Below are 116,568 nucleotides of genomic sequence, written 5' to 3'. Positions count from 1 at the left end.
TTCAAAATAAAAGCCCCATAACCTTTCCTATACGGTTCAGTCATTGATGTTGGCTTAATTTTGACAAGACACGGCTCCAAATGTTTTTTTTTTTTTTCCTGCGACCAATCGACCAATGAAATTCTGGTCGGCTAATGATTTTTTGGTCGACCAGTGCTTGGTCGACTATTTGGGGGCAGCCCTAATTGTCAATTAGTTTACACTGATAAATAATTTTAAAAAAATGTAAAACATACTAAAAGAATTGTTGAATTCTTGGTGTATGTAAGTACAATGCATAATATAAACACTTTTGACTGTAAATAGTAAAAAAAAAAAAAAAAAAGAGGTCAAACATTAAAAATACAGCACACTGCATCGGTACTTTTCATTACAAAAATGTGTTTTCTGTGAAAAAGAATAAAAATCAAAGCACTCAAGTTCAAACAATCGTGTCATTGAGTTTATGTATCAGGCACGAAGGCACCGTTAGTCCGGCCTGTCGGTCTCTTTGGGAGCGGTCTCTCTGTTGATCTTCCTCTCCTCCTGATGCTGGCTGACCCCGAAGCATCGGCATCTGAAAACGTGGCCTGAGACGACAGTGAAGAAGCTCCTGGCTTTTTCATCTTCTTTTTCCTTCTTGCTCTGTGGAGAAACCATAGTTTGCAACCAACATGTGTTATTTATTAACTATAATATAACATATCTGTCATAAAACTTGTGTAACATGCAGGCTGGCTTGGAGCCTCATACAGAGCTTAGCACAAGTGCCCTTGTTAATAAAATCAAGAACAGTTAAGTGAAGGAAGCCACTTACCTGTCATCAGTCAACTCAGGTTCGGTGTCAGTAAGGGCCGGTTCAGAGAGATACCGGAGTTCCCCTGAAGTACTGATCGCAGCAGAGACCTTGAGGAAAACATAACATGACAATCAGGACAGGACAGTAAATAATAAAAACATACACCCACATCCAATGGTAACAATAAAATGCATAAAAAGATTTTTTTTTTAAATAGTCTATTGCCACCTTGGTTAAGTCTTATCTACATGGACTTCACAACATTTCAACCACAAAAAATGATCTTCCCGAGGTGAGACATACATAAACATAAATGTAACCCAAGGAAATATGTAAAAATAAAAAGTAAACTGAGGAAAACCATTGTGGGTTGAAACACTGTGTACATTACTTGTCTTTTAATCCCACTGTGGGTGATATGAATTCACATAGACAGCTACAATTCCTCTAATAATCAACATCAGGCTTTTAGAAGAAAACTTCCAGGGCTGCAGCTGGTGTTTGATGGTCAGAAGACAGACTGAAGTGAAGTATCATTTTACAAAACAGAAACAGAGGCACTGGAAGTAAGATGACCTGTATCTGGTATGCAGCAAATTACAGTATACCTCCTCTTACAACCACAAACTGTTTCAGCTTTTACTTCAATAAGGTGGTTATAACAAAAAAACAACAACACTGTATCATTTATATTTACATACCCTGGTTGGTGTTGACCTGTCAATAGTCCCCTCAGACACGGCTGTGTGAGTAACATCTTCTCTGTAATCTCCTACAACAATAAAGTAATTCAGATGGAGACTGTTGGTTTATATTATCCAAAAGTGTGTGTGTGTGTGTGTGTGTGTGTGTGTACAAGAAAATAAAATCTACTTACTCTGATCCTCTACATAAGAAGCTAGAAAATATCCCTGCTGCCCACTGGCCAGGCGCCCAAACCACCAGTTGTCGTTGTCTTTGTACAGCACTTGGATGACATCACCGCGTTGTATGGTCAGTTCATCAGATCGATTCGCATTGTAGTCGTAAAGCGAGACGACCTAGAAGAAGAACACAGCGACCATGATTGGCTGAAAAAGGCTGCAACATGTAACTGAGCTCATAGCTACAATAATTACTTACCACTTGTTGAACAATGGCAGAGTCTGTTTCTGAATGTACGCCTGAAGAAAAGTGGTCAGGAAGCCTCTGATAGAGAGAGAAAGAAAGATAACATTTAATCTTAGGGAGGCTAGTTCGGCTCAGTTCCTGTTCATGTAGAAATTTTTTTAAAAAAATTGGAAGTTAGGAAAAATACACTTGTGAAACTGCAAACTGTCTTACCGTCTGAAGCCTTAAAGATGAAGTTGCTTTTAGACGCTGACCAACTGGACTGAATCTGCCTGCAAATACAAAACAACAACAAGGAGCAAACATGAATACAGAATATCTTAAAACAATCCATTGAGTTGTATTTGCAGAAATCACTTACGGATACATGTAAACATTACAAGAGGTCCATCTCTTTCTCTGTGTGTGGTGTACATGCCTCAGGAAACTCTTAACCACAACACTGGGTCTTGTTCACCTTATGCTATATTTTGTACGGCTATAATCCTCCTTGGAAAATATTTTTACCACACGTGTCGGGGGGGGGGCTGCAGTAAAAGCTATTCATTGGTTAAAGACAAATCACTGTGTGATTAACAAAACAAGCCACTCACGACTCTGGGTGCTCAGTGCTGCCTGGGGGATAAGCTGCTCCGCCAGAGAACCGGAGAGCTGCAGCTTGGAGTGCGGCGACAGGAGAGACGGAGGTGGTAATGAGGCATTTAATCCCGTCTGAAAAGAAAAGGGCCGGACTTCAGTGGCGCAGAAATGTATTCAATTTCAAAACGGCAGCTGGTATGATTAGGCCTCTTGATGAAATTTTCCTGGTCAGTGGTTGAGAGGTCAATTCAGAGACGTGAATGTCAAAGCTTTAATAAACAGTATGCATAATGACTTGGTAGTAGAAATGTAATATGCAGTGATAAGATTTGAGTTCATTATCTAAAGATCACCTATACCTCTATAGACTTAGTAATCAAAGGTGTGTTTATGGACTTCAATACTCACTGTGCCAGAATCTGAGGTCAGGCTCCTCCCTGTGTGTGTAAGGCTCATTTCATATCGAGGAGTGGACGACCTTTGATGTGGTTCCTACAAATGAATTGAAATGGTGTATGATGAGTGTTTGCACATATTCTATTTTAAACATTCACACTCTGCTTGTTTTAAAGTACATTTCAAAGAAAGAAAATATTTACAAGAACTGAATCCAGCTGTTCTTTCACAGACTGCATTTTCAGCGCGAGTCTTGCTGTTTGGGCGAACTGATCCATGGCTGAGGCAGCAGATCTGTCCTGTAACGCTGTGTGATCGGGTGTGTTGATGATGGCTTTGGTGTCTGCAGACGTGGATCTGCTCATTGCCTTGATGCTGTGCACTTCCAGCTGGGACGCTGTGTGGAACAGTGAGACGTACAGTTGTAACTCAATGTAATTACACTGACTGCTCATAAAATATTCAGGGGCTGGATCAACGGAAAAAAGGTGGGATTTGTCAGGAGGTGCTTTCACAGACCTTTGCGGTCGTACAGGTACACATGGACTGGCTGGCTCCGACCGAAGGCGCAGAAAGCCACCATGTTCTCATGGGGGTGGAAGGACACGGCGTGGAGGGCGGTGGGGTAGCAAAGCTCAGAGTACACTGCAACTTGGTCACCTGGGAAGGCAAAACACCACACAGTTGATACCACCTCAAACAATACTGAACCGACTATCTCCTTCATCACAGGACAACACAAGATCCTGACCTGTGTCTGTATTCCAGACATACGCCATCCCATCCTCACTGCCAGAAAAGATGAAGTTCCCGCATGGTGTGAAAGTGCTATAAATCCTCTCTCTGTAGTTTGTGGCTCCAGTGTACTTCTTCACAGCCAGACTGGAAAAGGGCGAATATAAATAAATGTAAAGAAAACATACAATAAACATAACTTTTGTCTGTTTATAGTATTTTTCTGTGCTTAAAGGGATAGTTCAACATTTTGCCATTGCCATAATCCCTATAGTTTTAGGAGTAGGTTCGTTACCTTTAATTGTCGGTGCAAGCTATTTTTAGAACGGCGGAGCAGAGCCGCGAGCTGCTCAGAGCTACGCTATGGAGTTGTTTTCGAGGTAAATTCATGCGAAACCGCTGATGCGCTTTCCCGTCGGAGGCAGTTTTTCGGCAAGCAGTCTCTGCATTTGCCTAGAAAACAACTCTATCTTGTAACGTTCCGTTATTATCTCATAGTGTGGTGATTGTGCAGGTCACAACTTGTCCACCAAAGCGTTGTGGAGTTGTTGGATTGTGTATTTGATGAGTTTGATGAGGGAAACCAAGAAATCCCATTAGCCTACGTAGCCAGGGATGCAAACGGGTCAGGACCAAAAAAGAGAGGAATTTCCCGGGGGGGGTTAGTGCTCACCATTAACAAATAAATACATTACAATATCACGGAAAGGCAATTTCCAGTAGTTCAACCCCAACCAAGTATTGAGTGCACTGCATATAGATGGACATAGTTTTCAGAGGGCCAACATTTCTATATTAAAAATGCTTTAAAAAAAAAAAAAACCTTTGCAATATTTCCATTTTGGAGATACTGTATTTTAGGTCTTCACTGAATGTTAGTCATAATTATTACTATTAAAATAAACTGAATAAATAAAGACATGTGATGTTTCATTCAGTGTGTAATGGACATATATATAATGTGTTAGTTTCACTTTAATTGAACACATTCTACATCGCGGAGGTGACGTCTTTCCACTCAGGGCTTCCTTCACCTCTGAAACGGGGCAGAGCTCCGTGGAAACACCTGCCTGACACAGCAACGTAGGGAACCGTGCATGTCCGCGGCGCACAGCTCCACATGCACGGGGGGGAAAACGGCGTTGCCGTCGCACCGACTGCACGCGGATACGCGCCGCTTTAATGAGCGCGCATGTCGCGCGTCTACATTGGAGGTCGGCTGTTATCAGTATAATCAGAGACAACTATGAATGAGTTCGCCTCAGTTTCACGTGATTGTCACTGTCAGCCTGTTAGAAAAACATTTTACTGACCCCAGCTGAGACGCTGAGACCCCCCCCCCCCCCCTCCCAAAAACAAAAACTCTTCGGATCTGAACGATTCACACAAGTCTCCTAATTGGTCATGAAAAAAGCGAGTTTCGCTTTTCGGCGCGCTGTTTGCATCCATGGTAGCATATCTCTGAGCTGCTCTCGACTCTGCACCGCGGTTCTAAAAATAACTTGCAACGACAATTAAAGGTAACAAACCTACTGCTGTGACTATATATGGGCCAATTTGCCAAAATGTTGAACTATCCCTTTGATAAAACAGGAGTTTCTTGTAACTTCAGCTGGTGCTGATTTTGCCTTATTTACATTCTGAGGTCCATCATCCTCAGGACGCTGTCTTTGGCGTGGATGAGCAGGCACCGCCCGTTTGGATGGAGCTGCAGCATGTTGATGGGGATACCGCTGAGGTCACTCTCATCAATTTTCTGCCCAGAGACAACACACTTCAGGTTACAGCAGAATATTTTTTGTCTATTTCATGTACCACATCTCAAATGTTACGGTTCCTGTACCTTCTCTATACACCAGCGATGACATGACTGATGCTGCCTGCTCTCATTTACTGAAGTCCTCCACACGATGATGAGGCCTGTGTTGTCTGCAGAGAACATCCTCCTGCCTAATCATTTCATGGCATAAAGCAGAAGTGACATCAGGAATATGAAGGTGCGTTACAAAGAAAGCCAAGGCTCACATTCAATACACAGAGCAAAGAGACAACAATTTGCTTTATATAGAAAGTAGCTGATTTTCTGATCTACTTTTCCAAAAGGACTTGTTGTCATGGTAAATTGCGAGTTTAACAGCTGAGACTGGCTAAATAAAAGCTTCATGCATAAATTAATTAGTTCATGCCTAAAATATTGAAACCATACAAACTTTAAATTATTCAGTCTGTGTCACGTGTACTTTATCAGGTGTATAACAATGTGTGCACCATTTATCAAAAAAAGAAATCACTTTAACCTACAAGTGTGAAGGGGCAAACATTTTACAGGGGGTTGCAATTATTCTCATCTTGTACTTAACTTCATATACAGATAAAAAAAAACACTGTGATCGTCATACCTTCAGAGTCAAAGCAAACTGTGTTGATAAAACTGCTGTGACCCTCAAACTCCTGCAGCAGCTGGCCATTCACGTCATTCACGTCAAGCTTCCACACCCGCACAAGGCTGTCGTAGCCCCCGGTCACCACCAGGTTCTGGGCCGTGGGGTGGTACTGAGCGCAGTACACGAAGGATGGATGAGGGAGCACCTTCTGGGCTGTTCCCAGAAGCCTGTCCACGTTCCACTCTCTGAAGGAAAGGAGCAAGAACTGACTGTCAGAAATGTTATTTTGTACAAAAATGTGTGTATTTATCTAACATATAATAATATTTAAATGACACTATTGGCCCAGACAGTAACTACTGGCCATAGGCTGCAGCTCAAAACATGCTGTGTCACTGGTGTAACAAGTACTGTCTGCTGCTCATAAGAGGAACACTTACTCCCCCTAGAGGCACCTAAATAAAATAACAATTCAAGCAGCAGCAGTGACATCTCATTCACCACTGTTTCATTCACTCCCAGTCATGATCAGTGATATGTATTACTTTATTTGATGAACAGAAAGTTACCTGACAGTTCCATCGGAGGAGGCAGACAAAAGTCTCTGGTCGTCTCTGGACCAGCAGAGGTCGTAGACTATTTTGAGGTGACCACTGAAGGCAGCCAGAACCTTACCCGAGGGAATCTCATACACTGGAACAAAAAACAGGATTTGTGTTTATATTACTGACATAAAAGACACCCACGCCTCTCAAGTTAATTAGCTGGTAATTTATGCTGAGGAGTCCAGAGGAGTATCAGCAGGGGAGGGAGGTGTTTTGCACAGACAAAGTGTTGCTTACCTACAACAGGGAAAGCATCTCTGTCAGCACAAGCTGCAGCCAGTATTGTCCCAGCATGAGAGAAGAGTACTGTGAAACAGCCCATCTGACCGCCACGAAAAGCCAGCATGGGCTTGTTAGGAATCCGACAGACCTGTAACAGAAAATGGGCTTGTTAGGAATCCGACAGACCTGTAACAGAAAAACTCCTATAAGGCATGTGCAGTCAACTGTGTTAGAGCAACGACCAGACCAGAGACAATTAAAAGCTGAGACAATCCAATGTGTCTGCAAAGAATTTTCCCCGTAGTATCCAGTCTGCTTTTGCACTGACCCACTCTTTATGTGTCTTGTGATGAATACAGGTTGGACCTGTTTCCAAGAATGATTTATAATACTTCATCATAGTGGTTTTATTTCCCTTAGAAAATAACCAAATCCTAACTGTGACTGCTAAAATGCTTCTGCTACAAGAGTAAAAATCTTATTTTTCAGGGCCAGTTAACTCTACCGACCTGACCAGGCAGCCTGCTCCATCTCAAGATTGTCGGCTTGCTGTCCAGAGGCTGCATCAAGCTCCTCTTAGTGACCTCGTTCTGCAGTTCACTGTAGGAGGTGCTGCCTCTCTCCTCCTGCAGTGCCATCATGGAGCGGATACTAGGATCCACCTGCAGGACAAAATCCAGCTCAGCTTCAACACTGGAGGCTTTACTTCAACTAAAACAGCACCTATTATATGACTAATACATAGCATTTCAAACATAACATATTAGTAGAAATGTGAGACATTATAAGGACATCCAAAGCTGATGAAAAGACTTACATGTTCAGGGAGTTTAATGCCTTTCACTGTGACATAAAGCGTGGATGTGTATTTGTTTCGTGGGTACTTCCTCCACCACTCCACCACCTCTATACCTTTACACTGCTTCTTCGACCGAGGCGGGGGACAAAAGAGCTGGAGACGGAGTTTACTGTCGATGTTCAACACGCCATTTGTGCCAACAAGCTAAACAGGGGGCAAATTAAAAAAGAGTTGAAAATACATAATTAAATCTAAGCCAGAATGCTGTTTTTTTTTTCAAAGTGTCCAGTTCAAATACAGTACTATACCTTCAAAAATGCCCATGCAATCTTTCTGAATCCTCGTTCATGCTTGTCAGCATCTACGTTGGCTCTTGCTTCTTCCATGGTTATGAAGTCCAGAATCTTTACAGTGTCAAATGAAGCACAGTTATTGATAGTAACAGTGATACTGATGTAGTACAAATATTTCTGAATGAAACGAACTCTTACCTCAAAGAAAAGCATGACTCTGGGGCTTTCTTCATTTTGTTCAACAAAGTAACCAAAACGTTCATTGAAGATGATCTGCTCCTGCCACTCGGGGATGATTGATTTGTTCTTCTTGAAATCAAACGGTTGAGTCATGATGGGGAGAATGTGGCCGACGTTCTCTTGCTCATAAAATGAGGACACAGGCCGATGGCTATGAAAATAAGACATATTAATGCATTATGAGCAAACAAAAAGAAAACCGAAGACAAACATTTACATTGTTTATTGTTCATGATGTTTATTGAGACTTCAAAATAACTTTACTTATAGACTTTACTAAACACATAAAACCGGTACTGCTAATGTTTCAAGTTATGATAATTTATCTAAAGAATGCAGATAGTAGGCAATAGAAACATAAATGCAGTAAAGTATACAGTAGGCTGAGAGTGTCAGTTCTCACCTGTCTTCTTTCTTCACATAATTTCCAGTGATTTCATCAACAACGTGGATCTTCACCATTGGGTGTGAGATCAGTAGGTCTGTTTTGAGGCGGTCTGTTCTGTGAACGTACACTCCCAGCACGAGACTGTCATCAAATGTTAGTTTCTGTGGTGCCTCTGCCTCGGTTTCACTCTCATCTTTCACAACTGAAAATGGGAAAATTAAAAACAAAACAAAACATGAAATTCATCATTATCATATATTTTACTGACATAGTAATGGAACTTAAACGATTTCCTGCTATTTAACATTCATTTACCATGTTTCTTCTTCTTCTTTTTCTTCTTTCCTTTGGATTCTGATTCATTTTCTACATCAGCATCCTGGTCTGCAACTTCATCTTGATCACTGGTGGAGCGACAGTCATTAATACATAGCTTAATATCTAAGTTAAATCAGCGAAAACACTGTACCCTGTAGCCTTAAGGCTAAATTAAAAAAAAATATTGAATCTAAATACAGAATATTAAAAAGTATACACACCAATAATCCGACTCTGTGACCACAGATTTTAGCTTCTTCTTTTTCTTCTTTCCAACATCGTTATTCAGCACAACACTTTGGGAGACAACACTTTCTTCTTCTGTCTTGACTCTCGTCTTCTTTGGAGTCCTCTCCTCCTCCTGTGCAATCTGCTGCTGGTATTCATGCAGGAGCTTGTCCTCTGCATCCTCCACCTGGCTCTCATCTCCACTTTTGCCTTTCCCCTTCTTGAGTTTCCGCTTTGGTTCCTTTCCACGGCTAACATCATCTGCTTCTAGGGCAACCTCAGACTTGGCAGCATCTGAATCCTTCTCAATGTAACTTGTGGTGTCTTCGGACACAGGGAGAGAGGGGAGCTCCCTCTTACTCTTCCTCTTGGCTTTTGATGTTTGAATCTCCTCTTGGTTTCTACTGTTGTTGATATTAACTTTATCTGCAATCTCTTTCTCTCTCCTTTGGTTCTTTGTGTAGCGAGGGCTTCCCTCTTCAGGGTGATATGTATTCTGGAGGATGGTCTCATCGTCTTCTGTGTCCTTCTCAAGGTTCAAATTCTTTTTCAGATTCTGAAGCTAGAAGGATGGATACAACAAGGGAAATGTCAGTACTGTTGTTTTCTTTCCATTTAATAAGATTTCAATCAGTGTATTTGTATGTCCTCAGTATGTTTAGACAAAGGTGGTGTACATAAGCATTTCAACACTCAATGATCAAATCTCGGAAATCTGGTGTGATGTTTCCCACCATTGGATGCACAATATTAGAACACATACCACAATGGTCTCGGACGGAGTTTCAGTGGTTTTCTTTTTCTTTTTCTTCTCTGTGTCAGTGTATTTCTTGAACACTTCATTGAATCTTTCCCGGGTCTTTGCCCGTTCCTCTCTCTCACCTGTAGAAAAATGTTTAAAAAGAGGTTACTTTATCATTAGTAAGAAAAGTGAGCATTGGACAGTTAATGTTTAGATCATGGTCAAAACATACATGTGTTGCTGTAGTGAAGGCCACATAAGTACTGTTTAGGTTAGCATTTCATTTTTGTTGCACCATTTCAGATTAAAAAAAAGTAATTTATTTACATCCATACATATATAGTATATATATGAAAAAATATAAAGTCTTGCTTTTTAAAAAAATATATAACTGAGACAACACAATAAAACATTTATAATGCCCCCAGATTCAACCTACTAGACGTATTCAAATACTGATGATGATGCATTTCATATCCTGTGTACATATTGCTGGTAATACTTCCACTTCAAACAGAACATTTACAACTTTTACAGACCTGCTGGCATCCTCGGGCACTGTAAGGTCTCTCATTGTGAGTGCAAAAAGAAGACTAATCCGGGGAGGAAGGCTTTCATCCTAAAAATAAAAAACGTTAACGTAGCATAACAAAATCTCTGTTGGATGATCCTACAATGGTTTGTAACGCGTCCAACTAATTCGCTTTGTTCAGCTGGGTTAACACTTTTTTCCTGCACGTTTAATTTGAACGAAAACATTAAAATAAAATCAGGTTATATTTTCTGTGGTATCTGCTCATATTTAAGTAAAACATGTCAGGAAAACAAACCTGTGCGAACCAACCGCTAAATACCGTTAGCTACTTTAAGCTAGCCTGCTAAATGCTAACTTTAGCTATGTGGCATTTTTAACTTGTTGCGTTTGGTAAAGCGGGATTTAGATAATTCACCAAACAGTGAGAGCCTGTAATAAAACATACTTCACATGAACGTATTCAAAGAGCAGGAGATGAGTTATTTAGGAGTAACTGCGTGTATCTACCCTGCACTGATTGTGTCGTCCTCCAACTCCAACAACGACGCTGCGACGGTTTCCAAGTCAACAACAGCCAAGGGTGAATGGCTATGACGTGTGGATAGTGTCATAGAGTATGGGGTGTGAATAGTGCCAGGCAGTATGCGGTGACTTGATGCCGGATTGTGATGCCGTGGTTTGGGCTTGTGGCTTACTGACAACTGTATGGGATGTCATAAATGACAGAAAACTGGACGGCTGTAAAGTGCAGTTACAATTGACATAATACCGTATTTATCCAAGGTAAATGTCTCTATGAGCACTAGGCTTTTCCAACGAGAACCTCAGCACAGTAGTCTTAGACACACATATAGGCTATTAGCTCTTGTGCATGTGAACTGCGACCTCCAGATAATGAACTAATTTATCATTGTACAGTGTACATAATGTGTGTACATTTTAATCTGGCACACTTCATACAGAGGTATGTCACCGATGAGAGGTATGGGTGGTATGAGGTATGAGACAAAGAGATGACTTAGGATACTCCTTATTAACCTTTGCAAATAAGAGAAGCCGTACATCACAGTTTAGGAAGCAGTTCAACACCATTCCTTCATTCATCTTTAAATAAATTCTACCCTGGATTTTTTGTTTGTTTGTTTTATCACATTATGTTTTTTTTCATTATGTCTTATTACTATTTTCATTATTATTATTATTATTATTATTAGTAGTAGTAGTAGTAGGCTAGTAGAAGTAGTTTATGTGTTGTAACAAATGTTTAAAACGTTTATTGTTATGTGAGAAGAACTAAATGAAGGTGCAAGTCGCGTGTCGTCCTCGGGGGGCGTGTCCACGTGCAGGTGTTTGTCAGACAGGCAGCTGCCACCTGCCGCAACAACAGCTATCGGAGATGCGACCATGGCTTCCGGTCTTTGTGAGAACTGCTCACGGCTCCTCAAAGAATTCGCAGCTATTTTACGGAAAGCCTGGAGAAATCTTGAACGAAGAATAAGGGAGGTTTTCAGAGAGCTGTCTGAATGTATCTGCTTCAGGAGTTCACCTGAGAGCACTTTCCTGAGGAGGCCGACTCGAGAGTTGCCCTCTCTCCACCTCCTGCACGGTAAGAACACTTCAGACATGTTTACCTTTGTTTGTAGAGCACTGTTTTGTGGGGAAACCCTATACAGTCTATGGGGGAAACACAATTTTATGCACATAACCTGCTTTTTTATGTAAGAGATTAACTTTATGCAATTGATATGTTGCAGATCCATATCAAACTGACAGTTGTACTTTAGGTGTCTTCCTGTTGTGTCACACATGAAAAATCTGTTATGGACTTTCAGAAATCATGTATAAAATCGAAATAAAGGTTAGTAATAATAGTTTTAACCTTTCCTTCTTCCTCTAGATGATGAGGCCCAGCTTCTCAGTCAGGAAGGTCTGCAAACACTTAGCAGACTCGCAGCCTCAGAAAACCCTGATCACCAAATGACTGCAGCCATGTACTATCTACATCTCAGTCATCAGTGTGAGTAAAGAAAACAAACTGATTTTTATGTTTCCTCTGACAAGCTGCGATGATAGACCGGACTGGTGGATCAGAGACACATTAAAGGAGACCATTGTTTCCGTCTCAGGTTTCTCATCACAGTCACTGGCTGCTGAGATAAGCTCTAACGGGTATGACCAGTATTATGCAAATTTTCAACTGTATTTTATTTCTTTACAGTCGGCAGATAACACCAATGTGTGGGTTTCAGTACTACTAAGAGGGAGAAATACAATGATTTTATGTTGATATCCCACAATATGCTCATATGTTTCACTTTACTATTTGCATCTTGGTTTTCTTTTTTGTCAGATCATTGCCTTAATATTAAAAACAGTCAAAACAGATAGCAGTTTAGCTCACTTGGTAGAGCTGCCACCCTATGTTGAGGCTACAGTCCTCACTGCAGGCCGGTTCGAATCCCGCATCGGGCAGCCCTTTCCAGCATGTCATTCCCCCTCTCTGCCTCCCCATTTCCTGTCTCTCTCTCCACTGTACTATCAATTAAAGGCAATAAAAAGCCCAAAAAATATATTAAAACAAAAAACGAAAGAAAAAACAGATAGCAGTATGTGGTGAACTATCTCATGTCCAGATGTTTTTGTTCCGTGTCAGTGAAATCTCCCTTACCAGACGCCTTCATGGAGCCGGTCATGACGTTACTCTTGTCCACTGACCTGGACGTGCAAAAGAGCACCTCTCTCGCCTTGGTCAAACTGTTAGCAAAGAACAATGGTAAGAGATCGGACTCACTTAAAACACAAATGTGTTATTCATGATCCTGAATGTGCCCTCTATGTTAATTCACATGGTTATAAATGGTGTCCCATTAAAATCTGATTTCAGTGTGTAAAGAGTTGGTGATTGAGATGGGGATGCTGGTGCCCTTACTGGAGTTGTTCCAGTCTGGAGATGCGAGCGCTCAATGTCACTCCTGTGCCTGCGTTGCCATGCTGGCCTCCTCAGGTCTGTGCAGAGCTTACTACAGAATAAATAACCTTTTTTATTTTGGTGAAAAGAGAGAGAAACATAAACGAAGAGATATACTGTATAAAATGTGCTGCGTATTGTTAATTCTCCAAGCTACCATGCGGGGGCCACAGTAGACTTTGATAGTGGGAGTGTAATTTGCTTTACTTAAATTCACCCGGGAGGACGGCACTAACTGAGTGTTACATGGCAACAAATGATGGAGATGGTGATAAAGGTTCAGCATGAAAAACAAAATGTGTTTCATAAAAGCTTCTTATGTTCCACAAGCTTTAAAAATACTTATGGTCTAACAGGGATGGAAATTAGATGCAATAGTGTAGTTCTGTCTATATAAGTTTGTGTGTGTGTGGATATATATTCTTCTTTTTCATACAGAATCAAACAGAGATGCTCTCATGGTGGATGGAGTCATGCCACTGCTGGCTTTAGCAAAATCCTACGACCCACAGGTGCAGCAGAGCGCAACCTGGGCTTTGTTACATCTCACACAGTCAGGTGGGATAGTCTCTTTCAAATGTCATGTTTTTCAGAGTTTGCACCTTGCCTAGAAAAAACTTTTCTCCTCTTTTTGTCTCCTCAGATTGGTCAACGAGGATCTTGTGTCAAGCAGGAGCGATTCCTGTCTTGGTTCTCCTGCTGCAGTCTTCCGATTCAGAGGTTCAGTTTTGCAGCTGCACTGCTCTGTGCAACATCGCTGCCAATCAGGAGCATCACCCCAAGCTGCTCAGCATCGGGGGTCATTATCTGTTAAAGTCTCTTTTGACTCTAATGTCGTCGTCTGTACAGAAGGTAACTTTGAACTTCAATGAGGCAGCACCAGCAGCTGCTTTTTTTGTTTAGGAAAACAATGTTTGATATAATTAATAATAATAAAAACATTCTTGTATTTGTAGAATTCAGCTCAAGCCTGCAGATGCCTACACACACTCTCAAAGAATGGTAATTAACACAATGATCCACCTGAGATTGGCATGATATAGGTCCAGCAGACAGTGTTTGTCCATTTTTATGTGCAGTTCGGATCCGGGATCAGCTGATGGAGCTGGACTGCGTGTTGCCTCTGAAGACGCTCCTGAGATCCTCTGCTGCAGTGTGCGCAGAGCCAGCAGTCACACTCCTGTCTGCACTGTCGGCTCACCCACCAAACAATGTAGGATTTCCAAACACACACAGTTATGAGGAAGTTGGTCACTATCTGTATGTTAGATCTGTTAGTTTGTTTAAAGACGGTGGATTACACATTTTGATACTTTCATAGTATTTATATAGCACAGATCTGCTTTATAATAAAAAAAGACTTGTCAACAGCACACTTTCTACCTTGTAACACGTTTAAAATCCACATGTTGATAGTATTTCCTCGGTTTGATTCCAGGAATACCTCGTGAGTGAAGGACTGCTGGATGACATCGGTCAGCTGCTTCATCATCACACGTCCAGCTCCACGATAATCACCCACAGCTGTGTGATCATCACTAACCTGGGTAGCTCTCCCATGGGTCAGCAGGTACTGTACTGTACAGAGCAAGGTTACAACTCATGATTTCATGTCACATGTCTGTAGTAAAAACACACGGGTGCCTGAGTTACATAAGCGCTCGATCAAGTCTTGTTGAATCCCATCTTTGTTATCCAGGCTGTGATGGAAAGTCCGTGTTTGTCAGGCCTCCTCCGGGCTCTTGTGTCTCCCACACTGTTGGACGAGACCTTGCTCCATGTGACATCATGCTTATATCGCTTGATAACGTGTGGTGAGTGACCTGGGGCTTGATAAAGATTGATCCCCTGCATTATATCTCTCATCTTAATATTTATCATCATCTCTAACGATTTCCCTCTGATGCAGATCCACTTAGGTTCAAAGTGTCGGCGGTAATAACAGCAGAGCAGGTTTCAGGACTGGTGAAGCTGTCAGGACAAATACAAAATCCTCTGTTGTCATACAACTGTGCAGCCATCATGAGCAAACTGGAAATGACCGGTAATGTACAAGTAGAATATAAAATGTCAAATTCACTAGTTTCTATTGTGTATTATTTTATGTTATTTCATGTTTTCCTGCTCCTGCTCCTGCTCCCTTAGATGAGGTCATCAGATTGCTGAGACCACACTACGCCACCATGTCGGAGTACCTGCTGGTATTTCTCAAGAAGAAAGATGTTAAATTCCAGCAGCTCGGCATAGTTACAATATTCAACCTCCAGAAAGGTTTGTATTTGTTGTAAATTAAATTTGTGTAGCAGTCGAGGTTACTACAGCCATTTTGATATTCAGATTTTAGCAGATTATCTGAAGCTCTTAGACTGCTCTGCTCTGTCTTCCTCTGCAGATGGAGACTTTTCCTCCCTGCTGGCGAACAGTGAGCTGGAGGTCCAGCTCAGGAAGGTGCATGCGCAGACAGAGGAGACCAGACGTCTGCTGCAAATGATTCAGCCTCTTTCTCCTTCCTCTGTTAACCCTTGACTTCCCCTGACTCTGAGACGTATACATTCATGCACTGTTGCCAAACAGCATTTTTGTTTTTTTTTAATCACAGTTTTTATGTGTTATTTTTTATGTTACTTTTTATGTTACTTTTTTATGTGAATCACGGTCAACATGTCAACTGAAAAAACAAGACAAAGATGCAGCATAGTATCAACTTTAATCAAATATGGCATATTTTAACTCCAACAGGTTAACAAGTGATAGTTCTAAGCAGTGCTTAAATTATAGGATCAAATACTGATGATCGTCTTTTTTTATATGCTTTTATTATAATAAACTCAATAAAGACAGCAACTGGCAGTGCAATAAAGGCTTTGTGCATTGTATTATCTAAAACGGCACTCACAAAACTGAAGCAAAGTCTTTGGAAAACTAAGTTCCATAGCAGCTTTGAAATATGTGATTGCTTTACCTCACAAAATCAAAGGGAAGCATAGGAATTAATATAGAAAAAAAAACATTTCACTAACACCCTGAACTCTTGTGTTCTCACGCACAAAACAGCGACTTCAGCCCGTCTAATTCCACAGTCACGAAACTGAGGAAGGAAAAAGTGCTTAGGCAGCAAGAAATATCAGGTATATTTACTATATAATCACACACAGCAAAGTGACTAAATGCACGACGACCTCAGTGAGGCGAGGCTGGGATTTTATACGCTCATTCAAAGTGCTAAAGGAGGGTGGCGAACTGGCTGTACTGCAGGAATTCCCGTCTTTCACAGAGAAATCGCAGCTCTCCATCAAAGTCCTTGCCCACTTTGTAGGTGCTCAGATGACCTCTGCAAAACGCACAATAGAGAGACAAAAAGAAGAAAAAGAAGATATCAAATGAAATCTCAGTTTCAGAGCAGCTTACAGCAACTGTGATGTGTTTGATCTTTGTTCAATGATGCGTCTTCAGGGTAGGTTTTTTTTCTTCTTTGAATCCACCAGTTTGAATACCGCTTTCATCATTTTATCAGCCTTGTTTGATTTTATTTTTTTCAGGCATTGGTTTCCAGACTCATGTAAGGCACCGTGCCTGCACAGATCACATTTGAGAATAAATGAATGATACTGATTGTATGGTTTGTAGACACTGTCATGGCTTTTTTCAGCTTGATTAGGAACTAGCTGGGTGAACAATGAGGTACATCTGTGAGTTTCTAGGAGCCTGACTTCTATAAACTCACTAGCTGATACCAAACATCAGAATCTGCCTGGTTGTTGGTGTTTATGTCCCACCCTGAGGGCGAGTCATGCTGCTGCGTCTCACCTGCTCGTTGGTGGGTCTGGATTTCCTCGAGGCCTGTGAGCGTCCTGAGAGACCTGCGCTCTTTGAAGGCCACAACCGGGACCATGTCCTCCTCGTTCTCCAGCCGCAGCGCTGAGGACTTAGTTCCCACTGGCAGCTTGACGGCATGCTCTATAGTGCCATTGGGAACAGGCTCTGTGTTTTCCTTTGGTTGGGCTTCCTTTGGCAAGATCCTCACTGGTGCAGACTTCTGTGTTTGAAAAGGATTAACTAATTTAGTCAAGGACAGGCTATGTGGCTTTCAGAAGTGGAGTTGGTTAGTTGTTAGTTGATGCCTGATGTGCGTCATAAGAGCCCTGGAGCGATGTACTTTTAAGAAACTGCACAGTAAATCTCACCGTATCTGGAGAATCTGTCCTTCTGGTCCTCCGCATGATCTCCTCAAGTCGCTGGAAAAAGCACAGCTTTCATTAACGCTGTCACAGAAGCCTTTGTAAGAAAACTCAGTCTCTTAAATAAAACTAAACATTTGATACTATTGATCTGACGGTGAAAGACAACACATAGGTGTGTGGGTGTATAGTAATCTGATCACTTGGAAGAAACAAACAAACCTCAGATGTCATGAAACATTACAAATATGACATAAAATAAATTAGTTTAAATTCAAATAAATGAAAAATAATAAGTATATTCATCCTCAATATGTCTGAAACACTAAACTCTGCCCATATTTGTAAATCAGCCTCGGTTTGAAGCAAGACTGTGCAAGATTAGAGGATCCCACGGGACTGATGCAGACAGGCACCAGGTTCGCTGTGACTAATTATTGGAAATTTCCAAAACTACACAACTTTTAGAAATATATCTTTGACACGCAATAAAAATCTGTGAAAAATCACTAGAACCATCCCCCATTGTGTGCACTCTTTGGGGTGGCTTATTTCAATTGGTCTCCAGGTGGTATGGCAGAAAATAATTGTGTTTGAGTGGAGAGACACACGGCCATCAGTGGGCATTAAGTTAAACAGAAGAGGTCACGAGATTACATTACAGTAGATTCACTTAGAAAATGTTATTTATTCAATTTAGTGTTCAACTTCTTGGCAGAAATTGAATTGAAATTGAATATATTATTCATTTACTTACCTTTGTATCCATTGTTGTTTTTTCCCCTTCTACTTGCAATTTATCTATAACCTTGTATATATTTGCTGTAGTCTGTCTGGTTTTGTCTAGCTCAACTGTCCTTATAAGGGGCTCAGGTTGATTAAAAATATATGCTTTAAAAATACATTGTACAGTATTATCTTTTTATCTCGTCACCTTTTTGCGTGCAAGCCGATCAGCATCTTCTTTTTGTGCAAGGATTTCTCGCTCTTTTTGCATCTGCTCTGCCTTCTCCCTCTCTTTGGCTTGCTCCTCTTCTCTCTGCATAAAAAAACACAGAGCAGATACACTGGGAATCAGCACAAAATGGGAGAGTGCACCTTCTAATACAAATAGCTGCGAATTACAAGCAAAAGCCATCCATTAAAATAGCACGTTGGCAGAGCAAATGTTTGCTCTGACCTGTTTCTGCAGCAGGGCGGCTTCCCTCATGGCCTGAGCTCTCTCTTCCTCGGCTTGTCTCTGCTCCTCCTCCTCCCGTCTCCTCTTCTCCTCTATGAGACGCTGAGCCTCGGCCTGCTGTCGCTCTCGCTCCTCTGCCCTCCTGCGCTCCAGTTCCTCCTGACTGCGCCTGGGCAGGACATAAATTGCACCAGTATCAGCCGCCTGCCTCTGCAGTGCTTCTGTCTTGTAGTTTGACATGTTTTTTTTTTACCGTTCTGCCTCCTCTCTCTCCAGGCGCTGCTGCTCCTCTCTCTCCCGTTGTAGTCGGGCCTCTCTCCTCTTTTCAGCCAAGAGTCTGGAGGCCTCCTCTCGGTCTGTGGTACCGGCCGAGGGCCTGCTCACGACTTCAGGAGGCTTTGGAGCTGGATGAGAAGACATCTGGGATGGACCTGATGAGAAATAACATCAACATATGGTATATCTGAAGCAATTTAGATAGATGCATTTTTAGTTTCAAGCATTTTCCCGTGGCTTACTTTCATCTCTGTTTGTTCTGGTTGCAGCCTGTGTCTTTGCGCTGGGCAGGTTCAAACGAGGAGTCTCTGGTGGATTCCTATCCCTCGTTTTCTCCTTCTGACCTCCAGCTGATGATCTGACAGGCCGTGAGTTACCAGGAGCAAGGGCAGAGCTACAAACAGCAACATCTTCCTCAGGGACTGATGGGAGCTCGAGCTGCAGCGGGGTTGAATGTCTGCTAATTGATCTACGGGAGGTCCTTGAAGACGCAGCAGAAGAGAGCACATGTCCCACTTTGTTCACTTTACTGTGACTGTGTTTCGACGTGCAGGTGCACACAAGTGTTACCTACCGCTCCGGTGAGGGGGAGGGTGTTCGGCTCTGTGTAACCGTGGCTGGCTTCACGTTGGTTTTGGCAGCAGGTGATCTGATAGCTGAGACGCTGTTTGATTTCCTCTTATTGGCATCTTGCTGTTTTGTAGCTTTGATCTAAACCAGAAAGAAAGAAAGCAAAAAGATATTACATCATTGAAAATACCGGCAGCTGGGTGAGCCTAAAAATAATACAAATCATATATTATTGAGAAGCCACAGGAACAGCTAGATTTACCTGCACTGGATGGATGTTTCTGTTGTTGGGGCTTGGAGAGACAGAGGCGGATGGCCTCTTTTGGACAAAACCAGACTGCTGCTGTGGTTTGAGAGGGGTGGTGGTGGTGGTGGTGGTGGTATTCATGGAGTGGAATGAAACTGCACGGCGACAAACATGGACAACTGAGCCAGTGTTTCGTGCCATAAATATGGGAAATTGGAGAAGTTATGCACAAATGTGTGGGAACACAGTGAAAAGTGATGGAAGTGTGGAGCAGAGCGTCAACAGAGAGGAAAACAAGCAGCGTTAGTCACCAAAAGGGCCTGGAAACGTTAGCTGTTGTAGCAGTAAAGCTGTAGCTGTAGTGCCTTATAAATGCACTACAATCCATTAGCATCGCTTTGCCATATTATAAAATCAAATGAGTAGATTGTTAATATCAGGGAGGGGGGGGCAGTACCTTCTTCTCCTGACTGGTAGCCAGCACTCTTGCTCCTGGCCAGATAAGAGCAAGTGGGGGTAAGGAGGCGACTGACCAAGTTCTTCTCCCATGGTGTCAGTGGCAAGCGACGTGGAGCTAACATATTGATCAGTATAAAGTTTTCAGTGCAGCAAAAACAGAAGATAAGGCACGCCAAGAATCGTTGTGTTAAGATACAGTACAGATGCTGTGGAATATGGTGTTATGAGTCCAGGAAGATTATGTTAAAAGCAGCAGAAAAAAAAGAAAGCATATTCACGTCTGCTTACTATTCTTGGTGGTTTTCCTTCCTCTTGTGTTTTGACCGAGGCTCTGTGTGGCCTTCTGGCTCTTCTCTATGGTCTTACGTACAGCAGATTCATGCCGCTCCTTCATTCAGGAAGAAAAAACAAGCGTCAGTGTTGATCCTGAGCTGTGAAATGAGTCATAAAAACTTTCTTATTTCCCCCGTCATAACTCACCTTCTCCTCCTTCAGTCTCTGCTTACGCTTCTCCTCCACAGCAGCACGCCTCGTCTCCTCTCTGTGTCGGTGTTCCAGGAGTTTCCTCTTGCGCTGCTGCAGCTGTTGTTCATAGTACTGCCTGGCCCGCTGCTCCCGCTCCAACCTGCTCAGCTCCCGAGAGGCTGGGGCGAAAAAAAAAAGAAAAAGAAGTGAACCAGTATAAATAGATTTATGTTCATCTTTTTTAGAAATTGAGGACGGTGCATTAACAGAGCAGTATGAAGTGTTGCACCCTAGGAGCTCACTTACCAAGCAACTTCTCCTGCTCCTCTCTTCTCTCTCGTGCTGCTTTCAGCCTCTCTTCAATGTTATTTTGTCCATTAACCACTAGAAAGCCCAAATAACAGTCACTGGTTTGCACTTTGATATTAAGGCAGTCTGTAAAAGGACGTCAAGCTGGTATCCTAATTACATCACGTGTTAAAAGAGTGAGTGTGACCACAGGTTTAACAGAGGGCTGTATCAAACCTGGAGCGGGTCGGAGAGGAACTGCGTTGCAGATTTGGGCAGGCTTTTGAACAGGACAGGCTGCTTTCTTTGCCTGCGTATTTGGTTTGATAAAAGAGCCATACTCTGAAAGTGAGGGGAAATATTTACATATTATTCAGTGAGAAAAAAATACACAATCTTAATTATAATGGATTTTGAACACCTGAATGTATCTTTTGGCACAACAAATTATATAAGGCAGCTGTTATATATAAACAAAAACATCTCTAAGAATCTGCTGTGGCCTGATACGATGGCCTTAGGGTCAGTTACAGATAAAAGAGCCATTATAATCAGCAAACAAAAAAAAGTCAAGTCCTAAACACAAGACTGAAGAGCATTACTATAAATGCACAAGGGAAGAAAAAAAAAATCACATGAATCCGAGTGCATTTCTTTAGGGTAAAAATGTCAGGATGCTCATTATCTTATGGATATTATGTAATCTGTGTCCACATATGACCCTTTGTCTTCTCAGCTACAACATTAATTCAAACAGGGAATATATAATATGTATTTTCTGCTTTCATGCGTCATCAGTATGATCAGATGGTCCTGTGTTTGTGATCTATAGCCATCCTGGCTTTGCTTTGAGGAACGGCTTGCCTAGATCAGATCAGCTACAATTCAAAACCTTTTTTAAGCAAAAGCAAATTGCTACCAACCTGATGCTGCTTCAAATTGGCTTCTCTTCTTTTGGCTGTCGACCGTACGTGAAGACAGTGGTCCCAGTGATGGAGGGATGACACTCTGTTTCTTCTGCACAGCCATCGTAGCTATTGAGCCTGGCATGCCAATGCTCACACTCAAAACCCCCCTCCTTTCTCCCATCCCTCTCCTCCTCCTTCTTCCTCCTCCTCTTTTGAATTTCTATTTCAAGATGCCTTCGGGTTCTTGCTGTCAGAGAGCTGTGCAGGGGACTGCCTCCTGCATCAGCTGCTTGTCCATCTGTGCTTTACAAGCCAGGAGAGTGAAAAGCAAGAGGCATCCAGTTATTCTCTTGTCCAGTGGGCTGGAGATAATTTAAGGCAGTGCAGCTATCCACAAAGGAAATTTACCCCAGTCTCCTTTAAGGTTGTGGAGGTCTGGAGAGATTCTGATCCTCAATGAGTCTCGTCTATAAAAGGCGACTCCCCCTTTAAAGATCTCACCCTTGTGAGCTGCTCTGCTTTACTTTCGCATAATATAGCTGTGTCACTTTAACTCGCCCCCACCACACCGCCTGCTTCCTAGATGGAAGTGGCCGAAGGGATGCAGCGTTTCCCGGAGACAGGGGGGAAAAAATGGAAGCAGAGCTGAGAGCCTGTCTTCATGAATTATTACCATGACAACAGTGCTGTAATATTCAGTGACGCTTGGACATCAACTTGCTCTGATGTAATTAGTGTTCCTGGTAGACATGGTAAAATTTGATTTATTTTCACCCCCGTGATTGTTCCTTTGAATGAAGTGGTCTGACCACTAGATGGAGGTCTTTCTATCTAGACTACAAGTCTGAAGTCAGCCTGCCCCTTAATGAATACAGCCACATTCAACTAAATCTACTCGGGCCAAATGTCTAAAAGCCTCACTAAAATAAGGTCATCCAAAAATATTGTTATTGTTATCCTCTGCTCCTAAATGCACTTATTAACTTCTCCCATGACTGATCTGACGTCAACCACCCAGCCACATTCAGTTGTCCCAGTGCCCTAGTTTTTGACTAAAATGGCCAGCATGGCCAGTATAGTAGCCTATATTTAACATTGCAAAATCATAAGTTTTACCCTACTCATGAACATAAGTTTTAGTTTATGCAGTAAACCAACACCATATCTTCAAACTCATGTTTGGAAACAAAACAGTGGCATAATTTGACATCTTGCAGGCACTGGTGAATTAATTAGTTGCAAAATTAGTTGGTAACATTTGGATGATGATACATAATAATTTCAATTTCTTTTTAACTCACTGGCTCGTGGCTTCTTATTTAAGAGTTTGTTCTTTGTCCTTGCCATTTAATATATTTAAATGATTGACCTAAAATTATCTCTCACCATCCTGTTGGTTCTTGAGCTGAACACTGTGTCTGCAGCAGGGCCTGGTCAGCCTCCATTGGGATGATGTGGCCCAGGTTCTGGTTTTCCTGGATCAATGCCACCCAGCATTTTGCCAACACACATCTCCCTGACAGGCTGCAATCAAAGCTTGACTTCAAATTCTCACACAACAGATTTTTTCATCCAGACATGCTCAAAAACAAACTATTTGAAAAGCAGATGGGCTACATGTTAGTTTACTATTTCTAATCATATTTCCCTAATATTTTAAGCACAGTTGTGCCCAACCATGCAGGAACCTTTAAAAATGCCGAGTTTTACTGTTAAAAGTATAGGTATTTTTGTACCTATTTTGTTGTGCTTCTTTAACCATTATATTTTATGCCAAATACAAGAAATCCATCAGAAGCCACAATAACTGATTGTGCAATTTCATCTGTCACATGCGCTGTTTCATGCCTTTTAATCGATTTAAAATAAAGGAAATAGAAGCTTTAAATACTGCTTTTGAAATTATGAAGGGTGGGTGACAAAAATAAAGTGAATGTTAGGCTACTTGTCAATGAAAGCTGGGTTAAGGGTGATTGCCATGGATCTATTATAAGAATGTTTCTTATACTGTATAGGCCTATTCAACAAAAAAGGTTACTATTAACTTAGCTCACAACTAGGCTAGTTGTACTATTTAACTCACTATTTTATAATTATGTTTTACATTATTAATAATATTTAACATGTAGTTCAGATAGTCTAAGATCTGGTGCCTGCATCCCACATACTCAACCCAAATATTCACCAGTCTAACCAACTGAAAAGCTTTGTGCGAAATGTACAAGCTCACAGACATGGCTTGAAGAGTCGTTTTTTCATGATGCTAATGAGTGGTCGTGGAGGAGCTAATGAGCTAATTTAATGCCATGGTAAGTTAGTCATCACGTAAACGCGAGTATTTACGCAACTTAGGTTAATAAGTTGTCAGGTTAAGGTTATCAACAAAAGAACAACCAGCTTCTACTCAGGTCTGAGACAAATTTGACATTTGTTACAGTTATAAGTTATAACTGAGGGAGCGACTGCTGCTAAGTAGCATTAGCATCGTGGTGTAACGTTAGCTTTAGCAACACCAAAAGGCTGCTAAAGTTGGCTACCTGTTTGCACACCGTGGACAAAAATACAAGCCCTGTTTGAGGAAAACATGTAAGATTACTAACCTGTCAGTCACCATAGTATGGTAAATACAAAGGTTTGGCCGATAGTGGGTGTGTATTGTCCACTGTAGGACAGCTTTGACCTACAGTATGGGAGAACAATGTGTTCACAAATATGAGGAAATGAAATGCAGTTCGTAAGTGTGACTTATCTCATACAATTATGACATGGTGACCAAAGGGTCAGAAATTAAATTTCTAAAATGTAAGAAATAATGTCTCCAAATTTGTATTTATGTGAATTGTGAATGCTGTGGCCTGACAATGTCCACCCTAGATAAGTCAATGAAAGACAGAGTAGATCCACATTCATAATTTGGGAGGCAAAGGCGAGAGTAAACACAGTTTTGTGCTAAAGTTCAAAACACTTGATCAATCTTAAATTCACTCTGCTGTTGAACAATGACCCCAAACCCATACAACCATAGTCTTCATAATTATAATCATGACCTCCACAGAGCCCTGATCTCAACATCATGGAGTCCGCCTGGAGTTACATGAAGAGGAGATAATGGTAAGTTATGCTGCTTTACTTTTTAGTATATACATGTTTTTGTTTGTGTTCTCCCACAGTGTTCTCCCACAGTGGATGCAATGACTCAAACAAACAAAGCAATAATGCAGATTTGAATTCCCTTTCAGACCGATCCGAGGGTCACTTGAGGTCAGATCCACCTGGGCCCTACATGCTTATGGGTTTGTGCAATGCCCCTCCTCCACAGTCAGGACAACAGCAATAACAGTGCCCTCTGGCTGTGTTTCAGAGTCGAAGCTTGCCAAAGTCCCTTATCCAAGAGTCTGCAATGTGTCATAGGGATACACTACACCTTGGTCAGGTGGTGTGCCCACAGAGTCAGTGAAGCACAGACAAGATGGTGATAACCAGCCCACAACCAACAGCCAAACAAGGCCTTTGGTCACTGGACCTACATGGGATAAGATTGCATGGTTGGTATCAAGTCATTCTGTGTGGTTCACCCTAGACGGCATTGTCAAAGGTGTCAATTTAAGGGCTTGGTTGCTTTCTCATGCATATTCATATGTTTTACTTAAATATTCATCCAAAATCCAAAAACATAATAGGCTAACACTCTTTTTTTTATTGTTGATATGTAATATGTTTGTTTTTTTAAGCTCTGCTGAGAGACTACAGTGTAAAGGAGGTTGGTATATATTTGTGTTTAAACTAATTAAACGTTCTTCTTATTTCATCAGACCAGAAAAGTCCATCATGGCACACTTGTTTGGTGGCTGATGTCAACTTCAAAGTGTTTAAAGTTGCATCTGATGACAAGAGCCATCAGAGAATGAGGTTAGTATATTAGAGTACAGTGGGAACTGTAACTGTGCACTATTGGTGACATGGTTAGCGGCGGCCATCATGTAGGAACTGGGACGTCTCTTCAACCCCTCTTAGCTGGTATTGAGTCATGTAATTAAGGGCAGAATCCCTCAACAGAGATGCCAGGTTGGTGTCACTGGGAGTATCACACACATCCGGCTGAGGAAGTAGGAAAAGGATACAACGGATTTGTTACAGATAAAGGTAAAGATCAGGAAATCAGGTGCATAAGGTTAAGCATGGTGTTTTGGTTTATAAACACATGTTAAATATTAGTGTATCCTGAATATGCAACATTGCACGAATAGCAATATACGAATACCAATCATTTTTGCTAAGTGGGTACAACATAAAGACACAACCCTAACCCAATGTGGCAACAATGATAACATGTTTCACTGTTATTCCCTCCAAGCAAAATCCATTTCTTTTGTTGTGAACACTGATACCTCGACATAATGAGGATGCCACATGCAACACTGACTGGACTGCTTAAATAATTCAGAGCCTTGTTTCATCGGACACCAGCAACTTTAGACCTTGACGTATGGCTTACAGACTGACTTTATGTGTAATTGATGAGATGATGAGTTGTACTTCAACATTCAATAGAAGTCGTGTTGAATGGGAGTTGCTAAAGCATGCCTTAACTCAGCAAAATAATACAACATAATCAGTGCTTTAACATACCACGCATTCCACGTGCGCATTATTTGATCCTTGTTTGTCCAATTAAACAGCGTCATGCAGAAAATTACCTACATTATTCTACCATGACTCAGGTCTTGAACCTTGAGTCTCAAACGTGAATGAATTTGAAACCCAAGACATTGCAAATAGGACTTAACATCCCATGTGGATTCCATGACAAAAGACAATGTGACTGCACCAAGCCCCAGTTTAGAGCTGCGCCCTATTAAAGATTGAAGGGAGCTTTCTTCCAACTGGGCTGGGTTGATGTTTTGTTTACCTCCATGAAATCCGATCACTTTTGACACAGCAATATATTTATTACCTCATACTCACTTATTTTGAAATTTCCTAGTAGTTTTGTTTTAATGCAACTTTTCCAAAAAGGTGCCATTTGTCAGAGTCTCTTTTAGCACGATGAGTGATTTTTATTTATGTCTTTATCTTCACCTTATAGCATGTAAGATCTAGATATAAAATGCATAAAATACATCATGTAGAAGTATGGGAATATTCATTGCTTTAGCTTGGATGATTGTTTTTTTAGCATCACCATACTGAACTTTTACTTTTATTGTTTATCTTCACAGGGACAGTGCACATTAATTGTCATTCCTATAAATGTGCCAGTATTAGCTAAGTAGATAGTTTTCAACTTGTCCCTGTGCACAGTGTGAACTGCCATTCTGTAACAAAACAACTGGGTTTATGACACTGACCATCTGCAAATGTTGATGGCTGGCTTTTTAGCACCATCACAAAAGAGCTTTAAAATTTAACAGAAAATACTTCCTATATATCTCTGTATGTATTTTAAGTTGTGTTGTCTTCAGAGTCTCTGTGGATTGGCAGACTCTGTTCACAGTGACGTCCCTCAGCAGGCCCTAGTTATAGTTACCAGTCTCGGGTTCAACACTCATGCACTATTCATTGGTGTATCACATCACACCTGCCCAACTTCAGACTTGCACAAACCCAATTCTTTTCTGTTCAACTTAACTATGTTGCTGTATTCTTACTGTCTAAAATGTTGATGTAGTGTCGCCTCCATTCCAGAAAAACAGGAAAAAAGAAGAAGTTCAGGGGCCGTTTCCCCCACAGGAAAATATCTTTGGAGCTACCTTGAGGGAAGTGGACAAGAGCACTATTTTCTTGTATGGTATGTATAATTTTTTTAGCATCACTGTGATAAGCAAAGATCAAATGTGGAAGTCCAACATTGACTCTTAGGCCTCAACAGTGTATGGAACTTCTTTGAGGAGGAATTTTTGTTGTTTGTTGTATTTTTTCAGTCAAGTTGTTGAACTGTTTTGTTTTGTTTGCATACTTGCATTCTAGGTCTGGTGCAGTCATAATTTACTGCTTTTTGGTTAAACATACATTTTGTTGATACTGCAAAATGCAGCATGAGGGTCAGGGTGTATCATTGTTTTTCTAACCTCTTGATTTTGACTTGGTTTTTAGCTTTGTGATGTTTGTTGAAAGTGTATTGTGATTGTGATCCTACTTTATCGTCTGTTTTGCAATTTACACACAGCTCTGAAAATCTAAAGTGGTGACCTCATATGAGGCATTTAAGGTCATTGATGTAGCTTGGAATTTATTAACACACTCATCATGTCAAAAGATTGCAAACTTTTTAGATATACATTATCTGACAATGTCAGTTGCATTTTGCTGATTGATTATGGCAAATTAATTTGCCATAATCAATCAGCAAATTGATGATGAGTGTATTTTGAGTGTATTTATTTCCACAATACATGTGAAATGTATCCTCTTTAATGGATGTATTAAGGTCAGCTGATTTGAATAATTGAAAGCTCCTTTTGAAGGCTAAAGCAGGGTGTGCCAGTGCACAGACACCCCTCTGAAAATGTCAGTGTACATGCAGTACTTCAGTTCCATAATGACACGCAAAAGTTTTAAATGTTAATAATTTAAGCCTTTCCAATAGCTCTTCTTTGTAGCTTGTAATTATTAGACTCTTCTGACAGCATGAGGTTAAAGTACAGTGTCAGGGTTTCATCTGTGGTTCACTTGTTCTGGTGGTTTGGGCTGTGAAAAATGCATGAAAATGAGCAAATGTAGTTGATAGAATAGATATCTACTGAAAGTAATTGCATCGACAAAATCTGCCTTCTTCATAAATGTGCATACCTAAGGTCAGTTTAATGACTTTGAGTTTTTTTCCATAGAGAACACCAACAACTGTTTTGCACCATGAAACGCAGCAAGCACCGTGGACACAAGGAGGACAGAAACGGAGGTATCAGTAGCTAAGATGGATGACAGAGGATTAGGTTGGAGACAAAAGGAAATCCTATCTTATATTGCTAACTCGTTCAATGCTGCACAGTACATTTCCACAGTACATTAATTCTAATCCTAAAACATGCAAATGCAGCGTAAATGGATTTCCCATATTTCTAGGTTAGGTTTTCAGGGTCTGTTCATCAGTCCCATAGTTGACTCAATTGGCTCACTGAGTTTCAGAATAAAATATGCTACACTTTCAATGTCAGAGTACTTTTTTTTTAGTACAACTTGTCCATACTGGGTGTCCTTCATTTAAACTCCAGATGAGCCAGCGATTCTGGAGACAGAAAATCTGGATCGGAGCGCGTTCATGGGAGGACCAGACCCAGACACCATTTCACTGGCCTCCGTCACGGCTGTCACCACCAATGTATCAAACAAGAGGCAAGCATTGTTCTGCTGAGTATACTGCTGCCATTGTTAATCATACACATCTTCCTGAAGATTGATACTGATTTCCGACGTGTAATTGTCTCATAGATCTAAGCCAGACATCAAGATGGAGCCCAGTTCTGGAAGACCAGTAGATTACCAAGTAAGACAAAGACAATGCATTTCATGTCCTTTTTACTTACCTGTCATTAAAGAGACTGTTAATCAATCCATCCATCAATCAGTCAGTGAGTCAGTGTCACCTGATCTTTTGATTCCAGGTCAGTGTGACAGTGATTGAGGCCAGGCAGCTGGTGGGACTGAACATGGATCCTATGGTCTGTGTGGAGATCGGAGAAGATAAGAAGTACACCTCAATGAAGGAATCAACCAACTGCCCATACTATAACGAAGTCAGTCATTAGAACATGCTGTATCTGTATTCATTTCAATATGTATTAACTACACATCTTAATGGGGAATTTATACAACAAACAAACTCTTCTCTTTCAGTATTTTGTGTTCGACTTCCACGTCCCTCCAGATGTGATGTTTGACAAAATCCTGAAGTTGTCTGTAAGTCATTTAATTGTAACGTAACACTGATCCATAGAATTCCTTATTTTCTACAAAACAAGTGTATTTAACGTTTCAATGTTTACTTCCTTGAACCCACACTCAGGTGATCCACTCTAAAAATCTCCTGCGCAGTGGAACACTGGTTGGGACCTTTAAGCTGGATGTTGGCACCATCTACTCCCAGCCAGGTAAAGGGTCCACACAAAATCAGCCTCATTATTATAAATAATAAATACAATTTTTAAGTGTTTGGATCTTTTTTTTGTCCTCTCTTCTCTTTCAGAGCATCAGTTTTACCACAAATGGGCTTTGTTGTCTGACCCTGACGATATCACAGCTGGATGTAAAGGCTATGTTAAGTGTGATATTGCAGTTGTGGCCAAAGGCGACACTATAAAGACTCCACACAAGACCAATGAGTCGGAAGACGATGACATAGAGGGGTAAATACATTTTCATTGCCTGTATAATGATGTAATTTAAAAAAGCTATTTTCAGGACGGACTCTCAGTTAAACCCACTGCTGGCATGAATCTTTCTCAGAACCACAGGGGAGCGTCTGTGTCTTTGTTGTTTCTTATCCAATGACATCATTTTTCATTTCTGTCTCAGCAATCTCTTAATACCCGAGGGGGTACCTGCAGAGCGACAGTGGGCTCGCTATTACCTGAAGATCTACAGAGCAGAGGGACTTCCCCGAATGAACACTAGCATCATGGCTAATGTCAAAAAGGCCTTCATAGGAGAAAATAAAGACCTGGTTGATCCTTATGTCCAAGTACTGTTTGCTGGGCAGAAGGTGATTTATAGATGATCTAAAATAATCATTATCCCATGTTACAATTACACTATTGCACAAATCCCATAATAGTGAAGGTAAAAATGATGATTTTAAATATGTGATTACAGGGGAAAACATCAGTTCAGAAGAGCTGCTATGAACCTATATGGAATGAGCAAGTTGTTTTCACTGAGATGTTTCCTCCACTGTGCAAACGCATGAAGCTCCAAATCCGCGACTCTGATAAAGTGAATGATGTTGCCATAGGAACACACTTCTTAGATCTGCGAAAGATTTCCAACGATGGGGACAAAGGTGGTTTATCATTTGCATTTTTTTTTTAGAAATATTAGAATCTTGGAAGATTAGATTTAGATATTGATAAGTGTGGAAGTTTGTATTTATATCTACTCATAACAGAACCTTTGCATCAGACTCATATTTGATCTGTCCTATATTTCAAAGGCTTCCTTCCTACGCTGGGACCTGCCTGGGTCAACATGTACGGCTCCACCCGGACCTACACCCTCATGGACGAGTACCAGGAGTTAAATGAAGGACTCGGAGAGGGGGTGTCCTTCAGGGCCCGGCTGCTCATCAGCCTGGGTGTAGAGATCCTGGACCCCTCCTCCCCTGAAATTACCAGCTCCACAGAGGTGCAGCTGGAGGGAATACCCAACATTTCAGAGGTGGGTCCCTCCCTGGATGAGCAGCCATGCAGAGGAAGTTAATTGTTCCTCCCTGCTGACAGGTCATTGTGCTGCAGTTATTGTGAATTATTTATTGTCTTAATTTAGCCCACCTGGTGCATTATTAAAATGCAGTTTGGATTAATGTGGCTTCTTTTTGTTGCTGGGCAATGTAAGTCACACAGCAAATTCAATTGAGCACAGTGGGACCATATCCACGGGCCCTCAGGTTCTCACTGTCCAACAGCTTGTATTACAGGATTGTCAGAACAGCTGTCAACATTTAATGAATTGAAGTGTCTGGTTTTGGTCTCTAAATTTTAAAAGTGAATAGAGTGGGACAATGTTTGCTCACAATCAGATATTCACATGTGTTTGTTTCACAGACTGCAACTGGGAAGGTCGAGGAGTTTTTCCTGTTTGGGTCGTTCCTCGAAGCCACGATGGTTGACAGAAAGATTGGTGATAAGCCCATCAACTTTGAGGTTACCATAGGTAAGACATAATTAATCTGTTACCATAGGTATTTTCCATTTCCTACTCATCAGCAAAGTTTGAATTTGTGTCCTGTTTTGTTTATTTTTTTGGTGAACTTCTGGTGAACTGAGGTCGGAGTTACGAGAATTTATATCCGCAGTGTCGTTACTGTGCTTCGTGTGAAGTTTTGGAGGCCAAATGTGCCTGCTTATGATAACAACAATGTAATAATAATAATAATAATAATTAATTCAACTGTTAACGCTGCTGTTTGCCAGGTTACTATGGAAACGAGATTGATGGCGTTGCCAAACCGAAATCAAAGGGAAGGAAGGGTGATGGCGACGAAGACGAAACTGAACTGATTCACAACTCCAGCGAGGAGGAGATGGACGATGACGGAGACCTGACCTCAGTCGCAACTACACCTCCCATGAAACCCGTCATCACTGATCGGTCAGGGCAGAAATATTATAATTACAAAGCAATAAGACTTTTCCCACATAAACATGGATTGCTGTTGCTGTTCATTATCATCAGCTGTTTTCATTTAAGCTTTCTGTTTCTTGTTTTAACTCACAGGAACTACTTCCATTTGCCGTACTTTGAGAGGAAGCCATGTATCTACATCAAGAGTTGGTGGCAGGATCAGAGAAGGAGGCTGTACAATGCCAACATCATAGACAACCTTGCAGATAAACTGGTAAGATAAAAGTCACAGTTGGCCTGTTGGCAGTTGAAGCCTTGAGAAACAAAACGAAAAAATCAATTATAATGCAAACTTCCATCTCCCTTTGCTTCTATAGGAGGATGGACTCAATGATGTGCAAGAAATCATCAAGACAGAGAAAGCCTATCCTGAACGCAGACTGAGGGGCGTCCTTGAGGATCTCAGTCAAGGATGCAGGTACTACAAACATTGTGACAATATGCTGTATTTTTCATGCTATAGAATGGGCACTGACAGGGCTCCTCTTCTTTCAGTCAATTTCTTTCTCTGGCAAACACGGATCAGAATCAGTCTGGCAGAACCAAACTTGACAGGGAGCGAGTGAAGCTGTGCATGTCAGAAGTGGTACGTAGATAAAAGAGATACGTGACGCTTTTCTCCTTCATGTTGATTGTAAATATTCTTGCTGAACGCTGGACTGTTTCTGACTTTAGGAGAACATCGGCCAGCAAGCTAAAGCCATGAGGTCACAGGTGAAGAAAAGCACAGTGAGAGATAAAATCAAGCTGGTTCAGAACTTCCTCTCTAAGCTGCGCTTCCTGGCTGACGAAGTAAGATCTGCAGTGTCATGTCAACCTCTTGTACACGCATCGGTTGTTTTACATTATTATTTTGTTGTAATCTATTTGTGTATTCTGTCTTCCTGCAGCCTCAACACAGCGTTCCTGATATTTTCATCTGGATGATAAGTAATGGGAAGCGGATTGCTTATGCACGTGTCTCATCCAAAGACATTCTTTATTCCAGCATAGATGAGGAGAGGGGAAAGGATTGTGGCAAAGTCAAGACAATCTTCCTCAGGGTGAGTTTACACTCCACATTGTAAAAATAATCAGAAAGTATCATCATACAGTTTGTGATATTACATCATAGATAACATGATCTGATATTTCCTTAAAGGGATAGTTCAGCATTTTGCCAAATTGGCCCATTGCCATAATCCCTATAATCTTAGGAGTAGGTTTGTTACCTTTAATTGTCGGTGCAAGCTATTTTTAGAACGGCAGAGCAGAGCCGCGAGCTGCTCAGAGCTACGTTACAGAGGCGAATGGGATTTCTTGGTTTCCCTTATCAAACTCATCAAATACACAATCCAACAACTCCAAAATGCTCTTGTGGACAAGTTGTGACCTGCACATTCACCACGCTATGAGATAATAATGTAACGTTACGAGACAGAGTTGTTTAAAGGTAACAAACCTACTCCTAAAACTATAGGGATTATGGCAATGGGCCAATTTGCCAAAATGTTGAACTGTCCAATTAAAGATTTTCTATCAACGCCTTTTACCATCTGTAACCAAGCTGCTGCCATCACAAAAATAATTATTTAATTTGCCTGATAAATTCAGATCCCTGGAAAGAAAGGCTTTGGTCCTGCTGGCTGGACTGTGCAGTCCAAGATAGAGATTTATCTGTGGCTGGGTCTGAATAAGCAGCGCAAAGACTACCTGAATGGTCTCCCCAATGGATTTGAGGAGAATAAGTTGACCAGAGGCCCTGGCTTCCCCTCCTCACCTCCCATCAGCCTCACCTACATGAGTAAGACCATCAACCAATTCAGTATTCCTCTTATTAACGGTCTCAACTGAAGACTGTCTTTCTAAAATGAGATAACTGACATGTCTTTGTCATTTACAGTACAAATTTTAAGCTGCCAGTGGTTTGATTTTGTAAAATGACTCATGAATGTCGGCACCTCTCCACAGTGAAACAGATCTTCCAGCTGAGAGTCCACATGTACCAAGCTCGCAGCCTGTTTGCTGCTGACAGCACAGGCCTGTCTGATCCCTTCGCAAGAGTTTTCTTCTCAACACAAAGTCAAGTCACTGAGGTAAAAAAAAACAAAAGACTTCTCAGGAACTCACCTGTCACTCTACAATATGATTTATAGCATATAGGTTCATATTAAATGTTGTGCTTTGTTGCCAGGTGTTGGCTGAGACTCTCTGCCCCACATGGGATCAGCTGCTGGTCTTTGAGAATGTGGAGCTGTTTGGGGAAGCCTGCGAACTGAGGGACGACCCTCCGATCATCGTCATCGAACTCTATGACCAAGACACAGTGGTGAGGGTTGTTGTGAAGTCGTTTCCATTTGATCTAACGTGAGCAAAGAATCTGTGTCCACACGGCTTGAATTTCCAGATAGTCACAGCCTTATCATACTCATCCATCTTTATCACCTAATAATTTAACAGTCTGTCTGTCTTTCACTTGAAATGTGAGACTAAAGATATCACTTAAATACTAATGAGTCTAAAACTAGTGTGTGAGCCGTCCTGAATAATGTTCCACTAAAATGTACCACTTCTGTTTGTGTCAACCTGATATGATTGATATTTGAAAGAATGCTTTTGCTGACTGATGATTTCATATTTGCTCCTGTCAATATCACCATTGTTTTGGACCCTTTGGATAAGTAGAGTGTGGCTTCTGATGGCTTGATGTACTGTAGAGACACTGTAATGTGTGTAGAGAAGATAGTATCAAAAGGCATGCAGGAGGAACAAGAAATACGTCAGTGGACTTGTTGCTAATTCCCAACAGTCCACGAGGATGATGGTCTTGTACCTGTTGCATTCCTTTAAGTGAAACTTGTATGTGCTTTTTGTATGTGGCAAACAGAGGATTTGAACTCTTTGTAACCACTAACTGCAAGAGAGATTTAGTAGCATGTATAGATATGCTTATATAAATGTGTCTGTTTTGCAGTTCACTGGTTATTTTAGGGCTCTTGCTTTTGTTATTCATTTTTCTTTTGGGCTCTTTTATCTTCAGTGTTTTTGTTTTTTTTAATCTATATGTCTTTGCATCTAGAAACATGTGCATCCCAAGCCATGTTTCTTCCTGCTAACTGGACAAAATAATGACCCAACCCTTTTTTAATAATTTTTTTTGATAAAGCCACTGGAATTAAAACACTGAAAAGACTAGACTAAGAAGAACACTCTTTCAAATATTCAAACCAGATGTTTTATGTTGTGGACATTTAAGGATTTTACTGTCATATGCTTCCAGGGCAAAGCTGACTTCATGGGCAGAACCTTTGCTAAGCCTGTGGTCAAGATGGCCGACGAGCACTACGGCCCCCCACGCTTCCCTCCACAGCTGGAGTACTATCAGATCTACCGCGGTAACTGCACCGCTGGAGAAATGCTGGCAGCCTTTGAACTGCTGCAGGTCAGTCATCCAGCTGTGAGCTCGCATGGCTGCAGTTGTCACGTCCTATCAAACAAATCAACATCACGCTCTCTTGTGTTGTGTCTTAGATTGGTCCCAATGGGAAAGCTGACCTACCTCCCATAGACGGCCCAACAGACATGGACCGTGGTCCAATCCTGCCCGTACCACTGGGGATCAGACCCGTGCTCAGCAAGTACAGGATCGAGGTAAAACAAACTGACTCATAACTCATTTTATTGAAGAAGGAATCAATTTTCAATCAATTTAGTGACCAAAAATGGCAATTAAAAAAAAACCATTGGTGACCTTTCCTGTGCTCCAGGTTTTGTTCTGGGGCTTGAGAGACCTGAAGAGGGTGAATCTGGCCCAGGTGGATCGGCCTCGTGTTGACGTTGAATGTGCCGGAAAGGGAGTACAGTCGGCCCTGATCCCCAACTACAAGAAAAACCCCAACTTCAGCACCCTGGTCAAGTGGTTTGAAGTGGTACGTCATCAGTTCCTGAAGTTCCTGTAAACTTGTATTTGTAAGTCGTCTAACTCCTGAATCCTGTGTGTCAGGATTTGCCTGAGAACGAGTTGCTTCACCCGCCGCTGAACATCCGAGTGGTGGACTGCAGGGCCTTTGGTCGCTACACCCTGGTTGGCTCCAACGCTGTCACCAGCCTGCGGAAGTTCATCTACAGGCCGTCAGACAAGCAGGCCAACAACTGGTCCACAACAGGTGAAAACTAAAAGCTTGGAGTTTTCTTTTTAATATCAGGAACAACAAGTGATGAAGGTGAAAGATGGTCCTTATCATGTCCTTAAGGTTTACATTTGAGAAATATCATTCTTGTCCCTCACTTACCTTTCAGAGGAAATTATTGTTGTCAACATGGAATCTGAGCCTTCTTATAAGACGAAGGACACAGTGGTAAAACTAGACTCGGTAAGTTTAATCCAAAAATTAGAAATGCCTAAATTCTACAGAAAGGATATTGTTAAGACAGACAGCTATTGAAACTGCAATTATACAGAGGCAAAATAAAAAATATAGTAAACAGCAAATCAGACAGTGATGAATGAAGCTGCAGTAATTTGTAATTGTACTGAAAATATTCACGTAATTTTATGTTATTCAATCTGCTTTTCTATCTAGTGCTCCGATGCTGTGGTCAAAGTTGAGGTGAGCTGAAGTTCTGTGGTTGCTTAACTTTTTATGAATCAAAACTGAAAGATTTGATGTAGTTGAGTGGTGCTCTTTGTACCAAAAGGATGATGACGGAAAGGGGAAAAAGAAGAAGAGGAAGAAGGGTGATGACGCTGAAGAAGAGGAACTGGACGAGAGCATGTTGGACTGGTGGTCCAAATATTTTGCCTCCATTGAAACTTTGACAGAGGTGAGAAAGAGGATATAAGCGAAACCCATTTTGATTCATCAGAACCGGTCACATTTTTGAAGAAAGTTAATCAACTACTGTTTTAGTTGTGTTGGGAAAATATCTGCAGTGATTTTCTGGTCTTACAGGCACTCAAGGCTCAAGAAGCAGCTCTCTCAGATTCAGAAGACAAAGAGGACATGGATATTGCAGATGGAGGAGGTAAAACCAGACGACCTTAGATAAAAGTGGCTTGGACTTTTTTTAAATTCGGTTTCAAAATCTATCCACCATACTTTCATGTGGCTCAGTGTCAGCCCTGTGCTGAAAAGTATCTTCAGGTTATTCTTTACATTTGTATGGGATGTTTACTGTCCTTCAATGAGTGGAGAGTTGCCAATGTTTACATGTTTGTCTGTTATGAGCTCACTAACTCTGCTGTTTTCTTCTACAGTGAGTGCAGTAGTGAACCTCGTAGCCCGAGAATGTAGATGCTGCTCCATGTAGATGCTGACATGAATCCAAATATCTATGCGTGGGACAACTGCTTTTCTCTCCCCCATATGTGCATATTAGTCGTATGCCTGCCATGAAAGTTGTCAAAGAAAAGAATTGCAGTGAATAAAACACACAGACAATACAGTTTGATGACATAATCAACCTGTATTTCTGTGATATAAAATAAATATGAAACATGTTCGATCCTGTGTTTTGCCGATGAGGCTGCACAGAATCAACTGGTTATTATATGACAATATATAATATATAATGCAAATGTGCACTGTTGTATGTTGTGCATGTTGCTGTACATATACTTGGACAGTTCACTGTTATGATAAGAGGCAGTCAAGTTGTGAGCTTGTCTTTATTAATGAGTTTTGCAGAGTTCCCACAGCTGCCTGCTGGGAGGATCCTGCCACAGTATCCCCACTGAACTGTATACTTCAACAGTATACAGTTCAATGACAACGCTTGCTGTACACAATAACAGCTGGTTTTGGCAACTTTCATGTAGAATTCATGTCTCGAGTGCTCTGCTCCTTCACCCCACCCCCTCCCCAACCCCCACCCCGTGTCCCCCTCACTCCGTCCTCACTGCTAACCTGTACTCAGATATCAAACCTGATGATTCTCCTGTAAAAGGCACCAAGAAAGGAAAAGGAAAGAAGAAGAAGGCGGCAGCTGATCCCTTTGAGAAGAAAAAGCCGAAGCTGTATGAGCTGAAGGTACCAAATTGGAGCTGTCACATGCTGCATATTCCATTTCAAACTAGATGACAAAGAAGTTGTTTGTTGTACGTGACGAGATGTGATGCGTAAAATGTAACAAAGAGGGAGGTTTATTTTTCTTTTTTATATAAGAATTAATGTTGTCAGTGTAAAGTAGAAGCCTTAAACATTGGAGTGGTAAATAAAAACCCTTTGTCAGGCATGAATGAATAAGAGCAACATGCTTGTACGTCATGTTAAGAATCCATGTTTAAAATAAGTTGTTGGTGCATATACCTATTTTATCTTGTTATTTGTCTTCACAATAAGGTGTATCCTAAGGAGCTGGAGAGTTACTTCGACAACTTTGAGGACTGGCTTCACACTTTCAACCTGTTTAGAGGAAAGGGTGGCGATGATGACGACCAAAACGTGACGGACGAGGACAGGATTGTTGGGAAATTCAAAGTGAGACCATCATGTTAACATAATTTACAAAATACACAGTCCCTGATTAGTTTCATTTCACTTTAGTGTACTCAGTTACATCAATGTGATTGATTATATTTTGCCATTCTAAAAAGAAAAAGAAAAGTTATTCACAGATGAATGTTTTGACACCTGCAGACACAGATTTTTTTTCTATATAACCATTCATTTGTTTTTGCGTCCCTTCAGGGCTCAATGTGCATGTACAAAGTGTCAGACGATATGTCCAGAGACATGAGCTTTGACTCCAACATGGGAATGTTTCAAAACATCCCTCACAACGATCCCATCAATATCCTCGTCCGCATCTACGTCATCAGGGTGAGATTCTGTACTCTACTCTTGTACACATGTTCATGTGAATGCTATTGCACATATACAAAGAGGGCCAGATTCTACAGCAAGCATTTTATTTTGATGATCAGATTTCATACTGTCTGTTCTTTTGTGTCAGGCCACTGATCTGCATCCAGCTGACATTAATGGGAAAGCAGATCCATACATTGCAATCAGACTTGGAAAGACAGAAATCAAAGATAAAGAGAACTACATCTCTAAACAGCTGAATCCTCTGTTTGGCAAGTAAGTCAACCGGCTGTATTTTTTTTTTTACCATGTTATGCATGTATTCAATTTATGCAGGAAAGCTGAAGAAATGCCAAATGTATTTGTATCTGCTCAGATCCTTTGATGTGGAGGCCACGTTCCCAATGGATTCCACACTCACTGTGTCAATCTATGACTGGGACCTGGTGGGAACTGATGACCTGATTGGAGAAACCAAACTTGACCTTGAGAACCGGTTCTACAGCAAACACAGAGCCACGTGTGGTGTCTCATGCAACTACGCCATGTAAGAGTCAAAGAGCCGCCTCTCTGCAGCAGAGAGTGGAAGATTAGGGATAATGGTGGCAAATTATAGTGTCACATAGGGACTCGGGTAGCATTAGCTGACATGTCATACCAGAGCGTATGACATTGACTTTGAAATACTTAATTTCTATATTTATATAGTTGCAACTATATAAATAGGTGGAAAACTCATATTTGCCATACGTGGCTTTTGTCTTATTGCTTTACTGTGTGCATGTGCCTGTATTCATGTAACTCCTAAACTGCTGGTCTTTTCTGTAGCCATGGTTACAATGTTTGGAGGGATCCAATGAAACCCACACAGATCCTCGGCAAGCTGTGCAAGGAGGGCAAACTGGATGGGCCTCACTACGGCCCGGCGGGAAGAGTGAAGGTGGAGAACCGTGTCTTCATGGCGCAGACTGAGATCGAGGATGAAAATGGTATCTGTGGATTTCTCCCACCTGATAAACCGATGATGTGCACTAGCAGCGTGTTCTCTGAAGCGTTGTAATATTTTAAACTGAGCTAGATGAGAAGCTAAATATAAGTATATATTTAGCAACATGGCTTTATTTGGTTGTGATGCTCAGGTTTGAAGAAGCAGACAGATGAGCACCTGGCTCTGACTGTGTTGAATCACTGGGAGGAAATCCCAAAGGCTGGATGCAAACTCGTCCCAGAACACGTGGAAACAAGACCACTGCTCCACCCTGACAAGCCAGGAATTGAACAAGTATGACAATAGATTCAATTCACACCAAATACACATTTTAAGTTTTTTTTATTGTGTTTTTGTTTTGTTTACATTTACATTAAGACTGTGTTTTCTTGTGTTCAATTGTGATTAGGGGAGAATTGAGATGTGGGTGGATATGTTCCCTAAGGACATGACTGCCCCAGGCCCTGCACTTGACATTTCACCAAGGAAACCAAAGAAGTATGTCCTCTTTTCTGAACGAGGTCACATAATTAGCCCGCGGCACTCATACACACTTTAAAAACTGCCAAGAGGCAGCACACTGCCTCAGCCTTTATCTAAATAAATGGACACAGAACTGGCTTTCACTTATCATCAGTTATTGATCATATTTTCATTATGTACTGTATCTTGTGTGTTTTACTTGTGTCCAGGTTTGAACTGAGGGTGATCGTCTGGAATACTGATGAAGTGGTTCTAGAGGATGATGACATCTTTACAGGCGAGAAGTCAAGTGACATATTCGTGCGAGGGTAATTATGGGCTTGATAAGTTGTTGCTCTTTTTGAAACCAAAATGAAAAATGAGACAGAAATCTATTGTAATTCTGATGGAAAACTATACTTACTAATGAATTTATCCCACATCGTCCCCCAGTTGGTTGAAAGGGCAGCAGGAGGACAAGCAGGACACTGATGTCCACTACCACTCCATCACTGGGGAGGGCAACTTCAACTGGCGCTTCGTCTACCCCTTCGACTACCTCATGGCTGAAGAGAAAATCGTCATCTCAAAGAAGGAGTCCATGTTTGCCTGGGATGAGACCGAGTACAAGATTCCTGCACGTCTTAATCTGCAAGTGTGGGACGCCGACCATTTCTCTGCAGATGACTTCTTAGGTACAGTGGGCAGGAACTACTTCTGGTTTATTCCACCATATCAATCAGCCTTTCTTAAATAATATCTCTTTATAGGTGCAATCGAGCTGGACCTGAACCGTTTCCCACGTGGTGCAAAGACTCCGAAGCAGTGCACCATTGAGATGGTGACAAATGAGGCAGAGATGCCCATGGTTTCCATCTTCAAACAGAAGAGGATCAAAGGCTGGTGGCCGTTTGTGGCCAGGAATGAAGATGATGATGAGTTTGAGCTCACGGTAAGTCAACGGTACAAAAACACTAAGAGGCTGCAGCTGTGCAAGTGGGATCCTGAGGGTGACACATTTCACAGCAATCAGTCCAGAAGTTGTTTAGAGATTTCATTTAAAACTGCAAGAACAAACATCACTGTGGTGTTAGAGGTAAAACCCATCAACATCAGTATGATTCATCCTCTGTAGGCAGAATTTCATGTAAATAAGATATATTCATGCACCAAAGAGACTGGCTTCCAAATGTCTAAATGTGTAGTTTGGCTTAAGTCCCTCTGACTGAAATGCTGTCCTTTCTCTGCAATTTAAGCCTGCATCTAATGAGATCCTCCCCCTTGCAGGGAAAAGTGGAAGCAGAGCTGCACCTTCTGACAGGAGAGGAGGCTGAGAAAGGCCCAGTGGGTGAAGGACGCAATGAACCAGAGCCGCTAGAGAAACCAAAGTACGAAGGATGTTTTCCTGTCGCCCCGCTGTCCACGTCGTTATCTCACACATTGAACATTCTTCTTTTGATCTATTTTTCTCAGTGACACTGCCCACTATTCTCTGGCTTCTAATTTTACCCCTCCTGCACACACATACACAAATGCTAAGGCTCATATACACATGTACACTCACCAACAACTTAATTAGGTACACCTTGCTAGTACCAGCTACTGAGACCAGCCTGTCTGGCTAAAACAACCACAGTCTCTTAAATTACAGCTATCACCCAGTCTGATGTTTGAACTTCAGTAGATCGTATTGACCATGTTAAGCATGCATTGAGTTGCTGCCATGTGATTGGCCCATTAGATATTTGTATTACTGTAACATGCAGTTGAACAGCTGTACCTAATCAAGTGTCCAGTGAGTGTACAAACATGCAAACACATTCAGTTTTAACAACCTAAAGTCCAGCTTAACCCCCAAATTTAACTAGATGGAAAATAGTAAAATATAATAAATCACTAAATATTATGATAAATAAATAGATAAATAAATGAAATGATAAATCTTTCATAAAAAATGAAATATGAGAACTTAAACATGCATAAAAAAGCATAAAGAACGATACATTTACATAAACAAAATCAATTCCATGAAATGAGGGAAGACATTTATACGGATTTCCTTCAACCAAGTTCTGGACTTTTACCTAAGATCTTCTTTCTTTACATGGTAAGTTGCTGTTTCCTCGTATATTTAGTTTTTCTGCTGAAAATCATCTAAGATACTGTAAATTGTTTCTTTGTCTCGCTTTTTGCTTTGTCTTTTTGTTTCAGTAGTGTCAGCTGCATGTACATTTAAACTTGACTTTAGGAAAAGGCCAACAGTTAAATGATCCATTGTGCTTGAGGTCTGTATTACTGAGCATGTGTGTTTGTGTCCCTCCAGCCGCCCAGACACCAGCCTTCTGTGGTTCCTCACTCCCTTCAAAGCCATTAAACACTTGGTCTGCAACCAGTACAAGTGGCTGGCCATCAAGATTGTCACTGCTCTCCTGCTGCTGGCCATGCTGGCTATTTTCCTCTACAGCATGCCTGGTTACATGGTCAAGAAAATGCTGGGAGCTTGAGATGTTGCTCAGACACGTCTGCAGAAGGTTCCAGCAGTTTCACTTAACCAGATGGCCTCTGACTTTCTCTCTTCCCTGTTTACTCTCTATCTGCAGCCTCCCTTCAATTCGAGCAGGCTGCGAGTCGTTGTACGAGTATAAAATATACATAAACAAGTATAAAACAACAGGCTTTGAGAATGCTTTCAGAAAAGCAAATTCTCCTCCTCATATTTTAAATGAGTTTATTCAAATGACTGGTCCTGTATTGACATTTAGCCAACAGGTCAAAAAGGTTGATCTGTTCAGAGATATTCTTTGTTGTCTATTGATCAAATATGTATTTATTCATTTGGGTTCCCATTAGCTGCTACCAAGGTGCCACTGGGGCCCACTCATTACATCATAATGCTTGATGATAATGTAAATTAAACTAAAAAGATAAAAAAAACAAACAGTGAAACTACTAATTATGATAATAATAACAATAGGCACACTGCTTTATCTAAACATACAAAAATCTCAGCTAAAGCCACTAAAAACACCTGATACCGTGACTGAAGAATAAAATATGGTTTGAAAAATCTGATAAAGTCTTATCAAACCACTTTTCATTTTGCCATTTAAAAACAAAAAATCATGACAGTCAATGAAGAGAAACAGCTGGAAGAACCATGTCCAGGTGAACACAGTCTCACCTGGAGCACGACAAGCAACACTGGAAAGCATCAACTCACCAACACAACTGTTTGTGGAATGAAATATAATTTTGCATCCAACATTTGGCCCTGTCTGCTATATTTGTATTCTCCATCCACCCTCCACATCAATAAGAATAAAGCCCCACGTGTAAGCAGGTCTTTTGTCAGGTTGTATCAACATGTGGGAACCTCCTCTTTAACATCATGCTCACAAGTAATGGATTCATAATTTAGTTTTTTGTTGTTGTTAACATTGTTTTATATCTCTGTGCTCCACCAGCCGTCCAGATATTGCCCTCCTCTGGTTCCTCATCCCATTCAAAGCTGCGAAACACCTGGTGTGTGACCAGTACAGGTGGCTGACCATCAAGATCCTCACTGTTCTCCTGCTGCTGGCCATCGTGGCTCTCTTCCTGTACAACATGCCCGGGTACATGGTGAAGAAAATGTTGGGAGCTTGAGTAAAACCCAGCAGATGATAATCTTTTTCAAAGGGTGTGCATTCAGTAATAATTTGTATTTTTTTTTTTTTTTTTTGTGAATGTTTTTTTGCAATTTACCATTTGACAGAAATAGTTGATGCCTTATTAAACAAGCACGATTATAATAGTGGTACTAATACGTCTTGAGTGCATTCACCATTGGTTTTTAATGTAGTCTAACATGTACAAATCTCAACCTGTTGCTCCTGTTGGTGTGATCACTGCAGTTTTCCTTGTTTCTTGGAAAGTGTTTGTCTTTATTTCCATTAAATCCACCCAGTGTCGACAGCTGGTAACAGATCATGACAGTTAATTGGATATTAAAGGTTAAATTGATAAAACTGTGAGAATTTTAGCATAGTTGGTTTGTGTTCAGATTTTCTTGCTTGAACAATGTTTGTCATGTTGATTATATGATTATATGTCTATGTACGATATTTCGAATTTATGATTAAATTGATCTCCAACATTCAGTTTCCTGCTGGTCCTGTCTTCTGTGTTTATTCCCTTGTTGGTGCTGTATGTATTACATGTAGGAAAAAGTACATTACAATGGGATTATACAGCATGGTCTATATACATTTCAGCCTACGTAATAAATTACTGCTTGGAAAACTTACCCATTCCTTGTATCCATATGAATGTACATTTATCCAACCAGCTCAAAGTAACAGGGTAGACAATTTCCTCAAAAATGTACTGAACGCAAAATGTCTTAGTATATTATCAAAATCATACACTAGAGTTATAAATTCAGGTTGTCAGATCTCACTAATAGTTCTGTGTAACTCAGTATTTAAATCTCCACTCCACCAGCCGTCCCGATATTGCCCTCCTTTGGTTCCTCATCCCATTCAAAGCTGTGAAAAACCTGGTGTGTAACCAGTACAGGTGGTTGACCATCAAGATCCTCACCGCTCTCCTGCTGCTGGCCATCGTGGCTCTCTTCCTGTACAGCACGCCCGGGTACATGGTGAAGAAAATGTTAGGAGTTTGAAAGATCTGATTAAATTCACTATTTTACACTGTAAACAGATCACTTCATTTGTACGTTTCCTTTCTGTTCTTGAAAATGTGTTATTCAATTTGACAAAAAAAAAAAAAAAAAAAAAGTTAAACAAGATGATATGCATTAGTTACTTTAGCAACAGTATGCAATTAGTCAAGCTTGGTCTCAGTGAAGTGTAACTGCTACAATCCATTACTGTGCAGAAGTGTTTTTTATTTCCACTAGTAGTAGTTTTATTTCGTTTGAGTCACTATTAATATTTGTATTTATACTCTATTTGCTGTAGCTGCTGCTGTTGTAAGCTTGTCATCTTTGTGTTTTGCTGATTATATAGTAGAATAGCCTGCCAGCACATCTGTTTTACTTTTGAATTTGTGAATAAAGTGACACTAACAAACATTTCTAGTCTTATTATCACTTTATATAATCTGTTCACATACTGCACCAACAACTTTCATGTATTTCCTTCATAGTTTTTTTTATTGACAACACAAATAAAAAGGAAAAATTATTTTAGCAAAGTTTTTTTTTCTCGGATTTGAGGCAATTAGGATTAAAAATGATTGTTCAAAGAATCCTGAAGTGAGTTGTGTCAATTGATTACCTATCGAGCCATAGCCAATGAGAGCGAGCAGAAAGGGAAACGTACTAACCGGATGTGACGCACCTAACGTAGTTCATCCACTCGGTCAAAATTTCAACCAAATACTACTTTTTCTCGGTTTTGTTTTTCGCTGCATAAAAAGTCAGGACAGCCACAGCCATCTGACCAGGTTCGTTTTCCTTCTGAAGTCACGTTTAATCACCCGAGTTTCTGTGAGATCTTGTGTGTCCACTGTCGTCCTACAAATGTCAGGTGAGTGCGCAGGTTTGGGGGTCTCATTATGTAAAAAAACAACAACAAACAAACAAGTTTTTAAAGTTTGTATTGGAGAATATGAGCATTTATCACCATCTGAACAACCCCCCCTCGTAATTTAAGCGGTTTATCCATTTTGAATCTCCCAGAATACAGCAGCTTCAGTGCTCTGTTGGATAAATGTACTTTAAAAACAACTTACCATATTTCACAGGTTCATGTATGGTGCTCTGTTGCCACCTGCTGGTCCTCAGTGCGTTTAACACGCTACTACTGCTGCTGCTGCTGCTGCTCTCATGAAGTGAAGTGAAATGTTGACAGTGTACGTTTTATGATACATTTACGGTTGCAGCAGGTTGAACAAGACGTTGAAAATGCTGAAACTTGACTATTTTGATGTTACGAGTTCGGTCGTAGTCTTATGTATGTGAACAAAAATGTGACAAGCTTGAAGTAGCTGTAACTATTTCACCGTCTGACTAAAGACTGAATGCGGAACGACTCCGCCACAGCGTCGGAGCTGTAACGTTTCAATTTTAGTAAATATGTCAGGGTGATTGTTAATAATAATAATAATAAATATTGCTGGACAGAAGAGAAAACATTGGAGGATGCGGGCATCGATCCCGCTACCTCTCGCATGCTAAGCGAGCGCTCTACCATTTGAGCTAATCCCCCGCGCTGCACATGGTGTTATGACAAATACTACTTCTACACGGAAAGCAACCCCCCCCCCCCCCCCCCTCCGCGGGAGCGCGCTTATGCCCCTCCGCACCCCAGACAAACGCTGGGGGGCGTACTGTCTGTAGTCACACTCTTTAAAACTCTTCTGAAGAGTGTAAACAACCGATATTTTTCCTCAACACAAAATCCCCAAACCTTTCTGTATGCCATGTTGTGTGAAAATGTATCCCAGCTATAATTACAAAATTAAACGGATTTTTTGAGCAAGTTTATCCTATCTTTTCTTGCAATTCATAGGTTAAAAAGTAGGTTGTTTTTTAATTGGGTTAACCTGTGTAGCCTAGAAATTACTCATTTAGGTCGAAAACATTAATATTCTGATCCACCGATAATGAAAATGTAATGTGGTCTATGGTGAAAGAATTCAAAGTGCATTATGCCTAAACTGATAGACAAACCTCTGTGTGTGTTTAAAATATGACATTTTTTTCACGCTGCTTAATAATAAAATGAAATATAAAATATCCAACGTTGACTATTCTGTTGGCAGACCCCCCCCCCCCCAGTCAACTTTTAGCAGGAAAGTGCCACATGCATGAAATTCACTCTGGTTTACAAAAAGTGCCAAAACGTACTTCTACACAAAAACATCCCCTCGCGGGAGCGCGCCTCAATATCGCAAACAAACGCAAGGGGGCGTACTGTCTCCTGATTTAATCATTTGTGAAGGGAATAGAAGAGTCACACTTCAAATTCACTCTGGTTACACATACTAGTCCCTATCTCTATACTTCTAAAAGCATATGATGCTGGGATCAACAGAAAAAAAAGATTGGGGGGGGGGGGGGGGGGTGCTTACTGCTATATCTACAAATGTAAACGCACAACAGATTATTTCTATCTTTGCATAAAATACACCACACATGTATTTCACAACTGTTTATTTATTCAAAACTCAAAAGATGAGTGTTCTGTAGATGTTTACATGGTCGATGAATGCAGGTTCCAGAGCAGACGACAGCCAGTTTGCAAAGTAAAAATAGCTGGGGAAGGACTAGGAGACTTCCTTGGTTAAACTGGATGCTAATTATGACCAGTCAACTGGTCACTTAATACTGACTTTCTTCCAAACTACAACTCGCACACACCCTGGGCAACTCTTTACAGCAAATCAAAAGTTTAAACACAATGTGATTAGCAGTAAAAACACGACAAAGGTTGTCATGTTCAAATGTGTCTGTATTAATTCAGTGTCAGGCTCCCTTGTTTACAGTAAGACATTAGAATTGCTACAATCTATAACCATGTTGTCCGTCTGTAGGTGGCTCTCCACTGCTAAACCTTGAACTCAAAGGCTACTGCATGTCCGCCTAAAAGATACAATGGCAATTAACCAGGATCGTGCGACATCAGACAAAAATCTTCACACAATATACATTTACAAAATATCACTCATTCACAGTCAATGTGTAACATTCTCATGCTCAGATATGTTGCTGATCAATAATGAGTTATCGCATAGCACTGATCAAATGCCTTGAGTCATTGCACCAAAGAATTTCCTTCAGCGTCTCTACATGCCATGACCCCACCGCCATAACAGAAAACAAGCTTGATGCAGACTTGAGCGCAATCCTTATTCTCAAACGACACACAGGGCCTTCAGCTGTCAGTTCATATACAGTAGATTTGCACCAATTTTGCTACAGAGAGTTATCCTAACTGAAATATAAGTTAAATAAATAAGAAATTGTTATTAAAAAGTCACTTCTGTTACAGTTTTTAGTAGCTCTGGGAGTGTCCTGATGGCACATCGGAGCAGCGTTGTTCTGTGCTCTAATAGTAGTGTTAACAGCGCACCAAAGGCAAATAAATAACTCCATAATGAGCAAATACATTGTTCTCTCAGAAATCAAAAAATGTCAGTAATATTTACAGAGTTAAATTCACTGTTTGCCATAACAACCTCCATGCCAGGCTCGGCTCGATTTTCTGTGTTTCTCATGCTGAAATAACTGGGATATGTTGTACATTACTGTTATTGTTACTGTGTAAAGTGGAGGCAGAGAGGAGCAGCAAATGACGATGCGGAGTAGTTGTGTATAGTATGTAGATGGCCAGAGGGTGGATGGGGGAAGGTTACGAACAGATATTCATATGAGAAAGAAAGGAAAAGACGGACAGAGAGTAGGGATAATGTATTTATAGAGCGCGTGCAGAGAGAGTAGAAAACAAATGAGGGCAAAAAGAAAACTAAAGGGAGGATGGAGATGTTATGGGGGAGGGAGATGAGGGGTTCAGTATTCGTCCTGGTCCAGGTGAGCTTGTTCATCGAGTTCTTCATCCTCTGGAGGCGCAAAGCCTTCCTGAGATACACAAGAGAGAGAAGATATTCAAATTAGAGATGTGAAGTCTCTGTTTCACCAGCTTCAACAGCTCATTACATTCTTCCTGTTTGTTAACTTTCCATATACAAATCCATCACAGCATTGAAATCCTTTAAACAGCAGTTAATTTGTTAGCATGTGAATGGCTTTTTTAATTATTATTACTGACAGTGGTATGTAGCTATAAAATATAATTCTTATTTTTCTGAAATGGACTGTAACATAACTGTTTAACATAATAAGTATTTGTAATTCTGTGAAACTAATGTTTCATGGAAAGGTTATTACTGCGCCAATGCAGATAACATGTCTTCTTCATAGCCTTAGCAGTTTATTTCGCACATATAAAAAAGAAATAAGGAAGTAATACAGTAATACAGTGGACAGACATAAAAAAATAAATACTTTCCAAAAGACAACATATGAAAAAATGAAAATAATACATAATGATTGGATTTTTTCATATCTGAAAAGGAGTGGGAAGAAGTGAAACTTATCTACTCCCACTCCCACTCCCTACTCCCCCTTATTCATAAACTAACTATCTTGCTTTCTTGTCATTATAATCTATACAATAAGTTAAAGCAGAAGTAAGCGATCCGGTCGTTTTGGCTAATGCTGCGTTCCAGGTAGGCTTTTGAAACCGTAAATTACAGCTTCAAGTCACAACTTACGACTTTGTAGCGTTTCAGGCAACCCACTCGTGTTTTTCCGACCTGTTTTACCGGTGAAAGTCACTATAACGGCCACTCGTAACTTCCGACCCGTGAACTCGTACCAGATTGAACTGGTACAACTTCACAGGTCGGAAAAACACGAGTTTCCTTGAACGCACCATAACAGTCCTCGTCCCTACGTCACCACATTCACGGCGTCCCTTGGCTGCACACACAGCCCTGCATGCCGTTCTCTCTCCTCATTGGATAAAAACTGTAGGATACGATAAATGTTTTCTCCTCGGCTCAGAGCAGAGCAGAGTGACTGACAGACCCGTGTTTCAGTCCAAACACTCTATGTAAGTGATTGCTGTCGGAAGATATAACTATTTAAGACTTATATTAACACAAATATATCACTTACTTCTGCTTTAATTTAGCTGGATTTATTCTAAATATATTATCAATAAACTTTATCTCACGTATCCCCATATATAGGCACATACATATACAAGGACAAACTGAAGGTAACACCAAGAGAGCAACAAATAATAAAGAGGTAAATAAATACCCAAATAATTAAATAAATAATAAGCACCTCGTGATTTGTCAAACACCCTCAATCTTGTATATATAAAATTATTTCTTTGTACTTCTTTTTAAACTGGATTATGTTTGGACATTCAAACTGGTTTATGTGCCTGGTTTCAATGCACTGATATTTATCAGATGCTCCCACTTAACTTTTGCGCTGTCAAAAAACTTAGAACCAAGGTCACTTAACTCACTTAATGGGAAACATGCTGAAAACAGAAGTACTATACTGTAGGAACAACATCTCTGCATTGTTGAGTATCATGATAGTCTAAAGCTGGACTTTTAGTCATTATTAAAAATGTCAAAGTCATTTTTAATTTAGAAGTCACTTCACTCCTCTCTAGTAATGCACCGTGAGAAACAAACACACAGATTGCAATGGTGCATTGCAGATTTGATGCTGTTCATGCAAAGATACTGTACCTCTGTTGCGTAGAGAATGTCGATTATCTTGCTGAGGATGGGGTTGTTTTCGCTCTCGTGCTCTTGGCAGATCAGCTCGATGTCCCGTAATTTGCTGAAGTAGAAGTCTCTCTCCTTCTCTAGTCCGTCTACGGTCAACTTCAACTCCATCAACTTAGGACGGAAAAAGAAACGTCATGTTGATGCGGGCAGTCTCAGAAAAAAAAGTATTTGTAAACCACTGTAAATAAAAGGTAACAGGCGAAACTATCTCCTGTCTTTTTCACTTTAAATCTATTCATTAAACAACAATTGACTGCCTTTGCATTTGGTAAATAATAAATCCGGTGTATATTACAACATAAAATATTAATTGTAGGGAAAGTCAAATCATTTTCCAAGCATTGAAAGCATTAAATAATCAGAAAAAAAGAAGACTCATCATAGAGAGAAAAAGTGTCTATAACTCTAAAGCTACAACAGTGTGATGCTAGCCTCACAGCAGCAGAACCCTACACCAAAGTAGCTAAATGGATTACAACCATTGTTTTCATTAATTCCATTATTTATTCATGTCCTTCTGTAACATGTCATATTATTGCTCTGTAAGAGTCCAATTAATTCAGCACACTACTTCCATAGACATGAGACGAGAGAAAGATGACATGATCTCAGACCACAGCTCTTCCTCCTCTCCGTGCAACTCTACCTGTTGATTTAGCTCCATGATCTCAGCGTCACTGCCTCCATTTCTAGACAAAGACGGGTTCTTCCTCAAGGCTGGAGTGTTGTGTTGGACCCGCTGCGGTGTTGGCATGTTTTTGGGAACTGTTGGAGATGTCCTCTGTGGTCCTGGATTGGTCAGAGACGGTGAGAGATGTTGAGCGTTTTGAGTGCACACAGAATCTCTGCATTTATTTTGGCCTTGTAGCAACTGTGGCGACGGATGTAGCACATTATAGAGAGCTGATTTTATCAGCTTGTATCATAATTTACTGTCTTTGATATGGCATTTTTATGAATGGATTTCAAAAAGTTTTACAAACAGAGCTGATATACAGGAAAAGATACAAATTTGGTTGCCAAACATATAAAGCCAAATCTTGAGATAAAACTAAAAAAAGAATCTGCCAAACCTCTATAAGTGCTTCAGCAGGAGTGTACTAAAGAAACTCAAAGTCAAACCATGCCGACACGCATTATTACAGTTTTGAAATAAATGCAGTCATTCTGCTCACGCTGCTTGCCAGTGACAAAGTCACAAAGCAGGCTTATGACACGCTAAAAATCAAATCAGGTTGTTCGCCATGATTTTCAAGCAAAAAGCTTTGACAGAGACAGAGCAAGGCTGGTCAGGCTGACGTTAACTCTGGTTAGTAAAATGAGACACTTTCTTGTTTTAGTCCAACTTTGAGAGCGATGAAGCTGCAACAGCGCTGCATCACCGGCGTAATGCAGAACACTGGAGATAATCATTACATTTGATATTTCTGCAGGTCCTCTGGCGCTGCCGATCGAGATCAATTAGAATTGGGAGAAGCGAGTTGAAACTGAAGTTGCGTGATGTGCATTTTGCAACCCCACCAACTGCTGCATCCCACTACTCACTGTGGCGCCCGCCTGGTGCAATCCCACCAGTGACTCACTCATACCTACAGTGTCATGTTGCTTGTGAATGCTGGGCAGTGAGATGGATCTAAAGAAGACAGCAGTCATTCTGTGAATCGTGCTGCTCACACCACTTGCTTGCAGGGGGGGAGCGCCCTTGAGCCATCCAAAAGCTCAGCAAGACCGTGCAAGCGAAGGCAAAACTGTTTGGTTTACCTGGGTTTCTCTTTGGTTTGTGGTGGATAAAGTGATCACCTGGGTTGGGGGCAGGGGCCACGTCCTGCCCCTGTCTGGCTAGTAAAGGGTCATATTCCTTCCCGTCATAGTTGGCATCGAAGAACTTCTTGAACCACTGCACGAATTCAAAGTTGTCCTGGAACTTCCCTTTTACAAGCTTCTCTACAGGAATTATCTGGAGGATGGAAACAGGAAATGCTTGAATAGCTCCATGTGATACAGCATGTATCTAAGGCAAGTGCAAGGGATGATTGGGTAAAAAACTGACTTTGTCAACACTCATCCTTTTAAACGCTGCCTGAAGAACTTTGAAGTTGTGTATAAATTCATGCTCCAGCTTGGCTTGAAATTTGACCTTCTTCAGAAGGATGCAACCTGGAAACAACATGTCCATGAACTGGCAGTATGCAGCTCCTGGAAAACACAGAAGACACAGACATTTAATTTCTTATCTTGAAGAGCTTTAAATCAAAAAATCCTCCGCAAACGCACCGCAAACCCCTCGGGCCTCACCTGAACATAGCTGTTCGCTCTTGGTGTAGGTGAGATGCAAAGAATCGTTGACCCATGCCAGCATGTCATGTCGGCTGAGGTTGTCAATAGACACAGATGTGGCGTACACATTCACTGCCATCCCCTACCTGGAACACACGACACAGAGACAAGGAAGACAGGGACTGAATCTGGATCTCAAAGAGCTGAAGAACAGAAAAGACATTCACCAACAAAGTCATCATTAAACATTTCAAACTGATTGATTTTCCTGTCATTGATTAACAACAACTGTATGTAAACTAAAGTTAACTGATGACTGTTATCATATAATCAAGTTAAGCTGGGGTGTTTGAAGACTTGGTCTCGTCCAACTTTCGAGCTGTCCATCCTCCTCAGCCAAACTACCTCCTACCTCCTGCACTGCTCACTCCACTCATCTTTCCCATAACCTTTAACCAACCTACCAATCGTCTTGAAGGCAGAAGAATGCAAACCTGATACTGCATCTGATGATTATCCTCTCGATCAATCCTCTGCTATGGAAAACTTTGTTACTAATCCTTCAAACAACTTCAGAAACCCAAAACTTAACCAGCATCACATGAGATGCAATAAAAACACATCGGAGAAGCTGGATCTAGGAGATGTTTGGTGTGTTTGCTTTTGAATGACCCAAGTTCATTGATTATCAACACAACTTCTTATTAATGATTAGTCTTTACAGCTGTTTCAGCTCCAGACTTCAGTCATATATTGACCGACTTTCAGCTTGGTCTTATCGTCCTGGACTCATAGAGAACATACTGCATTAGTATTAAACCCCATAATCTGTCAATATGTGGAGCACACATTTTTCTAATATGACATGGTGGGGGTCTCTGTTTACAATGACTTCCCGGAGGTTATATATTTCCCCATATGTCCTATGATGAACTTTTCCTATTAGACTACTAGGCCAGACACCTCTGAGACCAGTGATATGGGCCCGTGGGACATGCACTTCATTTCTCAGTGTAAACACAGAGACCACACTGAGAGGCATCTTTAGCTTTAATCTACAGATGTGTTGTGAGCATAATCCCCCCTAGATTAAACAGAAATATCCCGATGTTTGTGAGCAGCTTTACACATCTGACAGCTCCGGCCTCCTCTATGCTCACTTTGATTGTTCATCACCACCAGTGTCAGAAATGAGGAAAGTGACACCTTGACTTTCCCTGCAGTAGCTATAGGAGAAAAGGAAAGAGATGCACATCAACGCAGACGAGACAGGGGCTTTAAAAATGATGGCTGTAAGGTCACATGTCGCTGTGTGTCTGCAGCTGACAGCACGTCTCTCACATTCACACTCATAACAACTGAATCACGCTTAGTTGCAAATTGCACGGCAGTGGTTTTGTAGTGATAACACTGCTGGCTCCTGTGAATGCACCTTCAGCAGCGCACATTACACCAGCATTTCTCCCATGGGGCTCGGCCAGCCTACAATTGCATGATTATAACCTCCGACCGTACAGGCAACAATAAATCCGTTTATATGACCAAAAAACACGCAGGTTGTGCCACGTTAACAGGCGCAGACCTTTCTGCAAGGCTGTAATTCCTAATAAATATGAACTATTGCATCGAGCGTGGCGCACGAAAGGGAAGTCAATCTATTCTCTCTCCCCCCCAAAAAAGAGCCGGGCCTCAGCGAAAGCTCCGGTAATGACTGCAGCAAAAAAAGACAGAAAGCGACCCAGAGTGCAAAGACCCTCCAGTGTGAGCCCGGAGAAAGGGGTGGGGGTCTGACATTTCAAGCCTGAGCTGAGAACAATAAATGAGCCCGTTCGCCTGGTGCCTGGTTTAAAAACCCGCAACGCTGGTCTTCCAGCGGCCCCCTCTACAGGCCTCCCCGAATACCTCAGGACTGTCAGTGCACGGGAAATATCCTCAGTGCCTGGGAATAAAACACCGCTTCACCCCGTCCCCTGCAAAACACGCACAAAACCCAGAACCGAGCGGGGACGAAGCGGCTCAGCAGAACCGTCGTGCGTTGAAATACTCACTGTATTCAGGAGTGTCTGTGTTGTTATCACGCTGGCAGTTTTTCCTTATGTCAATGCCCGTTGCTGTCGTCGTTGTCAGACCCTGCGCGGTGCAGTGCTTGGTAACGGGCCGCCCTGTCTGGGGCTGCAACAATCCAGCTCCCACTGCGCATGCGCCCGACTCCATGCTGCTAAAGGTTCATTATAAATAGGACTTTGGCCTGTTCCAGCTAAGAGACACATGATGTGTCTGGTTGGATTTTAGGGCCTGCTAGTGACTAAGGTTTTAGTGAGGTCAAGCCACACAAAAAATGCCTTATATTGCTGTTTCATCTGCTGCTGGATAAGAAATGTAGTAATTACATCCTTTACTAAGCGTCATTACAACAACCAGAGCTGGATCTAACAATTAGTTTCATTATCAATTAATCTGCTTCCTGGATTAACTGATTAACCTTAGAAAATGTGAGGAAACAGTGGACAAAATGATCAAAACACAAAGATATTTAGTGTAAAGTGATTCATTGTAGTTTTGCCGACTATGCAAAAACGCTTCATAACAAGTAAAAAAAATCTGCATTTAAAATGACTTGAATGCATCATTAGATTGTTAATTCTGATTTAAAAAAAAACACTATGTTATTGTTGGAGGTGGAGCTAGATTTAACCACATGCAGTGATTCCCCACCTTGGGATCAGGCTCCCTCCATCAGGTCACAAGATAAATCTGAAGGGAACAACTCGCTTCTGCTACAATTTTGTTTTGTATCGTGTGTGTGTGTGAAACACTGGAGAGTCGTGCCTTTTTGGTATTTAAATAGTTATTTTCAGCGAAATTATCTGAGAAGTGTTTTGTTAGAGGTCACAAGCCAAAAAGGCTGAAAACCACTGGTTTAAAAATAATTAGTAACCACTGCTGAGTAAAAATAGTGGAGTGAAAAGGTCCTGTATCTTCCCCTGAATGTAGATGTGTAAAGTAGAATTAATTGTATGTAGCCTACTCCAAATGAAGCAAAAATATCTTAAAGTTGTACTTGAGTTAATATAGTAATGAGAGACCAGACTCCGATGAAGTAGATTCATTGTGGTTTATTTGCACTCAAATCATGTGATAAAGAGCTGCAAGACAAAAAAAAGAGATGAAAAGTAATTCAATGTGACAACACATTGTTCAGCACCAGTGTACATTTGGGAGGAGAAGGACACAACAAGATCTGCTGTAGCTTCTGAAAGATCAAAGGTGAAATCTGTCCAAAAAACAATCTTTGACTGTAGCACCATGACCTTCTGAACAAAGCTGGGTCTAAACATGAGCTAAATCTTGTGTGCATCCCTGCTTACACTGCAAAAAAATACTGATGCAGAATCATAATCTAAGACATTTATTCACAAGGAAAAATACTGTAACTAAAAACAAACGATAAAAATACAGTAGTTGAGAATTCGACAAAGTATCAGTGCTTTTCTGTAGTTGCTAAACAAGCATGCCTTCCAGTTATGAAGCCGAGCTTTCACTGGCATGTGACGGCTTTGATCCCCTGGAGAAATAACATTCATTCACTAACATCTCTGCTGTTGAGTTAAAACTTCAGCGTGAACGCTAAGGGGGATCACTTCACCTTCTCTAAGCTTCACAGTGCTGTGTTACATTGGACGTGTCAGTCGGAGGAACGGGTTCAAACCAGAACATATTAATAATAATTTTTAAAAAAAGAAACAAACAACAGTAGTCAACATGTCAGAGGTCACGACCTGTAGCGTCAGTATGGGAGGGTGTGTTTGAGGGTGTCAGTGTTCTCAGGTGAGAAAAAGGCAGTTTGGGTGAGACTTTTTGCTCTCTGTGGTTAAATGAATATGCTCACAATGAATGCTGAAATATTAGTGCTCACTACAGTAGTTCTAACTATGCTACCATGCACAGTACACACAGCATAGATCATTCACATTTGGTAGGGGTGGAAACAGAAGTCTGTTCTGCTATAAGGCTGTAAACATGATCTGAAATGCTAATCTGACAATGATGAACTACTGAACAAAGACCTCATTCTTTATCAGGAAATAACTCGAGCGCAGTAGCATCAAAGGGAAAATAACGCAATATAAAAAATAAATAAACAAACAAATACATGTAAAAGGTCAGTTTACATTAGCTTGTTTTCATCACTTGATCAATTGCAACTTTTTTTTCCTTTTTTTTTCATTTAATTTCAATAGCTGACATATTAATGTCATGCCGACACCCTTGTAATAATTTATTACATTGCATTCACCATGAGTCGCAGTTAAAAGACATTTGTGACATTTGTGACATTAAATCATGTAGAAAGGCATCTAAATAGTACATGATACAAGTGCAAAATCGTACTTTACAGTGAGGTAAAACAATCGCATCATAAAAACCAAGACTCACCATCACATTCCTAAAACTATTTTTCCCTAACGTGATCCAATAGCCAAAATAATTCACTGGCAACATTTTTTTTATTTTATTTGCTGAGTGTTTTTGGTTATCACTTGACTGAAATTTGGTAGCTATAATCACTTAATGACGTTTTTTTTTTTAATTTTAAGTTTTTTTGATCCATGTTCCAATATTATAACGGCAATGTCATAAGGTTTAATAGTTTACAATCCTAAATTACTGTGCTGAGTTCAAAATGACAACATGACTCCATTACCCCACATGTATTCTAAGCTTCCAGAAAGAAAAACAAGTGATCTTTGCTTGGCCATTATGTCTCCCTCAGGTGTCATTCTTCCGCTTCATGTGACGGCCGCCTGATTAGTTACCAGATCCCGCTGGATCTGCCTCCAGGAGGAGCCAGGATCCTGGCCGAGGATCTCTTTGGAATGTTGTCATCGATCTGGGCACCTGCAAACACCGGATCGCACAGAGGTTACAACAGTGGAGAAGCTGGATTTTACTAATAGGACTTAAGAGCAGCTCAACCATATTTTCTTATGGTCTTGTACTGTAGAGGGTTCTGTAAACGGCTTATAATCATCCAGAGCAGATCCAATCAGATTTAAGGATTGCAACATACTTCAAAAGATCAAAACAATTCCTCTCATGCCATTTAAGATGCTGCTCAAACCATTTATTGTTACTGCCAAGTTATTGTTATTATTTAAGTATAATCTGAATAGAATAAGTCTGGATAATGCTGTTGCTCTCAAACTGTGTTCTGACAACTGTGTTATTATTCTAAGCAAAATGAATCCTCAGGCACCAAGATACTGTACAGATTATGTAAAACTATTCTTCAATGACGTACAAGTACACTACTGTTCCCCAGAGGTCCACCTTAAGGCTTAAGGCACCCATAATAAACCACAACATCCCTGGTTCAAGTTCGGTCAAAGAGTTTTGTTTCACGTCTTTCTAAAGCTAAAAAACTCTCCAAAAAATGAAAAAGAGTACTGGGGTATCTCTTCAAACTCAGTATATATAAATGTGAAAAATGGAGCTAAAACACAGGACGGTTTAAGTTCTTTATACCTTTTTTAATTTAGCAAAGTAACGTGTGATGAAATTACAAATCTGTCATAATAAATGCTTAAAATCCTGTATAAACAGGTTTCAGTCCCACAGCTGAGGAGCTGTAACAGTCTGGACCAAGCACAGCCTGTGTGTGGCTGATAAGATGCACTGTCACTGTAGCTTTCTGAGTTTCTTAAACTACAGCTCCCTCACCAGGCCAATATTCAGATTTCTTTTAAAGCCAGAGCAGCAGAGCCAACATGCAGCAAACAAGACTGTACTGTACCAAACATACACCACCTGTCTGGTGTTTTCAGTTTATAAACAGACACAGCTTGAAAATCACTTTCTCTTACACATACATAATGTCATGCACACATGAAATGAAAAACAAATAAGAGCATATCCCTGTGTGAATGTCTTAGTCCTCACCAGACAGGCTGAAGCTAGACTCGTGGAGGTCCCTCATGTTCCCGTGCCGGGTGCAGGGGCGTGTCGGAGTGTCCAGATCTGAAGCCCCAAAGTCCCTCTTTCCTGAGTTGACCACGGCGACCACTTCACCTGTGTACGGCTCCCGCTCCACAGCTTTCACAGCCTGGCACTGGTAGGATCAGAGACACATGAACAAATAGATTAATGAACATGTTAACTTTAGAAATAATAATTCAATAATAATAGCAGCATTAGATTAGATTAGAATAGAATAGAATAGAATAGCCTTTATTTGTCGTTATGCGTAACCACAATGAAATAGGAGAGCTGCTCCTTTAAAGTGCTGATATGTTCAAACAATACACAATACAAAATGCAATAAATAATACATATCACTTCACACATCACATCATTCACACAGGCAACAGTTTAAAACTATGCAGCATAGTCAGTTTTAAAAATGTAGACAATTTGTAGTAGATGGAGAACATGTTTCTACTGATATAGTGATTAATTGTAGTGTTCCTTATACGAAATGCACAAAAAATATAATTACATCTTAAATTGTGTGGTATATCTAAGTTGTTTTCATGGAAATCAATGAAGGACTATGTTTAATAAATGGCCTGTTAATTAGTGGAAATCCACTCTTCTGCTGATACATGAATCCAGTTGTGTCTGATACCTTTTCCCTCTGAACCATCTTCTTGTAAAGATAATCTGGGAAGGTTCTCAGGGGGCAGAACTTCCCAGAGCCTTCGGCGCACGTGAAGATCCCGTTTTCGTAGACCAGGCGCCCACGGCTGACTGTGACCAGGGGAACGCCGTGACAGCGAAGGCCTTCGTACAGGTTTACATCTCCTCCCTGGACCTGGTTGTCCACAGAAATGGTCCTGCAGATGGAGGTGAGAGAAAGAAATGACCCATTTAAGCCAGGCAAAAAAAACAAAACAACAACAACCTAATGAGCCTCTGAGTTATGGGATGAGAGGCGTAGTGAGACAATCTGGTCGATGAATGGATGTATCCAGTTTCATACTTGGATCCCTCTGGGTCCCAGACAACCACATCAGCATCTGCTCCTGCGATGATCCTGCCTTTCCTGGGGTAGAGGTTGTAGATCTTGGCAGCATTTGAGCTTGTGACGGCAACAAAGCGATTCTCATCCATTTTACCACCAATCTGTGAATTATGACAAACACAAAGATCAAAATATGTTTGTAATCTTAGTGATGAATTTGTGCCGATGCACTAAAAGTAGGAGATGCTCTTTATGCCTATTCGGCTAGTCTATAGTATTTTTTCAAGTTCAAATCAATATCCTTCCAAAACCAAAACAGATATCCTGATTGTGGAGGTTCTGCACTGCAAGACAGCGAGAACAAAAGAGCTACACATACCACTCCTTTCTCCCAGATGACGCTCATGCGGTCCTGAATGCCAGGGAGCCCATGAGGGATCTTTGTGAAATCATCCTTGCCCATAGCTCTCTGTTTGATGGTGAATGGACGGTGGTCAGATGCCAAAACGTTCAGAGAGTCGCTGCGGGCCGGACAGAGTTTAAAAAAAAAGGTCACACACAGGTTTGGTGAAGAAGTGGAAACAAACAGGACGAGTCAATTTTATAGCACTTACTTTCCCAGCAGGCTCATTAGGAAATTGGGAGTATTGGGGTCGAGGCGGAGAGGCGGTACAACGACATGGGCGGCAGCGTGGGCCCAGTCCTGGTGATAGTACTGCATACCGTTCAGCACAGCGTGAGCCGTGGTGGTCTCTCCGTGGACCACTTTACCTGTAGTTAAACGGCACAATATTAACATAGACTGGATTAAATGTCAGTGAGAGGAGAGCTGCAAGAAAAAGGGCACGGATTAAACAATCAAGAGATTAAAAGATTAACCACCATGACTCCAAAATGCTCAGGAAAATATGCCTCTGAATGTGAATGTCCTATAATTTCATTTTAGATATTATATTCAAATTTAGTATGATGTAGGTGTGTAAAACTGATAACTAATAATACAGTATTGATTAGTAAAATGTAAATAGGCCCCACCTTGCATCTTGGCTGTAGCCACAACATCTCCTGCAGACATACTGGACACATTCACAAGATAGATCGGGCAGTGGGCCTACAAGAAAACACACACACACACAGGTTTTAGATACATATGTAATCATTTTAAACAAGGCCATATGCAGTTTGACATCTAAGCATGCTAGCATATGCAAATTACAACCAACACAAAGTGCAGCTGAGTCTGGTGACGGGAAAGTCATTAATTTTCAGTATTTGGTCATAACCATTTTATTAGACACATTTTATTTTGACCCCTTTACGGGACAAAATCAAAATCAACGTTATGTTTGGCTCATAAAAGTCCAGCTGGAGAGGTGAATGTCTAATAATAATAATAATAATAATACATTTTATTTATAGAGCGCTTTTCACCCGGAGAACAAGTCTCAAAGCGTTTACAATAAATGCAAATATCATCTCAATCCATCCAATAGTTGTGGAAACACTTGACTCAAAATCACAAATATGAACCTCAAGTCATAAGATCAACCTCTGAGAATCATGAACATTTTGCGACATCTTTTAGGTTTTCACTTATTTAATAATACCTTTCCAAACACTCAGCACAAGCCATAGTTTGCTGTTGAATTATTTCAGTCTGATCCAAAAAACAGACCAACCAGCACATTGACATTAGCATGGCCCAAAATGATCTTTGCATTGCATACATGTGAATACTGATCTCACTCACCCTGTTGGCAATGGTGATTGCCCTGTGGGTCGCCTCAGCCTCCAACTGTAAAAACACAAACACACACCCATGAGAAACCATCATGAGAGAGACACTGGGTTTATTTAAACTGACTTATTTAATTAAGTTTAAACAGACACATAAAGTAGATACATGGATATCATACCTCCTCAGGTCTGCTGATTTCAATGCCCTCAGGGCCACTGATGCCCAGGTCCAGTGCTTCCTTTGCACCCTGAACAGAGACAAAAGAGACGCCATGGATCAGATCATGCTCATATAGAACACATTAGTATAAGATACATTTGTAAATAGATGAAAATTAATAAAATCTTAGGAAAAGTGCAACGACACCAAGCATTTGTGATCATTTAACATGAATGAAATGATTCCCCTCACCTCTGCCACCAGCTCGCCGTTCTCGGCGTGGACTCTTGCGATAGCTCCGATGTCCTTACACTGCTGCAGGGCCTGGAAGAGCTCACTGTCCCTCAGCATGAACATGTCCTTGTAGGCCATGAACATCTGAAAGGAGTTCACTCCATGCTCTTTCACCAGCTTCTCCATCTCAGCTCGTACCTGCAGGAGGAGAGGGTGTAAATGAGCTCCAACATTTTTTTCTTTTTTTTTATCCTGGAGAGTTTCCTTGTACAAAACAAATGAGCACAGTAATTCTTGTCTGTGTGATTTTGTTGAGGTTTATTTGTTCGAGTTAGCGTTAGTAGGAGGTCACTAACAGAGGTACAAGAGAAACCAACTGTCTCCTGAGTAGGACTGATGTTTAACAGTTTAGAAACCGAATATGAATTTTGTCTTGAAACAAAAAGATGAAGGAATAAAGGCTCCATCTCGTGGGCTGCGTACCTTGGGCCCCCACCAAGTAACTCCCACGTGCAGAGCGTAGTCACAGCAGGCTTTGGAGTCGGCCGAGCTGCGGCACAGATCGTAGGCTTCCAGCAAAGACTCATTCTTCTCAGGCAGGACGTGTCCAATCACCATTGTTGTACCACCAGCCAGAGCTGCCTGGAAAAGACGCAGAAAAACACTCAATCAATCACTTAGATGCAAGATGTTGTAATTCTGTCACTTATTACCAGAAGTAATTGCGTTGTATTGCTTCTGTCATTTGGTGAGGGAATGACATTTTGTGCTGTATTATCCTGATTTCACCCATGTTTTTATTCATAGGCAGTGTTAAACCAATGTGACCTGAGGTTGACTGATAAGCAGACCTTTAAATTAACTGGGATGAAGAACAAACCAGGCCATTAAGTGACACTGACGCAGGAGATATTGATTCATTAAGTCCGTAAATACTAAAGAGACCATAATCCACTAACCAGCACATCTCTTACTGTGAGCATAAAAGTAAAAGCCTCATTTGCCATTAATGCTTATCTTTATGGTTATATGCGGACTACCGCTGAGGGGAAATATAAATCCAGAGCAGTTAAAATCCAGGGGTTGAATCCCTCTCACAGTATAATCAAGAGGCATTCATCATCTACTACATCAGCACTTCTTAATTTTTATCCTCCAGTATCAGATTTAGGTTTTAAACTAGTGTAAACCTTAATAATCCAAACAAGAGAGAGGACACAGTGTGTTTTGTGTATAAGTGCCTGCTTCACCGAGCATCTGTCAGCTGACCCGGGAGAGTCGAGGAGTGTGCAGTGGGAGGGAAAAAACCAGGGGGGTGTGGGTCTGAGAACCATTGTCTCCAAGCACAATAGCGTGAGTGAAAAGGCTTTGCGGCAGTCTTTGCAGCAGCCCCGTGGTCACCATGGAAACAGATGCTCATCTGCATTTGTTTCTGGAATTATTCAGGGAGCACGGCAGCAGCGAGCGAAGAGGGTTTGGGAGGGGCCGCGAGGAGGGAGAGAGAGAGAGGGGGAACAGTGGAGAATAGTGTCTGTCACCAGTGTCTACCACACTGCCCACTCACGAAACATCTGAATCCCAGCATCCCGTCATTTCTCAGCTCCCATCCCATCCCATCCCATCATCCCAAAGAGCTCCAGACTGTTGATGAGTCATCATGGTGGCCTGAAGCAAGGCGGGATATCCCAGTCCTAACAGCAACCCTCGATGACTCCATCTCAGTATTTCTGGCAGCTTGTAGCCTGGACTGAGCTACAGTGCCAACAGCAAAATGCCAAATCATCCCTGTGTATACAAGGTGCATCTGGCTTGCACTTGGTGGCCTGTTAGTTTAAGGTCGCACCCTGTTCTCAAAATATGAAATGTCTCTTTCCTATTTCACACGTGTCCATTGTTTATGTGGTTCACACATGATTAAACAAAGCAGTGGACAATCTGACGTCTTCAGATGTTAATGAGGTCGTTTGAGAATCGATCAGACACATTTTCTGTCCATAGACTAATCAATTAATCAAGGATCATCTTAGAAGGATCATCTTCCAAGACAGATGCCATCGGAGTAGGATCATGCAAAGTATGTAATGACTTAATAGCTGACCATATGTCTGAGCAGCAGTAATATTCAAATTGTCACCACAAGCTGCCTAGTTTAGTTTTAATACACAGTTTTCATTGTATTTAAACGTTTTATTTGTAATTTTAGTTTAGTTTTAATCAAATTCCAACATCCTGTTTCTTATTTTGGCATCTTACTGTCTGAACAAAAGTAAATCTGTCTAAAATAACTGCCATGTTTGATCCCAAAATATCAAGAAAGCAGTCTCATCGCCCACAACAAGCACCACTGACATCTTGGGTAAAATTAACATCAATGGAACAATGTTATTAGAAAGAAAAACTGTCCTGAATAAATTCTGTTTTAGGACAGTGTCACTTGCTCTTCTTTTCCAGCAGGACGTTCGTTACCTTGGTGCCGCTGTAGAAGTCGTCTGCCGTGGTGGCGTTCATGAAGCTCTCCTCCAGGTGGACGCTGGTGTCGATGCCCCCGGGGATGACCAGTTTGCCCGAGGCGTCGATCACTTTGGCCCCACCCGGGATCATCAGCTCCTTCCCCACCTGCTGTATGATGCCGTTCTCAATGTAGACGTCGGCCTCCTGGGTGCAGTCGTCGTTCACCACCTTGCCACCCTTTATCAGGATCCTCACCATCGCTGCGCTGGAAGACATGGCTATGGCTCTGTAGGAGAAAAACACATGCAACACTTTTTGTCAGACATAAGTTGCAGCTCCTATAATAGTTGTAATCTGATAGACTGTGCAAAAAACTACAATAAAAGAGCAATAAAAGTTACAGCAAACACAACTTTTTAACTCTTTGGTTCTCCAGTCCAACACTGTAGTCCACAAATATTTACATGTCTACACTAAACTCGAGAAAATCAACATTTTACCTCATCTTGACACAGTGTAGAAAGACTGGAGGCGAGAGATAAGAGTCAGTGATGCTGCTCTGAGACTGGTCTGTCAGGCAGTGTCTGACATCAGCTACAGCACTGAGGAGGCTGTGTCAGTCACCGCCTGTGGCCTGACGTCCCAGCGGACCGTGATGTAGTGGTGAGTCCAGTTGTGGATCACAATAAGGCAAACAAGGGTCAATAAGACCATTTTTTTTTTTTTGAAAAGCCTGAAGCAGCATAAAACCACTATACAATGATGTTCACTCAGCATGAAGCCAAATACAAAAGACTCCTATAGTGACTGAGAGAGAAATATAAATGATGTGAGTTGAGGTGGGTTTCTCTTGCATGACGTAAATGCAAAGAAGCTCTAATGTACTCTAGAGATTCTCAACCGGGACGCAAGAGGGAACTCCAGAGCATTACTGAGGTAAGAAATAATAATAAAAAAATAAGTCTTGATACACAAAATCTTATCTTATACTAATTTCCCACTCTCTCATGTTCCTTTGTACATGGCAGACAGTTTAACCTCTGCAGGATAAAACGAAAAACACCAAATCAGTGAACTATTCTTCAACAACAAAGACACAATCTCCAAGATCTGCCTCCTCCCTTCCCTTTTACACAAGTCTATTAATGATGTGATGTATTGTGTGTGTGTGTGTGTGTGTGTGTGTCTATGTGTGTCCACCCTGCGTGCTTGCGTGTAAAGTGTGCGTGCAGGGTGCGTACGTATGAGGGTGCGGCAACTTTACTGCATGGCATGGACTCCTTCACACATCCAGATCTGATGGATGATAATGTGCAGGGAGCCTGATGATGATGATGATCATGCATTAATACAAACGGGCTGCAAGTCAAGTCAGAGGGCGGACACATTACCCCACCATAACAACAAGGAAGCAAGCTACAGGCTGTGTTACTGTTACATTACAGGCCCTATAGCTCAGTAACCACTATAGAAGTTGAGGCCGGATAGTAAATAATAAACAGGTGAGCTCTTATTACCTGGTTACACACTTGCAAAATAAATCTGTGCTTCACTGGATCAGATATCCTATGAGATCGATAACACAGCCACTGTGCATAAGGCAGGCCTACAGTTAAATCAGGTGTTTTCAAATGCAATTATAACACTGCAGGCCCCAATACCTGCAGAAATGTCGTTATATTTATATTTTTTATTTGTCCATAAATATTAATAACCCATGCAATACCCTATCTATATAGGTAAATTACCACCAGCCATACAGCCATCAGGCCGGTAAATCCAGTGATTCTGCCGGTGGAGTGTAAACGCAATGAGATGATGACACTTCTACTTGTGCGACTTGACACAAAGAAACCGGTCTAGATCCGGCGTGAGCGAGCGGCTGCACAGCGCTTCATTATCGACCTAGAAACCGCCTCCCGGCTCCCGGTCCGTCCCCGTATAGTCCCTCCTCTGCCCTGCCGCCTGCTGCACGGCGACCTGCTCGCTTTAAATAAACAGCGCAAAGTGGCTTTAGCGGTGTGATAGTAAGGTAGTAGAGCCCCCCTGCTGCCAGGTGGAGCGGCGTGGCTGCACCTTCAGGGTGTGTGTTTTAAGTCCAGGGAGGGTGGGTGGATGACAGGAAGAGCAGAGGAGCAGCCAGGGCAGACACCCAGACGTGTTGTAAACCAGGGGGGCATGGAAACAAAAGTCTCCAGGCTCCAGGAGAGGATTTTCCTTCACCACCTCTCAGAAGAATAAAGCTGATGATGTGCACCACGTACCTCCTCTACAGGCCCGATGATGCTGCTGCTGCTGCTGCTCCACTCGGCTCTGTGTGGACACTTTCTGACAGGAACCAGAAAAATGCAACACAATCCGTGGATGGCACTTCCCAAGGAGATACACACACATTCACATACACACTCACACACACCAGATGGATGCCTTCCTAGCCGGTCCGGGACCAGCAGACCGCAGCATCATCACCACCGTCGAGTCAGCACGGAGATGCAAGTGAGTGTTCCGGTTTTATGCTTTCAAAATAAAAGCCAATGTTATTTTTTCCTATTTTATTGACACTTTTTAGACAAACGTTTAATTAATGGAGGAACCAAAATGTTATTTTATTGTTCTTTAGTTTTTTTTTTCACAGTGCATGTAAATTATGACAGCTTGTATCAACAGTCCCATTATCCAACACAAGGAAATAACCTACAGTGGCCTACATATAGGGTTAGAAAAAGGTTCAGACACTGCCCCATAATGTAGTCTGTTTACCTATGAGATTACATTTATGGTTTTTTTGTTTTTGTTTTTTTTTATTTTAATATTAGTCAATAAGACTTAAGAAAGACAGACTGTTGCAAAAAGTATGCTGTAGGCTATATGATCTTATTCGCATAGCCTAGTGTTTTATGCTTAGGTTGCGCTGACACTGCTCAACATTAAATAAATAAAGATATCAAGCATCTTAAAAGTCTTTTAAGTGCTCCCATTTCCACTCACCGAATGTGCTTTTATTTTGTAATCAAATCCCCTTTGTTCCGGTTCCGTCCTGCCGGTCTGCCGGTGACTTGACGCGGCTCTCAGCATCCAGGCCGTGCGACGGCGCGACGCTCCAATCAGCGACGGTGAGTGAAGGCTTGGTCGCCTAAGCAACCAATTACTTTGGGCTTAGGGCGTGTCCACCACGAGGAGGCTGTACCACTATCAGAGGCAGAGGGTGGCATGGAAATATCAGAGGAATGGGGCTGCATAATGGACTGATTGTAATGATTATCAGCAGCACTATTAGCATTTTTATTGCATTTAATAGATTAAATGTCACTATGAGCTTTAATCATGTATTTGCAGCCTATGATCTATTATGTCGTTACCTTAAAGGACCCAGGATACATCTTAAGTGTTCGTAACTGAAGGAAAGAAATCAACATGAAACAAGATAAATTATATATTTATGAACATATGGCAGGTATGTGAGTGCAGGCCCATAAACTCTAATGGTTGAATGAAAGGTTTTAGAGTGGCAACATGTTAAGGTCTGATCAAACAGGAGCTGCAGGGCAACTCCCTTATTTTAGATTTACACACAGAGGGTGGCGAGGACCCAGGTGTCGAGACACACACACACACCCACAGACAGACACACACAGACACACACAGTCCCCTCCTGGAGGCCATGATGGCATAGAAACAGGAGCTGAAAATCAATCTCCACATCTCCTCTATCAACCTCCAGATAATTAGAAGCTACAACAGAGTCATGAGGGCAGAAATTATTATTATGGGACTTTATCAAACAGCCAAAGTGTGATTGGAATTTGAGTATTTCGTGTCTGTCCACTACAAAATTTCATTATTAAGCATAGTTCATCATAATTATAGCTAATCATTCTATAATTATGTGTAATCATAATCATATGGTTTATGGAAACAGCAGGCTATACCACAGGCATAGGTTTGATTTCAGAACTACAATGAGGACACAATTAAGATAATGGTTGTTTAGAACTGGAGGCATAGGAATATTATCTACTGCAAGATAAAATTTAATATTAAAGCTTTCCATGTTGTTGATAAATGAAGCATCGTCAACTGACCATACGTTCAGTTTTTCTTTCATAGAAATCTAATACTCAGTGAAACAATGTTGCACATGTATCATCTAAACTGTGCTGTCCTCATCTTTGATGAATGATCAAATCTAGGATCAAATCACTTTTTCAGGAGATTAATTTTTAAATAAAAAATGTAGATGACATTTTTTACTTGAAAAACATTCAGTAGAGGAGTATTTTTAATCAAAAGTCTACAAAACACCTGCTACTGTATTTAACCTTGATGTAACTGAAGAATCAGTCCTTAACTATATTGTTATTATTATTATAAAATCTCATCCATTCTCCTTTCTTTTTTTTATTTCATCCTATGCTCTTCTGGGAAGGGCTGAGATAGAAAAGTAAAGTATATCACCAATCAGAATTTACCAATACTTGAATCATAATCCAGTGAGTTGTGGGAATATTTGCTTATATTTCCAGGTCACTGTCAATCAAATCGGATTGTACTCAACCCACAATTCCCGATGACGCAGAATATCTTCAGTTTTTGAGAGTTTAATTTTTAATTAACAAAAAACATGTAATTCTGAATATTTATGCTTTAGATTTTAAAACCACATTTCAGGGACCATAATTCGAATTATTTTAACAAATTAAATAGATGAAAAAAAAAAAAAAAGGACAGGAGGTTGCAGATTTCTGCACAAAGACAATACATTTATTCAAGTGTTCTCCAGCATACGGAGCCTTTATCTTCTCTCTGGACACTAAACATAAGTATGGGGGGGTTCAAAGTGGAGAATGACTGCTACATTTGCTGTACGAACTGGTCTTGAGGAAAAAGCGCAGAAGCCATAAAACAGTTATGACAGAAAGAAAGTCACACAGAGTGTCAACAGTATCACTGAATATAGACTTATTGACCTGCTTTGAACAGTAAAAATTAAACTTTTCTGATTTTTTAAAAACAAAAACAAAAACCAACGAAAAAAACCCCAAAACAAAACAAATAAGCATCAATTCAAAACATCTTGAAAACAGACATGGAGTATTACGGCATGGAATGTAGGATTAAGAAGCAATGCGTATTAAGCGTACATTATGCTACAGTAAAAGTTATTACCGTTTTTTTTTTCTCACACGATTTTCCCACAGATAAGCACCAACTACAGCAATCTCTAGTCTAAAACAATATAGGAAACCTTTCATTATTTGTTATCCTTATTTTTTCAAGTACAAAGTTAAAATGCCTTTGTTAATATATTTATATGAGTGAAATAATAGTTCTTTTCCATTACTACAAGGAACTTAAAAACAGTCATTGTCGAGACATGTTTATTTCTCTTCCAATCAAATATATTTTTCTTGATTAGATAAAATGTTTAGCACCATCGGAAACACCTACTATCCCTCTTTTTTTTTAATCCTTACAAAAGAAACCGAAGCATAAAACACCACCATGTAGGGCTGTGCAGTGAAGTGGAGACCGTTCATCTTAAAGCTGTCCATTGATCACATGACGTTAAATCTGGATTCACTTGACACAAACAAGATCAGTACGAAAAAATGCCGACTTGGAGTCTCCCTATAGCTAATGCTCAAAGCAAAGTTTTGAATCAAATTTGTCACTTGATTTTAATTTTTAACCTAAGAATCGTTTTTTTTTTCTAATTTGATGATATATATTAGCAAAGAATTATATTTGTACATCTCAATCGTAAAAATAAAAAAAACAAACCAAAAAAAAGATGAGAGATTTTGTTGAAAACAGCAACCGGAAAAACTATGTACAAAATGTACAAACATGAGGGGATGTTAAGTATTATAGAAGGAGTGGGGGGATAACATCTGGTTAAAATATCACAACACACATTTTGAGTTCATTTTGAGCCCTGTGTGCATGGACAAAAAATTATAGCAATAAGGTCACTTAAGAAATTAATTACATTAAGAAATTAAATTTCAAATTTAGAATCTTAAATATGATATAGATAAGTGATAGCATCTGTTTTTATTATCCTCTTTATTCTTTGAGTGCCGACGTCTTCGTCAAACACTGTGTCAGTTTTTCGTTTTGACAAACTGCAGCCTAAATCCTCCATGTTTAGCTTAACAGGTTACAATCCAGAGAATTTAGTTCATGTGAACGTAATCCAAATTTGGATCAGCACTTAAATCTGTCAACATGACGACTACGAGTTATCAGGGAAATGGCAGAGGCCAATAACTGTCCTTCATACGGGACAAAATATTACACAAAGCGCAGGACATAGTCTTTTTTTAACTCTGTCTTACATTGTACAATCTTAATAGAAGTAGACATTCTTTGACTCTGGGTAGTAACATACTGTATCGCTGCTTTAAAACAGGAAAACAATATAGATGATGGGAGAAAGGGAAGGGGATCTGGGGTTACAAATGTCGATCCATCTACTGTACACTGAGTCAAATAACATGGGTTTCACACATTAAAATCCATTCTTTCACTTCTATTGGCACAGCCCTACTGTATACAAAAAGTATTACACGAGGGTAGATCAGTTCACATCATAAAACAAAACAAAAACAATTCACAAGAACCAATTTCTTTTAAAAAAATATCAAGAAAAAAAGAAAGTATACATATAAAAGTGCTTTATAATGTTGATAAAACAGCACAAAATTGCTATAAAAAGGTAGAAGAACTTTGTGAAGCCGCACCATATTGTTGAGGATTTGCACCTGACAGTTTTTCAGTTTTGAGAGGTGGAGGTCGAGGAGGAGGTTTTCTGTTTACGCCTTCATGACCGCCTGTCACTGGATCTTCTGTCTTACAAATTTGCAGGTTGAGTATTTAATACCAACAATGTCACCTGTGACCCAGTGGAGGGTATAGTATATGTCTGATCACCTAAAAGGCTCTTTAGCCCTGAACCAGCAGCTATCAACCCTATAGCCAAAGTAGAACTGGTAGATTTACTCGTCTTATTTTCTATTGAGGAAGACAAGTTAGGTTTCAGTCTGACTTTGACTCAACAGGGGGCTCAACAAGTGATGGTGAAACCAAACAGACATGCTGCAATCTGTTGCCCCAGGCGACTTGTTTTACATCCATCAACTTGAAGGACACTTACTTTCATGCCCCCATTGCGTCTAAACATAGGTAGTTTTTACATTTCATTCATTTAGTCTCCCTCTCCCTCTCTCCCAATAGGCTTTTACCAGGTACCAGGTATGTGATTGCAGTCACACTGTAGCTGGTCTGATGGATGGTGGATCTGTGCACGCATGTGCTTATTTGGTCAAAGGGTTAGCACCACAATCATGTAATACAACAACAACAACAACACATCAACGCGGTTACTGAGGGTATCCCAGAACCTGCTGATGTGGGCAGAGGAACCAGACTGCACTTCCTGTCCTGTCACAAGCCCAACAACGATGTCTCCCAAGTGCCTCAAGGACTCCAGAGTCCAGACTGGGACCTGCTCCTAGTGTTGGATGCTCTTTGCAGAGCTGAGGTTGGTATACATTAAAGCAGAAGTAAGCAGAATGTTTGTGTTAATATAAGTCTTAAATAGTTATATCTTCCGACAGCAATCACTTATATAGAGTGTTTGAAAACACGGGTCTGTCAGTCACTCTGCTCTGCTGTAAGCCGAGAAAACTTTTCTTGTATCCTACAACCTTTATCCAATGAGGAGAGAGAACGGCATAAAGGGGCGGTCCTCTCTGTGTGTGCAGCCAAGGGATGCGCGTGAATCTGGTAACGTAGGGACGAGGGCGGGGACTGCTAACTCCATCGGCTGACAGGAAGTTAGCCAAAACGACCGGATCGCTTACTTCTGCTTTAAGACGGCGTTTCTCTCCGCCATCACATGACCCAAGCACGTCCATGAACGGCGTCAAGTATCAACAAGCTCCAGAGTTTCTACCCAAGGTACCGTCACCCTAATAACACCTCAACCAGACAGAAGATCCAGCGTTTGAAGCACCACCTTTGGCGGTCATTCAGGATTCACAGAACTGTAGTTACATTTGTAACTTTTGTTACCCAGCCCACCCGCCCCCTCTTCCTCCAGCCTCCACGCTTACTAACAGTTGTACAGTAATGTCATTGGTCAGGATGAAACTAGAAAAAAGTAGCTCACCACAGACTTTGATCTTAAGGTTTTTTTTTTTTTTTGAATGACAGAAAACATCATTTCCCATGTGGCTAGCTTCACTTTCTGTTTGTGCAGGTCCAGGCGATGAGCCTGAGCGCAACAAGGCTGAGAGATTAAATGAGCACCAGTAAAAACTGTATAAAAGCTGTAAAATGCAGAAAAGCGGACACGCTCCATTTTGCAGTCTACTGTTTGTCACTCCTATGTTTCCTGGAGTGAACAAAACGGCACAGAACATTTTTCCATTAAGTGTAAAAACATTAAACAAGTTTTTTTTTTTTTTGCGTTTTTGTTTTTTTCCAGCAACAGGTTAAAGAGCTCCGTATTGTCTAAAGTTGTAGTGCCACATGGGCTATGATGTTTCTCATCATTTTGGAGCACCATGGTATTGTAACCATATTACAGTAGTACCTTTTATTACCTTCAGTTGTGTATAGAAACTGTAAACAAAGAGGTATATGTGATTTGGTGTTTTGGATTCTCAGAGACACAGCTCTCCTGACACTGAAGAAAATCGCCTTTCTCTTCACATCTCTGTGAGGCTCAGTAGCTGGAAGCATGGCTGCACTGCAGGTGGGAATCTCGCAGTACGCTCACACAGCAGAAACATTTCACATAATTCAAAACCACTCTCTCAATTTCGGATGTTTCCCCGTCTTTTCCGTTCCCGTCTCTTTTAAAATACATATGTAGCACTTTTCTCTCTCAGTGTCTTGAGAAGAAAGCATAGTCTCAAGTATAGCTTGCACAAACAAATCAACAATACTTGATAACACTGCTAAAAGGTAAAATGACGTATCAAAATTAAATAGAATAAGAATTACAATTCAAATACAAGAAATAATGTGAAATCTACGTCAACGTTTTGCTTGCAAATTATACCAGAGTATAATTTGAGGATCAAGGCTCTTATTTCTAGTAACAACATACAGTTGTAGTTTCTAAATGGTTCAGAGCGAGTTCTTCTTGCTGCTCAAACACAGGCAAAGTAATCTTTGAGTGGTGCAAACAGGTGGCGGATAACAGGAACGCTCCATGATCTGCCCAGGAGCCTCTGCCTCGCCAGTCGGCTCATGTTGGACACGTCCGTATAGTGGACTGGAAAGCCAAAGATTCTGGCACAGGGCGACCAGACAGACCACAGGGTAGAGGACAAACAGGGAGGAAGACACACGGAGATAATCTTGAGATTTTTGATCTCTCTGTGAAACGTTATGTAAAAAGGGCGTGATCTCAAACGTTTACATACCTCTCCATCTCAGTGCACCAGAGGATGTCCTCCTTCTCGTTCATGAAGACGGGGAAGTGCTGGTCCTTGCCCTGCTTGATGGAGTTAGACCTGGTGGTGATGGTCCTCACCTTTTCAAACTGAAAGAGCAAAGGGAATGAGAGATGTTTAATGTAACGGTTGATGATCTCATGTGCTGGCTGTGACTTCTTGCTGCCACTGGGAGCCACTAGTGTGCAAAGTTGTGTACAGTATATCCATTTAATATCAGGTATTGTGTTTTTGAATACATCAAACACAACTGCATCCACTGTCACAGATATAGTGTGGAGAAAATATAAGTATTACTGTGATCACAGCAGTCAAACTACAACACTGTTTTTTTTTTTTCAAGTAAAGCAACACAAATCTTAAGTGTCAGACGCCACATGAAGGTTTCTCAACCAAGTGACGCATGCACTCCTGTTAAAGTTAATTGTGATTAATTTGGTTTAACTATCACGTTAAGTACCTTAGCTGTCCTTCCATGTTCTAAACATTCCTGGAGGTCCAGTCTGTCATTGCACATCGCACTCAGAGGCCTGAAAAGGAGAAACAACAGGAGTCACAGGTTGTACTTTACAACTTTGAGCTCTTGAGTAGATATTGCAGTTGTAGGATCATGCTGAATTTTGCATCTATAACAAATAACTTTAATATTTGCGACCGCTGGAGTATCATCATTTATTTTCTAGTGTTTTCTTTTTCCTTTTAGAAAAACAACATTAAAAGACATGTCTGTTGTAGCCTATATGAAAAAAAACTGAGAAAAAACAACATGAAAATAAGAAATAACTTATTCATTTAGTTGGTATGTAACTGTAATAATCACAGTTTCATTTAGAATAATGTTGAGACTATTTATAATAATTGTTTGCCCCTGTTGTCAGGCAGCTTGTTTTTCCCCACTGTGTATGTCAAAGTCTGCTGCTTCCCTCACCATTGACCCACCAACCTGTTCATCCCAGGAAGGTTACCCCAGAAGTAGCGGGCACGGTGGGCGGCAGACACCTCCTTAGCATCGATCATCACCGGGTTGCACTGAGGAAAAACACACATCAATCAGACAAAACAATGAAGGATGGCTAATATATATTAGAAAAGTAACCCTAACTCTATCCTTCATCCGAGAACCTCCATAGTACATTTTCACAGTGTCCAATCAGTCAAAGGTAATATTAATATTTATAATTATTGTAATATAATTATATATCTGTAATATTTTCAAACCAATAGCTGACAACATCTCTTTAGGATAATAAAATGCAACACTCTGGGAGAAGACAGTAGTATAGTGTTACGTCAGGATTAGGGGGGTTGACGTTCCCTTCAGTTTCCAAATCAATCAATCTGTCAGTCAGTACCACAAGGGGGCATTCACGATCCATCCCACTGCTGCTACCAGTGAGGAGGCTGACCTCTAAAAAGCGAGAGATGTCCCTCTTATCGCTGACACCCATGGCGACCACGTTTTCAAAGAGCCAGAAGAAAGGCCGATCCTCCCCGTCCTTCGGCCGAGCCTCGTGGAGCAGCCTGTAAAACTCAAAGAACAGGCGGCCGGTGCCCTCTGTAGGACAGACGCGGCCATTAAACCACAATGAGGACACAAATTAATGACGTTCTAGTGATTTCCTCAGTCAAATAATGAGCTTCCTTTGATTTTACCCCCAATTAATTGAATGAATGCTGCAAAATTAAAGTAAAGTGAACATACTGTAACTGGACCTACCATGAAGACCTTTCCTTGCAGGATTCACTATAGAGAGGTCGTTGCATGGGCTTCCACCAATAACTAGGTCAAAAGGACCCCACTCGTGTATCTGCAGACAGATAAGAGACAGAGTCAGATAAAGACAATATAGACTATATAGATAATGACACAGCACAACACTCCTCCAACTTCAAGGTCTTTATTGTCTCTTTTCTCTTTCTACCATGCACCATGAGTCCATGCACTTTGGTTATGAAGCAAACTAGCAGCAGATTTAGATCTTGATTTTCAGTGACGACAGATATTATGTTGGACGGAGGCTCCGGTTCCCTCTGGTTCACTAGTGCTCGAAAAAGGAGACCCACTGCTGTTTGAGAGCAGAAACATCTGTATATTAAATCGAAAATTCGAAGATATAACGTCCTCATCAGGTTTATAGTGCGATGGGAGTGGAAACGGTAACAGTAAACCCTCTGGATGAGAGAGCTTCATCAGAGTGAGGTCAGCTTCAGTGGAGCTGCGGCTCTGACCTTAAAACTGAAGTGGATAATAAAATAATAGCTACTTGCTCACTCAAGGGCACATTAGATTCATATTCATAATCTGCTCAACAGTCTGGTTTGAACCTTTCAGTTGCAGGATTTTTTTCCCCTCCTACTGTACTTCAACTTATGTTCCTCTCAAAGTTATTAGCATCAACCGGACATTTCCTTTTCCATAAATGATAAATGAATATTTGATGTGAGTAGCTGCATCCAAGATTTATAATGGATTATACAGTATAGACCTGTGGAAATAATGTTTGATATGATAGGAGCTAACCAGTGCAGACAGCGTGATCTTAGAGTAGCTTCATAACTAATGTGTAACAACAAAGCTGAACTTCTACTCAAGTTTTTAGGCGAACTGAACCATGTCACTTACCTAACTGAGCAAGTTTGTGTATAAGATTCCTACTAGGGCAGAGAAATTGAGTCTTTGGTGTTGTTAAAACACACTAGAAGTGGTTTCAATGTGAGAAACCTCCCTGCTTATCATCTTCCAGAATCCATGTAGACAGACTTAACAAGGCGAACTACTTGTGATGGATCTGTTTTTCTGGGACAGGAGGAGTTCATGTTTTTGTAGTATTTCTTTGGTTGCCCAGTGACACATCTGTAATCATAGCGAACCACCACCCAGTGTGTTCCTCTCGATGCACTCGGTCTCTATAATCTGCTCAGTTGTTCAACATGTGTTCAACCTCCACGTTTAAGACTCAAAAATCCGTTCCTGTTCTGTGCAGCTTGACTGGTCTTTGTCAGTGTCAGCGCCTCCTCAGGTCTGACCCCTCCAACACCCCCTGCTTTACTGACCAAACTGCTGTTATATAAGACACTAGACTCACATGTTTGCGCGTGACGTTCCTCACATCGCCAACATACATGATGCGACCCTGATGCCGGACGATCCCCACAGTGATGGAGTCTTCACACACTTCAGAAGCTATGTAACGATCCACTTGGATGCCAAGTTCCCTCAGAACCAGAAGCCCTAAAAACAGGACGGAGGACAGAGGTGAAAGGGTTAGAACGGGGAAAACGCACAAGGACAAAATCAAAACCAACGAACCCACGATAGAGGAAGCTCTGAAGCTGTTTCTGACTAACAGAGAAACGTTGATCAATACTGAAAATGACCACTCAAACCCACAGTTTAGAAACATGCTTATATCACTCTCCCTACCAATGTAATATTTTGATACCAGTCATGAATTGACGAATGAAATTCTTACAATGACTATGACGGTGTTGCAATAGCACTGCTGCATTTAAGTGATGTTTGATTTGAAGGCTAAGATCATGACATGAAAGTAAATGTGATATAGAAAAAGGGACCTATGGTGTAATGATCAACCAATATGGGTTTTTACATGGCCAGTACCGTTATATAGAGAACAGGGTGACCGATATGTAAAGTCAATATTGTCAATATGCACTTATTTTAAATTAAAAACTGCAAACTAAAATTTCCACATGTAAACTTGAAAGGAAATTGAAAATAAATTAAGTTTTAATGAGACTAAGAGAAAACAAAAACTCCACAAATAAAAAAAATTAGCAATATTCCCATAATATTCCCAATACCCATCAGAGACTGTACAGACCCCCACACTTTTTAAACTGGCTTTTAATCTGTAAACTGTTCTTTTTTCTTTTTTTTAACCTTCCACATTGTTTGTGTATCTGTTACTCCACATTGTTCTATATTTTATTGTGTTCTGTAAGCGCCTTTGAGCACTTGTAAAAGCATGTTATAAATGAAATGTATTATTAATATCACTATTGTGCAGAGTAGCAGCATACAGTACCTCACACATTGAAGTGTCACTATTTAGCTCCACAGCTACATTTACTACAAACTCTGGTGTCTCATACAGTTTTTGTTTAATTGGCCTCGTGAGCATTTTAATCAGCTAATTCAGATCATTCTTACATTAATTACAAATGGTGAAAACTGACACACTATTTAGAGAATGGGGTTTCTTGTCTAACCTGTTGCTATGCCGTCAAATAGCGACAGGACACGAATGGGCTTCCTCTTCTCCACCATGACCGGGGCGTAAACCTTTGGTGGCTCCTGAGATGGGACACAGAGATCAGAGATGAGAGACACAGGAGACGTCCTCAGTGAGACACTCAGTTGGGATTTATCTCGTTATACTCACGAAATCTTGGTCGTGATTATTTGCAAAGAAGTGCTGCAGACGGGTCGGCCAGTCAGAGCGACGCTCCAACAGACCAAACGCCCCCTTTTGACCACACATGTAGCAGTTCCACGGGTCCTCTTTGATGGCAGCGTGGGCCGCACCCTGACCGACGAGGAGGTCGACGCATTCTACACAGAAACACCTGAACACGGGACGAAGAGAGGAGTTGAATCTCATTAGAAGCTGTGGTTTAGTGTTTGTACAGTCACAATAATCTAACTGAAGTTTTAAATCTACCTCTGTTCTACCTTAAAAAAGCCTTTGGCAACACTGTGGATGAATTAGTTTGACACCTGTCAATAAATACTTGTTGGGTGATGCTGCATTTTTTCCTTGTACTACTAATACTAAAAACAGTGGTGCAGTGATCTGACTGAAAACACATAACTACACACATCCAGTGCTGGTAGATACTTAATTCATCATTTGTAAAGCATTACACTGACTTAATTGTTTTAATAGAAGTACTTAACTAACAAGAAACTAGTAACTACCTGGATTAATCCGTGTTAATAAATTACACACTCACTAACCGTTAGCACATGTCTAAATTGTGCATAAATGTACATCTGATATATAGTTTGTTAATCGTTTCCTTCCACTTAATAATCTCATGAACCACTGACGTCTCCTAATTGATTTTATACTTGAATTATAAATGCTGAATCTATCATTTAATAAGTATGAAAAAACAATCATCAAACACATTATAGATGAGCTAATCAATCCAGATTTAAACATTTATAACTTTATAGATTACATACTTGTTAGTATCAATGTAGGAAAAATGTCTATAAATGATGAATTAGATGTTCAATCATCATGTTTAAGTAATGCTTAACAGTGTGTAGTTAGTGTGTTACTGTTTTTTCACATCAGTGAATGCACCCACTGTTTATTTTGAGCTGACCTGACACCACCTTGCTGCTAGAAATACTCACTCGCACAACGAATGCGTCTCCATTCGCAGCTTAAAATAGTTACAAACTAATGCACTAAATTTACTGTGCTAAAATTGTTACCGGTTTATGTATACAGTATATATATATTTATATATATATATATACATATATACATACACACACACACACACACACATACATGTATATACATTTTTATTTAAAAAAAAGACTCTACTTTGTTGCGCTGTGTGCTTTTGTCTCTTGACGGCCCTTCTATTTAATGTATGCTGACTAATAAATGACTGACAGTTCTCTTCTACTTAATTTAGTTTCTACATCATTCAGAGGTCAGTAAGTCTTTGTTTTATACCTACAGGACCTTTTTTTCCAATGGTGTTAAATGTGTTTTGGGAGTTTTGAGAGGCCGTGAGTTATCGTCAAAATGTCATCCAAATGTCAAATGCCATCACACAGAAAACCATTGTTTACCGATCGGTCCAACATGTATCTGACAAGGCTGGATCTGTTCTCAGTGGTATTTTCTATTCTTCAATATCAGTCTGAATGTGTGAGGGTTATTTTCTTTTATAGCTGTTCCATTCAACCGACACACAACCACACTTTATACAATATTTGTGATCAGCCGCTGCCGCTGCGGCCGTCCTGCGGTGGCGGCTGACATCGCAGCTATGAGATATGTGACATCGCGACAAAGCCTCTATTGTGCGTATAGTTTGTGCAACGATGTGCACAATCCTGCTATCAATGACAGAGCAACCACTGATCTACACAAAGATGGTAGATTTATGTCATTTGGAGATCCAATGGAAAGATTTGGTCTAAAGGCTAAGAGGAGTTTCTGGAAACATTAAAACAGCATCATACAACTCTTAAAAACTCCTCAAAGAGAAACTCTGAAAGGGCAATTTATTTAAGTGCCAAACGGAACCAGTTCTTTATTTCTACTGTCCCATGACGTCTTGTTAAGCATGACAGGAAGTCTTGCCCCCTCTGCTGGAAGGGATGCCAGCTAATTGGGCACTCTTCTCACATCTTCTGGGACTGATAGACCATTAGAGCCAATGTGGGTAACTCTAGGAAATATGGCTTTAGAGTGGTTAAAACAAAAGGCTCTTCTGTTTATAGTCCATAAAGTGATTACAATGAACTGGCTTACACCGCTCCCTCCTACCCTGGACCAATGGAAACAAAGACTCTGGGATGTGGACTGTATGGAAAATATAACAGCAACGACGACTGAAACAAAGGATGAACACATTCACTTTGATAATTTGGGGTGAATAGAAACATTAATCAACTACATAAAGTGGGCCTACCTCTGGTCCTCTCCATCTTTTGTGTTCCTATACAGCTAATTGTTTTTTTTTAACCACTGTAATTTCTGAAAAAACATACATTACAACTTCACTGTAACAACAGACCGTCATGATTTCCATTAGCCCCCATAACGCAGCAGAAACCTCACCGACAGCAGTTGTTGTTTCCACACATGAGCACCTCTCGTCCTCCGCAGCAGATAGTGCAGTATGACTGGTAGCCGTCGTCGTCATATTGATATGCACATTCTAGGAAGCAGTTCTGTGAGGAAAAATAAAAAAAAGTGTTGGAAACTCAGCGAGCGGCTTGACATTTAAAAGAAAACTACATCTTACAGGGTCACATCAGGCGCTGCTCGGAATATATTCAGTTTATTATTAGCGTTGAAAGGAGCTCTGATTTTAATTATTTATATATTTATTTATTTTATGACCGAGTAGTGGGAGTTTAATCTCAAGACTTTTTTATGACCTCAATCACAGCTTACCTTACAGCTCTGGCACATTCCTCCTGCAAACAGCGGGTGCTCACGGCTAACATTCAGACTTCCACAGGAGATACAGATGTCTGCAGAAAAGAGTGCAAGTGCCGTATGTCAGTGTTTAGCAGGCGCAGGTCAGAGATGTGTGAACACTCTGCTGCTACAAACTTCAATGACTTATTTGAACAGCTGTGACGCAGGTCTAGATCTAATGAGCTTAGCTGGTATGTTTGGAGAGAACACACAAGGGAGCCAAGCAAGGCAGCAAAAAATCATGGAAATGTTATTTCTCCTTTTGTAGCGCCTTTTATCGTTTTATTAACACAGACGCATCATTTCTGCTGCTTTGCTTGTCAACAACAAGGCCAAGTGTAAAGCACCAAGGTGTTTTTCCCCTGAGACGCCCCCCAGTGCTGCTGCCAGCCACAGCTCACAGAGGACACATCACTTACCCTCTATGCTGCGGCACTTTTGTCTCACTTCATGAACGAGCCGCTCTGAAAACAGGAAACAAAGTGGGAGTCATGAGAAATGTAGGTTAACACAATCTATATGTAATATTACATTTGTGAGGTCAACAGTTCAAAGTCTGTTTCCTTTGAACTGACAATTTTATCTTTTATTCTTATGTACTCCTATAAAGGAGTTTAAAAAATCACAAGGTCATCTCAGAAACAATGTAATGACAATTAATTGTGATGCCATTTTCATCGTACACCCAAAACCTACTTATGTACCATTGTAAAGGGTCTTTGACTTTTTGTTTATGTGTGCCTTTAGACTGCAAATAGATTATTTTAAATGTGAATGCACAATGAACAACTAAATTATAGATTCTAAGATGGTGAAAATTGGTTATTTGCGGTATGCATTATGTTCTTGAGAACTACCAAACTTATATTTAGCACTAACAGAAAAACTGACTGTCAGAAGAAGAGTAAAGTGTGTGGCTAAATGTTTCAGTGACAATAAAAGGTACTCATGTAATCATGAAATGTGATGTCATTTTACAAACATTTGACAGATTATTTATGCAAAATTTGAAGGCCCTAAAAGTGAACCTTGTGGAACACCAATAGGAGGAGCTAATATTATGAGAGAAAACACATAAAGAACATTTCCAGCTAAATGATTGTGTGAAATAGTTCTGGTTAAATAATCAGATGTCTATGAATATGACAGAGATTGTAAACAGAACTACAGAAGCGTTTAAGTATTAAATCTAAGATAATCTAATTATGGACTAAACTAACACTGTCAGTTACTGTATTAGTGATTATTTCTCAGGTAACGCTCAGCACTGACAAATAACTCATGTACAAAACATCTTACAGGACATTGATGAAGCACACTGGGGATAAACCTTGACAAACATCTATTCATTGCCTGTTGAACAACAGTCTGAGTCTTTTTGTCCGGTCACATCATTCACTTTCATCTTAAACCTGTCACTCTAATGGAGCTTTTGTTCATACACAACTTCTCTCCGACCACTTACTCTGATATACAACTCCCCGAGGGAGGGAATATAGAGTTCACGACTCCTATTTAACCTAATAAACGAGGCGCCTTACCTCGTGTCCTCTCATCAATGATGTCCTTGACCTTGGGTTTCTCTGCTGTGCTTTTGCGAGGCTTTTTGGCTGGAGGAGGCGTGTAGGCTGCAGCTTCTGGCTCCACCCACATCTCGGGGTAGACCTCTTTGTAAGGGTTGCGCTCCTCTGTGGTGCACATCACATCAGACAATTAATATAACAGGCAGGCAAGCGCGATCAATTATTAAATGATGTGTTTATCTAGAGACACGTTGGAAGTTTTCACACTCCCAGCGGCTGTCAAAGTTAGACACAACGTCAAGAGTTAGAGCTTCCATGATATTGACTTCCTCTTACCCTCTGGTGGCTCTAAGGCCTTGGGTCCAGTGGGTTGAAATCCTGACATTGCCCAGTCAATCATCTGCTTGTTCAGCATTTCCACTGATTTGGAGGTTTCTGTCTCATCACTGTCGGGGCAGGCCATGAAGGCTTTGCCTGCCCGGCTGCTTGCCACCTATGAATACATTAAAACATTTATGACTCTGGGTTGATCCTCAGTTGACCTGTGGAGACGATCATCTACTCATTTAGTGTTTCATCAAGGACACAGCTACTGCACATATTTTTTTATTCCTTGTTAAACATTGGACAGCGCTTCAGGGACCCCATTTTGTTTCTGCCTCCCTGTGCTGTATTGTGCATGAAGCGAACGTCTTCTGCTAATTATACTAATTGCAGGAAAGTTTGTACCATGATGATGAGAGGCCCCTAGATCATTCAGGGAAGGAACTTGGGAAATATACAACATTATTCCTTTGGAATTGGAGGATGAATTAAAAAGAAATTAATCCACAAACAGAAATAAAAACCTCTTGTTATTGCTGTTTATGGGTTGCACATGCAGTATAACAGTAAAACATATTAAGTAGTGAGTTTCAGACATACTGTTGGCAGGCATATCTTGAATTTTGGAGAGAGCTAGGTGAGCTGTTTCCCCCGGCTTCCAGCCTTCAAGCTAAGTTAAACTAAATGTCTGTTGGCTCTGGCTTTATTTCTAATGCACAAACATTAGAGTGGTCTCAGTGGAAACAACTGTGCAACACTAATCGGCCAAATGTCCTCTGACAGTAAGAAAAAAATGCGTCTATAGAATTTCCTATTACAAGGGCGCACTAAAATTACTTGAGTGAATTTAATACGCATCCCATTTTCATGATGAAATGCACCAGGAAATAAATTCAAACTGAAAACAAGCATTTTAAAATTCCATTGCTCCAGCACTGACCTGTAGCACTTCGTAGATGGCTTTCTTGTACATGGGCTGCTTGTTGTAAGTTGGTTGGTGAAAGGCATTGTGAAAGGAACTTAAAGGCATGAGTTTCTCTACACAGACCTGAAACACAGACACACACACACACACACACACACACAAAAATGTATAGTCATTAATATTGTTGTTGAGTAAAATGTGTCAAAAGATGAAAAGATGGAAAAGAGCAATTGGCTGAGCAAATAAAACAATAAAAAAAAAGATTATTATGAAGTGTGTGGTTGTCACTATAAATGGAAGTCTGTTTTGCTTAATTCCTCGTGAAAAAAAAAAAAATCACCTCACAGTAATATTAATGTTGGCTTTAAACACTCACCACTGAGAATTTTCCATCTCCAAACCACATGACCCATCTGGTTCCCTCAGCAGCTCTGCTCCGTCCCGTCATCCACCAGGATACGATGCGGCCTGGCCACCATGAGAACCCTCGCAGCTTCCCCCAAACCAGCTCGCCGATGCCAAAACCACGACCGTCCTGCAGCCAAAATAAAAGACGAACCATCCGCTCTGTATTCACTTCTGGCCATAGTTGGGAAACTGTTTTAAACACCGTCTGTCTCAGGTTTTTTTTTTATCACTGATTAAAAGTCTTACATAAACATACATACAACGTAAAATGAAATATTATAACAATAATTAAAGGTGATTACCTATAATATGAGTGCTGCTGCACCTAACAATTATTTTCATCATCTATTAATCACCCAATTATTTTCGTGATTAATCACTTAACCATTTACGTCTGTAAAACGTCCAGCAACAGCCCCAGAACACAGCAGTCAACTCTTATTATCACGTAAGATAAAGAAACGCTGCACATGCTCACTGCTGAAAATTGCACATCAATTTCCTGTAATTAATCAACTAATTGTTTCAGGAAAATCTCAAACTCAGTGAATGAGACAATTTAAGACTTTAAATTTACCCAAGAGACATGCCTTTACATATTTAGAGCCATGAATCTCTATAATTGTTAGAATTAAATACTGTATACCATATTTGGTGTAAACTGTATAATCGTTCATACACAAACCAACTATAGGCCACCTGGTTTTTATGCTGCTGTATTACAACAAATTACAGCAGCTCCACTCTGTACTCTGCATCGTATTTGGCATCTTTAGACACTCTGACAGCTGTATAAGACCCCAGCTGAATCATTTCTCAAAACATGAACAGCTACCTGGCTCCGCGAGGATCACCCTGGCTTTGAACTGAGATCTGAGATCTCTGTTGTAAAATCCTCAAGAGTCCGCAACCAGATATCAATCAGTGTGAGTGAGGTTTTCGAGATGATCTTACCTCGTACTCGGGCTCAGTGTCTGCAGACTTGGGGCACGCCTTGTCTCCACCAGGGGCTCCGGGCTCAGGGGTCGTGGCCACAGTGGGCGAAGCTGGGTCAGTGGGCTGCTGCTGCTGTGGCTGTTGCTGCTGCTGCTGCTGCTGAGGTGGTGGCAGATGTTGCTGCTGCTGTTGTTGTTGTTGTAGCTGTTGTTGTGGCAGCGACGGCTGTGATTGCTGTTGATACTGAGGCTGAGACTGACACTGAGTGTGCGACTGAGGCTGTGGAGGCGGCGGCTGCTGTTGCTGCTGCTGCTGCTGCTGCTTTGAAGGCTGCGGGTGCTTTATTATTGAGACCTCTTCTGTCTCGGCCTCTGTTTCATTCTCCTCGTGATCCTTCATCGCATTCATCGCTGACATCAGTTTGGCCTTTTTCTCTGCCTGAAACACAGTGCAGTGACAGCCGAGATAAAGACAGGGCTTTGCAGTTTTGATCCACGTGGATATGATTTTCTACCTAATACATATGAAGACACTGTTGAAGAAAATACCCGTGGAAGTACATCAGAGAAATGAGAGAGAAAGAAGCTTACAAACAGATGGGTGCACTGCAGACTGAATGCTTGCTACTCTGTGCTATGGACGCAACTTGGTCCTCAAACATGTTGAGGTTTGTTAACCAGCCCTTCAAGCATCCGTTCGCTAGGCTAAACACGTCCTGAGGTTTATTTGTAGAGGACACAAAGAGATTAAACTGATCCCAGCCTCTCATGTGACTGGTGGAAAGACAATAAACAAGTGTATTTTACAAATTGTCACGCTGCTCCTTCTTCTTTTTTTCATGTATTTATTTTTTGGGCTACTTTTCGTGGGGAAGAGGAACCACACTCACAAATTATCACATCATCAAGTTGTTCTGGCACAGATTTGTTCACAAACAGTTACTCATTGACACCCTGAACAGACACAGGGGCAACATTAGCATTTGTTTGGAGGCCGCCTGGCAAACTCATGTCCAATACTCACTTTTAGTTTTTCTTTCCTTTACACCAACCCCTGAAGGAAAACCATGTTCTTTAGCCACTAAATGCTCCAGTATATTTACTATCTGGTTAAAGATAAAGTAAAACTGTTGCAGCTGGAAAAAAAAACTCATGAGAGCAGTGAGGCTGAACCAAAACAAGGAGCTAAAAGGTGCTAGATCAGAGGTTTTCACAGCAGAGCCTGTTGATAAATCTGTGACTTCTTCACTTCTTACAACCTGGTTTCACCCACCACACAGTCAGTCACCCTCAGAAAGACTACTTCAGCTTTAAGTAAACACTGACAATTTCAGTTTGTCCTGCTGCTGGTAGCTGAATGGTTACAACGCCCACCAGATAACCGCAACGTCCGTGCATTGATTGAGGCCGGGGACATTAGCTGCCTGTCACACCCCTTTTCTCTCCCCCATGTTTCCTGTCTGCCTCTCTACTGTCAAAAAAAACAAAAAAAAACACTCATAATTTATCTTAGAAAAAGACAAATGCATTACACCAGTGACTAAGTTTCATTTATCCTGCAATGGTACAGTTATGTCCATGCAGGGGTGTCAATAAAGTTTTACAACTGGCAGCTACAGCTAGAAGGAGAGTGTTTTTTAGCCGTTTAGCTGAACAAAACAAGTGGTGCACTTCACCTCTGCTGTGAACGTGCAGAATCATGACTGTGGGAGCCTGAGCGCCTTTGTAAACACGTCTTTATCTCCGCCTGCAAGGTCCATTCATCAGCAGCAGTGTATACAGTAACTCTATAGTGTCCTTAGCTGCAGCGGAGAGTTCACTGGGTTTGTGGTACCTGACACTGAACCGCTAGGTCGATCAGAGAGGACGAGACGCAGCCGGGACTTAAGCCTCTCACAGTAAATCCCCAACAGCTGCACTCATTCTGATCTCTTTCTCTCAAACACACACACGGTAGGACTCACATGCTAACTTTCTTCTCTCGCTCTCTTTCTCTTTTACTCACACACACACACACAGAATATATATCTGCAGTCCCATATGTAAACACGTGTTAGTCATACTATAGGCTCCACGTGAGAGCAGTGCTGCACAGCTGTGCTTACTTTCCTCGAGTCGTTTTCTCAGGTTCTCAGGTCTCACACACACTGTAAATGTCCAGAGCTGGACCCGAGCGTGTGGGAAGAGGAGGAAAAAAAGGGAAGTAGGGGAGAGAGACTGAGCGAGTGTATAGCACAATCCTCCGTCCTCTCTCCCAGTGTGACTCGTAAACAATAGCGCCTTTAAGGGGAGGTGGTGCCTAGATGGCGTGGGGAGGGGTATCTGCGCAGAAGAGTAGAAACATGTGCTCCTCAATCAAGAGGCTCTGCTGTGGTTTATAAATATCTGTACTGTAGTGCTGGATGGATGGTTCAAAGCCCTTGGCCATATGCGTTAGGCCTCTTGGCTCCGGCACAAGCACACTGGAGTTAGTGTTCGACAGGCTGCTTGGATGTGTGGTTCCAGATGGTAAACTACAAAAACTAACAAATGTCAATTAAAGTGCTGAATGTGCACTGGGAGAATCAATCTGTGATCATATTGGCAAGTGAGGAGAGTAGTCACTGGTGCAGTCGGAAATAAACGAGTGAATTGTTTTGTTTTTTATGAATTCGAGTCGAGCTTCTTCCTCTCTGGTGAGCAGGAATCACAGGTATACTGGGAAATCTGCAAATGCCAATAAAGCAGCTGAGCTACTGTCGCTGTGCTCACTTTTCTTTTTGTTGCTGTGTTTAGGGTCGGACTGTCTCCAGGGCTCCTTCTCCTCCTCAGAGCCAATGAGAAAGTGACGCTGAAAATGCCAGTGGGGGGAGGAGAGAAAGTACAGTGGCTATAAGAACCAGATATTTGTCTCTGGACTTCTTCCCAGTTGTAAATGCCCCCTTTTGGGGGCCTCACAGTGTGTGTGCAGCTCCACCAGCAAGACAGGCCCTCTGAGTCTAAAGGGGAAAATAGGAAAGGAGGTAGCAGAGACACAATGCGGTCTTTATCATTTACGCACGCCTGCCCGTCACTGACAGCTCAGAAATACCACCACTTATATCCGCTGTCACGCCGTGCTGAAGACAAATGCCAAAAATGACAGCAGACATACTGTAGATGTATAAACACGGGAGAGGAAGTGTGTTTAAACAACCTCACAGTGAAAAACATCAACTCTTTTTTTCCCCTCTTGGAAAAAAAATAGGTTATATGTGAATTCCATGGAAAAGCAAACTTGGGTTACTGTACTTACAGTAATTGTGGACTTTGTCATGGACATAGTGAAACCAGAAGCTCTACAGGCTGCCGGCAGAGTGTGGAGACATGTTGGGCGCACAATAAGGGATAATCTGACTTAGAGGCCGTGCAGCATGATACCCTGAGGGCTCAAGGGGTGACAGAGTGCACTGGGAGGCAGAAAAAAAGAGAAGAGATATTGGTCTCTGGGGTGTGCGGATCATACTTTTAGGATCCAATCTGATCTGGGCTGTACTTGTTAACAAAAAGGTCACGTTCACAGCGTATTTATAAGACAACAACTGTCTATTATAAGGTTGTTAACTTTACAGGGAAAACGTCTTAGTTTTAAGAGGTCATGGAGTCAAAAGTGTAGCAGTTGAGATGAAACACTGTTGTACAGGCTCTGAAAGCTTGAAAAAAAAACATATCAGAGGAGACGATGCCACCAAAACAACACAAACATGCATGGTGCAAATACTGATTAAAGGTACAAAGTTAGATGAAACAAACTGTCACTGTACATTACTTCCTCACACGACGTGACAGCGAGCCTTTGAAGCAACACAAAAGAGTTTGACCTTTGAATGCAGTCGTCTCTCATGCGCAACAGGCAGGAGAGACACAGCAGGGTCTGCTTTTTGTAATTGTTTGATGGATTATACAGTGAGATATGTCTTCAGTGCACCGACCTCCTGCGCTTATCTGCTGAGCAGGACTGTGCACAAACTGTAAAAACTTCCTTAAGCAACGACAGGTGTAGTTAACTCGAGCTGCTCCAGATCAAGAGAGGAAAAAAACAAAACTAAAAAAAAAAAGAAGCCAAGGTTGATTTTTTCTGAAGTGAAATAATGTTTGTAAACGCACAAGTGGCAGGTTGTGCTGTGCAGCAATGTGGCTACTGCATTCATTAGCCAGATTTTTTTTTTCTTCTTAGCACAGATCCCTACAAAGGCAGTTTATTTCACGAGTGGCCTTGGGGGGGGAGTGGTGGGGTGTGTGTGTGTGTGTGTGTGTGTGGGGGGGGGGGGGGGGGGGGGGGGGGGGGGGGGGGTCACACCAAAGAGGCCATCTGGTTCTCATTGTATTGCGTCCTTTTGAGAGATAATTAGGAATATTACAGAGTCAGCTATGAATACATAAACAGAATTCCCCATGAATCCACAAGTGGAGTTGTAAAAAAAAAAAAGGAAAAAAAAGGAAAAAAAAAAAAAGCCCCCCCCCTCTCTCCACTTCCCCACCCCCTAAGGAGGCTGCTCGCTTTACTCCAAAGCTCTTCAAACACTTTTATCAAATTATTGTTCTCGTAGTAAATCTATGTCGTGAGTCAAACAGAACAAAGTGCACGATGATAGGAAGGAAACGGCTCTGAGGCCTACACAACAACTTCACCTTTTTCCCAGTTCTATGTTATGTAAGGTTAAAAACTCATGCAGGCTCTGAAAAAACACAAGCAACAGTTTTAAAGTACATGTGTTTGACCTAAAAGAGTGATGTTAATCTGACATTTCTAGGCACTGCTATGGAACAGGAAATAGTTTCAGCGCATATTCACCCCACGGGAAAAACTTTTTTCATGCAAGCAACTTTTTTCCCAAACACGGCTAAAGCCTGCTCACTCTTCCTTTTTTTAAAGAGACGGTTTCCCTTTAAGCTGTGCAGAGCAGATGGTCCACAACAACTCTCGTGGAAATACCTGAAGTCAGCATATTCCCCTCGCTATAAGCAGGCTAATCAGACATGCACACTATCCCCCTGTGTTATCAAACAAACAATGCAGTGCACATACCCATACACGCCAGCGCGCAACCCTCATAATCCAGTGTGGGGCTTCAGTTTTTTTCACCCCCACTCTCGGGGTAGAAGAGATCGCTTAAAAAAAGAAAGCATGAACATTTCTTTGTCTGGGAATTCAGGGTCAGGTGATTGCCGACAGGAATTCTGGTTGGATAGAGAGGACTTGCAAAATGTTGGCAGCGAGCCAAGAGGCTGTCTTGCAAGCAGGGCTGGAAATTTGCTGCAAACCTCATCTTCACCCTCATATCCATAGCACAGAGTTCATTTCCATAGCTGGGGGAGGGGTCAGGAGAAGAATAGGGGAGGGAAACGGAGAGGGAGAGACGGAGAAGTCCACTGTAACACAAGGCACATGAAAAAAAAGAGAGAGAGAAATCCTGGAGAAAGTGCAAGATGGCAGTAACCCTTTCAGCCACCATGTCCTCCCTGTTGCAGGAGCAAGCAACAGAAAACTGCTCTGTGGTGGCGGGAGCAGAGGCAAAACTGAAGGCTATGCATCACATTACTCCTCAGGAAAAAGCACTTTGATGCCAAGAGAAAGTCTTTGTGCAAATTAGATCAAAGCTTGCAGTGCACCAGATGAGAAAAAGGGGGAAAACACAGGCACAGTCACAATTTGCATCTTGCAAATCCCCTTAAATCTTAGCCCAGTGGAGCCACTTGTTAAAGAAAATCCACCTCTGTTTGGAAAATGTAAACTGCCTACTTGCCTCGTATTTTACGACATTTCACTTGCGGGACTCCGGCATGTCCCGCTAATTTGGCAATATTTCCTCCCTGGAGACATTTTTATGGCCGCTCCCCGAGAGGAGAGCAGAGGGGGGCGGGGAGGCAGAAGAAATGGAAGACCCCATGTTGATACTACGGAGACTCCTCATTATGTAACAGATGAAGTTGCACTACATCACATTACGACCAGAAGTCATATTTAACGTGACTAAATAATGAGCAATATGGGGAACTTTACATTTATGGAGATTAAATCGGTGCAGAATTAATGTTTCGCAAAAGAAACCAGAGCTTGGATGAGTTTTCTACAGATGGAGGGCTGTGTGATCTGACTGGATGCAGTAAAAATACCTGTGTATTACCAGGAAACCAATCTCACCACAACATTTGATCATGTGATACAACCCAAAGGCTCCAAAAACCATCAGGCCTTTGTAGTGATGAGATTGTTTTGTCAACTGCCCTTTCCAAGATCAACGAGACATTTACAATCTCCGTTATTAAAATCTCATCAATGAGCGCTCAGAGAAGAGGAAATCATAACATCTACAACTCTGTAGGCAACTTCCAAACAATCTCCATCTGCTGAGGAAGCCCATGTGAAATGATCAAAAGCCTCTAGACAGCTGCAAAACAGAGCTTGTGGTGGGATTATTTTGTGAACTCCCAGGATTTAACTGTTTGTTATTGCTTTACATTTACAAGTAAAGCCTCATTTTCCATCAAAGAAATAATCCAACAAAAGTTTAACCCGATCTAACTTTTGTTATAATGCATTGATACATATTCCTTATTGATTACTTAATACTAATCCTTACCCATAATCTGAATGGTGTAATTATCATAATTATCACGATTAAAGTCAAAATCACTGCAGCCAATTATACATTTTGTAAGTTGTAAAATTCTCCCTCTTAAATTTATGATCGCGTTTTGTTTTGAACCAGAGAACAAGAACAAATAACTTCAACTTACTTAATTACTTTAAATGCATGAGTGGTTGTTGTGGTAAATTAGGACCAGATTTTTTTGGAAAGAAAAGTTCCTGTTACATTTTTAAAAAATGTTAACTCTCTAAAACTTTGCATAAAAACATTTCTTTTTGTGAACAGGAGGGAAATGATGACACACCCCTGGTGGCCTAGTGAATAAGGCACATGTCATATAAACGCAATGTCCCCAGTTTGATGACTCTTGTTGCCTGTCATACCCCGCTCTCCCTCCGCCTGTGCTTCAAATATCAAAAATATATATATATTTTTTTTCTATTTGGTTGAACTGACCCTTTAATGTAGAATCATTTCAGCTCAGCTTCAAAACATCAAAAGCGCTCAGAATTATGAAAATCTAAATTTACGACAACCAGGAAGCATGAATCATGTCAAGGCATCAAACACATGTGTTCGCCGCAGCTGCATGTGATTCTCCCTCGGCTAATACAATAGACCAGAACAAAGCCAGGATACGCAGGAGCCCTGGAAATCCACTGAAATAAATGGTACCGTCATGAGATATCAAATGACCCATCAAATACACTTGGCCTTAAATGCACCACGAGGCCCCATCTTGGACCCTGGCAGCTTTAGTCCACGCCTGTCACTCGCCCTTGCTCACTATGGTGGCTGGGGTACTCACCTCCATCTTCCACTTGGACAGCCACTCCTCTCTGGTCCGCTTGCTAATGTAATAAGGGTCACCAGCCTGGAAGGTTATTCTGGGCATGGGCCTCTGACGAAGGCTGATCTCCCAACCAACTCCCCCTCGCAGCCTGCCTCGACCTCCCTGTTTAAGGTGTTCAAAAAAAAAAAAAAAAAGTTAGCTACTTGTTTTTGATTTCACTCATCCAGATTTTCATTCTTTTTTTCTTTTTTTTTGTGCATCCAATCTGTCACTAGAGCCTGTGAAACAGACTCTACTTAACAAGTGAGTAATTTGTAGTTGAAGCAATGGGATTGTCTAATTTCTGAAGAGATGGTGACTCACACTGTTTGTGTGCGACCAGCTTGTGATTGGTCAGGCAGCAACAAGTGAGGCCACAGTGTGTGTGTCTAATCACAACTCCCTGGCAACAAGTCTCAAGGTCACCAGCACCGACTAAAACAAGGAGCTCCCCAAGTGTATTTGATATTTCAGATCTATACACCATTAGGTACCATTTCTTTCACAAGTCCAAAGGCAAGAGAACTAATCTGTTTTTCTGGACCTTGGATATTGGCGGCTACACTGAGCTTCTTAGTCTGTCAGTGGTGCAGGAACAGTTTACTTCTAGTGCAGGGGTATCGCCATACATTTGTGGAAAGAGCAGGAGAGGCAAAAGATTTAATGATACAGTACACAGAAATAAAGTGAAACGTTAAGACATCGATTCACTTTCTTGCCAAGAGTTAGATGAAAAGATCAATACCACTCTCATATCTGTCTAATGCATATTATCCTGAAGCCAGCAGTTGATCTGGTTAGCTTAGCACAAAGGCTGGAAATTGTGGCAAACAGATAGCCTGGCTCTGTCTTAAGATAATGCGCTACACCTAAATCTCACTAATTAAAACACTATATCTTATTTCTTTCATCGACCAAAACCAAAGTTTAAAAACAAGCTTTCTTGCGGAAAGGTAGAGGACAAAAAACTATCCTAATGTAATAAACAGGAACCTGCAGCCAGTTAGTCTAGCTTAGCATAAAGACTGTGAGCACAAAGGTTATCCTGGCTCTGACCTAAGGTCGCAAAATCCATCTACCAGCACCTTTAAAGCTCATTAATTAACTAAGCTAACAGACTCCAACTTAATATTTAACAGACAGATATGACACTGGTATCAGTCATCTCATTTAACTCTCTGCAACAAACCAATAATATCACAGAGTTTCCAAATATGTCAACTTTTCATTGAGGGAACTAGACTATGTTTTGACAAAGCCAGGTTAGCTGTGTCCAGTCTTTGTGCTAAGATAACTGGCTATTAGCTGTAGCTTCATATTTACTGATCTAACTCTTAACAAGAAAATAAATAAGTGAATTTTCCCCCAAAAAATATTACACAATACCTACTCAGCTTCAGTCATGCAAAACAACATGCAAACCTCCACTAATCCAACATCCTGTAATACAGAATAAGTAATAAAACTAAAGGACATTACTATAACAACACCGGATGGACTGACATTTGGACAACATACCAGTACAGTGATAGTATTTCTGCTCCACAAACTCATCATAGCACTTTTGCTCAACCTGCACCAACCACCGTCTATCACGTTGCCAAGTAGAGGATTCACAGTTTGTGACAGGAAAGATAACTCAGAGCCAGAAAAGGAAGCTACAGCCCTGGCAAGTGTGAAAGACACCTCATGAGTTACATCAGCCAGAGAACAAAGACACAAACAGAGCAGAAATCTTACCTCGGTCTTGACTGCATCACCCCCATCCTCCTCCTTGTGCTCCACATCTAGAAAGAGGACAGCGACACAATGGATGGCCTGAATCATTCACAGGAAGAGTGGAAATTGGCCACATCGGTTATCTCTGCTGCATCTGTGTTAAACTTAAGTGGCTTTTCATTCATCAATAACCCATGTGACACATTTATTAATCCAGATTGTTAAACTTGCCCTCCATATCGTCCCATTAACTCTATATTTGTCAAGTGAAATGAATAAATCTGCTGAGATATAGTGGCTCTGGAAAACTCCTTATGCATGCTCGGAGTGGTTCTGGGATCACCGCAGCTTGTGCACTCAGGTGCCATAAGAAGGTTTGATGCAACCCAGAGGGTTTGGATTGGCTGCCCAGGTTGTGATGAGTGTGGAGAGGGGCCATGTTTATTTTGGCAAGTGTCACACTTCTGACCTTATATCCCCTCTAAATGAGACACGCAGCTGGTTGCTATTAGCATGACCCCTCCCACACCGCTGACACTGAGCCGTGAAGGCAACAACGTAATGCTTCACTTCTGCGACTCTGAGGCCGTATATAACCTCCTTGCCAATCTCCAAAGCCCCGGCTGCATCGAGACATGAGTCTCTCCTGCTGCTGTGGAGTTATGCAGAGGTGGGCCGCGGTGAAGCTGCTATTTGTCTGGCTTATTTTGAACAGAAAAAAGGGTGGTAGAGCCTATTAAAAAAAGCTGCTACGTTGAACCACTACTACACAAGTGTCCTATCTTTGGGGTATAGTGTTAAAAAGTTATTGCTTAAGCAAATAATTGCACTTTTTTTTCAGTTTTTTCAGTTTTAATCTTGACAAAACGATCTCACCTCAAAGTCTGTTTAGTGTTTTTGATCACATTGCATGATCTTCATCAACAGATGGCATTCGCCCAGACATCTGAAGCACTTTAAAACATGGGCAAGAAGTCCCTAACACAAGTGTGACAGCTAAGAAAACACCATCTGCTGATGAAGATCATGCGATGTGAAAGAAAGCTCCAGAACGTTTCTTTGCGTATTTCGTCAGCTACTTGTACCTAACATGAGTTAACACTTAATTTCCAGGAAACAAATGACGAGAGATGAACTTTCACTTTTGATACCTTGCTGTGCTTTTGTATTTTAATTAGACATAATGTTGCAGGCAGATGTTTTACCGTTTACTCTTTTGTGTCCAATTACCTGTCATGTATCTTTTAATTACATCAAATATCTGCAGGCTTCATCCACCACTGATTTATGACAATCAAACTATTGGCACGATTCTTAGAAAGGAGTGTTTTACAGTTACACTGGAGAGAAAATGCCCATAGACACAGAGAGAGAGAGAGGAAGTTGCAAAACCAGAACAGAGAGGTGCTGCAGCAGGGCACAGATGATTGAAAATAGCACAGCAAACATTTGGTGAAACGTGCTCTGAAACCACAGCCTAATAAAAATGTCTTAAACAGAATAAAAGCTGCAGTTGGGATTTCCCATTAACTTGACTGTGATTTAAGATCTGGAGGTCTGCAACAACAAGGGCATGTTATTCATTCTTAAACAGCATTGTTTGCCTGTGTTCAGCGGAGCAGTGAGGGGTTAGCCAGAGAGCATATGGATATCACCCAACTGCAGCATGATTCATGAAAACTTTTTCACCCGCAGCAGCTGAAAAGCAGACGAGGAAGCCAAAGTCAGCTTCATCACAGAAGCTCAAACCAACACCTCTGGTATGAATTTAACAATGATGAATTTGAATTCAAGCAAGTGTTTCTAAAAGTGCCCAGACGAGGCGGCGATCTGACACCAGGGGAGTAACACACACATCACTCAAGCAGCTGTGCCCTGAATTAGCATGATGGCAGAGCCTGAGCAAACATGGCTATCTGCTCAGTCGAAGCCCAAACACTATCATAACACTTGAGCCCTGAGAGGCTCGGGACAACTTTTGATGGCATGTTTTCTGCACGGTCAACACCGGCTTGTCGGTGAAGGACCCTACAGACCTGTCCAAACAATAGTCTGCTCTCTTAGCAGCCTCTTCAAGTTGGTTCCATGTGTAGCTGAGCCCCCTTGTTCCCCTCCCTCCCCCAACTCTTTGCTCTTTTTTTCCATCACTCTCTCCTGGTCTAGTCGTCCTCATCAGGAATAAGTGACTATATAACAAATCGGCGAGGCGGCGCGGACTGCCAAGGTCATTGGGTTTGTGAGTGGAGCTGGCTAATGTTGCCCACAGAGAGTATACCTTGCCAGTTTGAGCGGGTTCCAGCTCTCGTATTGCTGGGGCTCAGTTCCACTCCAGCCGGGGCTCAAATCCTTCCTGTGCCCTCCAGATGGATAACAGAAACCCTGTTTAGCTGACTATCGATCCACCGCACTGCCCCCCACCAAGGACTTTCCTTCTCTAACATTTATGTACATCAGCACCCGCCCTTTATCCAAACTTGTCCAGTTATGGCATTGATTCCTCCGTGCCTGTTCAGTGCAGTATATCTTAGTTCAGTCCCAGTCTGGTTCGATGTTTACTACCTCACACTGAGAGGAATCTATACATCATGCAGGTGCAGCACTTAGCCATTAAATTCTGGGCACTGGGTACTGTGGGCGCTTTTTTGCTGATGTAATCTGAATTAGAAAGTCTGTGTGGCCGTGCATGTGCAGACTCGTGCTGCTGCTTTTTTTTGCGCCGCAGTTGCCTCCTCTAACTGTCCTTTATAGCAAACCTTCCCACTAACCCACAGTCTGCACAGTTTACCTTTTTACTATCCTTCAATGTGCTATTATAGGCATCAAATACAAAACACAAACGCGGGCCAATGTGAATGCAGCAGCCTGCAAACAAAAAAAAACAGGTTCACACATGACGGTATGAATGCCGATGCCCGCCTGCCGCTTTGAGTAGAAAAAAAAAAGAGTGTCACTAACATCTGCTGCATGTCTCGAGTGTCTGTGGAGTCTGTGCAGACCTCTACTCTGAATATTTGTATAGGTGGAAGTCTTTTCTTTGACTTTGTGGCTCACGCTGTTCCTGCTGACTGCTCGGTTCCTCTTTCGGTTGTCTTCAGTCTGCTGCCTGTTGTCTGTCTGTTGAGATCTGACACTTGTAACCGGCTGTGACTATGTATGTGTGGCCTGTATAGATTTCACCTTGCGAGTCTGTGTGTGCTGTGTACAGTATGTGTGTGCGTGCCATCACGGCAAAATGTGGTCCTGGAGTCACCAGCACTGGCAGGAACGACTACAGAGGTGGGTTTAAATCCTCTGGCAGCTGCAGTTGAAGTCTGTGGACAGATTTTGTCACCGCGGTAGCCTCACGACCGTGAAAGATCTAGTGGTGTCAGGTTCGAATATGAGTCTTGTCCGACTAGTGAGTAGTGATGACTGCTGAGTACTCGTGGGTCTGAACATCAACATGTTGATAGATGCTGATGATGGTGATCTAATGCCGCACTTTCATCGAGTTAGGCGGCTGAAAACTGAAAAAACTGAAGCACCAGAGGGAGAGATGAAGCTGACTTTTTTGCTTAGTAAAGCCTGATGATGTCGTCAAGGTTATTTACTTTGACTTGGGTTAAAAAAAACAAGACTTTATTAATGTTTTTACAGGCTGAGTGATTCTCATTAATAGTGGAGGAGTGACCGCTCAGATTAAAACACTGTCCTGACTCCTGACACATCCTCCCTCCTCACTTTGCTTTAATTCTGCATCCTCACTCCAAACTAAACAACTGTGCAACGTGTGAGTTTACACAGATGAATTATAAATTATGTAGATTTGAGATGTAGTGCATAGATTTTGTCATCATGCTGACCACTGTGAGGCTGAGCAGGATCTGGATCCAGCTCCCAGAGGCGGTCCCTTCCTTGGATTCTGTTTGGGAGTAACAGATCCTAGTAGCGCAGACCAGGTGAATACAGAGTGCAGACCCGAGTTTGTAAAGAGTTCTGGGCACGACGCCATCCACCTGGCAGGGCCCCCGACGGGGAGGCGGCCACAACAGAGACCTGCCAGCAGCTCCCAACAGAGGCTCGTTGCCAGGAGACGGGTCGCTCCTCCCCTGGCTTTATTTACTGCACTCCTCATCAAGGTCAGAGCCGGTGTCTCTGCGGCCGAGTGAGGAGCGACAGAGACACGTGGCTGAGAGAGAGAGATAGGAATGGAAAGCAGCAGTGTGTGTGTGTGTGTGTGTGTGTGTGTGTGTGTGTGTGTGTGTGTGTGTGTGTGTGTGTGTGAGGGGAGCTAAGTGATATAGTTAATCTCCATCTTAGACTAAAAACTACCTGTCAGCACCAATCTTTCCTAACAATGCCCCCCCCCACCCCCCCACCCCCTGATTTACATCATCTCTATATGCTAATTTTATGCCCCTCTGCTTTGTGGCTGGTGCAGACAGAAAATTCAATATAAAATAGTTTATAATAGTGAAAATGAGGACAGTTTGCATTGACGATAGTTATTATATTTTACATAATAGTACAGTCTCACTCACTAGTCATTTTAGATACGAGAATCATACCAGGAAAAACATGTTGCTGCCATATTGCATCAGAACAGGTGATGTCACCTTTATGCTACTGTCTTTACTGGCTTTATTAATAAAACTCACATCATTAGACCAACTAATAATCATTCTCCTAATTGATTTATCTGATTTTATTGTCTTGATTCATCATTTTCTCGTAAAATTAAGAAAATTGTGGGAAAAAATCCCATCATCATGTCATCCCCTGGTGACATTGTCTCATTACTTTTTTTTTCTCCAAACCCCATGAATACTAATTTCACTTTGACCCAGGACAAAGAGGAACGGCAAATATTCACATTCAAGAGGCTTAAACCAGATAACCTCTGATATTGTTGCTTAAAGAATGACTTACACAGTTGTCATATTAGTGAATGTGTTGTTTCAGATCGACACAAAACTACCTCGATACGTTTATATACAGCAACAATTCAGACGCAAACGGTGCATATAGGTTTTTTCCTGCTCTGAGTCATGCATTAGCATGTCTGTGACATTTAGACAGACTGGAGGTCGACTCACAATGTTGAGATGGGTCATTTACTGTAGGGTTGTTGTCTCTCTTTCACTCCGTCTCTCCATCTTAGCTTTTGTCTTGGTCACATGATGCACGCTGCACATTCAAATGTCTACTTGTGGTGCATAGTGAAAGCGTTTGGCAAACCACATCTTCAAACATTCACAACGAATGTGCAGAAGCGAAATACAGCATTCATGCATCGAGTACAATGAGTGTGATATAATTAGTAACAGTATAAGCATTATAATTATGTCTGGTGGACTCTGCAGAGCTAATATTTACGAGTGCCTTTCTCTCCAGCACTGTGCAGCTGCCTGACTGCAGCACTTTAAGCCTCTGTGTTACTCATCCTGGCAGTGTCAGTGCCATGCTGTGTGCTGTGTGTGGAGCTGCTCAGACCCCTCTCAATCTGATTTACAGTTCATTACTCAACCTCTTGTACGAGTCATGTGCCTGTGACTTTCCTTTCCTGCTGGATCTGCGAGCAGAGAGCAGATCAAAAGATAGCGAGGCTGAGCGAATCAGAGGGCCGAAAAAAAACTCACATTTCGTTGGACGCTCCAGTTTCCGCCTCCCTCTTTTCTTGCGCGGCGACGTCAGGCTGTCTTCTCCTTCCTTCTCTTTCTCAGAGTCCGGCTCTTCCCTGCTGGACAGGAATCCGTTCTCCGGGGAAGGGCTCAGGATCTGACCATGGGAGCTGTCTTCTGCCCGGCAGGAGGAAGGGTCTCTCGGGATCCCGTTCTCCACCTCCCTCTTCTCGTGTTTGGGGAAGCAGCCGGCGTCGGACGTCCTGTCTCTGTGCCCGCCCACGTCTCCATTGTGGACCTGTGCCATGGACGGCCTACCCACCCCAGTGTAGCTGTTGCCCACACCCACACCATCTTTGAGGGAGCCAAAGCTCTCAACCTGCAAGCAGAGGAAGAGAAGGCGCGAAACTTTAACATCCTGGCAGTTTATCAGCTTTATAGACTGTTATTGCGGCGGCGGCACGTTACAGTTTGATGTTCTGAAGGTGTGTGGCAGTGTTGTGCCTGTCAACAGTTATGACATATAGCTGGATATAATGCTGCAGCTGTCTGCGCAATAAACAAAACCCTTGAGCATTTACAACAAATCATCCAGAATGGTTGAAAAGGAATTAAAAAAAAAAAAAGGTCATCTGAGCACCAATGAAACAGCTGGCATTATCAGACAGACGATAAGCACTCTTCAGTCTTTGTTGGCTAAACGGGCTGTTTGAAAGAAATGTAATGTCAATTAAAACATTCACCCATTTCACATTAGATAAGCTTAATTTCATCCCTTATGCCTCTACGGTCCTATCTGCACAGAATCAAACATGGAGCCCAACTTTTACACTTATTAGTCAGTGAATTATGGCATTTCCCATTTAGCTCTGTAAAACTGGAGTTGTAAACTTCAAAGCCGTGCCAGTAAATCTGCTGTACAGCCATTAACTTGGAAAGAGAGGAAGGGATTACTTTACAGTTCATCAGGTACACTATGAGCTTCTTGTAGTCATGCATTCATCATTACAGCAGCATGGAAATATGTGAGAAATGTTGGCTGTTTGAAAACGCAGAAGGTTTTTTTTCCCTCTCCGTCCAGTTTGCAACGCCCAGTGAAACTATTTCATTCTATGCAGAGGAGTAAATTCAAAGAGAGCTGACCCATCTGAAGCTGCACACATTCCAGATCTTACGACTAAAAACACGCCGGCTGTCTTAGAGGACCTAGAAAAAGATTTGTTTCAAATCTATGTAAATGTGATAGTGTCTCTGCTGCCACCTAAAAATAGCCATAAAAAAACACACTTTCTCAGACAATCCCATTACTGGGTCACCGGGAGCAGAAAGTGGAGCACGTCTTGTGAGATCAGACTGTCAACAGTGATGAGAGCTGCGCTGAGGCTTTCAACTCCTGTAGATGTAGGTGCAGCAGTTTGCATTGAAACCAGGCAGGCGACAGCGACGCCTCGGGAGGCATCTGTCTGTCAGCAGAAGATATTTAGCAAACACCAGAGCCTGCGCTGGAAGCTAAAAGGTCAAACGTAATCTGATTCCCAAAGACTGAAGAGGCAAACAATGTAAACTCGCTTTAATGTGACCCAGAGACCTATAAAACGTCTGTGTAATAAATGCAATTCAAATTATGCGGAACAAGGGCACAAAATAAACTTCAGTGAAAGTCGTACAGTATCGTAAAAACAAAGATACATGGAGCCAAAGTTGGTTTTTAAGCATTCCTCGCAGGCCGCAAGACTCTAAATGACTTCATCATTGTAGCAACCGAGAACAAATTAACTGTAAATGTTGAACATTTGCACTGGAGCGGCACTCCGGTAAATCTATTTGACAGAACGAATGAAAACAACAACCCACAACTCAAACAGTATTAATATTCTGAATCAATTCATAACAAGAAAAAGGTTACAGAGTGTGAGTGGGTTCAGGCCAACACACACACACACACGCAAAAGCAGACAGACAGGGAAACAAACAGATGCACAAACTCAGGCAATATGCTCACACGCTCACTCACACACACACACACAAACAGCACACACAACTGTCGCTGATAGAATTACGCAACAGATTAGTGACCCAGTGAACTACATGAGGCCTCTGCCAGAGGTCAGAGTTCACAGTCAGTAAATCAGACAGATGAGACAGACAGACAGAGGTCAAAACAAGACCCACTAATCCACCTCCTAGCATTACAGCTCACACACCAACATGTAGCGGCACACAACGTGTTTACTGCCCCAGTGAATTCAGTGAATTAGCACTTATCACTGTTATCACATTAACAGTTGATCTGGAGAAGATGTTTAAGTAGAACGGCATTGATTGTAGTGAAAAACCTTTGCATTTAGCTGCTTAAAAGGCCAGATATTTTCCTCAAAGGTTGGTGGAGACCAAAATCAGAGCTAAAATAAGAACAAAATTAAAACTATTAATACGGCTTCATATTAAATAAATTCCCCTTTCCTCTTAGATAGATACACCAGGAATTATGGCAACATGCAGCCAGTTTGTCTTGGATGAGATAAGCACTCACTGATCCCAAAGAATATAAATGTTATATTATATTAGGAATTTCCAGTCAATGACTGAACAATGTGTCTGGCTGAGCAGCTTGTTATCTCCTTCAGACTAGCCGACAGCAGTGACTATTACAGCCACAGGACCCTTGATAGTGAAGAGCAGTTAACAAGAGTTAATGTTTAAAATGTAAGACCCTGGGAGATGAGGTGAATGAGTTAATACTTTGCCAGGTTTTGCATTTTTCTAGAAGGCTCAGCTCGAGGTTGGTGATGCGCCACCTTTATCAACCATTAACAGCTTTACCCTCTCTTTTTAGCTAAGATTTAATAACTAGCGCTGTTTTACCCTAGTAGTGCATATCTGAGTGAGAACAATAAGAGTGATACACCTATAGATTTACTTTATTATCATTTTTATTTAGTTATATTATTGTTATAGGCACCACCACTAGGCTGCTCTCAATTCATGCGACACAAACCCTGAGGCATCTCCCCAACATATATTATGTGTAAATATTTTTCTAATCCCCTTTTTGGTTTGTCTAATCACCCTGTGAGAATTAATTAACATGATTTTAAACAGAGTCTTATGCAAATGATAACATCTCAGGGAGAAAAAAAACGTAACACCCAGATACATGCCGGCCCAAGAGTCATTATTAAATCAGAGCTTTTAACAACAAAAGGCATCACAAACAGATTACAAATGGTGCTAGTGTTGGGTCTGCACGCATCTTAGAAACATAGTGGAGATTGTGTGTGATGTTTATTCATGAGTACAAACAGGTACATGTGGTGTCTAAACAGGTAAACAGGTTTCTGAGTTCTGATTCAGCAGCCTTGGTCTAATATCTTCAAAGTTTTACAAAGTAGCCTCACAACTAGGATTTAGACTGTCATATACACGTCAATGTATACAATAACATATGTGATAACAATATGTTATTCCAAATTTCTTTTAAACATCACACACAGTTCGTCCCCATGTTTAAAGATGTAGTTTTATAGATGTTTTTCTTTTGATATCCATCCATTTATTCATCCATCGTCTATACACTGCTGCTTATCCGTGTAGGGTTGCAGGGGGGCTGGAGCCAATCACCCTGGACAGGTCTCCAGTGTATCCAAGGGCAACATTTAGAGATGAACAACACACTCACACTCACATTCACACACTATGAGTAATTTAGAGTCGCTAATGTTTTTTGGACTGTGGGAGGAAGTCTGAGTACCTGGAGAGAACCCACACACACACAACTTGCGATTTCCACCCAAAAAGGCAAAGGAATAAAATCCCAAATCTTCTTGCTGGGAGGCGCCAGTGCTCACCACCACCACTGTGCCGCCCTCCAGTTGATATCTAATCTTCACTAATCTTTAATCTTGAGTTGAGAGAAAGTCTCTAAAAACAAGTTTTTAATAGGAGTAGGTGTAAAGTTTCTAACGTGTGTGTCGGATACTCACTGGAAACTGCTTGCGCTTTCTTCCAGGCTTGCCAATTTTACAAGAGGCACTATTTTTAGCCAACTTCTCTTCTGTCCTCAGGTCCATGTCCAGTATTGTGCTCTCACCCTGTGAACAGAAAGAGCAACACCATGATTAAACACAAGCATCCTGCAATAATTGAAGCAACAGTGCAGTGCAGTGTCTATGGGATTGTCGAGTTTAAGACCTTGATGCACGCAGGACACTACATCTGTCCAGGTTACGACAGATTGTATTTGTGCATCGGGTAAACTAAGTGGAAGTTTCACCTCAGCCGGGGATGAAGCAGGAGTGATATTACATCCGCAGGAAATACACAGAGCTGCACCTAGTTAAAACACTTGAACATTTAGGGAAGGGGAAGGTGGGGGCTGCAGCGGGTCCTTGAGTGTCTCTGGCTGAGTGGACAATGAGACAGATAGAAATTGAATGACACATTCCTTTGAACTAGGCTGAAGTGAAAGAATTGCGGACGCAGCGCTGACCTTCCACAGACAATCCCCTCTTGACACCGTTACAAAGACGTCGACCGGCCCCCACCTTCCCCTCGCTGCAATTTCTTTTTGATTAATAAAACTGTCTAACCCCGCGAACAAAGCCCCCAAGTCCGCCAGCACCAAGTGCTCCTGGGAGAAAAGATGATCCTAATGTAGATGCTTTGAGTGTCAATATTGACTGAATAGGACCACCAGCACCAGGTCTGAATGCAAATAAGATTGCAAGACCATTCCTGACAGCTGCAGCAGGGTAGAGGGGATGGGGGGTGGGGGGTTGGGGGGGTCTGGTCCTTATTAAATTCCTTCAGTGCTGAATGCAAAGATTCCCTCAAAGATAAATGGGCTGTCGGCACTGCTCCTGCTGCAGGGACCCTCTGCTGACTTGTTGTGAAGTACTTGGAATAACATGAGAGAAGATTACTGTGCTGATACTACATGACTTTGTCTTTGTGTGATAGATGGAGTTAAACACAGAAAGTGACTGAATTACAGGAGAAAAGCCAGGGAGACCAGAGGCGGAGACGGGTGTAGCATCTTCAGTGTCCTAATAGAAGTACAGTAATGAAGGATCGTGAAGTTTCAAAACTATAAACTACATCAACTACCCGATATCAAGTGGAAATTGTGAATAATTGTATTTTTTTTCCTGCAGGCATATTCCCTAAGTGTCCGTATTTGTTAGTTTTGCCATCCTGACTTCACAAGACACGACAAGGTCCATTTAGTAAGTGGTCCCATCACATGATCTTCATCACGTTGTAGTTGTAAAGGACTCATCTTATGCATGTTAGATTTAAAACCCTTTGGCAAACTCATGTGACACCAGTACTGTAGCTGTGGAGCAGCTACTGAATGGGCCTTGTGGTGAGGATGTTTTCTCAGCTGCTGGTCGAGAATAAACTCTGAACCCTGACATTTTTAGGTCTCCATGGACACCGAGTCCTTAAGAGGCTGCAGAAAAAAAAGGAAAAAAAAACTAAACATGGGTCAATAATGTGAAAACACATTGATTAAGCACCTCAAATATCGACAGTCTAGAGAGATGCATCACTCCCATCAAAATTCATGATCTTATACTGTGAGATGAACACCTGTAGAAACCAAAATGCGACCTGTGTAGATCCTGGAGTCAGTATTTGCACATATATCAGGTCTCCATCTTTCTACTTTCTACTGGCAAACCAATAGAGGCATATATATTATTGTTTTAAAATATGTTTTGGAGCATGCACAGATTCCAACAGACTCTATTTGTTAAATAACGTAAGAGGTGGAGGATGTTAATAAACATAGGCATGAATTTCAAAGGTCAGGCCATGTTACTTCCTGGGAGTGTTTGCTCTTAATGTGGAATAAATCCATCAACCATTAGTGTCCCAGTGTGATAAACGGATTTGCATAAAGAGATGGATGTGATCAGAGTCGCTCATGCTGCTGTGATTAATGAGCGCACGGTTATAACTGATAGAAAATGGAAAAATCGCCATCATAGAATATTTATCAATGAACGTCTGGTTACCAACACAGAGGTTGCTAACGAGCCTTTAAAGGGTTAGTTTAAATGTAGATATCAATGCCTTTGTGTTGTTTTGCAGATGGTGCTGGTTCATTGTGTGATGATTACTAATACAGAGCCTGGTGCTTTGGTTTTTTTTTTTTTTTTTTCTCTTACTGAGGCGGCAGAATTTGCATAGATAATAGCACGTTTTGAGTGCAGCCTGGTGTGCAGCCTCATTTGGGAACCACTTACATAGATGACACATTTCGGTGGTGCCTGGCTATCTCTGCAGGAGCAGCCTACACAACACGGCTCATCCAATCCACAACCTGAGAGCGGAGGAGACACACTGGCTAAAAAAAAAAAACAACAACTCGCCATTTTCACACACAGCTTCACCCTAATATTTCCTCAAAAACAGTGAAAGAAATATGATTTGTTGTAGCCTGGAGTGAACCCTACCACATTGTCAATATCGCTGCACTATTTCCGTCTGGGTAGCCGGTTATTTAAGGCAATGTCTGTTGCCAGGCAACAAGACTAAGGGCAGTACTGTCTAATGGGAACGTAGAGGAAGAGAGGACAGATTCCCCCCCAGTAAAAAGAGCCGTACAGCCATTCCAGCTCCAGCTCCAGCTCCAGCTCCAGCTCCAGCTCCAGCTCAACCTACACCAGCCAACGCCCACGTCACCAGCCACCATTACAACAAGCAAATGTCACATAATACAGCTGCACGTCGGTACCAGCCCCCTCTGTGATGCTGCTGCTGCTGCTGCTGCTGCTGTTGCTGTGGAGCATCAGTGATGCTGCAGTTACACACAAGGACTGTGATAATGAGTCTGTCTGCATCATGAGGAGTGACACGGCACGCCTCATGATGGTGGATTCTTCAAGGAAAAAAGAAAAAAATACACACACACACACAACACCATCGATACAAATCAATACAACAAAGTCTTTGGATTACAGAAATCAATGGGGGAATTAGTTAACTGACTGTTAACTCCATTGATAATAGTGGGAGAATTTTAAATTGGCGTTGACATGAGGTAGGCTAACTGCACGAACCACATTCTGCCTCCTGTTTATCCATCACAGCAACAGCTATATTAAAACTGTCACATGTGTCGCACACACATGATCTTTTATAGATGCATGTTGAAAAATGCTGAAAGCCACAGCAGCACTGGAGTGAATTATCTCCTCTTAGATCATGTCTGCTGAGTGCGAGGCTGTCAAATCCCAATTAAACAACTGCTTTGCTCACGTCATTCAAAAAAAAAAAAAAAAAAAAACTCACAACATTGACTGAATGAACTCTTTAAACCCACGGGCTACGAAGCTGAGAGATCCCGAGCCATTCACTGACATGCCAAGCTTCAGAGGAGTCTCCGAAATTCCTTACGCCAGACTCCTGAGGCGCACTTTTAATATATATATATATATATATTCACGCGTGTTTCTTACCATTCTGCTTCCAGGTGAATCTGAGAAGTCTGAGCTTTTGAACGCAGTGGTGTTGGTGTTGGTGACAGTGTTGGACGGCATCGTTGGAGGGTCTTGTGGGATTATGGGTAATGTCTGATGTAGATGAGGGGGAAGTTTCGGGTGAGGATGAACTCAAAGGGGTGGAGAAAAAAAAAACATAAAATAAAGAAATGAGAGATGATCCCTCTTCTCTCCGTGCTCCTGGAAGATAAGGAAGAACAGGAAACAAAATCAGCCTCTCACACATTTAGATCTACTTTAGCTGTGCATCAGTGCTGTGATGCTTCAATTCAGAAGTGACCATAGTTTCATGCAGTGCATATTTCTTCTAATCAGTTGAGTGAAATCCTATTTTCTGCCATAAAAGAGGCGCTTTCTGAGCATCAAGCTTTTCTCTTTGTGGCTCATATAGGAAGCTCCCATGCTGAGACAGCCTATAGGACACTGTATGCCTGCTCTCGCCTATAGGGCCTGAGCCACTTCTTACAGCAAATGGATGTATATGGACGTACAGTATTAGGCCTATTTGAGCTTAAATGGCGCAACAGAGCTGGAATAACGCTGCATAAAACAGAGATTTATCCTAAAGGTTTATAGAGATATGATTAATATTTAATTTCCACCTCAAGACTGTGGGTTAAAGTTACTCCAGCAGTCAGCTATGCGCACACAGCGGAGCCAGACTTACATGGTGGAACTCGTGGAAATGTGCTCAAAAAAAAAAAAATCATAGGCCCATATGCATCTACAATCATACAGGACGTTTCCACGAAGGGGTTAAATCAAGACTAATGACAATCGCTTGTGATTTATTTAGAGGGTCTAATGGGCTGCTGGGATTAAGCCCTCGCTCCTGAAAAATAATTGCAGGCGACAGCTTGAACGCGTTATCATGAAGAAGAAGGAAAAAAATTAATATAAGGCCACACATGCGTTTAAAGTCAGAGCATTTCCATGCACGCTAAACTACAACCAGTGCAAACGCTGCCATCATCGCTGCCACAGACTTCACTTGGCATTTATGATTCAATTGGCTCTGCGTTCAAATTGCAAAGTTTTAGTGGTCTTTTTTTTTTTGCAGCAGGGAAGTCTGCAAAATGACCCAGGGGACTGTGGCTGTAGCTTTAGACAGGCCACGGCTACTGATGGATAACACCCCCCTCCCGATATTGTTCATTTCTTTTTTATTATTATTATTTTTGATTATTTTAATGAGGCCAGTGTTTTAAGGTGCCGCGATTCTGTGCTTTAAATTCGGTCAAGCTCAAGTACACATCGGCTATGTCCAATCAGCACATCTGCAAAAAAAGAAAAAAGAAAGAAAAAAAGAAGCCAAATCGCTATTTCCCTATTTCCATCGAGCGCCTTCCGCTCTCTACTCGGGGCTTTCACGTTTTTTTGTTCGCATAAAAGGTTACCCTTCCTGCGCGGTTACTGGTGCCGGGTTAAACGGATTTAAATGCGTGAGTCGCCGTGTGTATCGTTACCCGATTTTCCCAAGTCCCAGGCCTGACCCTTTTTGTCTCGCTTGCTCCCGGAGCCTCTTTCCTCTTCTCTCCCCGTCCTCCACCTCCCCGGCCGGCCAGCTCTCCGCCAGATGCGTCGCTCTCACTGCAGGGGCCTGTCGACGGAGCCGCTGGCCGCCGCCGGGTCCTAAAGCCGGCCGGCTCTGCAGCCTGCATGGCGACTGTGCAGTGTGCAGACAGACAGATAGGGAGGGAGGGAGGGAGACGAGGCTGGTGAAGGTTTTGTCAGATTAATAACTCATTATCAAGCGCCCTCCACCACCACCAACGCCACACACACTCCAAAATACACTCAGCTATATTCAGCAAATCTTTATTTATCTGTCTTTATCTGGAAACTTGTTCATTTATTAATTTTTTAGGTTATAATATTCAACACAGGAGGCAGCAAAGTGAGCAGGCATGCAACAACCACCACCACTACTACTAGGCCCTAAACCTTTATTTAAAGCAGAAGTAAGCGGAATATTTGTGTTAATATAAGTCTTAAATAGTTATATCTTCCGACGGCAATCACTTATATAGAGTGTTTGGTCTGAAACACGTGTCTGTCAGTCACTCTGCTCTGCTGTAAGCCCAGGAGAAAACTTTCCTTGTATCCTACAACCTTTATCCAATGAGGAGAGAGAACGGCATAAAGGGGCGGTCCTCTCTGTGTGTGCAGCCAAGGGATGCGCGTGAATGTGGTGACGTAGGGACGAGGGCGGGGACTGCTAACTCCATCGGCTGACAAGAAGTTAGCCAAAACGACCGGATTGCTTACTTCTGCTTTAATTTAAACACTTAAAAAAATCTGCACCCTGTTTTGACACTCCTATGCATCATTTACACACTGAACAATTTAATGTCTCCTAATTAACCTAAATGCGCCCCTCTGCTAAGGGGGGTGTCCATGTCTAATTTACACTTATTTTGAGTCTGTGTGTGCATCCCTGCATGGACCCTCGTGCAATTATTTTGTTTATGTTGATCTAATAGCTAAGGAGCCACTGTGAAGGCCATGAGCTCTTGCCCATTTTAAACCCTTAATGAACATGTGTTTGAACCCATTGACCACTGATGCTTCATGTGCACTACATGGCCTCAGAGCAGCCACAAAGGCACCCATGTGGAAACTTAACTAGGAGGTGTAAATTATGGCTACATATATAGTGTTTTTTTTAAATGTTATAAGAGCTTTAAGAAAAAACATTAAAAAAAGAAATGTGATAGCCCACAACCTTGTTGTATGTTATTGTTTCCAGTCAGTGGGTGAACTATCAGTGAATTACATTTCCCCACAATTAAAATAATTGGAAGGCAGTGCAGTTTCAGTCTTTTGAAAAGGGCCATAAAATCTACAGAAGCAACAAATATACAACAAACCTACATTTATGTACTTTTAAATGACCACAAGAACCTGGGGAGACTTGCCATTTTAATTTGCTTCATTTAAGGGCCCCCTGGTGGTTGTGGGGCCCTAAGCAGCCATGCAATTACTTCATGCCTCAAGCGAGTTTTGGGGCCTAGTGAAGTGCAACATGCGGCTGCTACAGTTATTGCTGAGAGTTTTCTGAAGTCTGTGTTTACTCCTGAAGCTTACACTTTGTCTTCCATACATATTTAATGAAGCTATAGCTTTGCGCAGCACAAACTCATTTTATATGTTATTTTCTATGTCTACATTGCTCCATGTATTTGACATCAACAGTGTTTCCTATACAAACCCAGGTTGAATTGATCTCTGTCACAGCCGCAGACATTTTTGACTTATCAAACACAGGTGTTACTAATAACATTTTTAATTGCTGCGTTGCTTTGCATTAATTGCTGGAGCAGAGCCGTCATTAATGTTATTAGTTCCACCTGTGCTTCTCCTGCAATGACAGTGAAGTAGTTACTATATATACATAAAAAAAAGGTTTTAAGGCTTTAATGCTAGCCTGTCTGGATTTAGACTCACTCGCCTAATGCATAATGTTGACAAATTTCAGACAGGAAGTTTGACACATCAAACGGATGCATTAGTCATATCACAAATACAACAGAGCTGTTGGATGAGAGTGTTGTGTTTCTTGTGTGTAAGAACAAGAACCAGTCATTTGGTCATTTTGCACTTTTCATTTGCATAACAGAAACTAATGAGAAACATGCATGAAAGGAAACCTACAGTTTATGTTGTTGCTTCAGCCAAAATCAACTTGGCTAATTTTGTTCCACTGGTTCCTGTAATTTTAAACTTTGAACTTAGGATGTTCTGCATTTACTAACTAAAAAACAATATCTAAAGGTGGGGGATGCCTATACTGCCATAGAAGTGGTTTCTGCACAGTTTTACTGAATGACAACAACGTACTGACTAGTAATATAAAAATCAAACCAGTCCCAAACTGGTTCCACTGGACTAATCTTTAATTTGGCCTCCAATCTATATATATGTCAAAACGGATGTAGAATACGGCCTCATAGATTTTATCCTCTCAGCTGAAGCCTTCATCTGGCTCCACATCTCCAGTTCATTTCCTAGAGTGCAGCTAGAAAAAGATATCAAATCTCATATCACTTTCCTTCCATTAACCCCTCAGCAGCCTAACCACTGCTGCAATATCTATCTATCCCATGCACACCACTAGACGGAGACAATGTTACAGGTTGCCAAATGCAGGATGGTTGTAGTTCCCTGTGGGGGCAGACTGAGACTGACGGGATCTTGGGGAAAAAAGAGTAGGAGAGAGGAAATATGTGTGTGCAGCAGGTCGAACGTGGCTCACTGATCTGAAAGCAGATGCGTCTCCTCTTTCTCATAGAATCAATGGCACCGTGTGGTTCATCTGAGGACAGCAGCCGCAGCAGAGAGGCAGGACGACGCCTCATGACCTACAGGCAGCAGCAGTGTGCTGCCGGCAGTCCCTCTCTCTTCCCAGATCGCAGAGGAGGATGCTGATAGGTCAGGATGTCGTAGCCTCGTCTCACCTGTATAGTTTCCCTCCGTTTTATGTGTGTGTGTCTGAAACAACAGTGGGGGGAAAAAAGGTCAGTTTGTTTTCATATCAGATTTGTGGGTGAAGCAGGAAAGGGCATTGTTTGTGGTTGAACTATCAGGTGGATGTGTTTCCCTGTCTGCAGCTTATAAGAGGACGATAAAGAGGAACATTGTGAGGGACTGAACTTTTAAATTTACTGCAGTAAACAAATTACCTTGACTCCAAAATTGAATGTATTCAAGATAACAAAGTAATGTGATTCTATTTTCTCCTCTAAGTGACCTGAGGTCAGAAAGTACGGTACATGAGGACAGTGAGGACATGAGACACACATTTATATTTTGCACTATACTGTACATTTGATATTGAGCAGCTTTTTGAATCACTGAAGTCCGACTACAAAGTGGTGTAAAAGGGCACAATACATTATATTACAGAAATGGGCTGCTAACATTAGCTCTAGGAAGTTTCTGACTTTAACGTAACTTATTTCCTCTTTATTTTTTAATAATTTTCTCACTGTCATCATGACTGTGCTGTCTCGATAAGTTGAAGCTTTGTTTCAACTCTTTTGCTCATGGAAAACTGACTGATGATAAACAGTGCCCATGTTTAGGTTACATTACGGTGAATAACCTGACAACCTTAACAGATGTAAATAAAAAAAAAATTAAACGATTTGTGGTGGTACAACTCCACTGGAGTCCTTTCTCTAGGATCAGTGTAATTGTGCTCTCTGTTTGGTGGGATTGATGAAATGTATTCATGAGCATTTGTACTCACTAAACAGGATGCTCATATTATGTTGTCAATATATTACTGTAGTGCAAAGTGGATGAAGTGGTGCTCATTTGAACTATATTTCATAATTAATTGCGTGACAAAATGTCATATTTTATGACTTGATCACATGTTTTGACAGAGATTTTTAATTTACAATGAAATGAGTCACCCAACTGTCAGGAAAATAGACAGTTTCCTGTTGACATGAATGGAAAAGAGTGTTAAACAGATGATAAACGAAATTGTCACGTACCAGCGCGTCAAGAGTCATAAGTGTAATCATGATATGAGAAGTCAAAGACATATTTTAAATCTTTTTAATATATCTCACATTTGATTTATTTACAAAAGACAGTGGCTTTGTGACATAAAACTATGTTTTGTAAAATTAACATGAGAAACAAATATGTATACCAGAAGCATAACCATACAGAACACATACATAGATAAATAACATCAGGGGAGCGTTGTCGTCGAGGGTTGTCCTCTTTGCACGTTGTCTCTCTGCAAACAATAAAAGGATCACAATGTGTGCACCTCTGAATGACTGGCTGTGTCTTATTTGTATTACCCAGAGTTTGGTCTGACAGGGTATATACAGTATTGCCTCTGCATTGGTTTAAATGACATCAGTGAGTGTGTATCAGTAGATCTGGAATGTGTTTTCTATCTTTATTAACTAGTAAATGTGAGTTTTTTTTTTTTTTAATTTCCAGCAGATTCCAGCAGTGGATACCATTAAATGTGAACATCTCCAGGCATTCTGTGAATAAACTATGGGCAACAACAACATACTAACGCAGATATACTTTTGTTATATACCTGTAATTTGTATGACGCACAATGTCTGCAAACAGTTTGGCACAAATGTAAAGGCTGAGCGTAATTTTTCCCGCAGAACACTTTAAATAAATGAATAAAATCTCTACAAAGTCACAGACTAAAACGCCGACATAAAGGCTGATAGGTCGTCTTATTTGCTGAATGGTTACTTTATACAGCACTTTACAGAACAGCTACAGGCACAAACTGAAAGAACGGAAAAGAAATAAAGAAAAGTTTTGCATTCAAATGTGTGACCAGAAGGAAGGGGAAGACAGTAACTGCTTTAAATGTTCACCTTTGCATTTCTGGACGTATTTCAGCTGAATAAAATCAACCTTTTCTTAAATGAGTTTATATTTGGGCAGCTGTGGAAGTGTGAGTGTGCAGTGCACGCGAATCTGCGTTTTGACAAACTCATTACAATGACTATACTCCACTAATACTGTAAACCAGAATAAGAACAATAATGGTGACAAAGAGCAGAACAGAGAACTGAATGAAAACATCACATTTAGAACGACGATAAGAGAGGAGCCTCTTTTTGTTCTTTTTCTTGACACCTTGAGACCTTATACTTAGTTTATAGGATGGGCTTATGTACAAATCTCTATAAACAAAAAAAAACAAACTCACACTTCCTGTGGTTTAATTCAATCAGACTCGACCTGTCACGTCCATCTAAAAACTGCTCCCACAACCTTCATCACATTTGCCTTTCGCTAAAGAAAAAAACAAACATACAAAAAAACAGACGTAGCTCATTTTCACTTTGAGATGTATGGCTACCCTGAAGGACAAAAAACAAAACAAAACATTGAACCAGAAGACAAGAATGTAAAGGTAACGGCGTGGACCTGATCTCCGTCTGACTCGAAATAAACCCCTCTGTTTGACAGCTACCTCTGCCACAGACAGATCGCCTTAGCTTTTCTATGAAAGACACAAATTCACACACAGACAAACTATACCCAACAACATGCTTCACCAATTAGCACTTCAGAAAAACTTCTCCCCTTCTTATAATCCACATTCTTTAAGCCAGCATTTAATCACTTGCTGTTGTTTTTTCCCTCAAAATCTATGAAGAGTTTCATTCCAAAATGAGTGAAATTAAAAACGAAACAAGCTTCTGTAGGATCTTACAACAGGGTTTGACAAACAGTTTTGGAGGACTGGCCTGTTATGACTCTACAGCATTTCGGAATAAAACCCTTCATTAATGACCTTTAACTTTTTCAGTAATCACTACCACGTTTCACCTAGAAGAGCTCTGCAGTCCCTGAGCACCTACCGTCATTGCACATGAACATTTTCAATAATCCTTTATTAACTAAATAAAGCTATCAAAGCGTTTCCTACTTGCTTACAACTACCTTACATCCTCACATACTGTATAAGTGTTCATTTTGTAACTCACAACTAAAACGCAAGGTCTAATTCATTACTATTTAACATCCTGAGGTGCTTCCCTACACTTGAAACAATAAATACTGAGACTACAAACTAGTCCGTGTATTTTGGAAGGAGGCACCTTGCTGCGTCGAGTGTTACAATGCCCTTCAGGTGGTTTAGTTTAGTTTCCATCGGGAGGAAACGGTGAGACTCAGCTCGTTATTGTGTTTGGAGTAGCCCCTCGGTTTCTCTTAACCGCACACAGCCCTCTTATTTGCAAGGGTGGCTCACGGAGAGCACAGTAGCAGCAGCAGTACAGTGTGAGACTCACTGAGTGTGTTTACGTGCGGACAGCAGCTCTTTTTTTTCCAAGCTAAGGTCAGAATAGACATCAGCTTTTTATTTACTGTAGCTCTTCTTCTACAACAATAATAGACGCAGCTGGACACAAGAGTAGTGCTATCACCATAAATTTTCCTCTGTGTCCTCACGTCTGTTGAGAGTTAAATGTGATCAATACCACTCTTGTGCCTGGATGAGACAACAATGAGAGGCAACAGGATGCAGCTAGTTCACTTAGCTTAGCATAAAGTATGAAAGTACTGTAGGGGCTGGCTGAATCTTTGAAGTCTAGAAACAACAATATTCAGGTGATTGGCCAAGAAATTGTTCATCACAAACCCCCCAAACCACAGCTTGTTGTTTTTACACTTTGGTTTTTGTACAGATTAAAGATAAAACATGTTGAACTGCTATTAACAGTTGGCCTAAGGCTTGTTTTTGCCTGTTCGGTTTGACCAACAGAAACAAAACAGAAAAAAGTTGAAACTAGCTTTAAACCAACACTGCAATAAAAAAAAACAATTAGGACAAGAAGACTGTTAATGCAGCTTAAACACTGCAAACAGGGGAAAAAATATAAAAGGGTTAAAAATGTGCACCAGCAACTCTCTAAAGGTTGCTTGTTAACATGTTATACCTCTATAAGTATGTATAAAAAAGACAAACTGTGGTTTTATGAGGGATTACAGGCCTTAGTCTTGGTTGGATGACTTTCTTGAGTTTTGCTGGTTGCCTGCGACAACAAGATGCTAAGAGGTTTAGGCCTAGCTGTTGTCTCCTCTTTGCAGTCTTTATGCTAAGTCAAGCAAACCCTGTCCAGGCCTCGGCTCAATATTTAACGGACACACATGAGACTGGTATTGATCTTCTCGTCTAAAGGGAATGACGTTATTTCCCCAAAATGTAGAACTGTTCCTTTAAGTGAGACTGCAGCGCGTGTCCTGACTGACCTCAGATCCAGCTCCTCGAATGTGGATGTGCAGTAAACACACTCAGCTTGAATTCTGAGGCAGGACACTTCTGACACCCCAGCTGTCATCATAAACCCACAAAGAGCTGGCATAGCATGGTACAGTACCTAAATCCAGACATGAGTGCAA

At 41.3% G+C, this 116,568-nt stretch overlaps 7 protein-coding genes across 9 annotated transcripts; 2 read left to right on the top strand and 5 right to left on the bottom strand.

Moving 5' to 3' along the window:
- Positions 1-246: 246 nt before the first annotated feature.
- ahi1 (Abelson helper integration site 1) lies at positions 247-10,916 on the bottom strand. The gene is made up of 26 exons (XM_083997725.1): positions 10,860-10,916; positions 10,357-10,436; positions 9,839-9,957; positions 9,069-9,637; positions 8,845-8,933; positions 8,545-8,731; positions 8,100-8,292; positions 7,917-8,012; positions 7,627-7,812; positions 7,319-7,471; positions 6,825-6,957; positions 6,552-6,675; positions 5,998-6,227; positions 5,442-5,548; positions 5,236-5,354; positions 3,615-3,745; positions 3,383-3,523; positions 3,067-3,260; positions 2,876-2,959; positions 2,482-2,599; positions 2,102-2,160; positions 1,901-1,966; positions 1,656-1,818; positions 1,480-1,550; positions 797-885; positions 247-624 (listed from the first exon to the last, which is right to left on the bottom strand). Exons 2-26 carry the CDS (start codon positions 10,364-10,366, stop codon positions 444-446), a joined length of 3,612 nt encoding a protein of 1,203 aa, XP_083853851.1. The 5' UTR covers positions 10,367-10,436; positions 10,860-10,916; the 3' UTR covers positions 247-443.
- Positions 10,917-11,756: 840 nt separating this feature from the next.
- Positions 11,757-15,846, top strand: LOC311005397 (uncharacterized protein; the record flags this gene model as incomplete). The annotated part of the gene is made up of 13 exons (XM_083997791.1): positions 11,757-11,958; positions 12,250-12,369; positions 13,006-13,125; positions 13,237-13,356; positions 13,759-13,878; positions 13,964-14,172; positions 14,277-14,322; positions 14,400-14,533; positions 14,759-14,890; positions 15,020-15,134; positions 15,230-15,364; positions 15,466-15,591; positions 15,713-15,846. The coding sequence occupies 13 exons, from the start codon at positions 11,757-11,759 to the stop codon at positions 15,844-15,846; spliced, it is 1,713 nt and encodes a 570-aa protein (XP_083853917.1).
- Positions 15,847-16,542: 696 nt separating this feature from the next.
- On the bottom strand, positions 16,543-22,045 carry map7a (microtubule-associated protein 7a; the record flags this gene model as incomplete). Its single annotated transcript, XM_083998543.1, has 15 exons — positions 21,907-22,045; positions 21,221-21,325; positions 21,002-21,079; positions 20,711-20,874; positions 20,519-20,618; positions 20,229-20,345; positions 19,787-19,950; positions 19,529-19,665; positions 19,197-19,435; positions 18,932-19,109; positions 18,679-18,847; positions 18,433-18,537; positions 17,505-17,555; positions 17,097-17,356; positions 16,543-16,651 (listed from the first exon to the last, which is right to left on the bottom strand). The coding sequence occupies exons 1-15, from the start codon at positions 22,031-22,033 to the stop codon at positions 16,543-16,545; spliced, it is 2,103 nt and encodes a 700-aa protein (XP_083854669.1). The 5' UTR covers positions 22,034-22,045.
- Positions 22,046-28,743: 6,698 nt separating this feature from the next.
- Positions 28,744-44,106, top strand: LOC311005673 (otoferlin-like; the record flags this gene model as incomplete). Its single annotated transcript, XM_083998184.1, has 41 exons — positions 28,744-28,789; positions 29,103-29,223; positions 29,320-29,374; positions 29,493-29,624; positions 29,725-29,787; positions 29,894-29,978; positions 30,074-30,233; positions 30,403-30,589; positions 30,700-30,886; positions 31,037-31,260; positions 31,647-31,755; positions 32,016-32,193; positions 32,320-32,440; positions 32,544-32,644; positions 32,722-32,812; positions 32,902-33,018; positions 33,117-33,269; positions 33,820-34,009; positions 34,177-34,301; positions 34,400-34,534; positions 35,486-35,647; positions 35,737-35,856; positions 35,973-36,134; positions 36,209-36,371; positions 36,505-36,578; positions 36,789-36,815; positions 36,904-37,029; positions 37,158-37,230; positions 38,122-38,234; positions 38,547-38,684; positions 38,895-39,026; positions 39,160-39,287; positions 39,388-39,558; positions 39,840-40,000; positions 40,151-40,293; positions 40,409-40,497; positions 40,692-40,790; positions 40,915-41,156; positions 41,232-41,413; positions 41,749-41,849; positions 43,926-44,106. 41 exons carry the CDS (start codon positions 28,744-28,746, stop codon positions 44,104-44,106), a joined length of 5,367 nt encoding a protein of 1,788 aa, XP_083854310.1.
- A 3,504-nt stretch (positions 44,107-47,610) lies between these two features.
- mapre3a (microtubule-associated protein, RP/EB family, member 3a) lies at positions 47,611-55,246 on the bottom strand. Of its 2 annotated transcripts, none has more exons than XM_083997869.1 (7): positions 55,110-55,246; positions 53,080-53,207; positions 52,835-52,980; positions 52,546-52,741; positions 51,431-51,573; positions 50,743-50,895; positions 47,611-49,045 (listed from the first exon to the last, which is right to left on the bottom strand). In XM_083997869.1, the coding sequence occupies exons 2-7, from the start codon at positions 53,198-53,200 to the stop codon at positions 48,977-48,979; spliced, it is 828 nt and encodes a 275-aa protein (XP_083853995.1). In that variant the 5' UTR covers positions 53,201-53,207; positions 55,110-55,246; the 3' UTR covers positions 47,611-48,976. The 2 variants fall into 2 exon arrangements, with proteins under 2 accessions (XP_083853995.1, XP_083853996.1); XM_083997870.1 differs by having other exon boundaries at positions 52,585-52,741.
- Positions 55,247-57,874: 2,628 nt separating this feature from the next.
- On the bottom strand, positions 57,875-64,880 carry dpysl5a (dihydropyrimidinase like 5a; the record flags this gene model as incomplete). Its single annotated transcript, XM_083997844.1, has 12 exons — positions 57,875-57,960; positions 59,002-59,170; positions 59,687-59,894; positions 60,041-60,183; positions 60,402-60,543; positions 60,637-60,793; positions 61,058-61,133; positions 61,773-61,817; positions 61,939-62,007; positions 62,172-62,351; positions 62,637-62,795; positions 64,620-64,880. 12 exons carry the CDS (start codon positions 64,878-64,880, stop codon positions 57,875-57,877), a joined length of 1,695 nt encoding a protein of 564 aa, XP_083853970.1.
- A 7,438-nt stretch (positions 64,881-72,318) lies between these two features.
- On the bottom strand, positions 72,319-109,215 carry dnmt3ab (DNA (cytosine-5-)-methyltransferase 3 alpha b). Of its 2 annotated transcripts, none has more exons than XM_083998136.1 (23): positions 109,125-109,215; positions 107,617-107,838; positions 104,134-104,241; positions 100,169-100,529; positions 94,572-94,618; positions 92,808-92,954; positions 85,408-85,827; positions 84,422-84,580; positions 84,061-84,168; positions 83,133-83,289; positions 82,815-82,961; positions 81,693-81,737; positions 81,247-81,326; positions 80,908-81,020; positions 78,478-78,661; positions 78,305-78,389; positions 77,158-77,303; positions 75,789-75,879; positions 75,478-75,626; positions 75,000-75,100; positions 74,532-74,601; positions 74,042-74,160; positions 72,319-73,907 (listed from the first exon to the last, which is right to left on the bottom strand). In XM_083998136.1, exons 2-23 carry the CDS (start codon positions 107,695-107,697, stop codon positions 73,766-73,768), a joined length of 3,060 nt encoding a protein of 1,019 aa, XP_083854262.1. In that variant the 5' UTR covers positions 107,698-107,838; positions 109,125-109,215; the 3' UTR covers positions 72,319-73,765. The 2 variants fall into 2 exon arrangements, with proteins under 2 accessions (XP_083854262.1, XP_083854263.1); XM_083998137.1 differs by having other exon boundaries at positions 75,015-75,100.
- Positions 109,216-116,568: the final 7,353 nt, after the last annotated feature.

This window comes from Trachurus trachurus, assembly GCF_905171665.1.
Source record: "Trachurus trachurus genome assembly, chromosome: 22".
NCBI classification, from domain to species: Eukaryota; Metazoa; Chordata; class Actinopteri; order Carangiformes; family Carangidae; genus Trachurus; species Trachurus trachurus.
The sequence above is the reverse complement of the archived record's forward strand: the minus strand, read 5'-3'. Positions and strand labels throughout refer to the sequence as shown.

Bases quoted from the DNA above. Each gene is read 5' to 3' on its own strand.
- ahi1 (XM_083997725.1), bottom strand. The intron at 7,472-7,626 runs GTAAGTCTTTTC...TTTGTCCTGCAG, and splicing joins GCATTAAACTCCCTGAACAT to GTGGATCCTAGTATCCGCTC. The intron at 3,261-3,382 runs GTCTGTGAAAGC...TGTTCCACACAG, and splicing joins GTACCTGTACGACCGCAAAG to CGTCCCAGCTGGAAGTGCAC.
- mapre3a (XM_083997869.1), bottom strand. From the start codon at position 53,200: ATGGCAGTGAATGTGTACGCCACATCTGTGTCTATTGACAACCTCAGC. The intron at 52,742-52,834 runs GTCAGTTTTTTA...TCCATCCTCCAG, and splicing joins AAAGGATGAGTGTTGACAAA to ATAATTCCTGTAGAGAAGCT. The intron at 51,574-52,545 runs GTAAACCAAACA...TGACCAATCCAG, and splicing joins CAAACCAAAGAGAAACCCAG to GACCACAGAGGACATCTCCA.
- dnmt3ab (XM_083998136.1), bottom strand. From the start codon at position 107,697: ATGCCGTCCAACACTGTCACCAACACCAACACCACTGCGTTCAAAAGC. The intron at 100,530-104,133 runs GTGAGTATCCGA...CTCTGCTTGCAG, and splicing joins GAAAGCGCAAGCAGTTTCCA to GTTGAGAGCTTTGGCTCCCT. The intron at 81,327-81,692 runs GTAAGTGATGTG...TCTTTTCTGCAG, and splicing joins AAAGTGCCGCAGCATAGAGG to ACATCTGTATCTCCTGTGGA.